The sequence below is a fragment of the Megascapheus bottae genome, chromosome 1 (assembly GCF_031878675.1).
Source record: "Megascapheus bottae isolate mThoBot1 chromosome 1, mThoBot2.hap1, whole genome shotgun sequence".
NCBI classification, from domain to species: Eukaryota; Metazoa; Chordata; class Mammalia; order Rodentia; family Geomyidae; genus Megascapheus; species Megascapheus bottae.
The window spans coordinates 40301323-40445501 of NC_143509.1; the positions used below are offsets into that span (position 1 = coordinate 40301323).

A 144179-nucleotide genomic window follows, 5' to 3' on the forward strand; every position below is an offset into this window, starting at 1 on the left:
GTCTCACGGACTTTTCTTGCTAGGGCTGGCTTTGAACCAAAATGTTTAGATCTCCAGCCTCCTGGAGATCTAGAATTACAGGCATTTACCCGGCTAAGGCTATTCTTTTAAAAGGCACTGTTTTAAAACATAACGAAACTATGCTGGATAGTGCATTAAGAAGAGGGCTCTGATGCTAATCCAAGCCTGAAGAAAATGGGAAACTATTTCTTTTGGAAACTGAAAGCAGAGGGATTTGCAGTTAAGGGTGGAAAACAGGTTTGATATGGTGGAAGCAGTTGGGGAACTCTGACCTCTAACATCTCTGATTAGGTTCTCCATTGGGGTACATTGTAAAGCCAGGGGAGATATTCCTGCAGCTACAGTCTGTGTCTGTCAGCGTCCCAGAGCTCAGATCAGGCTACAGAGACTGGCAGGAAGACCTAGAAGGGCAGACAGAAGGCACCTAGTGCAAGGACTAAATTGTAACAAAAGAAGGCTGTGCTACAATTCCAACTGGAGGCAATTCTTTGTCCCCTCCAAAGCATCCAATTTTGCTACTGTTATAAATATCGTTTCTGGTCAAGCACAATGTCTCACAGCTCTAGTACTAGCTACTCAGAAGAGATTATGGGGATCCTTGTTCAATTCTAGCCTGGGTAAAAGGGTCCTGAGACTCCTATTTCTACCGATTAGAATCCAGCATAGGGGCTGGGAGTATGGCCAAGTGGTAGAGTGCTTGCCTAGCAAGCACAAATCCCTGAGTTCGATTCCTCAATACCATCTACACAGAAAAGGTCAGAAGGGGCCAGGGGTTTAGACTAGTGGTAGAGTGCTTGCCTACCATGTACGAAGACCCGGGGTTCAATTTCCTGGTACCACATACATAGAAAAAAGCTGGAAGTAGTGCTGTGGCTCAAGTGGTAGAGCTCTATCCTTGAGAAAATCCAAGGACAGTGCTCAGGCCCTGAGCTCAAGCCCAGGACTGGCCAAAAAAAAAAAAAAAAGTCAAAAGTGGTGCTGTGGTCCAAGTGATAGAGCATTAGCCTTGAGCAAAAAAAAAAAAAAAAAAGCTCAAGGACAGTTCACAAGTCCTGAGTTCAAGCTGCAGGACTGCAAAAAAAAAAAAAATCTGGCGTGGAAGTGCACACTTATCATCCAAGCTACACTGGAAGGAGTACCATAAATTGAAGGATCGGTATATACACCTGTCTGTATATAAATATAAACTAAGTGGAGCCAAGACGTAACTCACAATGTCCTATGTCCCATCATTGGTACCAAAATGAGAAGTGTGTGTGTGTGTGTGTGTGTGTGTGTGTGTGTGTGTGTGTATACACTGAACTGTGGGTGATTCAACAAGAGCAAGGAAGGCCTTGAGTTCAAACCCTAATACCATAAAAAAAACTTTTCTAATTAATCACAGGGCTGTTAATTTCTTCATAATTTGCACTAGTGTTAAGCATTTTAAGGCAGGCTCTGGTGGCTCACACTGATAATCCTAAACTATTTAGGAGGTTGAGATCTGAGGACTGTGATTTGAAACCAACCCAGGCAGGAAAGTCTGTGAAATTCTCATCTCCAATTAATCAGCAAAAAAGTCCAGAAAGGGAGCTGTGGCTTAAGTGGTAGCATACTAGCCGGAAACATAAAAGCTCAGGGATTGTGCCCAGCCACTGATTTCATTCCGTAGCACTTGCACACATACCTCCCCCCGCCCCCCGCCCCGCCACACACACAGAGAGCTATAAGCTATGTCTTGTTAGATTACTAACCTTGGGAAGCATTTATTGTACAACACCAACACTGAAGAATGACTCTACATGGTTCTAAGATATGGGGCAAATTATTTCTGTCTGTATTAGCTAGTGGAAAGATAGAGGATGATTTATTCCAAATGGAGATTAGATGAATTAACAAATGTAAAACAATTAAGGCAATATCTGACGCATAATATGTATAAATGAATGTTACCTTTCACAAGTGAATGATTTGAAAAAAATTGAAGTAGAAATTTATTTGGGCTGTGGTATGACTCAAGTGATAGAGCATTGTCTAAGAAACACAAGGGCCTAAATTCAACTCCAGTACTGCCAAAAAATACTTTGGGTATGTTAAATAAAATGAAGCAGCCCTTTATTTGAAAAAAAGAAATAAGGTGGGCACTGGTGGCTCAAGCTTGTAATCCTAGATACTTGGGGGCTGAGATCTGAGGATCACAGTTAAAAGGCAGCCTGGGTAGGAAAGTCCATGAGATACTTATCTCCAGTTAACCACCAGAAAACAAGACAGGGAGCTGTGGCTCCAAGTGGTAGAGAGCAAAAAAGCTCATGGCCAGTGCCAAGGCCCTGAGTTCAAGCCCCATGAGTGGCAAAAACAATTTTTTTTTTGGCCCCTTGCTCTTTCTGGCCCCGCTCGCTCCGGCCCGGCCCTGCTCCTGGCCCCGCTCGCTCCGGCCTGGCCAGCTCTCGCTTGCTCCTGGCTCTGCTCGCTCCGGCCCCTTCTCGCTCTGGCCCCGCTCGCTCCGGCCACCACTCAGTTGGGCTCTGTTCACTTCAGCTCAGCTCGCTTCTTTCGCTCTCTGTCGCCGTCGCAGTCTTGTCTCTGCCACTTTTCCGGTTTTGGTTGTGTCTCGTCTCTGCCACTTCCGGCTTGGTTGTGTATGTGGGATACCGAGGAATCGAACCCGGGTCTTTGTGCATGGTAGTCAAGCACTTTAACCGCTAGGCCAAACTCCTGGGCCCGGCAAAAACAATTTTTAAAGCCCTTTTATACCCTTAATTTATTTTCTATTTACAGGACTACAGTTTTTTCACAAGGCATCTTATTCCAAAATAAAGTTATTATGGTCTGATGCAAATTAGCTGATTATAAAAAGGAAGAGTAAACTAATACTGTTTAAAGTGACTATGAATCCACTTATAGAAATATCAGGACAGAAACCACCCCTAAGTGAGCAATTTACAGGCAAACACCAGAGCCTTAGAAACTGTGTGGAATAAGGGTCTTACATCAAATCTTCTTCACACTTAAGCTGATCATTTTCTTTCCCCCATTCCACATTGATTCACCAAATATCCTGGGTCATTCTAAGATGAGAAGCTTAGGTCAAATTGCATCCTCCCTAGCTTCTCTTTACAAACTCCACAGCTCAAGTGTCCTGAGCCAGCCACTTTCTCTCATCTCCAACTCTGTCCTTGTTTCAGTCAGTAACACTTAACTTTCCCAGTGAAGTACTTTTGTTTTTATACTCTCCTTCCTCTCACAACTCTCGAGCTCACACTTCGCTTCCTGATTATTCCTTCCAACTGCATGTGTGTTATGGAGTTTCTACCTCCCATATAATGATTGCCAGCCCAGGCAGAAATGTCTACGAGACTCTTTACCTCCAATTGACTAGCAAAGAGCTGAAAATGGGGGTATGACTCAAGTGGTAGAGCACCAGCCTTGAGTGAATAAAGCCATGTGAGAGCATGAGGCCCCCAATTCAAGCCCCAGTACTGGAATAAAAAAAATAAAATAAAATAAAATAGGTAACTGGAGGAGACAGGTACAATTTTTGTTTTGTTTTGTTTTGTTTTTCAGAAAAAAAAATGTATACAATCAACTCTGCAAAGAACCCCCAGCTGCAAAGTGCAAAGGCAGGCATGACTCTGGGCTTTGGTAGCACCAAGGTAAAAAAGAAGTAGATCAAAGTTCAAGTCAATGGACATGACTTACTTTTCGACTGTACACTGCTTTTCCCTGTTCACATGACCCTATCTATCATTTTTCCACTAGTAAGCTATCTTTCTTGGGCAACTCTTTTGGGGAAACTCTTAATTAAGTTGAGGGTTATAGTAAGATGTTGTAATGTCACAGGAAGGACATGAATATTAGACTCTAGAAGAGGAGGTTTGAATCCTATTTGAACCTGATTTTCTATATAATTTTTGGTGTATTGCAAAATACAGAATAAAAATGCCTACTTCCAAATGCTGATGAGAGGGCTTAATGTATGTGCAAAGAAACTTACACTATCTGGTGTAGAATATGTGTTCAATTATTGTTGAACTTTGGAAGCATGTTACTATTAGAATCCTATTTTCAGGAGGAGAATCATTTATTTGAAATTACTATGAAGTACTTTCTGCTCTCTAAAACTTGGGACTTTCTCTTTAAGCTTTCTGCTTTTTCAAGTGCATGGTTGACTCATGAAATCAATTGAGTGGATCATTTTCATCATTGTAAAATGTGAAAAAGTAGTAAGAAATAGCTCTGAGTACTTTGCACTAAGGTATTTTTTGATTCATAAAATCACAATATTCCTTTTTTCCCCTAAAATTTAATGCCTGGCACTCTTCCTCACCTTATTTACTCAAAACTGGCACTCTACCACTTGTACCACTCCTTCATTTCCAGCATTTTACTTGTTAATTGGAGATAAACTCGTCTGTCCAGGCTGACTTCAGATTATTATATTCAAATCTCAGCCTATTGAACAGCTAGGATTATAGGGGTGAGCCACCACTGTTTAGTACATTTCATTATGTTATTTTCATACCGTGATTTAAGGTAATTTGACAATATTTGTTACCAAAGATCATTTCAGCTATACCTCAGTCCTTTAGTCTTGTGATGGAAGAATTCAGGCAAGATTCAATAAGTAGAGAATGTGACAGGTAAGTTTATTATGAAAGAAATAACTCAAAGAAAGGAGTTTACATGGCATGATGCCATCTAAAGACAGTACTTAGGTTATTTTTGGCCATCTTCTACATACACAAATAAGTGTTTAAATAGAGGAAGAGCCAGGTGCCAGTGGCTCATGCCTATAATCCTAGCTACTCAGGAGGTTGAGATCGCAGAATCACAGTTCAAAACCACCCCAGGTACAAAAGTCCTTGAGACTCTTATCTTCAATTAACCTTCAGTAAACCAGAAGTGGTGCTGTGGCTCAACATGGCATGGCAGAGCACTAGCCTTGAGCTGAAGAGCTCAGGGACAATGCCCAGGCCCAGAGTTCAAGCCCCACAACCAGAAAGAAAAAAGCAATATATGTATATAATACAGCAAGAATTAGGGGTAGTAGGAAAAGATCTGCCTTGAGTTCCAATTATAATGCAGCTTTGTTGGTCATTCTCTTCACTCTGGTTCTCCTGGATCTTAGGAAAGTTACTAGGCTTGAGCAGAAGCAATCTGTTCCCATAGGGTGATTTTTCTTGCTCCAGGGTGCAACTCTTTGTTACAGTTATTTGTCCTCACTTGAAAGTGGTCTTTCTTGCAAGGCTTTGCTATTCCCTAAGAATAGTTTTAGTCCCTGGTTATAAACATGGTCTCCATCAGTCCTGTCTTTCCTTGAACCCCAAGTGATTGTAAAGTGAGTGAGCACAAGAGAATGTCTGAGCAACTGACAGATACAAAAATGGAGGCAGAGAAGTCAAATTTTTCTCCACCTTTTTGTTAATTCATGGCAGCAAAAGTAGTTCAAATACAGATGGACTTTCAGTTTTTTTTTTTCCAATCCTGGATTTTGAACTCTGAGCCCCAGCACTGTCCCTGATCTTCTTTTGCTCAAGGCTAGTGCTCTATCATTTGAGCTACAGCACCACTTCCAGAATTTTCTTTTTATGTGGTACTGAGGAATTAAACTCAGGACTTCATGCTTGCTAGGCAAGCACTCTACTACCAAACCACATCCCCAGCCTACAAATGCACTTTCAATAACTGAAAGCAAGTTGTTTCTGGGGTAAGAATACAGCATTAGACTTTGGGGGTTGAGTAATTACTGAGATTGCCTGAAAGAAATCCCTAGGTCTAGCCTAGAAGGCTGAGGGCAATTGTGAGCTGGAATCTTTACATTGCAGCACAATATTTTCTCTGAGACCTTATGATCGACCTTTAATTTTAAGATTCCTTTGCATATCTCCAGCTTATAGCTATTACCTATCATCTCCCACCACCATCTCCAAATCCATTTCCCTCCTCCTGCTATTCCCTTTATGACAGCCCCAGTCTCACATTTAGATTCATGTTACACACACACACACACACACACACACACACACACACACTTTACACCTAGATTCCGCATATGTAAAAAAACATATGTTTTTAATTACTGGTGATTACTTAATTCCTGGTGATTCTGTACTTTTAAATACAAACAACTATAGCAATATAGATGTAAAGTGTTAGAGATGATTGTATATGTTCTTCAAAGTCTTTACTATAATCATAAATTATGATATTCAAAAAAGTGTAAGGTTGGTCCAGGAATGTGGCCTAGTGGTAGAGTTCTTGCCTAGCATGCATGAAGCCCTGGGTTCAATTCCTCGGTACTATACACATAGAAAAGGCCAGAAGTGGCACTGTGGCTCAAGTGGCAAAGCACTAGCCTTGAGCAAAATGTGTCAAAGGACAGTGCCCCAAGCCCCAGGACTAGTTTTTTTTTTTTTTTTTTAAAGAAAGTGTAAAGGTTCATTAACATTAAGAAAAATAGTTTCAAAACAACCTAAATACTCCAAAATACTTTTCAGAGTCTCTGGACTCCTAATTCAATTTTTATGCTAAAAACTAAAATTCTGAAATCTTATAAAACGTTGAGGACTGGGGTAGGTATAACTCAAGTGGTAGAATGACAACTACGAGGGAAAACACTCAAACCATTCATGAAAGGTCTACACAGGTGGGAAGAAGGCTGTTTTTGTTTATTTGTTTTTGTTTTGAATGGAGAGGTACTCATTCTCAATAAGGCTGGCTGGGAATGAGGCTGCTGGTAGCTGCAGTTAGAGGACGTTAGTAAAGACTTTGGAAAGCTGTCAGTTAAAGTGGGGATGGGCTTGTGGAAGTGGTCTATTCTTTAAGGACACATACCCTTGACATGGCTGGTTGGTCACAAGCAACATAGGTAATAGCTACAATTGAAGTCAAGAAACAAATAATTACAGGGAATATCAGTACCAGGACATATCAGTATTCACTGGTGACAGGTTACAGATGGAGACATTGTAGTTGGAAGGAAATGATTGTTCTTTCCCACAATCCCCTCCCCGACTTCTTTATATATTTTTATTCTTTTCTTATAATTTTGCAAGGAGGAGCTTAACTTGTGTGCTCAGAGGTTTCTAGGAGAGAGCATCACTGATATAAAGTAGGGGTAACTAGCCAAGGTAGTATAGCATTCCACAGACTAGCACAAATGAGATTAAGATAGATTCCATAACTCCTCTTTACCACTCTAGCCACTATTCCACAAGGTGAAGCAGTCATCTATGCCTGAATTTTTGTACAACTCATTGACCATTAGGTCAGGCCTTGAAATGCCTTAGCTATGGTCCCATGGGGACCAGTGTTGTTAGGTAGGTAAATGTACAACACTACACCCCAATAATTACATAGATTCCTTCCTTTTCTGCCAATATTATGTCTAATGCTAGCCTGTTTTCCAAGGCTATATGGCTAGTAGTGTTAAGATGTTTAGCTATTTTCTTGACTATATTTCTTGATAGTTAACAAATCTTCACTAATTATAGTAAATATAATGAATCCAATTAACATATTTATTGACCATGCACCATCAAAAAACAGCTCTGGGCTGGGAATTTGGCCTAGTGGCAGAGTACTTGCCTAAAAAGCACAAAGATCGGGTACGATTCCTTGGTACCACATACATAGAAAAAAGCCAGAAGTGGTGCTGTGGTTCAAATGGTAGAGCTCTAGCCTGGAGAAAGCCCAAGGACATTGCTCAGGCTCTGAGTTCAAGGCCCAGGACTAGCAAAAAAAACCAAAAACCCAAACAGTTCTGACTTGAATCCTGCTCTCTCAAATATACTTGGCAGTCTCCTGGAAAGCCTAATTTTATACATAAATGTGAGGTTCAAAAGAACCTCTGGGAGTGCTTATTTCTCTTCCTGTGTCATGTTTCTGTGATAAGGGTGGATTACCTGAATGTTAGGGCTAACAGGATTACCAATTGTATCAAAGCAAAGTTGGCAGCCTAGTTTTTTAGAAAAGCCATAAGTAGAGGTCCAGGTACAATAATCCACTGGACGTCAGTTCAGCCCATTAAGAATATGGACTGGCTTGCCAGGCTACTGAACTCAGCCGACTTTCACTGCATCCTATCTATCCATTTTCCCCTTGTCTGCGAAATATAATGGGCATTTGAGGAAGGTGATTTGGTATTCTTAGGTCGCTGACCCACCAGTTTGTCTCCTGGAATTACAATGACAGTATCTTACAGAACTCAGTACTCTAAGATTTGGTGTCCCAGAAAAAAACCATCATCATACATTACACACCTTTTGGGCTGGAGGACCCCCCCCATCAGGGATGGGACAATTTGAGCCTCAAGTCTTCTCATCATTTGAACTTAATAGTTGTTTTATTTAGTGTGCTGACAGAACATTTAATTCTTTCCATCCAAGCTTTGGTGTCTACATACCCAACTTAAAAGCTACTATCTGTATTTGCACTTGCATTTATCTGCCTGAAGTCTTGATGGGATTAGAGCTTGAGTAGTAAGATCCTGACTTATCTATTATGTTAAATTTTCCTATGAGCTCTTTTTTGGTTGCAGTTATTCCAATCCTATTCATTCCTTCTTCTGTTCTAAATATCATCGTCATATAAGTCATTAATTTTTTTTTGCCCGTCCTGGACCTTGAACTCGGGGCCTGAGCATTGTCCCTGGACTTTCTCAAGGCTGGAGCTCTGCCACTTAAGCCACAGTGCCACTTCTGGCTTTTTTTATGTAGGTGGTACCAAGAAATCAAACCCTGGTCTTGGTGCATGCTAGGTAAGCGCTCTACCACTAGGCCACGCTCCTGGCCCCCAATAAGTCACCATTTTTATTTTCAATATTTTTGTATGTGGGAGCAAACTAGTCATCTTTCCCTGAACCATGTGGTTCAATGGTCCATCAAATATTATTTCAAAAAACACAACCTGTGCCTGATTTGTATCTGACATAAGCCCAGGGCATATGCATTTATGATTGGATAAATAGGCTCTTTGGTGTATCAGGTCCCCACTGTGCATAACTCAGTATGCATTAAACTCAATAGTTTGGAGGTATTCATTCTTAGTAACGTTAATGACTAAGGGAACCTGAACCCTTTGGGACTGGGTTTTCAGGCCCCTATCATGGCTACCATGGATATTACCTAGAGAATCAGACAGAGTACAGTTACAGTATTATAGTTAACATGATACTTCCTGGGAGTGAAATGACAATCCATTGTTCCCCTGGTCTAGAGTTGGAGTCTGAGTTTACCAGTGTGTGGTAGGTGCGATCCTTTCTAGCAATCCATAAAAACCAGGAAACATCCCTCCCAATCTGGCTCAAACTTTCATTTTTCTTTCAAGTTTTGGTCAGCATATAATTACCAGATTGTCAAGGGTGAACATGAAAGTTACATGGAGGGCTTGTGCCAACATCTCCCCTTTTTCTTCCTAACAGAGAGAAAAGAAGTAAGCCAAGTTTATAGCTGTGAGCCCAGACATTGACAGACTTGCTCAGAGATGTCAAAGGGTTTCTCAGAAGAAAGTGTAGAGGGTTTTTTTTTGAGGTTTTTGACCTCAGAACTAGTGAGGGGGCATTAACAAATCCAATTTTGCCATCCTTAAGGGGAACTTCTTTCAAAGGAAAGATTAGGGAGGAGAAGAGAGAAAGAGCCCACGGACATGACAAGAAAACCCAGACATAGTCAGGTACAGTGGCTCACGTCTGTAATTCTAGCTACTCAGGAGACTGAGATCTGAGGATCGAGGTTCACAGCCAGCCCTAGCACAAAAGAAACTGAGACTCTTATCTCCAATTTACATCTAGAAGATGGGAAGTGAGGCTTGGCTCAAGGGTAGGGTGGTAGCCTTTTGCTGAGGAGCTCAAGGACAGCACCCAGGATAAGTTCAAGCCCCATGACCCACAAAAAGAAAGAGGGGGGGGAGAGAGAGAGAGAGAGAGAGAGGGAGGGAGGGAGGGAGGGAGGGAGGGAGGGAGGGAGAGAGAGAGAGAGAGAGAGAGAGAGAGAGAGAGAGAGAGAGAGAGAGAGAGAGAGAGAGAGAAAACCCAGACTTGTATAAAACTATCTTAGGTGATGAACACAATCTAGGGATTGAACACTGGGTCTTACTGATGCTAGACAAGCACTTTACTCCTGAGATTTAACTCCAGCCACCTTAGGATAAAATCTGTGAGCCTCTTAGTTTCCTGTTAGGCATCTGTAAGTGAAGCTCACCTTATGCCGTATTGCCTCTGTATTCTACAGTCTAGTTACTTCCATCCACTGGAAGTCTTCACACAATCTGTGACTAGAAAATACTGACCCATTTGATTCAATCTGAAATTATGTTTTATAGGTTTTAGCTAAAGGCACATAAGATTATGGACAGTAGCCTAAGGTAACCACAGCAGACACAGACTTTTCTTAGGTGGCACTGATCTGAGTTTTTGGTCAATTATATGGTTACCTGATTTCTGTCCTGTACACAATCACCTTCCTCATATTACAGTGCAGTAAAAATCCAGATAAGTGAGGACATAGCAGAATTCCAATCATCTTAATGAAGTAAACTATTTTCATTGAATTTATTTCATCATTGTCTATTTATATGTGTTTACAAAGTCATAATTACAAATGAATTGACTTTTATATTCCACTCTAAATTTTGCTCCTGTTCTGTAAACTATTTCCCATGTCATTGCAGAGATTAAGTATTTATTTATTTATATTATTCCAATGGAGCATTTGTTTTTATTAAAATGTCTACAATGTAGTGAGTATTGAGTAAGATAACATTGTATAGAAGCAGAAATAAATCTTCTCAGAAGGGTAGTTTATATGTAGTACATTAGCCAGATGGTTTGTTTTCTGTTTTATTCATATCATTATTATGAAATACAGGTTTGTATGAATAAAGTTGAGTTTCCTGAGCTACGTATCTTCTTCTTAAATAGTCCCACCTATAAATTGTACTTATTCTTACTATACTTTTACTTCTTTAATGTTTCTTGTTTAATGTTTCTTAGGAAATCTCATGTTTTCCTTATCTTAAATGCTAAATATTACCCATAAATTCCCAATTTAATCTGTACAGTCCACGTCTCTCAAATTTTTACAAAATTTTTTGTTTGAAGACAAGGTTTGGCTGTGTAGCCAGGTTGACCTTTAGCTCATAGCCCTTCCTCAGTCTCCTGTGTGCTAGATTTGTTGGAAGATAGTTTTTAAATTTAATTTTACTTCAATCGGAGCAGTTCACAGCCACAATCAAAATAGTTTTACCTGTGAGTTTTCTTCTCTTTCTTCCTTCCTTCCTCCCCCTACTCCTACTTTTTTTCTTTTCTGGCCAGGCCTGATGCTTGAATTCAGGGCCTGGGTACTGTCCTTGGACACTTTTTGCTCAAGGCTAGTGTTCTGCCACTTGAGCCAGAGAACCACTGCCAGCTTTTTCTGAGTATGTGGTACGAAGGAATCGAACCCAGAACTTCATATATGCTAGGCGAGTACTCTACTACTGGGCTACGCTCCCGCCCTCACCCTGCCTCTCAACTTTTGAAAATTTTTTGTTGTTGATCATGGGACTTGAACTCTGGGCCTGGGTGCTATACCTGAGCTCTTTCAGCTCAAGGCTACTAATCTATCCGGGGCCTGGGCATTGTCCCTGAGCTCTTCAGCTCAAGGCTAACTTCATACCACTTGAGCTACAGCCCCACTTCCCATTTATTGCCTGGGCTGACTTTGAACCGTGATCCTTAGATCTCAGCCTCCTGAGTAGCTAGGATTACAGGCGTGAGCCACTGCACCTGGCTGAAAATGTGTGTGTGTGTGTGTGTGTGTGTGTGTGTGTGTGTGTGTGTGAGACCTAAGGCTTGGACTTGGGGTCTAGGCATTGTCATTGAGCTTTTGTACTCAAGGCTGGTACTCTATAACTTGAGCCACAGCTCCAAAAGGCCCAGGGACTTTTACTCGTTAGTTGGAGAGAAGAGTTTCATGGACTTTCCTGCCCAGATGGCTTTGAACCATGACCCTCAGATCTCAGCTTCCTAAATTGCTAGGATTACAGGAGTGAACCATTAGCACATAGCTTACTGAAGTTTTGAAAACAAATCAAGCACAACAGTTACAAACTGCAATCCTGGTCTGTTTCCATAAATAAAAGTGTCTTTCACTGAATGCTAGGGCTCACACCTGTAATCCTAGCCATTTAGGAGACTGACATCTGAAGATCTGGCTCAAAGCCAGCTTGGGAAGGAAAATCAATGGGTTTCTTATGTCCAATTAACCACTTAAAAGCACAGCTGAAACTATGGCTCAAGTGGATAGTGCCAGTCTTCAGAGGAAAAGCCAAGGGATGGTTTCCATGCCCCAAGTTCAAGCCCCAGTATGAGTACAAAAAAATGAAAAAAGAAAGACAGAAAGAAAAAGAAAGACATCATTCCTTCTGTTCTATATTGATTTTATCATTATTTCTGATTGTTCCTCAAATCCTTGCCTCTCCTATCTCCAGATACATTGTTTTGCTTTCAGTATTGTTTCTTCCTTTTGTGCTAGAAATTGAATCCAAGGTCTCACAAATGCTAGGATAGTCTATCACTGAACTATAGTCTCAGCCCATTCTTCAGGTTTTACTTGTCTTGTGTATGTATATTCTTGTAGCCTTTAAACTTGTGAAATTTTCCATTTTTCTCCCCCTGTCTTTTGCTCAGTCATGGAGCTTAAACTCTGGGCCTGGGCACTGTCTCTGGCTCTTCAACTCCAGGGTAGCACTCTGTCACTTGAGCTACAGCACCACTTTTGGTGGTTAATTGGAGATATGAGTCTCATGGATTTTCCTTCCCCAGGCTGGCTGTGAACCTCGATCCTCAGAACTAGACTTTTGAGTAGTTAGGATTATAGGCGTAAGCCACCGGCATCCAGCTCAAATTTTCTTCTTCATGGGTATGAAATCTTTTATAAAATTTTACCAGAACCAGATGATCTCTCTACTTCTAAACAGAATTCTGCCAGCATTTTCTGACATCAGCCCTATCATGATATCATCATCATCATCATCTTCATGAAAACAATATACACTTTTATTGAGTACCTAATATAATGCCACACATTTTTTAGAGTACTCTGCATATTGTCTCATTCTATCTTTATGTTAGACCTTTTGAAATGGCCATTATCTTGATACAATTATTACAGATGCAAAAGCCAGGATGCAAAGAAATTAAAGAATTTGCCCATGTTCGGAGCTAGTAAGTATCATAGTCACACAGTTTGATTCTAATATCCTTGCCCTTAACATGCTATTACATTAGAGATATGTAAATTCTAAATCGTTCAGTATGGCCTATACTAATCTTTGCAGCCCCATATCTACCCAGTTATTCATTATTTATTAAATACCTTGGTATTATAGTGTATTGTTTGGGGATGTATAACTCTGGTGTAGAACGTTATCCTAGCATACAGAAAGCCTTCAGTTCAATTCCCAGCACTAATAGTAAAAACTCCATAAGCTTCCTTCAAGGTTGGTGAAAAAAACTAATAAAAATATTGCAAATAGGTAAATAATACAATGAAAAAGAAATAATCCAAAATACTATGTGAACTGAGGGAAGATCTACACTTGGTCTAAATATTCCTGTTTCACACTTGTGGTCATTCTATATGCTGATCTCAAGTCAAAAATGTCTCCTTCCTTGACTACAAAAACTAAATTTCACCAGGAAGCACTGGTTTACATCTATAATCCTAGCTACTCAAGAGGCTGAAGTCTGAGGATCACAGTTCAAAGCCACCCAGGCAGAAAACTCTCTGAAACTCCAATCTCCAATTAACCACCAAAAAGGCACATGTGAAAGTATGGCCAATTGATAGAGTACCACCCTAGAGAAAAAAAAAAAAGCTAAGGGATAGTGCCCAGGTCCTGAATTTAAGCTCTAGTACTAGAACGAACAAAACAGCAAAATTACAATGTCTTCAAGATGCCACTAAATTGTTACTCCAGACTTCACAGGGCAAAGCTGACATTCTCCAGCCAGGAGTTTGGCCTAATGGTAGAGTGTTTGCCTAGCATGCATGAAGACTTGGGTTCAATTCCTTGGTACCCACACATACATAGAAAAAGCCAAACGTGGTATTGTGCCTCAAGTGATAGAGTTCTAGCCTTGAGAAAGCCCAAGGACAGTGCTCAGGCCCTGAGTTCAAGCCCCAGGACTGGCCAAATTTAAAAAAAAAAAAAGCTGACTTTCTTTGATCACTCACCTTCTGTGATACACAGACTCGAGAGTATGAACTCCCCACTTCAAACTAGTCTCCAGAGATTAGGGACTAGAGGTAGGCTAATAGCTAGAGTGCCTGCTTAACAAGTACCAAGGCCCTTAGATCAAACCCCAGTGGCGCTCCAAATGAGAAATACTTAAATATGTTTAAAAAGTCATCGGAGGGCTGGGAGTTTGGCCTAGTGGTAGAGTGCTTGCCTAGCATGCACGAAGACCCGGTTTCGATTCCCTGGTTCCACATACTTGGAAAAAGCCAAAAGTGGTGCTGAGGCTCAAGTGGTAGAGCTCTAGCCTTGAGAAAAATCCAAGGACAGTCCTCAGGCCCTGAGCTCAAGCCCAGGACTTGGGAGATCAGTGTTACTTTCTTCTGTACCCTTGTTTACCATGCAGAGCACTGGGTATATATCATGTTCAGTAGCTGTTTAAAGCTTAATACATAAAATTGGTGCTGAGCACTGGTGGCAATGCCTGTAATCTTAGGTACTAAGGAGGCTGAGATCTGAGGATCCTGGTTCAAAGGCAGCCTGGGCAGGAAAGCCTGTGAGACTATTATCTCCAATTAAGCATCAAAAAAAAGTTAGAAACAGAGGTCTGACACAAGAGGTAGAGTATTAGCCTTGAGTAAAAATATCTCAAGGAAGGTTTGGCGCGTAGCCTAGTGGTAGAGTGCTTACCTAGCGTGCATGAAGCCTGGGTTCCATACGACATGCACAGAAAAAACCGGAAGTGGTGCTGTGGCTCAATTGGTAGAGTACAAGGCTTGAAAAAGCCCAATGACACTACCTAGGCCCTGAATTCAAGCCCCAGTACTTTGGGGGAAAAAAGGCTCAGGGACAGTATAGTGTGGCCAGGCTCTGAGTCGAATCTCTAGTCCCAGCACACAAACAACAAAAAAAATGCTGGTAACTGATACTTCTGCACCACATGGTAAGTGCTGTGTTCTGTTCTAAATGTTTGCCTAGTCAGATGAATGAATTGATAGGTAAATGAATGAATGAAGAATGAATGAAATTCACAATCTCCAGAAGTTTCTTGTCTCTTTACATTTTAGGAATCAGAATTCAGAGCTAGCCAGACATGGTAGCTCAAGCCTGTAATCCTAGCTACTCAGAAGGCTGAGATCTTGATGTTTATCAAGTCCAAGTGTAATTTTTCATCTTTTACCATCCAATGGGTTTATCTATAAATTATTGGCACATTCTAAAAATCACAAATAAGGGAACATGTTCTGGTTTATGTAATCTATTAATGAGGTTGCGAATTTTTGGTTAAAGTTTAATGTTTTTATTGCAATGTTTGTATTGCTTACTTTGCTTAATATAATTTTTTTCCAAGTCTTTCTATTCCTTTACAAATGGGGTAATGATCCATTCTTTTGTCAGTTCTGGGGCTTGAACTCAGGGCCTGAGCACTGTCCTTGAGTTTTCTCAAGGCTGGAGTTCTACCACTTGAGCCACAGCACCACTTCTGGCTTTTCCTGTGTGTGTGGTACCAAGGAATCAAACCCAGGGCTTTGTGGATGCTAGGCAAGCACTCTATCACTAGGCCAAGCTCTCAAACCCCAATGCCATTCTTTCTGATGGAAGCATACAATTCCCTTTTCGTGATCTATTTGTCCACTGAGGGGCATTTAGGTTGATTTTATATCTTAGCTATTGTAAACAATGCTGCAATGAATATGGCTGTGCTGCTAGCTTTAGTGTGGCCTTGTTTGTGGTCAGTTGGATAAATGCCCAGAAGTAGGATTGCTAGGTCATAGAGGATTTCTTGTTTAGTTTTTTGAGGATACTCCATTCTGCTTTCCATAGTGGTAGAATGAGTTTACATTCCTACCACCAGTGTAGCAGTGTTCCCTTTGGCCATATCCCCGTCAGCATGTTAGTTTCCTTGATAACATTGTCTGGGGTGAGGAGAAATAATGTTTAGGTTTGCATTTATTTTATGTCTGAGAAGTCTATATTTAGGTCTTTAGCCAATTTATTAACTGGGTTGTTGTTCTTTGAGGATATAATTTTTTTGAACGCTAAGTATGTTTTTAGATATGAAGCCCTTGACAACAAAGTTTGTTTTTGTTTTGTTTTGTTTTTTTTTTAATTGCCAGTCCGAGGGCTTGAACTCAGGGCCTGGAAGCTGTCCCTAAGCCTCTTTGTGCTCAAGGGTAGCACTTTACACTTGAGCCACAATGCCACTTGTGGTTTTCTGGTGGTTAATTCGAGATAAGAGTCTCACAAACTTTTCTGCCAGGCTTGCTTTGAACCGTGATCCTCAGATCAGGATAACAGATAGCTGGTATGATCCACCAATACCTCGCTAACCATCAGCTTTTTAATCATTCTTTCTGCTATACTGTCTTCTCATTAATTAGATTCAGAGATTTCAAGGCTGGTCCATTTTTTAAGTTTAGATCATTACAATACAGATGCTAGAACATTCCTTCCAACAAAGGATGGGATCTGCTAGATCCCTTTAATAGGTAAGCTCATCTTTGAGATTAGTTTTGCATTTTGCAATTTTTTGGGGAAAAACAGAATTTTCTAGGATAAGTGTTTTTTTAAAGATATCCTTACTGTTTCCAGAACATATTAATTTTAATTATTTGAGCAAACTGACAAAGTCACAGGGAAATAATTCTGTTTTATTTTCTTTTTACTGTTATGTTTCCTGAGGGAGTACAGGATTACAGCAAAGAAAATGTTGACTATAGCCTGCTTAAAATCATACCATTTAGTAATATGGTGTTTATCTGAATTTGTCTGCTGTCTCCTGTGCCTCATTTCCTGATCAGCCATATAAACATCACTCAATAGTGCATGTATACATTTTCAGCATGTAATAGATTCCACACGTAATATGTGACAGATTGCTTTTCACAGATACATAATAGGCATTTTCTTGTATTAGTAAAATGTCTTCTGTAAGCTTATTTCCAATTGCTATAGATTAGCCATGGTGTAGTATTAAAAAAAAAACCACTAGTATCTTCCATTTTCTAGTAATCTACTGATATAACTATTGCAAAAAACTTAGGACAGGGTTGGGAGTTTGGCCTAGTGGTAGAGTGCTTGCCTAGCATGCACAAAGACCCACCCAGGTTCAATTCTTCCGAACCACATACATAGAAAAAGCCAGAAATTGTGCTGTAGCTCAAGTGGTAGAGTGCTAAACTTGAGAAAAAAGCCCAGTGCTCAGGCCATGAGTTCAAGCCCCAGGACTGTCAAAAACCCCCAACTCCTCCCAAAACAAAACTTAGGACAGTAAAAAAGATTAAATACTACAAAATTTTTAACCATAAATTTCTAGAAATTCATCAATATTAAAATTTTGGAATATTAACTTTTACATTACACATTCACACAGTTTTATTTTTTTAAGAGTGCATGCTTTCTTTCCCTTTTAATATAAAAATGAACACTTTTTTTCAGGTGGTGCTGAGGTTTGACCTCAGGACTTTGAACTTGTTAGACAGATGGTCTACCACTTGAGGTACAGTTCAGTTGAAACATCTTTTTAAGATGATGAAAACAGATTTATACAAAAAATTTAAGCCAGGTGCTGGTGGCTCACACCTGCAATCCTAGCTACTCAGGAAGCTGAGATGTGAGGATCGAAGTTCATATTCAGCTTGGGTATGAAAGTCCATGAGACTCATCTCCAGTTAAACTGCCAGAAAACTGGGAGTGGTGCTGTGGTTCAAGGGGTAGGGCAATAGCCTTGAGCTGAAGAGCTCAAGGACATCACTCAGGCCAAGAGTTCAATCCCCACAACTGACCAAAAAAAAAAAATTAAGTTTATGGGTTTGAATTATTACACAGGTGATGTTTGCCTAGCATGCTGGCAGCTCAGTCGCAGGCTTCCATCCACAGGGGGGCTATCAATCAATCAAATGTATCATGTGCCACTGTGAATATTACCGGGGATTACAGTCACCACTGTTGAGTGTTCTAAATGAGAAGTGAGTGCCTTAAATTCTAATTTCCCATCTAGAAATTGATCTCAGATGAGTTATTGGCTGTTATTAAGGTCAGCTACTTAATGAAAATCATGAATCTCACCCAATAGCAGTAATAAACTGTTAGCTGGGGGGCCCCAAACTCAAATGTTTCAAATCACAATAGCTGAAAAGGATCAAGCTTTTGGTTTTTCAGAATTCAAACAATATAGAACCCCTTAGGTGAGCTTAAAATAGAATTTTGTTGCAGTTCTACTGCAAATCACACAGGAAAAACACACAGGAAAGCTCCAAACTAAGAGACTGGAAAGAAAGAGACTGGGAGAAAGAAGAGGAAAAAGAGAAAAAATAGCTAATGCAAAGACCTTCATACATTGCTAAGGAGAATGTAGATATTGCCGTCATTGTGAAAAATCATCAAGCAATTCCACTAAACATTAAACACTGTACATACCAGAATTAGAAATACTACCTCTAGATAGTATCCAAGAGAAGTGAAAATTGTCCATACAAAAAGTTGTATAGGAATCTTCATAGTAGAGCTATTCCTAATAGTCAAACTGTGGAAATTCCCTATATAACTCTTAATTGATGACTGAATAAATAACATGAGTTAAGAAGCTAGGGTGTTGCTCAGTCCTAGACCCTGTACTTAGAATGCCGAAGACCATGGATTCAGTCCACAACATCAAAAAAAAAAAAAAGCATCCCCCACCCCTAAACACGAGTGTTAAGGTGTGTCCAGACAATGGTAATGTTGGATTTGACCAAAAAGAGTGAGTAGTGATCCATGCTTTAGCACAGTTGAACCTTGAAAATAATTATGCTAAGTCAAAGTTGTCATGAGAGACTTACATGCTAATATTCATGACATATTTAGACAAATCTATAGACAGCGGATTAGGGGTATAAGGATTAAATTGAGAGTGAGTACAAACATTTTTGGAGTGGAAAATTCTAAAACTGATTGTGATAATGGCGAGACAACCATGAATATACCAAAGACCTTTCCATTGTGTACTTTAAAAGCAGTGAATTGCCTCAGGGGCCTGAGATCTGAGTCACTGAAGCAAAGCCAGTGCAGGAAAATCCAATGAACCAACCCAAAAGTGGGAGTTGTTTTGTGGCTCAATTGGTAGGCGTGTGCTCACCGTGGTATATACGTATGTGTATTAAAGAACAGTGTCCAAGCCTTGAGTTAAGTCCCAGTACAGCACAAAAACACCATTAAGTGAACTGTATTAAAACCAAAACCCTCATAGAGCAACATCTGGGAGCTGGGGAAGGTGGCATTCCCTTGCAGGTGTCAGCCCTTGTAAGGCTCACTTGTCTCTAAAAAACTAGAGGGCAAGTTTAAATGTGAAAATAGGAATGACGAGTGTAACCCCCCCCTTACCCCCCCCCCCCCCGGCTCTGGCGGAGCTGCCACGGGACGACGGTGTTAACCCAATCACTGGAAATGCTGGTGGTCCCAGGGCGGGCTCGCCTCGAGCGGGCGGGAAGCTCGGCGGGTGTCCCGTGGGGACCGGGCGGCTCCGCTCCGGGTCCCGCTCGGCGTGGAGTGCCCAAGCCCGGCGTCCCCACGGCCGGGGGCCCGGCGGGACTGAGAGCCCGACGCCTTGGGAGGACTCCGGAGTTTGGGTGGTGAGGTCCGACCTTAAATACCGCGCGAGGGGCCGGGAGGCTCGGGGTCGCACACCACGCGCGATTCTCGGGTGTCCGGCAGGTTCGGAGCCTGCCGTCGCCCTCGCCGAGGTGAGGGGCCGGGCGGGCGGGCCGTCCGTCAGTCCGGCCGTCGGTCCGCCGAGAGGCCCCGGGTAGCCCCGGCGGGTCGCCCTGGACGCAGGGTGGGGGGGGGCGGCGGCCCGCGGGGCGGAGACGTAGACGGGTCAGCGGAGGTCGGGCGATTGTGCGGAGCGCGGCGGACGTGGGCAGCGGCGGCGGCGGGCGGAGCCCCGCGGGCCGGTGAGGAGAGCGGGAGCCGCGGGGAGAGCCGAGGAGGCCGCACGCCGAGACCCCGGGGCGCGGGCGGGGAATCCCAGTCCCCGCCCCGTCCCCGCCCCCCGCTCCGTCACGCCCCTCCCCCCGCCCCTCGGGTTGGAAAGTTTCTAGAATCTCTTCCCAGCGGCCTTTGCGGTTCCAACATGGCGGAGCTGACGGTGGAGGTTCGCGGCTCCAACGGGGCTTTCTACAAGGTATTGGCCCCGTAGCCGCGTCGTGGGGGCCTCCTGGGGATTGGGGCAGGCTGGGGGGACTGTAGGTGGTCCCCGAGACTGAAGTTGGCGACCGGGAGGGCGGCTAGGCCGAAGCCGGAGGCCACACAAGGCTCGGCGCCGGTCTCCACTCCGCCCGCGGTTTAACGGTCTCGGGGGCCCGGGCTCCGCTATGTTTTGAAGCCACACGCCGGTGCTCCTGGCCTTTTCCTGCGTGGGGACCGTGTTCTTGGCCTGGGGCGCGGCTTCGGGGCGAGCCGACCGGGGAAGCCGGGCGGCGGCTGGGCGACACGGAGCCCGAGGCGAGCAGGCCTGGCTTCTTAGGTGGGAGCCGGACGGGCGGCGGTGGGGTCGCGGTCCCGTCAGGCCCCCGCCCCCCCCCCTCCGGCCCGGCCCGGATCCCGGCTGGCTCCGGCGTGGCCGGGCCCGGCGGAAGCCGCGGCCTGCGTCGCAGACCCCTCCCCGCCGCTTGTGGGAGGGGGGGCGCCGGGCGGAATCCGAGGAATTCACCTTCGTATTGTTCGGGGTCGGGGCCCACGAATCTCCGGGGTGTGGGGGGGAGGGGGCCGCCCGGAGGGGTCGATGGGAGACAGGGAAGTAGACAGACCTGGAAATGTGGCGGGGCCAAATATTTTTTTTTTTCTTTTGCGGCCTGGGAAATTGGGGCTACGCCTTAAAGTCCCTCTGTTACGGAAGAAAAGGGGACAGAGTTCTAAAGAAGATTTAAAATGTGGGCTCCGAGAGGCAGGTGGTGCGCTGACTTCTTTCTATCAGGTTTTTCCACCCTTCTCAGTTTTCCTTCTCTCCACGAGGTTCTTTTTGTTCGCTTCCTTTGAGGAGATGCATTACTAGGGGGTCAGGGCTGGAAAAGCGGATTCTGAAGTAGAGGAATTTTTCAGGGCCCCTCTGTGTGGTTGTGTGTGTGGTGGGGTAATGTAACTGAAAATCCTAACAGTTTATTTTTGCCATTGTAATGAATGGTCTCCTCTCCCAATTTTCTTTTTCCTCAAGTATGCCAAGATGTTACAAGATCAATACAAAATCTCCCCCAGCTGTTGTCTGTCAGTCACTCTCACTAAGCCAAGCATCTCAGATGTTTGAGAGTCTTGGCTATTTTTATGAAGAGCCGTCTAATACGTGGGTATTGTGCGTACTCAGAACGATTTCTTATACGTTTTCATTTCAGTGTATCCGATCACGATTTTCTATTTTTGGCCAGATTTTCCTCTTTTAATAAACTGATTAGTTTTGTGAGTCTTCACGTGGTAGTGACTTGGGAGTCAAAGTTTGCAGACTATAATGGATTCTTCCAGGCTTTTTTTTTTTTAATATACAAAAAAATGTAAAAAAATTTTTTAGGTAGTCTAGGTAAACTAGAAGCAATTCCTGTTAGTAGTTTTTAAGAATATGGCCTATTAAATAACTAGTTTATGTTCTAGGTTAAAACTTGGTGTCAGACAGATGATATAAATGAAATTTGACTTGTTCTCATTGAGAGTAAGTAGCTGGACCACAGGGTATGGTCTTAATATAACTTTTACTGTCTAGAACAATGCGTCACCATTTCCCTTCTACACATGGTGAAGTTTCAGTTTCTAGATTATTGGATTTTTATTATTATTATTGGATTATTCAGTTTCTAGATTATTTGCTTTAACAAGTTCTTTTGTATCATATAGATGGTAGAACATAATTTCTTAGCAAATTTTATTAGGCTTTTATAGTCTGCTGCACAATTTTCATTTTTGTAAGGTAATCAGTTTGGCTTTTAAAAGTTACAATCTTTGGTTTCTCATTTTTTCTTTAGTCAATTCATAATAAACTTCCTATAGTAAAACTTTGGAATATTACTGATTATTTCTGTTCTATAAATCTACTGTTTGGTTTTACTTGACTCATTTTACCTCACAGTGAGCTGCGGGTTTGACAGAAATTGTGAAGGACATTTAGCCACATTTGTGGCTAAACATTTGTTCATGTTTGAATGTTTGGAATTTTATCCAGCCATAATCCCCTTGTGACTGCATGTTTTGTGTGTGTGTGTCTGTAAAATGGGGGAATTGATGCAGTTAAATGGTTGTATTTTCTGGTTGTGGGGCTTGAACTCAGGGCCTGGGTGCTGTCCCTGAATCTCTCTGTGCTCACCACTTTTGCTCTACCACTTTAGCCACAGAGCCACAACACCACTTCTGGTTTTTGAATGGTTAATTGGAGATAAGAGTCTCATAGCTGACTTTGAACAGCAGTTCTCAGCCTCTTAAGTAGCTAGCATGAGACACTAGCACCCAGCCAGTATTTTATTCATCTAGAGTCTACTACAATCATTTTCTCCATACTGAAGTAGTTAAGTATTTCAGTACTTCATTTGAGGCTATTTTATGTGTAGTGTGGTTTTTTTTTTTCCTTGAAACAGAGTTATTTTACGTTTGACAGTATTGAGATTTGAACTCGGCCTCCTACTTCCTTACTGATTTATATTCTTTACACTTGTGGCGCCACCGTTTTGGTGATGGGTTGTCCTCTCTTGCTCTCAGGTCCTTTGTAGTCAGTATGACTTTATCACTAGTTTCTTGCATATTTTTTGTCTTTATAATTTTGTCTTACCCATTACTTCATATATTCTATATAGTATAAGATGCTGAGTCTGAGTCTGGTTTGCATAGGAGCAGTTTAATTATTTTTCTAATTTAGAAAATATCTGATTAATGAAGGATTGAAGCTCAGCTACAACTCATAAATTGCCTTGAAGAGCTGTTAACATTTTGATGTATTCTATTTTTTTTTTTGCTAGTCATGGGGCTCGAACTCAGGGCCTGGGCACTGTTTTTGGGCTTCTCAAGGCTAGCACTCTACCACTTGAGCCACAGCACCACTTCCAGCTTTTTCTGTGTATGTGGTACCAAGGAATCGAACCCAGGGCATTCTACCACTAAGCCACGCTCCCGCCCCTTGAAGTGCTTTTCTAGTGATCTGCTTAAATATATTCATGATTCTGAATTGTGTCCTTTTCCCCCTCACAAATAAAAATGCACACATTTGACTGTGATTATGCATTTTCATTGAGTTTCCAATGTTATCTTCCTTCAATTCCCTGGTGCTGGGACTCTAAAGAGACTACCACTAACTAGCATCAGTGGTACTACAGCTAGGTTATTACTGCTGGAAGTATGTAGCCCATATTATGTCTTAAAGCAATATTATGAAGACATTGAAAGAACTGAAACTCCATTACACAAATTATATAGAACCAGTGAAGAACTGAGGATTTTACATGCTAAATGTATTTTTCTGTTTTTAAATTTTTGGCTTAGTAGTAAATTTTTCTGGGGGTAGGGGGAGTAGTCCCAGGGCTTGAACTCAAGGCCTGAGCACTATACTTGGGTTTTCTCAAGTCTAGAGCTCTCTACCACTTTAGCACCATTGCTGGCATTTTTTTTCTTCTATATATATATATATATGTGATAATGAGGAGTCGAACCCCCAGGTCTTTGTATGTGCTAGGCAAACACTCTACCACTCGGTTAAATTCTCTGCCCAATAGTAGATCTTTACAGAAAAATGTGTCAGCAGCCTTATAAATCAGTAGAAAGGAAAAGAATGGGAATTTATCAATTGCACACTTGATGATGGGGTAAAATTTGATAAAGAAAATACTTGGATTTTGTACCCTGCCTACCTATAGTAACATTTTAAGATTACTAATTTACTTTTAAAGTACCTTTTAAGAATCTTAAGTTAGACTATGTGTATTGTACTTTTTTTCTTAACCAGAAGACTCAGAAATTAGAAAAGATGAGTATGTGTATTTCATAAAATTGATCTTTGCAGTTGAATTTTTTTTAATATAACTTGATAGGGTCTTATTATATTTCATTAGTGAAAAATAGTGGGTTTTTTTTATCATTAAAGTGTCCTCTTGTTGCTGTTACTGTTTTCATATATTGATCTGTGTGTGTGCATGTGCCAGTCTTGAGACTTGATCTCAGGGCCTGGACACTGTCCTTGAGATTGTTTACTCAGCACTTTCCACTTGAGCCACAGTTGTACTTTTGGCTTTTTTGCTCACTGATCTTTCCTAGGTTGGATTTGAGTCTAGATTTTCAGATTTCAGTCTGCTGAATAGCTAGGATTATAGACATAAACCATTGGCACCCAGTTTTCATAATTTTTTTTTTTTTTGCCAGTCGTGGGGCTTGAACTCAGGGCCTGAGCACAATCCTTTTGCTTTCTCAGTGCTAGAGCTCTACCACTTGAGCCATAACACCATTTTTAGCTTTTTCTGTGTATGTTACCAAAGAATTGAACCCAGCTACTAGTCCAAACTCCCTGCTGTTTTCATAATTATAAGACTGGAATTTTCTCTATGGCCCGGACTATGTTGCTTAATTCTGTCCTTGAACCTTTGCTCTCCCTTATGAAAGCTGAGATTGCAGGTGCATAATACTGTACCTAGCTTAAAGTACATGACTTCAAACTTTTTTTAATGGGGTTTGGCCGTGTTGACACAACATAAGATATGGAACCTTTTGCTCCTGCACTCTTCCTATCCCAATCTCAGGGTGGTTGAGACTACAGATGCCTTTCTGTTATGCCTACCTTTACCATATTAGATTTTTAAATATTGCACTATTAATAGTCTTGAGTTAAATTTAGTAATTTTTTTAAGGTTGGTGGTAACTTGGTAAGTTTGTAAGATAAGCATATTCTACCTCTGAGCTATGATAGTCTGCTCCTAAATAAAAGTTTTAAGTAGTTTAGTCACTACATGTAGGCCCTTTTATAAGAGTTACTTCAAGATGTCTGGGATTTCTTTTTTTGTTAGTCATGGGGCTTGAACTTGGGACCTGGGTGCTGTCCTTGAGCTCTTGCACAAGACTAGCCCTCTACCACTTTGAGCCATAGCTGCGCTTGTGTGTGTGTGTGTGTGTGTGTTTATGTTTGCCAGTACTGGGACTTGAACCGCCCTTGGGCTTTCCTCAAGGCCAGCGTTCTACCACTTGAGCCACATTACCACTTCTGGCTTTTTTCAGTGTATGTGGTACCAAGGAATCGAACTGAGAGCCTTGTGCATGCTAGGCAAGCACTCTACCACTAGATCAAACTCCTGGGCCTTGCCCTTTGTTTTTGAGTGGTTAATTGCAGATAAGAGTCTCATGGGGACTTTTCTGCTTGGGCTGGCTTCGAATTATGATCCTCAGAGCTCAGCTTTCTGAGTAGCTCTTACGCCGAGCTTTTTTTTTGTTGTTAAAAAAGTCTTGGAGCCAGGACTTTGGCCTAGTGATAGAGTGCTTGCCCAGCATACACAAACACCCGGGTTTGATTCCTTGGTACAATATAAATAGAAAATGCCAGAAGTGGTGCTGTGGATCAAGTGGCAGAGTACTAGCTTTAGTTGTATTCTGAAGGTGTGAATTCTACTGTTTGAACTGGGGACCTCTAACTTATTTAGCTTCTTTGTTATTTTATTACATTAAGCCTTGTTTCCAACCTTGCTTTTTTTTTTTTTTTTTTTTTGACCAGTCCTGGGCTACAACTCAGGCTCTGGGCACTGTCTTTGAACTTCGTCAAGGTTAGAACCACTTCTGCCTTTTTCTGTGTATGTGGTACCGAGGAATCAAACCCAGGGTGACTTCATGGATGCTAGGCAAGAAGCCTACTACCAGGCTACACTCTCAGTTCCTCCAACCTAGTTATTAAGTTGAAATGGAGTCTTACAGACTTCTTCCTGGCCTGACCTTGAACCTCAGTTCCCCAGATCTCAGCCCTACATTAAAGGTATGAACCCTGTGAGCTTGGCTACAATGTAAAAATCAGTTTCTAAATGCTGAAGAGTTCCACAGTGGAGTTTGATGGGGGTACTGGGACCTGAGAAGTATCCTGGCCTGGTTCTTGGGTCATCTGACTCATCTAGGTTTAATTAAGACGTGTTTTGCACATAAATGCATGCAGTGAAGCCAGTTACATTTGTGGATAACAAGGCCGAGTCTAGGGAATTAGAGTCTTATTCACGACTGAAACTCTTGAACTTTGATTGTAGAATTTATCTTTTTTTTTTGGCCAATCCTGGGACTTGAACTTCAGGGCCTGAGCACTGTCCTTGGGCTTTCTCACAGCTGGAGCTCTTCCACTTGAGCCACAGCACCACTTTACGCTTTTTCTATGTATGTGGTACTGAGGAATCGGATCAGGGTCATCTTGTATGCTAGGTAAGCACTTTACCGGTAGGCCAAACTCCGGCCCGCATATAGTATTTTTTTTTAATTCAGGTAGTTTACAAAATTACAATAAGTTAGTACAGTGAAAATTACAAGGCCTAAACTAGGATGATAACAGTAATGGTTTGGCCTATATTTGCTTTACAAAAATGCTCTTCAAAATGGTTGCCATTGGTCACTGAGTTGTTAGTCTCAATTATGGTAGTTTGAAAAAGAATGTAAATCATATCAATAATTTATCATTGGTGCTTATGTCTCAAGCTCGTAATCCTAGGTACTCAGGCAGCTGAGACCCAAAGGATTGGGATTGGAAGCCAGCCCAAGGAGAGAAGCCCTGTGACTCTTGTCTCCAGTTAGCCAGCACTGTGGGGCTGGAGTTGTGGCTCAAATAGTAGAGTGCCAGCTGTGAGGGAGAGCATAGGCTCTAGTTCAGGCTCCAGTACCAGTAAAAAATAAAAAAATACTAGTTACATAATTCAAATAATGCTTAGTATAAAGTAAGTTAAGATGTTAAAAATTTACTTATTCTTACCTAGAACAGTTTAAACTATATTAATATAAAAAAGCCATATATATGGCTTACATTTAAACTGTATAAATATAAAAAATATGACTGATTGTGTGAGGTACTTTTGGAAACACATGAAATGCACTTTTTTCCCCCTTTTGTGGGGCTTGAGCTCAGGGCCTGGGTGCTGTCCCTGGACTCTTGCTCAAGGCTCCACTACTGAGTCACAGCTCCCAATTGGAGATAAGGGTCTCATGGGAGTTTTCTGCCTAGGCTGGTTTAAAACCATAATCCTCAGATCTCAGCATCCTGTGTAGGTAGAATTACAGATGTGAGCCACTGGCACCTGGCTGGGTTTTTTTTTTTTTTTTTGCCAATCCTGGGAACTGAACTCAGGACCTGAGCACTGTCCTCAAAGCTGATGCTCTATCACTTGAGCCACAGTGCTACTTGTATACTTTTTATGTATGTGGCACTGAGGAATTGAACCCAGTTCTTCCTGCGTGCTGGGCAAGCACACCCCCCTTTTTTTTTTGCCAGTCCTGGGGCTTGAATTCATGTCCTTGGGTTTTCTTAAGGCTAGAGTGCCACAGGTACTGAGGAATCAAACCCCGGTCTTTACGCATGCTAGGCAAGCACTCTAACACTAGGCCAAATTCCTGGCCCATTTGTACTTTTTAAAGAAGTATTAGGGTTTGATTTCAGTTTCTTACTGTGCTGTGCCTTCATCTTTGTTTTATTGGTTACTTCTAGGATATGGGTGCTCATGTCTCTCTAATTATGATTAAGCCTTGATGATGCCTCCTGCTTTTGGGCTTTCTATCTTTGCTGGGATCACAAGCATATACTATTGTGTCTAGCTTTACTGTCTTTGCCTATGCTGGTACACATTTCTCCTAATCTCAGCCTTCCACAGGTGTGTTTCACTGTACTCAGGGATTCTCTGAGAAGGGGTTTTGTGAAGCATCTGCCTGAGTTGACATTGAGCTTCCACCCTCTCCCCCCTTTCTTAATTGTCACTTAATCAAAGATATCTTTTCTTTCCTTTGCGATGGCTTTTTGTAGGTTTTTTTTTTTTTTAACTTTTTGGTCGTTAGGAAGACTTATTTTTTTTTTTTTACACAGTGGGTGTTTTGTTTTTTTTTTTTTTGGTTGGTTGTGGGGCTTGAATTCTGGGTCTGGGTACTGTCTTAGACCGCTTCAGCTCAAGGCTAGTGCTCTACCACTTAGAGCCACAACACTACTTTTGGTTTTCTGGTGGTTAATTGGACATAAGAGTCTCGGGGACCTTTGTGCCTGGGCTGGCTTTGAACTGTGATCCTCCCATTTCAACCTCCTGAGTAGCTGCAATTATAGGCATGAACCAGCATCTCCAGGCTGTGGAGGGAAATTTTATTATCTGTTTAAGTGTTTCCAGTATATTCCAATTACTTACACTTCTATCATTTCCCCTTCCCTCTTCCTAAAACACTTTCAACAGGTTTTCTTGTTCTAGTTTCATATTAGCAACTTATTGTCTAGTAGTTTGATAATGTGTCTTTAGTACAGTCTTCAGTGTGTATAATCAACTGACTAAAATGTGAGAAAAGCTGTCTTTCTGTAAAAGTAGGCCTTTTCTATCAAAGCTGGTTGCTTTCTTTTTGTCAATCTTGTGAGAATTGTTTTTCTGAAAAGTTCATGCTTTGGCCAGGTGGCTTGTCCTTTGTTGACTTTCCTTCTACAAGTTAATTAAGACTCTTTACAGGTGCATTGAATTTAAGTTACATGCTTCTCTTATTAAAACAATCCTGTTCCTGTTAATTAAGCCACATCCTGTTGTAGCCTGTAAACCTTAGCTCAGCCAATCTGAGCAGAAGGGCAGGTCCTGCTGGGTTAGGCATAAAAGGGGAGCAGCCTGTCTATTCTGTGTGCTTGCTTACTTGCTGGACCTTGGTAACCCTTGTTGACCTAGTTTTTTAAATTCATGACAGTTAAATGCTCAAAAATAATGTAGAAGTCTGTGCTAGAAATTGAACCTAGGGCTTTATGCATGCTAAGCAAGTGCTCTTAACTGCTGAACCATACCTCACTCCCAACTCATGAAGGCTTACATATATGCATTGTGCCACATAATTTTTTTATTTTAATTTTTTATTGTAATTAATAAAAGGGTTACATGATATTTGCCAGATAGAAGGTGCATTAATTCACATACATTGATACCCTTTCATATGTGCCACATAATTTTTAAAACAGGATTTACTGTAATTTCTGCAAATAAAAGTGCATTTTAATTGTTAAAGGTGTCCATTGACTTGAAATAAGTATCAGTAATGGTCAGATTTGTAGATCTTAAATATTTAAAGTAGGTCTTTAATATTTAAAGTTGAATTTCAGTTTTTTTAAGGTGGTCTTCTGTGTTCTACAGGAAGGCTGTTCTTGGGCTAAAATGATTAATATCTCAACTTTCCCAGAAGTTGACTTTGTAGGCTATTGTACTTGGCAAACAAATTGTGTGTTTAACTATATGTATGTAATCTATATATGAATTTTTAAAAAACACATTAAATAGGCCTCCCAAGTGTTGGGATTATAGGCATGTGCCATTACACCAGGCATCGCACATATTTAAAAAATATGTGTTTACAGTTGTAATTTATATTATACAGTTGTAGGTATGTTATACTAGGTTTATTCCAAATTTGTTTCTTTTCCTCTGACTCCTTTATCACTCCATATTTTGTCCTCTACCTTGTAAGTAACTCTTGTTTATAGCCAGGATTCTAGATATTGCTCTGTGCTCATACTTGTGTTTGGAGATATATTCTTAACACAGATGTGAGGAATTTTTTTGTTTTTAGTATGCTCTATACAAAAGTAAAATTGTCTATCTTGAATGACTTAATGTGTAATTTAGCTTATTTGTATTAGTTGTTTAATATTTCCTAAAGATATATCAAGTTCAGCTACTCTTCAGTAATGACTACATTTTTCTCACTCCATATATTTATTTCCATTGGGATTCAAGCTGTGTGCTGGTGGCTCACACCTGTAATCCTATTTACACAGGAGGCTGAGTTCAGAGGCACAGTTCAAGCCAGCCTGAGCATTAAAGTCTATGAGACTTAACCACCAGAAAACTGGAAGTGGCTCTGTGGCTCAGAGTGGTAGAGCCCTAGCTCAGGGACAGTGCCCAGGAGGCCTAGAGTTCCAGCTCCATGACTGACAAAAGTTATATAGACTGGTGGAGAGGAACTATATTTTTAGGTACTTAAAATATCTTATCAAATGTTAACAGGTGACTTTTCAAAAAAGTTGAGACTTTAAAGTAGCAATTCTTTTACCCTGTTCTCAGCCAGAAATGGGTTATTTGCAGTCCTGGTGCCTGGGTACAGGCACTATCCCTGAGCTCTTCAGCTCAAGGCTACTGCCCTACCCTTGAGTCACAGCTCCACTTCCTATTTTCTAGTGATTAATTGGAGATAAGAATCTCTTGGCTTTGTATTGCAGAAACTGCAATCCTCAGATCTCAGCCACCTGAGTAGCTAAGATTACAGGTGTGAACCACCTTGCCTGGTCTACTTGTGAATTTTTTTTAAAAGAATTTATTAACATTGATTTTTACATTATATTTCAAATGACGTGTTTAACAAACAAGTATTCAAGAAGGGAATCTATATACAATCACAGGCACTTAGTTTTTACAACATAATCAAAATTAGGCTAAGCGTTTGTATATCATAGATACGTATTAATCAATGTAATAAAACATTATGTCTATAGAGGCATGCTTTTATGTCTATGTAGTTGTGTTTATATTTCCCGTATCATGTCCATATCATTGGGTATGCAAGTATTGAGTCCTCGCTCTTGCACTATTTGGATCTAATAGCCACATATTAAGGATACCATGTGCCTTTTGTTCCTTTAGTCTTGACTTGTTTCACTCAATGTAATTCGCTCTAGATTCATCCACTTCCCTGCAGATGCCATTATTTTATCTTGTCTGTTGGCTATGTAGAATTCCATTGTGTCTGTGTGTGTGTGTGTCTGTATGTGTGTGTATATACTTTGTTTTACTTAGGATATTCTGTTCTGCAGATTGCCTTTATTTTGCCAATTTTTTTGTTGTCACTTAACAGTTAGATTTCTAAATATTATAGATATTAATTCAATGACTTAATACTGGTGTTTGTTCTTCCCTATGTAGGTAGACAGTTATGTAGTATGTTGTATTAAATGATAAGCCTTCTCTGGCCTGTTATTTTGCAAATGCAATAATGAGGTGCTGCTTGCTCTCCTAATCTGTAACTCTCCTGAGAGGGTGACATTTGGTATACAGAATAGCTGAGTCCCATTTAAAATTGATACTCTGTAGTTTTCTGGAAAGTCCAATAAAGAGGCTTCAAAGAAGGAACATTGTCATCAGTGGTTTGGCTAGTTAGGCCTTATCCATTCTCCTTCTTGAGCCACATTCCAAGTCCTTATGATTTTAGTTTGTTTTTCAGATAGGATCTCAACTTTGGTTAACTGATCTTGAACCCCAGAACCTTCTACCTCTATTTCATAGGCATGTGCCACTGCCACGATGTTTAGTTTTGTTTGTTTGCTTAAAGCTAGTGTTCTGCTATTTGATATAGTTCCAGCTTTTTTTTTTTTTTGCCAGTCATGGGGCTTGAGCTCAGGGCCTGAGCACTGTCCTTGGACTTGTCTCAAGGCTAGAGCTCTGCCACTTGAGCCACAGCACCACTTCCAGCTTTTTTTCTATGTATATGGTACCGAGAAATCGAACCCAGGCCTTTGTGCATGCTAGGCAAGCACTCTACCACTAGGCCAAACTCCCAACCCATAGTTCCAGCTTTTTTGGTAGCTTATTAGAGAAAAGAGACTTTCCTGCCTGGACTGACTTTGAACCTCAATCCTCAGATCTCACCCTCCGGAGTGTTTAGGATTATAGGCTGGTTTCTTTTCTTTTTTTTTTTTTTTTCTTAATTTTTGGCAGTCCTGTGGCTTAATAGGCTGGTTTCTTTTTGAGGTAGGTTCTTGATAACTTTTTCTAGGGTTGCCTCAAACTGTGGTACTCCTGTCTCTGCATCTCAGGTAGGCATATGTATCATCATGCTTGACTTGAGCCTTATTATTATTACTGCCTTAGGTCATTGTTATTTAACCTACCATGTACTTAAGTGTAGTGCATGTGAGCCTTAATCTTAGCAATGAAATCACTCTATTGTAGTAGTTTTTATTAAAAGGAGGTCTTTTTTCTTCTCTGACAAAGATTTTATGCCTGTGTAGACAGTTTAAACATCAAATGGAAAAATGTTTACTATGAATCTTTAAATGTAGATATAAAAGCTCCAAGATCATACTGTTTTGGATGAGGGGACTAGCTTTAAAGATTACTGAATTATCTTTGAGTACAAGTTAAATAAGCTTTGGTTTGCTGACTAAGAAAGTTTTTTTTTTAACATCAAGTTGCCTTGTTGATGATGATACAGATTTTGGAGACATTAAGTATGGTTTTAGAAACATGAGAGTGAAGTAAATTCGTTACTGTGGATGCCTTACTGCATTGGACTGTGTTAGAGCGCTGGTTGTAAAAGACTTTACTATCTTAAGACTTTTCCAAATTAAAAAAATCCTAAGGGCTGGCAGTGTGGGTCAGTTGGTGGAGTTTAGCTAGGGCAAACCCCAAGTTTAAGCCCCAGTACTCCTCTCAGTCCTATAAAATACTGCTTAAATATAGAGGATGCAAAGCATGACAGTTAACAGGACATTCTGACTGAGTGTATTGATTTGAGGTATCAGTAAGCTATGGGTGGAGTTAATCTAATTAGGTTCAGAATCCAGGGAGTAGATTATTCCTACTTAGACTTGGAGTAGATTATTTCTACTTAGTCATGGAAAGTTAAGGCCCTTGCAATTTCTTTGTACCTAAAATGGCATTGCTTGTGAGAATTGTTACTAATTAGAGGGTTAGTTGTCTTTTGGTACTCTCACAAGCATATTGGCAGAGCACCTTTAACTACTTGTATACATAAAATTGTTTAAAACATCTTCATGTTAAGATGTGTGTTTCTTAACATTTTCTTCAGTGCCATGGAGAGCATTGATGTTGCAAACATACTTTGAAAGAGCTCTCCTCTGTTATCTCCAGGATTTTCTTCCAAGAATTTCCACCCACTCTGCAAGTTTTGATGCTCATGCTTTCTTGATTTTATCAGAAGGTGTCAATAGAACAACCTTCTGGTAAGAAACCTCAATCCTTAATAAAATCAGTGGTTTGCTGACTGGAATCTCAAGGGATATATTCAAATGCTGCTGGAAAATGGCAAGCAAACCAGTTTGACCAGGACTAAATAGTGACATTTATATCCTGACGGGCAAGTGTTGTTTAAGATGTGCATTATTGTAAGGAACATCCTGATTTCAGAGATGTTAAAACTTTAGAATTGTGGCTGGGCAGTTGACACTGGCCAGAAGTGAATAACCTGATAGAATTGACCAAGCACTACTAGCATGTGGTAATTGAATACATTGTGTTAGTTTGTTAAAAACAAATATGAGAAGTAATGAATTTTACATAAATTTTGCTAGTTTCTTGCTTGAACTGTATTTTTACAGTCCAATTAATTCTCAGCCGTAATCCTAACCTGATGTACTGAAGGGGGATGGTGGGAATTGAGAGTTAGTAAGGGAAAATTATTTCACAAACAAGTAAGCCAAATGCCTCTAGTTTAGCATTTAATCAGTTTATTTTTTAGAAATACAATGGTTTACCACAAGGTACTTGAAGACCTAAGCCATCAGGTAAAGTGCTTTCAGCATGTTTGAGAAGGAACCAAATACGTAAAATATATTAGTTAAATCTAGAAAGAAAAATGCTTAAATTTTATGTGATTAGTCCATGATAAAAAACAGAAAACTTTGATAGAAGGTGGAATGACTCAACACTTAAGAGCACTTAATCAAGTTTGAAGGAAGCAGTGTTATGAGTCTGATAGTTTATCTTAAGGAATAAAGGTGAATTAGAGGCATGATTCCCGATAGGTTACTTGTTGAGACATGGACATTCTTATTTTTAATAAATTTTAACTTTTGAGATTGAAGTCATTGGGAATCTTCCATCTGGGAAGATTATATTATTATTTTGTTAGCTGTTCTTTTTTGCTTTTAGTTTTTTAAGTTTTTGAAAGAGAAGTTAAAGCTTTAGAATGTAAATCTTATACTTCTTGGTTTTGTACTTCTAAACTTGACCTTGCAGATGCAAGATGTTTTCCTTCCTAATAATTGTTGGTAGTTTGTTTCTGTTTCACTCTTTATTAGGGGTATAAATTTAGACTTGTAACCAACCTTAAACAAATATATGAACTTAAAGTCATACTTAATAGACATTTTTTCTAGACTAGAATAATGTTCTAAAAGAATTTAGTGGGAATGTTCTTAGGGGGATTTTATGCCACTATGGATTTTTAAGGCACAGTTCTAATAAAGTTTATTCATGAGCATTTAAATATTAAAATTTTAACTCAAGCCTGTGGTTTGGGCATAACTGCTTTTTAAGTTGTGAACTAGATTTTGATGTTTTTGTTCTGTAGTCATGATTTGTTCCTTGATCTTCAGACTTAATCTTGTTTGGTTCATAATGGTGAATGAACATCAGACAAAATATTACTTCCAAGAGAGTGAAACCTGGAGGGTGTGTAGAGATATATTGTTACTATTTCCTTTCTATAAAATGAGGGATCCGAAAGGATTGCAAATGAAAATTTTGTCTAGTCTTGATACAGAGTCATTAGGTAACTACCACAGTCAGATATTTGGTTATAGTATTAAACCCATCCTTCATGCCCTGTATTTGGGTTTGAAGTCAGTGGCATTGGCATTTGCCAGGCAGGCACTGTACCACTTAGCCATGTCCTTAGCTCCAAACTTCTGTTTCTTTCTGCTTTAACCTATAGGATTTTTCCCCTCTGTTACTGGACTACTCAGGTTGAAAAACGTGTTTTCTACGTGCATAATTGTCGATAAATTAGACACATAACATATGTACCTTAAATTTTCCTCTTCCCTCAAGCTGTATTAGCTTGACCCTCCCATCCAACTAATGTACATTAATAAATTTCTAAATGAAAAAAATAGAACTTATTCCCCTTATCTGTTTCTATGATTCATGGTTGTTCATTCTTAATACCTGAGATTATAATTGTAGATTGTAATTTGGAAATTTAGCATTGTTATGTAATAAGTACTGTGGTTCATCTTTTGGCTAGGATATAAATTCCTAAAACATTGTAGCTTTTGAGCTTATTAAGAAAGGTTGTTTTTACAACAAAGTTATAAATACTTTACCTTTTTTTTTCCTCTTAGAATTTCAATGAGAAAAGTATTCAGTGATTCTGGGGACTGAGATGAGGGCATTGAAGATAGTCAGGGCACTCTGGTTTAAGTCATGCTCTCATTCATGCCCTCCGACCCCCCAAGATTTTTCACTGTGCAGTCTAGCCTGGCCTTGAACTTCTTTCCATATCAGCCTCTTGCATGTTTGTATTACAAATGTGAATTCTCATATCTGATCTATGTATTTCTCTATGTATGTCAAACTTTTTTTTTTTTTTTCAAATTTTCTTAAGCCAAAAAAATTTCTGCTAGGTAAAGGATCCCAGGCTGGGATCCATGCCAGGCTGGTCCAGAGAGACCTATCTTCAAACAAATGAAAAACCTGAAAACAACCAAGTTCGAGTCTTACATTAATTCTCTTTGAATGAACATATTTTCATTTTTCTAAGTTAACCCAGTTACCTACTATCTCAATACTGTTTAAAAGTAAGAGTTTAAAAGCATATATTGCCAGTGCCAGTATGGAGGGCTTGAGATCTGAGGATTGCAGTTCTAAGTAGGAAAGTCCTTGACACTCTAATCTTCAAGTAGCCTTTGAACAATCTGGAAGTAGAGCTGTGGCTCTGGAGCAACATGAGCTCAAGGCCCCAAACCTATCCCCTCCCCCCAATCTCCCAAGAGAAACTTCCTAAATGACTTGGATGAATGTTTTTCGAATCTGTATTATGTCCCTGGACCCCTCCCTCCCATCTGGGGGCTAGAACTCCCTATTCTTGAGCTTTTTTTTTTTTGCTCAAGGCTGGTGCTCTACCACTTGGAGCCACAGCACCACTTTCTATGTTACTTTAAAATGTGTTTTTCTCTATTTGCATTGTTATGGTTAAAAGAATGTTTTGTGCATACAGTATTTTTGTCATGTGTACCCCTCCTAGGATTTTGAACTTGGGGGATCTCATACCTGGAGGCAGGAGCTATACTTGAACCATTGTTTCCAGATCTTTTTAGTTCCTTTTTGTTATTTTGATTCTGGCTCTTGGGCTAGCACTCAGAGCCTGGGCCTTGTCCCTGAGCTTTTCTGGTGACTGCTAGTGCTCTACCACTTGCCACAGCTTCGAGCTCTTTTTTTTTTTTTTTTTTTTCTGAGACACTTACTCAGGTCAGCTTTTTCACCTCATATTAATAGGTTAATCTTAGGGGAATGTCTACAGGATCGAGGCCTAAGAATGATTCTTTTGTCTTAATTTTATATTTATAATTAGTAGAGATGTCTGCACATAGATTGGTTATTTGTATCTTATTATTGAGGGCATTTGTAAGATTTATTTTTAATTGCTGTTGTAAGTAGAAAAGCTTTTGTCCATTTTATTTTCCTAGCTGCTAATTATATCTATAAAACAAATTGGTTGTTGTATAGCTGGCCACTTTTTTGAATCACTAAGGATTTTCCTTCCTTAATTTGTTTAGATTATTTCAAAGTGGTACTGATGTCCCCCTTCCCTGATTTTACATTTAATTTATAGTATTGTATCACAATGGAACAGTGTGCTTTTTAAGATTGTGGACAATACGTACTCAAACATAATTGACATTAATGTTTTGTTTGTGAAAGTTGTATAAGTACTGGAATAAAGGACTTTTTTTTTTTTTTTTTGGCCAGTTCTGGGCCTTGAACTCAGGGCCTGGGCACTGTCCTTGAGCTTTCTCAAGACTAGAGCTCTACCACTTGAGCCATAGAACTATTTCTGGCTTTTTTTCTATGTACGTGGTACCGAGGAATTGAACCCTGGTCTTCTTGCATGCTAGGCAAGCACTCTACCACTACGCTCACCTTCCAGCCCTGGAATAAAGGATTTTCTTATGATGAACAGAGTTTTCTAGTGGCTTGTTAGGCATCTAATTTGAATTAACTTACTAAATAATACAGAAACTAGAAGTATTAATTGCTATGGTTTCCAAACCGAAAGCTGGTTTTTGAGGCTTTAGTAAGTTAGAGAAAGCTGAAAATATGTGATGACTTACTTGAGAAATATGAAGTGGAAAGGCCCTTCCCACTTCGTATTTCAGAAAACATCCATTTTGACTTATTTGCAAAATATGAAGTGGAAAGGCCATTCCTACTTCATATTTCAGAAAACATTCATTTTCTAATATAGATGGATTTATAAGTATGAAAGTGCTGACCAAAATGATTGCTATGAACGAATGTGCATTATTGACCACGGAAGTCATTACTAGAAGATGTTCCCTTAAACAACCAAAGTTGTAATGACAGCTTTTTTAATATTCAGATTTTTTTGGGGGGGTGGGCAATCTTGGGCTTGAGCTCAGGGCCTGAGCACTGTCCTTTGATCTTCTCAAGGCTAGAGCTCTACCACTTGAGCCTCAGCATCATTTCTGGCTTTTTTCTATGTATGTGGTACTGAGGAATCAAATCCAGGTCTTTGGGCATGCTAGGCAAGCACTCTACCACTAGGCCAACTCCCGACCCCAATATTCAGATTTTTAAGTGGGCAAGAATAAAAATGTTTCTTGATTGGGAAAGAGCCTGCTACATGGTGTATGGCGCTGTGGTAGTGGAAAGTGTACTTGTTTTTAGGACTTATGAAGGTATTTGCATGATACATCCTATAACATACAAACAAATGAGATAATAGGCAGTTGGAACTGGAGAAGGAAACCTGGACATGTCAAAAGTAATTCAATTGAGTAGCGCAGGTTGGGAGGAGGAACAGAGAAGCTTCAGGCTTACGAGTTACTTGCATTTATACAGTCGGTTATACTTTATTATTAAGATAAGTGATGGAGGTGGAGTGGGAGAAAATAAGGAGGGGGTAATGGGTAATACTGTTAAAAAAGAAATGTACACATTACATTGCTTATGTAACCTCTCTGTGTATCACTTCTATAATAAAACTTAAAAAAAGTGACAATCCAGCTGTTACCCCTCTTCTCCAAGATTTTATTTTTCTAGGGTTCTGAATTGCTTGATTTTCATTTTTCACTGCCAGTTTTTTTTTTTCCCCCCTTTTGCCATTCCTGGGGCCTGGGCACTCTCCTTGGACACTTTTTGCTCAAGGATAGTGCTTTGCTACTTGAGCCACAGCGCCACTTCTGGCTTTTTCTGTATATGTGGTACCAGAAATGGAACCTGGGTCTTTGTGCATGCTAGGCGAGCATTCTTAACACTAGACTATGATCCCAGTCCTGCCTTTTTTTTTTGGTAGATTGAACTTGCCTAGTTAATTAGAATGGTAATACTATTAGAATTACTGTAGAATAAACCTTTTTTTTTTTTTTTTTAAGACTGCTTTGCAGATTTACAAGTTTTGCTGCAGTCTGTCTTCTGTTTTTCACTTCTTGGATTTTATGCTTTAGCTTCTGCTTAGTGTTTTTAATGGGTTATTTTGGGGAAGGAGTGACTTTTTTTGACCAGTATTATGTACATATAGTTGAACAAGCTAGTTTTTGGTACAGTGGAGTTAATATGTATTCAGAAAAATATTTACTAATTACCCAGGGTTTCACAGTATATGTGAGGAATTTGTTCTGATAGCAATATACACACACTTTTTTTTTTTTTTTTTTGCCAATCCTGAGCTTGAGCTCAGGGCCTGGGCGCTGTCCTTGGACTTTCTCAAGGTTAGAGCTCTACCACTTGAAGCTCAGCACCATTTCTGGCTTTTTTCTGTGTATGTGGTACCAAGGAATTGAACCGGGTATTCATGCATGCTAGGCAAGCACTCTACCATTAGGCCAAACTCCCAGCCCAGACACACACATTTTTTTTTGTTGTTGTTGTTGTTGGTTATGAGGCTTGAACTTCAGGCCCTGGCATTGTCTCTGAGCTCTTTGGCTCAAGGCTAGAACTCTACCATTTTAACCACAGTTCCACTACTGGTTTTCTGAGGTAGTTAATTGGTGATGTGTCTCACAGGGACTTTTCTGCTCGGGCCTGAGATCTTCAGATCTCAGCTTCCTGAGTAATTCAGGGCCTGTGCTCTGTCTCTGAGTTAGGTACTGTCTCTCTCTGTTCAAGGTACTCTGTGGTCTACCATTTAGTTACTGTACCACTTCTAACCTTTTCTGAGTAGTTATTAGAGATAAAAGTTTCATGGACTTTCCTGTCTAGGCTGGCTTCAAACCAGCGGGCCACCAGTGCCCTCACTCCTTTTTTAAGTGTGAATTACAGCTATACAAGTTTCAAGGACTGCTAACCCAACATTGCATAGTATTAGAGTAAAATTTTGAACAAGTCATGTCTATTTTTTAATCCCCAATTGAAATTTTGTTTGGGGGAGGGGTACCAGTTCTGGGGCTTGAACTCAGGGCCTCAGCACTGTCCTTGTGCTTTCTCAAGGCTAGTGCCTTGTATGTGTATGTCATACCATGGAACCAGACCTAGGTCTTCGTGCATGTTAGGCAAACACTCTACCACTTAGGCTACACACTCCTGGCCCCCAAAATTTTTTTTAATAAAGTGTTTTATTGTGGTTTGTCCTTTAATGTGTTAGGTCTCATGGCTTTTTTTTTTTTAAGCAATTTTACTCAGATGAAGACGGTCAACTGATTTTTTAATGAGTTGAACAGCCACATTTATTGATGTACCTGGACACGGGTGGCTTGTTACACAAAGATCTTTGAGAATCTAAAAGCTCTGAAGAGCTTTTGACCCGAAAAAAGGAGAGAATGGAGTCTCTAAGAAAACTCACTCTGAGTGAAGATGTAACCCGATCCATACTAGGCTTAAGTTGACTTGGAAGCTGAGAAAAAAAGAGATGGTTCTGTGTCAAGTTGGAGCTTAGTTATGAGCATCTCTAGATCTTTTCCATATTATCTGTGCATTTTGGAAAAGAGATTGTTTACCAAAAAGAAGTAAACTAATTTTAGTTATAAATCAGAGCCTCATGCGATTGCTTAGCTTTTATGCTCATGCCTGGCATTCTGACACTTGAACCATACATGAACTTTCAGCTCTTTATTAGTTAATTTTAGATAGAAATCTCTGGATTTGTCTGCCTACCCTGGCTTTCAGTCTTTGTTCTTACTTTTTTTAAAAAAAAATTTAGAGTAATGTACAAAGTCTGCCATTTAACAACGCAGTTTACGCATTCAGTGGATCATGATCAGTGTCACTCCTTTCAACATTCTCTATCAACCTTCTCACCTTCACCCCTCCCCTCAACTTCCTTAATTTTGTAGGATATGCTTTGAATTTTATTTCATTCTCTTCTTTCCTCTATATGCTACCTCCCATCACTAAGTCCTACCCCTTTTCCTGTCATTTATTTTATTGAATTGTTAGTTTTTCTAAGGAATTCACAATTCTAAATCTACCATATCTGTGTTCACTCGAATATTCTCCTTAAGGTTTTACTTACATATTTATTAGTTAATTTTAATCTCCACATAGGAGAGAAAACACATCTCTGTCTTTCTGGATCTGGCTTAAATTTTTTTCCCCCAGATTCTTCTTTGTAAATGCTGTAGTATTATTTATTCTAAGCATGGTTTTAAAATTCCATTGTTGTATATACCACTAGTACATTCGCCAGATAATAGGTGCATTACTTCTCACATATTGATACCTTTTCTTATGCTTTTGCCCCCATTTCCCTTCCCCACCCAATCATCTTGCTTTCCCCCTTTCCTATTTCAAATAAGCAAACAATGTACCATCTTTTTTTTTTTTTTTTTGCCAGTCCTGGGCTTGAGCTCAGGGCCTGAGCACTGTCCTTGGACTTTCTCAAGGCTAGAGCTCTACCACTTGAGCCTCAGCACCACTTCCAGCTTTTTTCTATATGTGGTACCAAGGAATCGAACCCGGGTCTTCATGCATGCTAGGCCAGCACTTTAACCACTAGGCCAAACTCCTGGCCCCTGTACCACCTTTTCTTGATCCTTTCCTCCATTGAGCAGCATCTGGGCAGCTTCCACATGTCTGCTGTAGTGAATAGTGCTGTAATGAACATGGTTGTGTAGGTGGCCTTACTGTATCCTGTTAGAATTTTTTTTGGATGAATACTCAAGTGAAATTGTTGGATCATAGGGTAGTTCTGATTAACTTTTTGAGCAACATCCATACTGCTGTCCAGAGTGGTCAAACAAGTTGACATTCCCACCAACCGTGTACCTAGGACTCCTTTTTGCCCACATCCACATCAGCATCTCTTAGTGTTTGTGTTCTTGATGATGGTCATTCTAACTGGGATGAAATGGAATCTGTGGTATTTTGACTTTTTTGTGGGGGGGGGGAGGTCATAGAGCTTGAATTGAACTCTGCCTCCAGCTCTTCAGTGCAAGGCCTCTGCCCTACCCGTGGACCTGGGTGTTTTCCCTGAGCTCTTCAGCTCAAGGTTTCCACTCTACTATTACAAAATTTTATTGTTAAGGTATGTACAGAAGGTCTGCCATTTCATAAGTCAGGTAATGAGTACATTTCCTTTTTTTGGAAAAGAACATCTTTACTCCCCCACCTCCCTTTCCCTCTCCCATCCCTGCTCACAAGTTACATAGTGTATTCTGAATAGCATTTGTTCACCCTTCCTCTCTCTCAACAAAAACAAACACCACCTTCAGCAAGACCCATTTCCTTACGTTTGTTTCAGTAAATAGTATTTTAAATGTTAAGTTATACCTTTGTGTGTTCTTCCCCAAAGATAATCTCCTTTAGTATGACCGTTTGTATGTGTGTGAATGTCTAGAGTACTTTGTAAGTTATCATGTCCAGTTATATTTTATATCAAGCTTCCACATATGAGAGGAAGCATACGCTGTTTGTCTCTCTGAGCTTGGCTTAACTTCACTTAGCATGATTTGTAGGTCCATATCTCTGCAAATGTCATCTTTCTAACTTCATTAAATGGAACCTGGCGTTCTGGCTGCCAACTGAAGGATAAAAAAGGAATGAGCTTAATTATTTAACAATCTCTAATAACGAAGGTATAATTATTAGTACAATTATTTCTGCTTAGTGTTATGATATATTCAGTAGTCTGCAAATAAAATAGGATAAATTCAGTGATTACTTATTTACAGAACAAAATCATGACATTTTCAGCTGCCAAATAAAAAATGTTATGATCAACATATTTTAAGTACACTACAACTATCCTGACTTGTGATAATCTAAGTAGATACCAAGAGTTATATGACTGGGTCCATAGAGAAGTTACATGTTCAGTGTTTTTTTTTTTTTTTTTGCCAGTCGTAGGGCTTGAACTAAGGGCCTGAGCACTGTCTTGGACTTTTCTCAAGGCTAGTGCTCTATTACTTGAGCCACAGTGCCACTTTCAGCTTTTTTCTATGTATATGGTACTGAGCAATTGAACCTGGATCTTTATGCATGCTAGGCAAGCACTCCACCACTAAGCCAAATTCCCGACCCACATGTTTAGTGTTTTGAGGAGCCCCAAACCTCCTTCTAGGTTGTACTATGTCACATTCCCAATGGCAGTGCAATTCCCCACATTCCTGCTAGCATTTGTTAATTGTTTGAGTTCTTGATGGTTGCCAGCTAACTATGGTTAAGTTGGAATCTCAAAGTTGTTTTGATTTGCATTTCCTTAATGGCCAGGGATGTTCCTTTGTATTTATTTACTCTTTCTTGAAGCTTATTTTGCCCATTTGATTGGTTTATTAGTTTTTAGGGGGGAGGTTTTTTTGAGCTCCTTGTATATTTTGGATATTAGGCCTTTGTCAGATGTTTTGCTGATGAAGATTTTTCTCAGTCTATTGGCTGTCATTCTGGATATTAGGCCATTGTTTGATGTATCTCCATTTTTGTACATTGTCCTTTTAGCTTGTTAACTGTCCTTTGTTGTGCAAAACCTTTTTTAGTCTTAATAAATCCTATTTATGATGTGTTTCTGGATCTTTACTCAGAAAGTTCCTGCCTGTGCCTAGGAGTCCTCATATTTCTCCTATATCTTCCTGTAAATAACTTCATGTCTTTTGAGCTTACATTGAGGTCTTTGATGCATTTTGAATTGGTACTGGTGTGGGATGACTGATAGGATTCCCTTTTAGTTTTCTGCAATTGGATATCCAGTTTTCACAGCCTGGCTTTGACTCATATCTCAAGCCTCTTAAATATTATAGGCATTGTCTGAGCTTGAACTGCTCCACGTTTATTTAACTTTACTCACTTTCCTTTATTTTGTGAGTAAATGGAGTTAATCCCATGGACTTTTCTGCTCTGGCTGGCTTTGGACCATGATCCTCAGGCTTTAGCCTTCTGAGAAGTTACAGGTATGAGCTACCTAGGTTAGTTAGCCCTGTTTAGTGGTTGGTTTGTTTTTTGTCAGTTGTGAAGCTTCAACTCTGGGCCTGGGTGCTGTCCTTGATCTCTTTAGCTTAAGGCTACTGCTCTAACACTGTGTGGTAGAGCCACTTGCCACTTCCTGTTTTCTGGTGGTTAATTGGAGATAAAGAGTCTCACAGAGCCTTTATGGTGCTTCATGCCTGTAATCCTAGCTACTCAGGAGGCTAGAGATCTGAGGATAGTGGTTCAAAGCTAACCCAGGCACAAAAGTGTATGAGATTCTTCTCTCAACCACCAGAAAACCAAAGTGGCTCTATGGCTCAAGTGGTAGAGTGCTAGCCTTGAGCTCAGGGACAGTGCCCTGACCCCAGAGTTCTAGCCCCATGATCGCTGCCCCCCCCCAAAAAAAAAAGTGTCATGAACTTTCCTGCCTGGGCTGGCTTTGAGCCATGATCCTCAGATCTTAGCTTCCTGAATAGGTAGAATTACAGGCTTGAGCCATCAGCACCCAGCTCAGTTTTATTTTATTAAGGGAAAGGGTAAAATAAGTAGGACAATAATGGTAAGGCATGTACCTTTTTTAAAAAGTCATATTTTGACTGGTAGCCTAGTGGTAGAGTGATCACCTAGCATTCTTGAAGCCCTGGTTCCAGTTCCTCAGTGCTTTCTACTAAGAAAAATCTGGAAATGATGCTGTGGCTCAAGGGGCAGAGCACTTGCCTTGAGCAAAAAGTCCAAGGACAGTGCCTGGTCCTGAGTTCAAGTCCCAGAACTGGCCAAAAAAATCATTTTCTAAAGTTGAACTATAATATTTATAACATAAAATTTGAGTCCTTATTCTGTTATTGTGCTAAATATCTAATTTTCAGTTTCATGAAGTAAGAGATCATTCAGTTCATCACATAAAAACTCTTGTCAACATACAAGTAATAGAGTTAGGTTGTGAATTCTGGCAGTCAGGTTCCAGATACTTGGCTCTTAACACAGTAGTAAATATTGTTTCTTTTAGCTAATGTGTTGTTACTTTGCTAATTTCATTATAGGTGTTATGTGAAGAAAGAGGTTCACACTGATTGATAAATTGAAGGGTCAAATATCTCACAAACGGTGGAAATCAAACTCTCTGGGGCTAGGAGGTGGTATGGCTTAGGTTAGAAGAGTGCTTGCTTTTAAGCATGCCAAAGGCCCTGACTCAGCCAGCATTAATAATTAAATCAGGAGGCTGAGATATGAGGTTGAAATTTAAAGCTAACTCGGCAGAAAAGTCCCTGAAACACTGTCTTTAGCAAAAAGCCAGCAGTGGAAATGAGGCTCAACTGGTAGAGTGCCTGGAACCTTAAGTGAAAAAAACCAGCAGAAAAGTCCCTGAAACACTGTCTTTAGCAAAAAGCCAGCAGTGGAAATGAGGCTCAACTGGTAGAGTGCCTGGAACCTTAAGTGAAAAAAACCAGATAGTGGGGGTTAATTAAGCCTATTGTGAGCACAGAGAAAAAGCAAACTCCAGTCTAATTTTAAGCCTTGTATCCTTTCAGTATTACATATTATCTTTATATCCTTATATATTTTTAGAGTTGTAGCATTTGTTAATATTGATAATGGTTTTTAATAACATATTTTTCTTTTATGCAGGGATTTATCAAAGATGTTCATGAAGACTCCCTCACAGTTGTTTTTGAAAATAAGTAAGTTATTATTTGACATTTAAATTTTCAAGATTGGTAGTGCCAAGGTGTTTATTTTTGAATTTTCTTACTGTCAGTGGGAGGTCATTTTGTTGTGAGTAGAAGTGCTTTGTGTATTTGATTCATCTTACGGTTTCAAGTCAGTCAGTTTTGATAACCTTTGCTGTTTCCCACAATTTGCATTTTTCTTGTCCCTTAGCCAAAATATATGAATATGATTCAGTAATTGTTTATGCAGAAATAGATGGCATATAATGTGCCTTTCTCCCTTCCCCCATACTTCCTTTCCCTCCTTCTCTTTCCCTTAACCCTTGTTTATTTTCAGCAGTGTCAGCTTTAAAAATGAATGCTGGCTAGGCAGGCTCTTCATTGCTTGAGTACTGCCTCTAGTATATTGAGCCCAATATTTTTTTTCATATATTTTTATTGTAATTAATTGAAGGATTACATTATATTCACCAGATAGAAGATGCATTACTTCACGAATATTGATACCCTTTCTTATGTCATGGTCCCCATTTCCCTTCCCCCCTCCCCCCACACAACTTGATTTCCCCCTTCCCTCTCCTATTTCAAATAACCAGGTAAGCATATATAAAATATATCAGATAACCAGGTGAAATATTGTAACAATATGAGATAGCCAAGGGACAGCAAAAGAGATAAGAGATAACATAGTACATTAAGGACAACAATAACTCATTATATGGCTTTTGTTTCTATATCTTGGAGGTCCTTACATTTTGCGTCATACTATATGGCCTTATGTATCTAGATTTTGTTCTATTGTGAATCTCTGCTAGGAGAATCTAAGGTTTCTACTGATTATGACAAATGAGGGAGACTATTGGGCCTATGTTCCTTTGAGTCTGGCTTACTTCACTTAATAGGATTTTTTCTAAGTCTTTCCATTTCCTTACAAATGGGACAATATTGTTCTTTCTGCCAGCAGCATAGAATTCTATTGTGTATAAATACCACATCTTGTTGTTCCTTTCATCAACTGAGGGACATCTGGGTTGGTTCCATATCTTTGCTATGGTAAATAGTGTTGAGCCCAATTTTTAAGAGCCCTAAATGTCAAGATAGTATTGTTATAAGGCTTCTCTTATATGGCTTTTTGTATTGAAACTAATGTATTAGGTCATTTTTATTTGCTTGATATTTGTTAGAATTAACATTTTATAGATATGAGGAGTAGATAGTCTCAAAGGAGAAAAGATTGTGGTAGACTTGGTTAGGAAGTGTTGTTTTTTTTTTTTTTCTTCCAATTAGACATCTAACAAGAACTTTGCCCCCACAGCTAAGCTACTTCATGTAGAAGCTAGTGTTTGTGTGTTTTATCTTTGAGCAACTGCTATCTAGACAGACATGGTGAAAAGAAAGCAGCTAAAATCTTTTATCTGTCTGTCAGCTTCTGCTGAACCCACTCTTCAGTAATGACTTTATCAACATTTATGTATGTCCCAAACTTTATAAAAATTCATCTTATACAGGCTGGGAGTTTGGCCTAGTGATAGAGTGCTTGCCTAGCATGCCCGAAGACCCAGGTTCGATTCCTCAGTACCCATACATAGAAAAACGCTGGAAGTGGTGCTGTGGCTCCAGTGGTAGAGCTCTAACCTTGAGAAAGGACAGTGCTCAGGCCCTGAGCTCAAGCCCTACAACTGGCAAAAAAAAAAAAAAAAAGTCATTTTATACAATAAAAATGGTAAACAACAACCAGATTAATACTTTACTATATTTGTAGTTGCTACAAAGATTAATGAAAGTAAATTTTTAATGATAAGATACACATACATTCAACCTAGTGCTAATAGTTGAAGTCTGGATTTTCCAAGCCTGGTAAGGATTATTCTACCTTTGAGGTCATGGGTTGGGTAGTTAGTTGATATGTACCCAATTTCCAGACCAAACTGTTGATAATTTTTTGTTTGGTACTACTGTGCATATATATATATATATATGTATACTAGAAAGAATTACACAGTTTTGTTTTATCATAAGCTGTGTCACTTGTGACAAGTCATGTAGTTGTACTTAAGATATGTTGATCATAACATTTTTATTTGGCAGCTGAAAATGTCACGATTTTGTTCTGTAAATAAGTCATCGCTGAATTCATCCTATTTTATTTGTAGACTATTGAATATATCATAACACTAAGCAGAAAGAATTGTACTAATAGTCATACCTTCTTTATTAGAGATTGCTAAATAATTAAGCTCATTCCTTTTTTATCCTTCAGTTGGCAGCCAGAACGCCAGGTTCCATTTAATGAAGTTAGATTACCACCACCACCTGACATAAAAAAAGAAATTAGTGAAGGAGATGAAGTAGAGGTATGTGTTTCCTTTTCATGTTATTTTTTGCTTTAAATAAATATTCTTGTTGGCAAATATGTTTAGATTATGGGAAAGAAATAGAATTCCTTTTCCCTATTCTTTCTTTTGGCAATAGCTGTGTAATTACAGCTGTGCCTGAGATTTGGAGTCCGAACAGGATTCATGTTTCAGAGGTACTTTAACGAAGTTTATCAGTAAAGTGAAAATTACTTGAACATTAAGGATGATAATGAATTTGAGTCATTTTCTAAGACTAGCTCAAAACTTGGTGGTATCAGTCACTACTCCTTTTTGATAGTGATTTTTTGCTTCAGTATCTCAAAATTTTGGTAATTATCCAAATACAGTGTTGATCAATGTAGATTATATATAAAAATACCGGCTGGGCCTATGATTTGCCCCTAACTATAATCACGGTTTTTCAGGAGGCTGAGAGATCTGAGGGACTGTGATTTTTAAGCCTGTCCATTATCTAAAGTCCTTGAGATTCCAACTCCAAAATAATTAGCAAAAAGTCAGGGTAGGCTAGCATCCTGCCTTGAGCCATGCCTTCATTCCAGTACTGTTTCATTTCTCACAGGCAGTTGGCTTGCTAGTACTGAAAAGGTTTTTAAGTCTTACTTGTGCCAGTTAGCAAAAATTACTCATTGTGGTGGGGTGCTGAGAGTGCTTTCCTCAGTCTTGATCCAGGAAAGAATAAGTCTTATCTCTGGCCTGTTCACTCAATTGTGAGCAAATATTCACATTAGAAATTGAATTATTTAGAAGTAAGTATCTTAGGTTGTTGTATTTCACTTTGTGCTTTCTGATATCCCTGGAACAATTAAGCGCTATAGTTTTTGTGAATTGTTATCTTAAATTAAAAATATATTTTACTTTTGAAGGTTTAAGGAAAAAGTTTTAAGTTCATATCATCCTTTGGGCAGGGCAGCAACATTTGTTTAGTAGAATGTTAGTATGCATCATAATTAAAAGTCTGTAATTATTAGACTTCTTGCTATTATGAAAAATAACATTAAGGTTCATTTGTAAATCTGGTAGTATAGATATTTTTTGAAAGATTTTATTAACACTTATTTTTACATCATATTTTAAATGTCATGTTTAACAAACAGTATTCAAGAAGAGAATCTATATGCAATCACTGGCACATAGATTTTAGAACATAATTAAAATTAAGCTGAGAGTTTGTATGTCATAGATACATAATCTATATAATATAATCTATATAATATATAACATGTGTGTAGAGTATATGTCCCATCATAGATTATGTAGTTATGTTCATATCTCCAAGACCATGTCCATAATCTTGGGTACCCAAATATTGAGTCATTGCTCTTGTACTGTTTGGATCTAATATCCACATATCAAGGAGACCATGTGCCTTTTGTTCATTTGGTCTCACCATGATTTGCTCTAGTGAATGTCTGGTGGCTATCTATTTAGAATTCCATTGTGTGTGTATGTATATTATATATATTTTATATTTATATATATCACATTTTCCGTGTCCATTCATCTGCAGTAGGGCATCTGGGTTGTTTCCATTGCTTGGCTATTGTGAATAGTGCAGAGATTAACATGGCTGAGCAGATGTCCTTATCATATCCTGCGTTATGATGCTCAGGGTAGATGCCTAGGAGTGGTATGGTGGGATTGTCGGGAAGGTTTGTTTTTTGAGAAACCTCCAAACTGCCTCCCAGAGTGGCTGTACTAGTTTAGTTTACCTTCCTACCAGCAGTGCAGTAGGGGTTCCTCTTTATCGAAAACCCTGCCAGCATTTGTTGTTGTCTGAGTTCAGAATATTGGCCATTCTAATTGGGGTGTTTTTATTTGCATTTCCTTGATGACTGTGAATGATGAGCATTTTCTCGTGTGGGTTTTTTTCTTTTTTGCCATTTTAACCTCTTGATAAGTCTTTCTTTAGTTCCCTTGCCCATTTAGTGATTGGTTTGTTGGGTTGCGGGAAGGGGGGGGTGTTAATTTCTTGAGTTTCCTGAAGATACTGGATATTAAGCATTTGTCTGATGTATTATTGGTAAATATCTTTTCCCAGTTGGTTGACTCTCTTTCTATTTTAGGCATAACTAGCCTTTGTCCATGCAGACACTTTTTTAAAAAAAAATTTTTTTTTTTTACCAGTTCTGGGCTTTAGCTCGGGGTGAGCACTGTCCTTGGACTTTCTCAAGGCTAGAGTGCTACCACATGAGCCACAGCACCACTTCTGGATGTTTTCTATGTATGTGATACTGAGGAATCAAACCCGGGTCTTTGTGCATGCTAGGCAAGCTCTCTACCACTAGGTTAAACTCCCAGTCCCACACTTTATTTTTAGGTAGTCCCATTTGTTGAGTCTCTCCAGTCTGTTGTGACCACCCTGGGTCTCTCTTCAGGAAGTTTTTGCCTGTGCCTATGAGTTTCAGTGTCTCTCCTACTCTATTCATGTAGTGGTTTCAGGTCTGATACTGAGTTCTTTGATCCACATTGTGTTAATGCTTGTACATGGCTACAGGCTGGGATCAAGTTTTAGTATTCTGTATGTGGCTGCCCAGTTTTCCCAGCATCAATAATTGAATAGGCTGTGTTTGTTCCAAAGTTGACTATAGGTACGTGTTTTTTTTTGTGGATCTTCTATTCTGTTGCATTGATCTTCTGGTCTATTTTTGTGCCAATACCATGCTGGTTTTTTTTTATTAAAGAATTTATTAACATTTATTTTTACATATTTCAAATGACATGTTTAACAAACGAGTGTTTAAGAAGGGAATCTATATACAATCACTGGCACTTAGTTTTTAGAACATAATCAAAATTAGGCTAAGGGTTTGTATATCATAGATATATATTAATTTATGTAATAAAACATTATGTCTATAGAGTCATAGGTTTTTATGTGTATGTAGTTGTGTTTATATTTCCAATACCATGTCCATAGCATTGGGTATGCATATATTGAGTCCTCGCTCTTGTAACAAAGCTGTTTTTGTTATTATGGCTCTATAGTAGAGTTTGAAGTCTGGTATTGTAATACCACCTGCATTGCTCTTTTTGCCTAGTATTGCTTTGGCTGTTCCATATGAATCTTTGGATTATACCTTCTATTTCAGTAGAGAATGTCTTTGGGATTTTGATGAGGATTGCATTGAAATTGCATATCAATTTTGGTAGTATGTCCATTTTCACTGCGTTGGTTCTCTCTATCCATGAGCATGGGATCATGTCTTTCCATTTCCTGGTATCCTCTTTCTTTAGGCTTTTATAGGGTAATAGAGATTTTGAAAGAGTTCGTTAGCTGGGCATGGTCTCATGCCTGTAAACCTAGCTACTCAGAAGGCAGAGATCTGAAGGTCACTATTCAAAGCCAGCCCAGGCACTAAAGTCTCTGAGACTCTTATCTCCAGTTAACCCCTAGAAAACCAGAAGTGGCGCTGTAGCTCAAGCTGTGAGTGCCGGCCTTGAGCTGAACAACTCAGGGACAGTTCCGAGGCAAAGAGTTCAAGCCCCATGACTAATGAAAAAATTTAAATCAAATTCATATTTAAGTTTTTTTTTTAAGTTTTGTTTTGGTAGTAGGGCTTTAACTCACAGTCTAAACACTGTCCTAAGATTTGTGCTATCTCCGAGACCTCTGCTATTTGAGCCACAATTTCACTTGCAGGTTTTTGGGTAGTTAATTGGAGACAAGTCTCACGACCTTTCCTACCCAGGCTACCTTTGAACTAATATCCTTGTAATTACACCTCTTGAGTAGCTGGGATTACAAGTGTGAGCTACTAGCACCAGGCTTGATATTTAACATTTAACTACCAAAAAGAACCATCTCAGTCTGGCACTCTTTTTGCTTGTTAGAAACATTTTTTCCCCCAAACTCTTATTTCCTTGGTTAGTAGTGACATCTTAATGCCTCGTAAATTACATATATATATATTTTTTTGCCAGTCCTGGGCTGGGCTCAGGGCCTGAACACTGCCATTGGGTTTTTCTCAAGGCGAGAGCTCTACCACTTGAGCCTGAGCACTACTTCTGGCTTTTTCCTATGTATGTGATATCAAGGAATTGAACCCGGGTCTTCGTCCATGCTGGACAAGCACTCTACCGCTAGGCCAAACTCCCACCCTAAATTATATTTCTTTAGTTGTAGGTTCCTTATTCTCTGAATTGTCTGTTCTGATTTTTCGTGTGTATTTTGGGATGGGAGGCTTGAATGCAGATCCTGGGCATTGTCCCTGAGCTGCTTTTGATCAAGGCTACTGTTCTACCGCATCTTAGTGATTCATTGGTGATGAGTCTCATGGACTTTCTATGTGTGGCTTTGAATTGATCCTCAGGTCTCAGCCTTCTGAGTAGTTGAGATTACAGTTGTGAGTAACCAGCACTGATTCAGTTTTTTTCCCTATGTTTAGAATAAAAATTCCTGGTCTTTTATATATAGCAGACAATCTACTTGTTACTAGAGTAGTGATGCTACAGGAAAGTGTATTCAAAAGGACCTGGCCTTTGTGAGTGCTACATTTTTGTTTTGTCTTGTGGGTTTTTATTTTATTCTTTTGGAGACAGGGTTTCAATATTGTAGCCCAGGCTGGCCTTGAACTTGTGTCTTCTTGCATCTGCCTTCCCAGGGGATAGGATTATAAATATAATTTATGCCTGTAATTAATTTATTTTCTATTTATAAGCAAGGTATATGAATCAAGAGCCTTTGGTAAATATGAAATTGATTTAGGTGGTTTCATGACTCCTGTTTTTTTTTTTTAAACATCAAATGAGATAACCACCCATTGAAAGTATTACCAGACATTAGTTAAGGGCTTAATTTATTTGATACTTTGTAGCACTGGGATTTGATTTTTTTTTTTTTTTTTTTTTTTTTTTGCCAGTCCTGGGCTTAAGCTCAGGGCCTAAGGACTGCCCCTGGATTTTTCTCAAGGCTAGAACTCTACCACTTGAGCCTTAGCACCACTTCTGGCTTTTTCTAAGTATGTGATACCAAGGAATCGAACCCAGGTCTTTGTGCATGCTAGGCAAGCACTCGACCCCTAGGCCAAACTCCCAGCCCCCATTTTTATTATAGAAATTTTGCAAACTTTGATGTTCAATTTGATATGACTAATCATTTGGAATTTTTTCTTTACCATCTATTTCTGTTCATCTTTGCATACTACATTTGGCATTTTTTCCATCTAGGTCAGGAGTAGGGAGCATGTTTTCTTCTGAGGTCCCTTGGAATATAAATCATTTACAGGCCATATATCATGAACACCTGACATGTGTCTTTTGTCATGTACAAAATGATTTCATAGGCCTTATATATCCATTGAGCTGGACATTTCTCCATCCCTGATACAGGAAGTCAATTTTGGTGCACAAACATGTTTAAAAAAAAAAAAAAGGAAAGAATACTGTCATCTGTGTAACAATACATTTCTAGGTCCTTGTCAGATAATTTTTTGTGTTAAATTTCTAGTTGCGTGATTAAATAAAGGTATCATCTTAACTTTTCTCCTTAGAAATACATTAAGAACATTAATCCAGGATGTAATTTGAGGATTTTGTAATCTAAGTTACTATATAATTTCATTTACCAGTAGAATCTAGACAACTGCTGTTATTTTGCCTTCTCTGATTTTTCTAATAATTGTAAAATACTTTTTCTGCCTTTTTGTTCTCATTATTATGGAAGAATAAGTCTGCTAAAATGTGTAGCTGAAGGTGTTGCTTAGGAGTAGAGCCACCTGCTTAGCAAGCTTGAGTCTCTTGAGTTTAAAACACCACACTTCAAAAAAAACTCCCCCAAACCTGCCATAGCACCCATGAGCAGCCCAAACAACCAAGTAAATTATTGCAGACAAAATAAGATCACAATTCTACATTAGGATTGTTGGAAAGGGTTCAGTTTATGTATGTTGCAGAATAAATTTTATTCTAGTAGTAAAAATATATTTTCCTTTGGAGACCTCTAGGAAAGAATAAAAGTGAATTATTTAAGAAGTGAATTGCTTAAAAACTAAAGATTCTAAAATTGATTTCACTGGATCCTGATTGTTACACTTCTTTTTTTTAAATTTTCTCATTTCTACACAAATTTCATTGCTAGATTTTGGCTTACTCATTTACCTACTCCCAAAATGGCTGAAATGATCTTGATAGAATGGCTGAAATGATCTTGATAGAATCTCAAAGGTTTTCAAAACTGTTTGCAAATATTCCCTGTGTAAATCTTAACCAGTAGTTGATATCTCTGACCACCTCTTCCTGTGCAGTCTTGTTTTATTCAAGATTTTTTTGTGAGGATACTTTTTTTCTCCTTCTCATGTTTTGTTTTGAAAATATATTAAGATATACAATATTATTTGAGTGAGTTTTTTGTTTTTAGCAGAAAGTATGTTACTTCCTTAAAGTGATTTCAGTGTTAGGGTTATCCTCTGAAAATAATTCTTACGAATTTATTGAACAGAACTGAAGGGCATGTTATAAGATGGCCTTTTAACACGTGTTAATGTTTTGGTTTAGAAAGCTGTCATCAGTTTGGAATTAGATTTCTAAGATGCCAAATTGCCCCAAAATGTGTTCATTCTTTCCTTAGGTAGTAAAAGTTTGTCAGCTTCAATGAATGCCAGGCCCACTCCCTTTTCCCTCCCTCCCCATCCCTATCACCCCTTTTCTCTTTTCTTCTTCCCCTACTCTCTCATCCCCTTCCTTCTTTCCTTTACCTCTCTGTTTCCCTCATTTATGGTGCTAAGCATTAACTTTGGGCCTTTTAACTGACTGGGTAACTAATCTACTATTTGAACTACAATTTCAGCCACATTTTTGATTCTTAAATTTACTAACATATGTATAATAAGTCATTTGTCTTGTTAGAATCATTTGAGAGAATTGATATTTTTTCCCTTCAGGTATACTCAAGAGCAAATGACCAAGAACCATGTGGATGGTGGTTAGCTAAAGTTCGAATGATGAAAGGAGAAGTAAGTGATTTTTGAAACCGTATCAAGAAAATACCCTCAATCTGGGTGTAGTAGCTCATGCCTGTAATCCTAGCTACTTGGTAGAGTGAGATCTGAGGATCAAGGTTCTAAAGGACCTGAGACTTATTTCCAGTTAACCTCCAGAAAATGGGAAGTCTCTAGGGTAGGGCGGTAGTCTTGAGCTGAAGAGCTGAGGGACAGCACCCAAGCCCAGCTCATGCTCCGTGACCCACAGAAAAAAAAAAAAAAAAAAGAAAAAATATCTCAAGTCTTTGGTTTCTGTAAAATGTTAATTCATTTGTAAAAGCCTACTTCAGGCATAAAAGAATTATTACTGGGAAGAGGAAACCTGTTGTAGGGTGACACTGGAGGGGAGAGGGGGCACACAAATGGAGAGAGGAAGGGTGAGCAAATAGGATCATTAAATGTATATTATGTAAAATTGAACTATGTAAGTGGAGGAGATTAGAGATGGAAGGAGAAAATGGGGGAGAATGATGAAAGGGAATGATCAAGATGATACATAATATTCATAACCTTGCTTTCAAAGCTTTTTGTACAACTACTAGTTTATGCTTATGATAATTTATAGTCTAATAGTGGCAAATTAGTTTGTTATAATTAATTTGTGTTTAATATTTGTGTCATAGGATAAAGGGCCTACTGATTAAACTGATCAAAGTAATGACTTCCTCACAAGTTCTTTAGTTTTATTGGGATTTTAATAGTATTATCATGTCTTTCAGTTTTATGTCATTGAATATGCTGCGTGTGATGCCACTTACAATGAAATAGTCACATTCGAACGACTTCGGCCTGTCAATCAAAATAAAACTGTCAAAAAAAATACCTTCTTTAAATGCACAGTAGATGTTCCTGAAGATCTGAGAGAAGCGTGAGTAATTTTGTTTACTCTTAGATTGTGAATTTAATGTGTTAGAAAGCAATATTTTTCCCCAAACCCAGTCATAAAGTAATCTGATAAGAGATTTTTTTAAATAAATGAAGGTTATAATGGGACGACAAGATGAAATACTGAATTTGCGCTATAAACTTTCTCCATATTTATTGTTGTTGAACTTTTATATCTAATTCATTTCTCTGTAGGTGTGCTAATGAAAATGCACATAAAGATTTTAAGAAAGCAGTAGGAGCATGCAGAATTTTTTACCACCCCGAAACCACGCAGCTAATGATACTGGTAAGGTAACACCACATTTTAAGGTAGCCATTAATAGCTGTTGTATGGAATTTATAATACATTAAAATATGTAGTTATGATAAGATAAAAGCTTAATAGTGAATTTTATTAATAGGGTGCAGGAGAAATATTTTGTATTATAAAATGTTGCTTTTTTTGCTGTGACTTTTTTTAGCATCATTTATTTGTACAAGAGAGTTACATTTTGCTCTCTGTATATGCATATGATGCACCTTGATTAGAATCATCCCTTTCTAATACTTCTTGACATTTAACTGTTTATATACACATACATTTCTGTTGAACAGCCTTATTTTTCAATCTTTTCTGGAGTAATCAAAAGCAGTGATTAATATGACATTAATGTTACATTACATAGCATTGCATTACATTATCATTTAGTGTAGAATCCTAGCTTCTCCTACCTTCCCACTGGACATCTTCTGAATAGCAAATAGTAATGTTTTCAGCAAGGAAAACAAGATTACATTAGAGAGAATGAATGTTAGCTAGCGAAAGCCATATAGTTTATGATAATTTTGGATGATTTCTGTAAAAGGAGCATATTTGTGTTAATGTTGAAAAATTTTAACCTTTGAGTGATTAATACCTTTGTTTACAGTCTGCTAGTGAAGCAACTGTGAAGAGAGTTAATATCTTGAGTGACATGCATTTGCGAAGTATTCGTACAAAGTTGATGCTTATGTCCAGAAATGAAGAGGCCACTAAGCATTTAGAAGTAAGTGGTTTTATTTATGAAAGTTTTAAATGTCCCATTTACTATCAAAAGTATATTTTTGTTTGGTGGGTTAAAGACCTGTCTAGTGCCTATTAGAAGAACTAGCTTTCTATGTTCCTACTTTTATTTCTGTTATTACATTTACTTTTATCAATCGTCGTCTTTCTTTTGTTAAATGTCTCTTGAACTTCATTGTTAGGGATTAGGTGACAGATACCAAAGAGTTTAGAACTAGCAATAGTGAGAAAGACTATTTTGCTACAGTTTTGCTCTTTTTAAAAATCCACTGTTTCCCATCACAAAATCAATTCACTGTAGCAACTCTTCTATATTGCTGTTTGTAGAAAGTTGAAGAAGTCCAGGAGTGGCAAATCAATCACATGCACATGTTTTTTAAAATACTAAGTTTGCCAATTTTTCTCCTGTCTTTTGTATATGTGTGTCATATACACACATATTGGGGCTTGAATTCAGGGATTGGATGTTGTTCCTTAGTGTTTTTGCTCCAGACTGATGATTTCCAGGTTGAGCCAAGCTCCACTTTGACCTTTTATGAAGATAGTCACAGTGACATTCCTGTCCTGACTGTGCTGTTTTTAACCTAGATCCTCAGATCTGAGTAGCTAAGATTACAGGCATGAGCCACTAGTGTCCATCTTATGTCTTGAGATTGTTTTCTTCTTTCCACCACTACTCTATTAAGATACCTGTTCTTTCCTTTTCCCTCACCATCCAGCAGAACATAATGTGCACACATACACTACCTTTTACTAGGAAATATTTGTGTTTTAATTTAAAGATACATGAAATAAAAGATGTATGAATGAATTTTAAAACAAGAATGATTGAATTAGAACATTGTGTATGTCTGTAATTTTATGTGTTGTGGAATTAAATACACTGAATTACCCATTTTTTTTTCTTCTCATTTTGATACTAGAAGAAATTTGTTTATTCCTTAGGATAATGAGTTTTGGACTTTTTTACTTAGTTTTTTGTCATATTTTGAAATAAAATCTTAAAACATGTCAGGGGCTGGTGGCAAACACCTGAAATCCAGCTTAATTAGCTGAGTAGCTAACTCAGGAAGTTGAGATCTGAAGATTATGTTTGAAGCCAGCCTAGTCAAGAAAGTGTGAGCTTCCTATCTCAACCAGAAGGCTGTAAGTGGAGCAGTGGCTCTAAGTGGTAGAGTACTAGCCTTGACTACAAAGCCCTCAAGGACAAGCCTTGAATTCAAGCCCCAGGAAATTAACATAAAAACTACTATCAGACTTTTTAAATGTACATTTCATTGATGTTAATGGATTTTACATTCTCTTTATATTTATTTGAGACTGGTACTCTGCTGTCCAAACTAGCCTAGAACTTAAAATCTCCCTGCCTCATCCATGGCTGGATTTTGTTTTATTTGACCAGCCTTTTGCCCCTTTCTTACCCATTGAAAGTAGACAACTTGGAGATGAAAACAGTCTTTGAAACTTGAATTATTCAGAATTTTAGTGATAAGCTGGTTTTCAAACATACTTGTAGATAATGCCACGATTACAGGTTTGTGCAGTCAGCATTGTATATTTTACATTCTTGGTCAGTGTGTAGTACTTTTCATATTGTTAAATAACAGTTAAAAATTTCCCATTTTTTTCCTCCCTCAAGGTGTCTACCACCAGTCTACTTTTATTTTCTGTAAATACAATTATCATAGATATGTAAATAGAATCTTAAAATATTACCTTTTGTAAATGACTTATTTCAGATAGGATAATAATGCTCTGAGTATGTCACAGTATGTCTCAGAATTTCCTTCCCTTTCGATGATGATACTTCACCTATGTATATACCACATTATTCATTGGTTGGTAGATGGATGTTTTCAACCTGTTGATGTGAATAATGATAGAAATAGGGATGTAAATACTAATTTACCTCTTTTACTAGTGCACAAAACAACTTGCAGCAGCTTTTCATGAGGAATTTGTTGTGAGAGAAGATTTAATGGGCCTGGCAATAGGAACACATGGTAGTAACATACAGCAAGCTAGGAAGGTTCCTGGAGTTACCGCTATTGAGCTAGATGAAGATACTGGAACATTTAGAATCTATGGAGAGGTAAGTTGGCTTTTTCTTGCTTCTAACATTACAGAATTAATAATGTTGTATTATATTTTAATATTTCAATTAGTATTTCAGTTTTTATCTTAAATTTTATTTAAGGTAGGATTTATTTTCATTTAAAATCTATCGCTTTGGTGTAAACCTAACTACTCAGGGAGCTGAGATCTGAGTATTCAGGTTTTAAGCAGTCATACAAGAGACTATTAAGATACTCAAGTGTTAGAGTATCAGTCTTGAGCAAAAAATAGTGCAAGGTCTTGAGTTCAAACCAAAAGAAGAAAAAGAAATCGGATTCTGGGAACTGGTACAATGGCTCATGGTATTTTTCTTGCCTCACAAGCATGAGGCTCAGAGTTCAATCTTCAATACATTTAAGAAAAGTTAAGTACAGTTATCTTCTATTGGGAGGATTTTCTGAGTAATGTTTACAATTTTCAGAAGTTTCTTAAAAGACTTCTGTAGCTTTTTTCCTATTTTACACCTACTAATAATTCATATAGTTTTGACTGCTGTTTCGTCAACACTAGTTAAGTCTGTAATAAAACTTTTTTACGATTTGAATTTGGATAACATTTTGTCACTTTATATTTGCATGGTGGGAAATTAAGTTCTATAAAAAAATACAGCACATATGTATAATCAAAGCACTCAAAAAAGGTCAAGGGGATGAAAAGTTTAAGGCCAGTCTGAGTGTTATATTTGGCCTTCAGCTTGGGTAACTTAGCCAAGACCATGTCTCAAGGAATGAGACAATAGCCCAGTGATGGAATATTTGACTATAATATGCTACTCCCTAGGTTCAGTTCCCATTGCTAAAAGGGAAAAGAGTTTATTTTAGATGGTTGAAAGCCCAAGGACAGTGCTCAGGTCCTGAGTTCAAAGCCCAGGTCTGGCAGAAAAAAAAAAAGCCTCACTAACTTTTCTGTCCCAGCTGGCTTGTAAACAGGATCCTCAGATCTAAGCCTTCTAAGAAGCTTGGATTGCAGGCCTGAGCCCCCAGTGCTCAGCCTTAAATCATGGATTTTTAGCTTGATGCTTATAATAATTTTGACCACAGAGAATTATTTGTATTTTTGAGAGCTTTCAAAGTGAATTGTGCAACAATATCATTAGGAGGCAGTCATTGTAGCTTGTCTCTGCATTTTGACAAGGTTTTATTTTCCCTGCGTAAGTACCTCCAAAAATAGTGATGGTGGGCTGGGAGTTGGCCCTAGTGGTAGAATGCTTGCCTAGCGTGCACAAAGGCCCGGGTTCGATCCCTCAGTACCACATTCATAGAAAAAAGCTGCAAGTGGTGCTATGGCTCAAGTGGTAGAGCTCTAACCTTGAGAAAGCTCAAGGACAGCGCTCAGGCCCTGAGTTCAAGCCCCACAACGAGCAAAAATTTTAGAAAAAAAAATTGTGACCCTTCTCACTCTTGGATATTTTTCAGTGGGAACTGAATAAATTTTAATGCTTTTTAACAATAAAGTGGTTTAAAAGACCTTATCTTTGCAAAAGAACTTTTAAAAACATTTCTGATTTGTAGAATACATAAATGCAATTTTTCAGAAAACTTGAATAAATGACAGTTTTTGCACTCAACTGGAGAAATATATTCTAGGAATATCCCTAGTATATTTTGGAAGGGGTTAATGTTTGATTCCTCATGTAGTAAAAGTAATTTAAACTATTATTAAAAGAGAATGTAGATGCTAAAGTTTTTCATGTGCAACACTTTTTTTCCTTAGTAGTTTTAAATTACTTAATCTGAAATAGCACTTCTTAGTGACTGAGTGGAATTTTGCTTTTCTCATTTTGTTTTGGGTTGTGAGTTGCTTCAAGATAATAACAATACTTCTTATTTGTTTTTCCTTTATTTAGAGTGCTGATGCTGTAAAAAAGGCAAGAGGTTTCTTGGAATTTGTGGAAGATTTTATTCAGGTTCCTAGGAATCTTGTTGGTAGGTACTTCCAAAAATAAATATTTATGCAGATTAATTTGACAGTTTCATAGTTTTCTTATTCTAATTATAGGGATATTTAGATAGCAAATGCTGTCATATTGTTGGTGATAATATAATAATTGGTGACTTGGGCCTATGTAAAAAGTAAAGATGCTTTCTTAAGACCTATAATTTGTATAACAGTTGGTCGTATTACAGGTTTTCTTAAGTCTTCTCATCTATGGAGCTCTTCTTTATTCCCTTCTCTTTAGGTCTTTTATTTTTACCATTCAGATATTTTACTTTTTGAAAAGGCGTTTATTATAATTTTTTTCTTTTGTTTAGTACAGAAGAAAAAGCAATAATGGGACTAACAGTAGGTAAATAGATTTCTATACAATAGGCCCTGAATAAATAAAATTAGTTGTTAGCAAGGCTTAAAATGAGCTAAGAAGTCATGGTGCTTTTATTAGGAGAGATTTTACTATTGTTTATCTCCACTAATGAAAATGATGGCATGCATGAGTTACATAAATTAAATGACAAAAAACTTGAGCCTAAAGCTATAAAACAGCATTCAAGCCTGGGATGGCCTCAAGGTTTTGCTATTAATGCTCTCTTATGTTTGTGCTTTTCCTTTTGTGTGTGTGTGTGTGTGTGTGTGTGTGTGTGTGTGTGTGTGTGTGTGTGTGTGTGATAGTGCTGTGCTTAGGGTGCCCTGCCACAAAGCTACATCTCTAATCCTGTTCTGTGTCTCTAGAGCTTTGAGGCTAATATACTAAGTTGTGATTATTCTGAATATTAATAAATGAAAAGAAATAATAATGTAGTACTGTTTACTAACAGGGGGGATGACTTTTTGTTCCCTTTGTCTCATTAAGTTCTTTTTGCCTGTTAATTCATTTATATTATGGGACTCGCTTATCTTTTAGAAAATAATTGCCTAGATAATGGTGCTTCATTAATCATACTGCAAAAAACAAAGAAAACCGAAGAAGATTTAAAACATTTATTTTGTCTGTTAAGCAAAAATGGTTTACAAGAACCAACCTCCTTCCCCCTCCCGCCTCCCCCTCCCCCTCTTTCCCCTCTTCCCCTCTTCCCCTCTCTCCCTCTCTCCTTCTCTCCTTCTCTCCCTCTCTCCCTCTCTCCCTCTCTCCCTCTCTCCTTCTCTCCCTCTCTCTCTCCCTCTCTCCCTCTCTCCCTCTCTCCCTCTCTCCCTCTCTCCCTCTCTCCCTCCCCCCCTCCTCCTTTCTCCTTTTTCTTGATTGTGGGGCTTGAACTCTGTGCCTTGGCATGCTGTCCCTGAGCCATTCTAGTGAAGGTTAGCAAGCACTCTACCACAGCTCCACTTGTTGTTTTCTAGTGGCTAACTGGTGATAAACAGAGTCTCGTGGATTTTCCTGTCTGGGCTGGCTTCAAACTGCAACCCCCAGTACTTAGTCTCTTAAGGAGCTTACTGGTGTAGGCTACCAGCACCTGCCAGGATTTAGTTCTTGAAATCAGTGATTAAATGCTATCCAGTTTTGTCCAAATCTTTGGATAGATTATGACATTACTATTAATTACATAAGTTACTTGATGTAAGTGTGCTGTTTGCCATACTGTATGCTGCTAGAGAGATAAGTTGAAATGAAAGGTGAGAATTTTGTACCATTTTAATGAGCATTCTGATAAAGATATATCCAGATATTTAGTCAAATGAAATCGCCGTTGACAGAACTGCTTTGAAAAATGTGAACTGTTAATTTTTATTTAAGTCATACAGAATTATTGCTATTTGTAAGGTACAACAATATCGTTTAGCTGCTGTGTATATTGTAACTTTAACATTCATCACTTAGAAAATGGTTAGATGATAGAACTATAAAGAGTCAGATTTCTTTCCAACTTGATTCTGCAACAGTACCTTTCTTCTTAGAGTTTTTTCTGTTATAGGTGCCGGGAGTTTGGCCTAGTGTGGTAGAGTGCTTGCCTAGAAAGCAGAAGCTCTGGGTTCGATTCCTTGGTACCACTACACAAAAAGCCAGAAATGATGTTGTGGCTCAAGTGGTAGAGCATTAGCTTTGAGAAATCTCAGGGACAGTGCACAGGCCCTGAGTTCAAGCTCCAGGGCTGGCTTAAAAGTTTTTGGTATTATGGGTAATAATTCTTGATATTTGTGAACTAATGAAATTGAATATATTAGTTTTCTTATTCTACTTGTCTCTCTCCTTGGTTCACTTACCATTCCAACAATAGTACATGTTTTTCTTGTGTTCTTGTTAGCTTTGGTAATATGAATTGCTTGTATGCTCTTCAGGAAACGTATGAAATACCAGCTACCAGATATTGGTGACATTAAGGAGTAGGTCAAAATTTCTCTTGGTTTTCCAGTGTAATACTATATTTCCCTCAGATGTTTCATGAATAAAGCACTCTTTTGAAAGATAGTGTATTCTAAATGAAAGAGAAAAAAAGGACTGAGGAATAAAAGGGAATGAGGACCACTTGGTGGGTAAGTTCCAGAGAGGATTCATTTAAATTTAACAAATTTCAAGAGTTTTAGGATTTGATCATTCTTAATTTTCCCACATCAAATATTCAGTGTACATTGATTTGAAAATTAAAAGTTTTTACTCCATAGAAGCTTCTTTAATCACTTCTTTATTCCATCAGCATTTATTCTTAGTGCTCAATTTATACTACAGGTGTGCTTCAGTTTGTCAATATGCTCTGGAATTTAAACTATGGAAATGATCAGTTAAAATATTGAAGGTCTCTGGCGGGACTAAATAAAACTTGCAGGTAGGTCCCTGCCAAGGACCCAGGAGTGTGGTGGAAGTTTGCTCACCACTGGTATAGTTCACAAAAAGGAAGTGACAGAGATGTTGGGAGAAGGGATTATGCCTGTCTAATTAATTTTTGCTTTTGAGAAGACATTTACTTATTTTTAGCAGGACCAAATACAAAGTTGATTCCTGAGCTTCACTGTGTTAACAATGAGGATTGCTTTTATGTGTTGCTGCTAGGGCTTCTCAGAGAAGACTTAACATCCTGTGTCATAATTGCTTTTTGTAATGAGTTTAATGCCTGCTGCTTTTAAATTGTGGCTTACTAATGGGGAGGGAGGTATTAGAATACGTTTAAAAGTGAAGAGATCCTTGGGGGTTCTTTTGCCACATTGACCAGTTTTCTGTTACCATTATTTACTGGAAATTGTTCTTTTAAGTATGTTGTAGCAAACTTCTTTATTTTTAACCTCTTTCAATCAATTAGTTAGCTGTAAGCTTTTGTGAAAATTTAGACAAAATGATGTGGGATTTATGACAAATACAGAGATCTGTTCATATTTATGTAGTAAAGGTTACCAGGATATTTGCTGATTACTAAGTGACAGTAGCCAGATTACTTTTTTCTATATTAATTTTTAATGGGGAGAAAGAGTCTTCATCTGCTGTTTTTGAGACTCTGCTCTAATTATGGTATGTTTAATAGCTGCATGTGCCAGATTAACAGGTATGGAGAAGGTAAACATTTTGAATTTTATGTTGCAATGTAGTTACCAAGACAATGAAGTTTTATACACACACACACACACACACACACACACACACACACACACACCCCTGTATATACTTGCATAAAGCTGTGAAATACTTTTAAAACTATGTAAATTGTAAATATTTTGTTTTACTGAGATTATATTCTTTCTGAAATTTGGACAAACTTGAAAATAAAAGCAAGATAGTTGTGTGAATACCACCCTAGAAATGAACAAATTCATAAAGTTAACGTCAAATTAATATAGCTTTCTATTTGCTTTTATACATGTAGCAACTTTTGAAGTGGTCAGGAATTTTTATTTTTAAAATGTAAAGATGATACAGAACAGTTACAGACACTTGAAAATATCTACATGTGATCATCGTTGGCAGTCTCAGTGTAACTTCAGGAATACAGAAGGGAAGAAAATTTCAGATTCAAGAAAATTGCTTGGTAGTTCTTAGGTGACTTCATTGAAAATACAATGTAGGAGTTTTATTATTAAGTGATCATATCTGATGTCAAATCATAAATTATTCAGGTTGGTTTTTGAGAGTATAGAACAGTTTGTTTTAACTTGTTGTATTTTCTTTTACAAAGGAAAAGTAATTGGGAAAAATGGCAAAGTCATTCAAGAAATAGTGGATAAATCTGGTGTGGTTCGGGTGAGAATTGAAGGAGATAATGAAAATAAACTGCCTAGAGAAGATGTAAGTATTTTCAGCGTAATAACTCTTATTTTCTATGTTTTTTTGGGGTGACTTTCGAAATGTGTTTAGGATTCATTTCAAAACAATGTCAGTTAACGTACTTTGATAAAGGCTATTCTTCATTGCTTTAAAAAAATTCTGTTCCTTAAACTTTTTTCAAAGTCTGGAATGTTTCAGGGTTCCAAACTTCCACATGCTAAAACATTTCAAACATTGGTTATTGGCGTGTTAAGGCAAATAACCAATTGGAGAGTCAGCATTACTGCTTATTTACCACCTACATATTATATCATTGGTGCTCTTTTTAATCTTAATTTTTCAAAGATTTCTCCCAAACAGGATATGAACTCCTTGTAATCAAAATCATATTGAAATTTTATTTTACCTGTCTATATAAAAAACACATTACCGATATAAAAATAAATACGCATTCTCTCTTTCCTTCCTTTTTCATCATGCCTGTTAGATTTTAGAATGTTGTTTGGTTATCAGCTTTTGGTGGGCACTGTCCCTGAACTTTTGTTTCCTTTAAGGCTAATACTGAGCTTTGTTGTTCAGTTAATATTCTACCACTTGAGCCATAGTTCTACTGTTCCCTTTTTGGCTGTTTAATTGGAGGTAGGGGTTCTTCAGACTTGCCTGGCTTTGTAATCACAATCCTCAGATCTCAGCCTCCTGACTATGTAGGGGTGAACCACCAGTGTCCATCTTGGTTGTCTTCTTGTATCTTTTTTTTGAATTAAATACAATGGTGCCATTCTTTGGTAAGTTACCAGAGAATGGATGAGAGGCTTTCCACTTAAAGAGTTTCTAGACTAAATCAGATCTTTGAGATTAACTGAAGAACTTACTTTAGTTTAACAGTAGAAAAGGAGAGCTAAGCACTTAAAAGGGTGATTCTTATTTATAACTTTGAACTTTGATTTGAGTAAATCCTTTTGTCAGATAACATCTTTCATTCTGTTTTTACCTATTCAAGAAGAGTTCCCAGCCAGGGGTGTGGCCAGTAGTAGCTTACCTAGCATGCAGGAAGCCCTGGGTTTGATTCCTTGGTACCACATACACAGAAAAAGCCAGAAGTGGTGCTGTGGCTCAAGTGGTAGAATGCTAGCCTTGGGAAAGCCCAAGGACAGTGTCCAGGCCCTGAATCCAAGCTCTAGGACTTGGGTGGGGAGGGGGGAGATTTTCCAAAAGGCATATTTAGGTAGCCTCTCTTCTGCTTCCTGCTCTTATAACACTGAAGGGAGGAGGTGCTGGAATGATGGGAAGGGGAGCTTATCTATTTTTTCAGTTTACTTCCTGGTTTTTACCTATGAGTCTTAACTCTTTTGATAACTTATTTTAAGTAAGTTCTGTCTGCCCATCTATTCTTCCTCATTCCCCACTGAACTTTGGTTCCTGATACATTGAAGAAGATGTAGAGGATTAGCAATCCATCCATCAGTAGCTGTTTTGTGCTGAGAGTGAACTGTTGGCCTTGTCTGGAAAACAAAGTAGAAAGTGACATGGGAAATTCAGTTGGCAGAAAGCCAATTTGACAAGCTGTCAGGATGGATCAGAGCCAGATATAAATTTGCAGAACAGAGATACTAGTGAAAACTATTCTTAAGTAGACTTACAGAAAAAAAATAGTAGACTTTTGTTTCCTGTATGGCTGGGTAATAGGACAGATTTTTAAATGGAATCCTGAAACAGTAAATTCAAAGTTTATAGATTTAAGGTTTATATTTACCACACTTTGCACCTATAGAATTGGCATACTAGGTTGATAAAGATGATATCCTACACACACACACACACACACACTCACACACTCTCTTATGCTTCCATCTGTCTTCTATTTTAGATGTGATAGCTAGGTTATTTTCTCCTTTTGTGCTGGTAGTGGAGCTTGAACACCGATCCTTGTGCTCTTGCTTGGCTTTTTTGTTCATGGCTGCTGCTCTACCACTTTTCTTCCACTGTTGGCTTATTGCTGACTAACTGGATATAAGAATCTCAGACTTTTCTGCCTGGGCTGGCCTGGAACCTTGATCCTCAGATCTGAACCTCTTGAGTGGCTAGGATTATAGGCATGAACCTCCAACTCCTGTCTAGTTGTTCTTTATGAATAATGTTAAAGTAAACGTTATTGAATGTTTCCGGGAGGAATAAGATATTTTTACTCCTTGGTGAATCTGTTTTTGTTGTTGTTAGAGCTTCGTCCAGGAAGTTTATAATCAGGTCCTGGGTTCCCTCACAAAGGGGCTTTGTTATCACAAGTGCAGAAATCCAAACCCCATGGAACCCATCTATGTAGGTAAGTTTTGTGCCGTTTCTTTAAGGTGGCCCTAGTATTAAAAGCTTTTCTTTTTTTTTTTTTTTTTGTAGTTCCCTTGGAATTACAGTGTGGCCTAGATAATTTTGTTTAGATCTCCCTTACCTCTTCTTTAGTTAATAGATTTATGCATTTTGGTGACCTAGCATCCTATAGAATCTCATGAATTTGGATTAAGGCTCTATGATTTAAACTTAAAGACCTTAATTATTTTGATGGGTTCCATTGGGTTTAGGACTGAATACCATATACTTAGCTAGTTTCCTTGGTTATTTGTTTATTTTTAAAGCAGATTTAGCGTTTCCTTCCCTTTGTAAAATCAAACTAAGAGGAAGTGGCGCTGTGGCTCAAGGGGTAGGGCAGTAGCCTTGAGCTGAAGAGCTCAGGGACAACACCCAGGTCTAGAGTTCAAGTTCCATGACTGACAAAAACATAAAAATGAAAAATGAATCTAAGACTAATAGTTGAAGACAGGTGCATGCTATAGTTTTCCAAGAACAATCCTAAATGCCTTAAAGAAGAGTCGAACCCATAGTTGACAAAGAACTTAGAATAGCTATATTTAAAATTTGCTGTGTATCTTTTGATCTAAATATTGGTTACCCTGTAGTCAGTGTTCTTTAGTCCAAACAAGGCAGTTAAGGCAGAAAATAGGCCTGTTTAAATTAAAAGGATTTTTATTTTAAGGGAGTTAAGAAAATTGATCCTGTAGCCATGTTGAAATGCATAAGGTTTCTAAGTAAGACGCTAGAAGTTGACCATTTGGAAGCTTGATAAGTGGAAGGAAACATAAATTCTCAAGGACTACCATTTTGGACATGGCTATCCTCTCGCTGGAGGAAGGGACAGTCTTTTCTGTATGTGTCCCTGGATATCATGATTCCTTTTTAGAGTATTCTGTTTTCCAGTGCTGTTTTTCTACATTTATTACTCTAAGTGATATCCCTTTATGTCTTTTCTGCATGTGTCCCTGGATATCATGATTCCTTTTTAGAGTATTCTGTTTTCCAGTGCTGTTTTTCTATATTTATTACTCTTAAGTGATATCCCTTTATCATGATTAATAACATTTTGCACTGGTTGTTTTATTTCTTCTATTAACTGACTAATCCTCTGATTTTACTTTGATGTCCCCAAAGATGGCTGCAATTTGGTTCGTCATTGGAAATGTCAATATTATTCTGCATTTTATCCCTAACAGCATCGTGAGCCTGAAAGACTATATACTTCCCTACCATACTTCCTTAAGGACTAAGAATAGGACATCTTATTTCTTCCAGGTTAGGTCAAAGGTAGTTGTTAATATAAGAATTTCCCAGAATTTTTGGCAAATCATCTGAATTTTTGTTTGAAATGTTCACTATTATAGTTATCAGAAAAAGCTGTACATGGGTAATTTGAGGGCAAGACATTTTCCTGCTTTCTGCAAAATAACCTAGCTAAAAAAGAGTTGACACCAAAGCAGACAATTATAGGCCAGGATTTCTCTACTTCTTTATTGTAATATATAGAGGAGTCACAGTTAAAATTGCCAAAGGGTACATCACTTCTCATACATTGACACCCTCTCTCATGTTTTTGTCCCCATTTTCCACTCCCCACTCCCTCCCAATGATGTTTTCGCCCCTTCCCTTTGTTATTTCAAGTAAACAAATAAATGTATATACAATATACCGGGTAACAAAGTCAGATACAATAACAATATGAGATTAACCAAAGGGCAACAAAGGAGAGGAGAATAACATAACTACGTTAAGAACAATCACATAAAGCTCTTGTTTTCACATCCTGGAGATCCTTTCATTTAGCCTCATCCTATATGGCCTTACATATCTAGGTTTTGAGCTATTGTGGTTCTTTGCAAGGCAAGTCCTAGGTTTATACTAATTATTACAAATGAAGGAAACCACTGGGCCTATGTTCCTTTGGGTCTGACTTCACTTAATACGATTTTTTCCCCCAAGTCTCTCCATTTCCTTACATAGAATTTCATTGTGTATAAATACCACATCTTGTTGATCCAATCATATAATGAGGGGCAACTGGGCTGGTTCCATGTCTTTGCTATGGTAAACAGTGCTGCAATGAACATGGTTGTGCTAGTGGATTTAGTATGTCCTTGTTTCTGGACTATTGGGTAAATGCCAAGTACTGGAATTTCTGGGTCATAGGGGAGCTCTGTGTTTAGTCTTTTGAGGAATCGCCATACTGCTTTCCATAGTGGTTTAACAAGTTTATACTTCCACCAACAGTGTAGTAGTGATCCCTTCTGCCCACATTCCCGCCAGCATCTGTTATTAGATTTCTTGATCCTAGCCATTCTAACTGGAGTAAGGTGGAATCTCAGTTGTTTTGATTTGCATTTCTTTTATGGCCAGAGATGTGGAACATTTCTTCATGTGTCTATAGGCCATTTTTACTTCCTCTTCAGAGAAGTCTCTTTTTAAGTCTTTTTCTTTCCCCCCCTAGTTGTGGGGCTTGTTGTGTTCCTGGGTCTTTATTATGAAGTTTCAACTTATGCCAAGGATACCTAGTTTATTTCCTAATCCTTCTTGTAAAGTTTTCAGTGTATATGCTTTTACCTCAAGGTTTTTGATTCATTTGGAATTAATTCTGGTGTAGGGTGACATAGAAGGATCCAACTTAAGTTTTCTGCAGGTGCTTAACCAGTTCTGCCAGCACCACTTGTTGAACAGGCTGTCTTTCTTTCATTGTATTTTGTGGCCATATGTCTGCAGGTTGATTTCTGGGTCTTTCGTACTCAGGCCTATTCTTGTGCCACTATCAAGCTGTTCTGGTTCCTATAGCTCTGTATTAGTCTAAAGTTTGGTATTGATACGGAATTACTTTTTCTTTTGGTAAAACATTGGCCTCACAAAACAGTATTCATGTTTGAATGCCAACTAAAGTATTGAGAAGTCTATCTGTTACTCCATACTTTTGTTCCGGGAGACTGATAAGCATTATGTTAAGTTCACTCTAGGGATGTTTAGTATGTTTTTTTAAGATTATAATTGCCTTTGCAGTATGTACTTTTTTTTTTTTTACCATTATAGCCACATATGTCATAGCTATTGACAAAATTTCTTACTCTAAATTAAATAGATTATAAAATTGACTAACATGAGATAAGCCAAGATTAAAGGACAAATGGCACACATGGAAGATAGATCTAAAACTGGGACATGATAAAGTAGACATTCACCCATGGTGAAACCAAATAAGGATACTCTTTAAGGGCACAATGTTTTTATGTATTTGATCATACAGTGTACATTCCCTTATTAAAGTGAACTCTAGGGAATGGAAACGAGTTTTTTTTGTTTCTTTCCTGTTTTTGTTTTACTTGTATCTCGTTCATTCTTTTCCTTTTGTCTAGTTCCTATATATGTCTTGGTGAGTGTAAGGGGAGGCACAGAAATTGAGGGCATAAAGAATAAATGCAATAGTGGTACTCAGTATACATACTATGTTGAAAATGAACTCTACACCTTATTGGTAGGAATGGGAGGTGAAAACTTGGGAGACAGGGAAGGGGTCACGTTGTTAAAACGGTAAACCCATATATCGCTTTTGTAATAACAATAAATTAATAAATAACAATTGCTAACGGTTCTTGATTTTCTTTATGTTTAATGATTCACTTTTGTGGTTACTTGTAATATTTACTTGTTTGATAATATAATTGCCATATAGTCATTTGATTACATAATTTAAAATGTATATATGGCAACTAATAAAAAGTATGTATTTGGATATATGGATATAAATACTAAATATGTAAAGAAATAAGTATAATTTTTCATGTTTATAACTTCATTATCTGCTTGTATTTTCTTTTTTCCTTTCCATCCTGGGGCTTGAATTCAGGGCCTGGGTACTGTCCCTAAGCTTTCTTGTTTGAGGCTAGCATTAAGTGCCTCAAACTTGTGATTATTATGTCTCATTCTCATGGCACACTGGGCTTCTTCTAATGTTCACTTATTTTGGGGGGGGGGGTCATAGGGCTTGAACCCAACCTGGGCGCTGTCCCTGAGCTCTTCAGCTCAAGGCTACCGCCCTACCCCTGGGCGTAGGTGTAGTCCCTGTGCTCTTCAGCTCCAGCCTACCGTCCTACCCTTGGGCCTGGATGGTGTTCCTGGGCTTTTCAGCTCAAGGCTACTGCCCTACCCTGAGCCAAGCCCCACTTCCCATTTTCTGGAGGTTAGTTGGAGATAAGAGTCTCAAATTCTTCTGTGAGTAGGCTGGCTTTGAACCTTTATCCTCACATCTCAGTTTAGGATTACAGGCATGAGCCACCACGCCTCGCTCTAATGTTCACTTTCTAAGTCAACATTAAATAATAAATATAACATTAAATAAGACACAGAATACATTTCTGGAAATGATATGAGATTAATAGTTTGGGGGATTTAATTTACTTCCTCATATCTTTTAATTCACTTTGGCCTTTTCCCACTCTTATGTATATGCATGGAAACCTTGATTACTGTATCCTTGATAGGCAATATTCTTGGGCATACACTTGTAGCCTTTTAATCCATGTAAGTTTATTCTCTTACTTGTAAGATATATCTTTACTATAACCTAAATTGGAGTCTCGTTATTTTTTGCTTTTGTAGTTGAAATTACTGGTTCCTGGTCACTGATTCTCACAGCTATATGATTTTATGGCGTGCTTGTTATTAGTCTGCCTTGGAACTTTCCTAATTTGGGGCGTGGGGGGGGGCTATTTTTTTTTTTAATTTCTAAAAGCCACTGATGAGAATGTTTTAAATGCAAAAATAAAATGCAATGAATTTATACTTTAAAACTGACAGATATTTATGTAACTATTAGGATTATGATATAAACTGAAGAAAATGCAAATACTAAATTTTAGCTTTAGCCTTATAAAAATCTGAAATGTGCTTCTTCCTCCCCTCCTTGAGTTTTAAATTTATCACTGTGTTGTACCTATGCTGACTTGGTCTTGTGATCAATATAGATCCCAGCAGGTGCAGGAATTACAGACCCAGTGTGCTCCACTGAGTACTACTACTGATGTGTCTTCTTTAAGAAAAATCCTGCAGGATGCTGGTGGCTAATATTATTGTATGGCTCAAGAGGTAGAGTACTAGCTTCAAACAAAAGATGCTCATGGACAGCAGCCTAATTCTGAGTTGAAGACTCAGGAATGGTACAAAATAAAAGGGTGTTTTTTTTTTTGTTTTTTTGTTTTTGTTGTTGTTGTTGTTAGCTGTGGAGCTTGAACTCTGGGCCTGGGCCCTGTCACTAAGCTCTTCAGCTAAAGGCTAATACTCTACTGGGCCATAATACCACTTCTTACCCATTCTGTGTATGTACTGGGGTACTGGGGAGTCGAACCCAGGGCTTTGTGCATGCTAGGCGAGCACTAGGCCACGCTCTGCGCCCCAGGAAGAAAAGTCATTAGCTATCTTAATATCCTTCCCCCTCCTACTTACCGGAACCACCCTCCTGTTGTGAAATTTAAGCAAGCAAATAATCTGGGTTAATCCTTTGGTTTAGTTTAATTAGTGATTACTAAATATTTGTTGTACAATAATTCTTTTATTTATGTGTTTGTTGTGTATTTTTTCTTTTGGTGATATGTCTCTCAATGTTCAGGAGATAACCCTGAATATATAGACACTTAGGATTTTATCTGAATACATTTTATAGTGATAACTTCGCCAGTGTGCTTTCTTACATTTTATAGTTGCCACATTCTTATGTCTAGTTTATGTCTGGTTTAGTTTTTCCTGTTAGAAATTTGATTTGTAGCTTCGCCAGTGTGCCTTATTATGTTTTTATACTTGCTACTTTCTTATGTCTGGTTCATGTCTGGTTTAGTTTTTCTTCTTAGAAATTTGATTTATAGTTCATGGAAATTTAGATTCAGGTGGAAATTAGAAACTGGTATAAAATTGAGGGGTTTTGTTTTACATGCCTAAATTGTAGTACAAATATGAAATTAAGTTGACCATATTAGATTATACATATTTCAGTCCTCTTGTGCCGGAATATTGTTAAAATATTAATTACTGAAGACATTGAGTTTTTTGCCTTTTTTTTTTTTTTTTTTTTTACAGGGCATGGTTCCATTTGTGTTTGTTGGCACTAAAGAAAGTATTGGAAATGTGCAAGTTCTCTTAGAGTATCATATTGCCTACCTAAAGGTTTGTATATAATTTTCATTATGTTTTCTGAGAATCATTGCCACATTACTACATAAAATAGTAGGGCCTGGAGTTTGGCTTAGTGGTAGAGTGCTTGTCTAGCATGCACAAAGACCTGGGTTCAGTTCCTCGATACCATATACATAGAAAAACTGGAAACAGTGCTGTGGCTCACGTGGTAGAGCATTAGGCTTGAGCAAAGCCCATGGACAATGCTCACGCCCTGAGTTCAAGCCCCAGGACTGGCAAAAAAAAAAAAGCATAAATGTAGTGGTATTAGTGCTAGTGATGTGGCTCCATGGAAGAGAGTTTGCCTAGCACAAGTGCAAGGCCCTGGGTTATATCCACAGTATCAAAAATATTAAAGATAAGAGAGATGATGGGAGTACTGGAAGGGGAGTGGCTTATCGGTAGAACTGCATAAGCAGCTATGAGGCTGGGTGTTCAAATGTCAGCATTGCAAAAGAAAAACTGCACATTTACAACAGACATTTTGTATTGGTCTCAATTTCTGTTAAATATTTTTGCCCAGTTTTTGTTGCATGAGAATTCAATATTAAAATGTCTTGGTATAGTTAAATGATCTCATGAATTGTTTCTTCTCAGCATTTAAGTTTCCTTATTGTTGAAGAAAAGGTAACTTTTCATCTTTTTAGGATTTGTTGCCATTAACATGTCTTGTATATTAGAGCCATTTTGTTTCTACTCTTATATTTTACATACATATAGAGTATACAAATGAAGTCTGGGTACCATGGTAAACTTACCTCAGTCATCTGCACTCCCATGTAAGCATCATTTTAGTATGTGTGTGTATATGCATTCACAGCATGTTTTTAGAAGTAGGACTCATAACTAGAGCCTGTACTTGGGGAACGTTACCCCCTCTATACCACTGAGCTACATCGCTAATTCTCACTTGGTAATTTTTCTTTTCTCTGTGCTTGTACTGAAGCTTGACCTCAGCCATGAGCCCTTGCCTTCCTATTTGCATTGGGGCTGATGTTCTACCACTTGAGCCATGAATCTACTTAAAGCTTTTTGCTAGTTAATTGGAGGTAGGAATTTCCCTGATTTGTTTGTCTGGACTGATTTCAAACTACGGTCCTCAGATCTTAGCTTATGGGGATAAGCTACCAGTGCATAGCTTTCATTTACTAATTGTCAATATTTTATTAGTTGATACACAAACAGCAAGAGTTTTAGAAAAAAAGTTCTATAAAATAGTAAACACCATGATTGATATTTTATACCATTTTTGTTTCTGTTTCCCTTGGCTTAGACTGTCTTCAAGTATTGACTACTTTTTAGTGTTTTTTACGTTTTGCTCTTGTGCTATTCTGCAAGTCCCCCTAATGTCATTTCTGGAAACTCACTTTTCTATAAGAAGTTTCAATTCAAATCCAGTCCTCTGCCTTTCAGTTAAGAGCTTTGTCAGGGCATTTTTTTTATATCTTCCAGTGACCTTAGGTTTTTTGTTGTTTCCTGATCCCAGGCCCTTAAGCACTCACTTTTTTCCACACTCCCACTTATATCTGGCACTGTGTCACTTGAGCCATACCTAAATTCCAACTTTTTATTTTGCCTATTATTTGAGATAGAGTCAGACTTTTCTACCTGGGCTGGCTTTCAGCAGCAATCTAGTAGCTTCGATTATAGGCCTCAGCTTGGTATTCTTCTGACCTCAGTTTTTAAATAATAAAGTATGTCTGTGTAGCTCACAAATTAAGGAACACTACTTAGATAGGAAAGCTGTTTTTATTTGTACTTTTCTTCGATGACAGAATTGTAACCCTTTGAGGAACAAAATCTGCTATTGCTATGTAATTGTTAGCTATTTTAATAGTTAACATTGAAACATTGTAAGCCCTGAGTACTAACATTGTTCTCTGAAGGGTAGAGTTCCTTTTCTTTTAAATTTTTATTCAAGTGTGTTTGGCATATTCCTCAGATGTTCAGTAAATTTACGTGTGTTAGGAACACAGTGTTGCTTTACCAAATAATTTCTTAAGTCACAGGTTCTTTGGTTGTTCATTCAGTTGTAGCTTTAGATTTAAAAGAAATCACTAAAGAAGGCAAAACTTTGTTTTGATTGTAGGAAGTGGAACAGCTAAGAATGGAACGCCTGCAGATAGACGAACAGCTTCGACAGATTGGTATGGGTTTCAGACCTTCTTCCACCAGAGGGCCTGAAAAAGAGAAAGGATATGCCACTGATGAAAGTACCGTCTCTTCTGTACAAGGTTCTAGGTCTTATAGTGGAAGAGGCAGAGGTCGTCGGGGCCCTAATTACACCTCCGGTTATGGTAAAAAAAAAAAACACATTTTTTATTTTTGTAGTACTGTAGATTACTTGCTTCCATAGATTTTGTTTTAAATTATAACTAGTAAGCTCATTGCTCTTAATTGGCTCTGGGGTACATGTCCTAATGGTGTTGGTATACTTCATTAATGACAGTAAAAGGTATATTGCTTCTGAACAATCATGTAATAAGATGGGGCTTTTCTCAAGGCTAGAGCTCTGCTACTTGAGCCAAAGCACAACTCCTGGCTTTTTTCTATGTATGTGGTACTGAGGAATCAAACTGAAATCTTCAGGCATGCTAGGCAAGCACTCCTTACCAGTAGACCAAGCTCCTGGCCCAAGGTGGAACATATTTTTAAAGTTAGTAATAAGAAGCATGTTCGTTTAAAATATTTAGGAGGTTGAATGTTTATCATACTTTTTTCCAAATGTTTCTCTAATACAGTTTTTTTATATTCCCCAATAAAACCTATAATTGGTGATGATATTGTTAGAAATGTACCCTGTTAGCAAAGTAAAACAACAATATGAAAGTCAGAAGTACAAGATTCTGTATAACAGATCTTTAATAGCTGGAAGCAGGGCTCAGATGATAAGAGCACTTTGCCTAGCAAGTAAGTGTAAGCCCTGTGTACTAAGCTCAGAACCATTTTACTACAAAGTCTTTGCTAATAGACTTGTATATTATTAACATTTTGCTTTTGGGATTTTTTTTTGAAACGACAGCATTTAATGAAGCCTTTAAAAAACAAAACCTAATTAGCATCTTGTAATTTTTATGTGTGTGGTATACTGGTCCTGAGTCTTGAACTCAGTGCTTGCATGCTGTCTCTTGGCTTTTCTGCTCAAAATTAGTTCTTTACCACTTGAGCCTATCTGCACTTAACAGCTTTTGGGTAGTTTATTGGACATAAAAGTCTCCTGGCTTGAAACTGTGATCCTTAGATCTCAGCCATCTAAATAGCTAGGATTACAGGTGTGAACCACTAGCACCTTTCAATATTTTTGTTTTAAGTGTTTCACTGTGAAGATGGGGCTTAACATGCGTGGAATGATAAGAATGGTGATAGTAATAGTCCTAAATTCTACATTTGGACTTGGATCTTAGCAGTGTCCTGATTTTGGGGTCAGGAGCTATTTTCATTATTGCTTTCTTTTGTTTCTCTCGTTTCTGCCACTTCTGTACATCCTGTTTTGGGAAAGTAGTCATTAATCTGTTCCACAGTGCAAAGCACTTAAGGAAAATAGGAAAAAAATGTAGAATTCTAGTATGTAAAGTCCTGATTTAAGTTTTATATTTGAAGAATCATCTAATGTTGCTAGCAATATTGAAATTTGTTGTAGAGGTGGAATGTTGTATCTCCATGTTCATAGTCTTTTGATGGGTTTTAGTAAATCACGTAAAACAGAATTGTAAGCTATATACTGGAAGCCTATTAATATAAAAATGAATAATTAAACAAATTCAATATATTCTTATTTGATGGTTCCGAACCCTAAATTGTTAGCACAGATACTGGTCAAATTTGTCTTTTTGAATGAAGAGAATGATTATTAGAACAATTTCATTCATTTTTTGTGAGAAAGGTCTATCTGTTCATGAGTGGCAAAGTGAGTCTGTGAAGAATAAAGTATTTTGTGGAATAATAATAGGGCAGCCTATTACATTGCCGTAAAGTGTACCAATTGTTCAGTAGATGGCACTCTTTGCCTTTATAGAACTAAAAACATTTCTTAAAACAGCTTGAGTTGACTTGAGAGGGAAAAAAAAAATCTTAATTTATCGATATTCTTGAATACATCATACCAGAACAATTTTTCAGATAGTAATAATACCCAAATGCACATATATACTACCATTTGAGGTAGAAGAAAGGATCTCCTTGCCTCTCTTCCCAGACTAGCCTTAAAATTCCATCCTTGTGCCACCAGCCTCCCAAGTAGCTGTGGTTACAGTCATAAGCCACTGGGTTTTTTGGTTGGTTGTTTTCCTTTTTGGCTACCCATCTCAGGCTTGAACTTGGCATGGAGTATTGTCTTCAGCTTTTTTTTTTTTTTTTTGAACCACAGTTCTACTAGCTTTTTAGTGGTGGGTTCTGACAGACTTTTCTACTTGGGACTTGAAACCTCAGTCCATCTCCGCCTCCTGAGTAGCAAGGATTTAAATTGACTGGCCTACCACTGTTTTTAATTTCTACTTTAATGTAAGAACACCTTTTTTTTTTTTTGTCTTTAGTGTCAAATTCTTAGGGAATTTAAATACAAAAAACTTAAAGGTATTTTGTAATCAGTTCTGTCTTTTATATCTATTATACATGGTTTTGTACTCTTTCAGAGAAACTAATAATACACACAGTATTACATGATAACAATGTTTTCTAATATAAGGAGGGAAGGAGGCCTGTTTTCAGTTAGTCTGATGCTGGAAATTGACACACTGAAGGAAATAGATTTGGATATATGGTAAGGAAAGTTACATTCCACAAATCATGAACAGAAATATGAAAATGAGCATACTAATGATTGTGTATGACTTGTTTGTACTATAACAATGATGTTGTAGACTTCCTATGGAATCTTTGACATATTTAAATTTTTTAGACATTTATTTATTTTGCTAATCCTGAGGATTGAACTCAGGGACCGGGCACTGTCCTTGAGCTTTCTCAAGACTACCCTTCTACCACAGTACCACTGGAGGCTTTTTCTGTTTGTAATATTGATGAATTGAACCCAAGGCTTCATGCATGCTAGACAAGCACTTTACCACTAGGCCACATTCCTGGCCCTGTATTTAAACTTTTGAAGGTCTTTTAAGATAGGTTGTAGGAGTAAGAAATGGCATATAAATTTTAAAGTCATGTTCAAATTTTTCTCTCTGGGTATGACTTCTAGTAGTTGTCAAGTGATTTCCTCTCAAGAATTTAAAGTTTATTGAGTACTTTTAAATATTTTACTGTAATTTTTGGCATTACTAAAATGTGCTGTTATTTTATGTACAGTATTAAATACACTTCCAGCTTGTAAGGATCTTTTCTTGGGAATTAAACTAGTAAGCTTCATAACAATTTTTTTTTTTTGAAGTTCACACTGCTAAGTATTTAGGGATTCTGGTTAGAGAATGTGAACAAGGATCACCTGAGAGTCAATAGGTAATGCTAGAATTGCTATATTTTGAGATATTTTTATAAATATGGTTTGTTTTAAATTACTGGATAGCAGTTGTGCTTATCATTTCTAATAATCTAGATTAAAAATACAAAAAAAAAGACAAATTTTGCTATTACCTCTCCATAGTAAGTACAATTTAATATTTTGTGTTTGGTAATAGTTCTGTAGATCTTGACTAGAAGATATTTTACTACTACCACCACCTTAACATTTGATTATTTCAGTTACTAAAATTTCATTTTCATTTACCTAAGATGCAGAAAGCTTGCTTACTTAATAACTTGTAAGAAATGGTTTGAAAACTTTAAGCATTTGTTTAAAAAAACAAGGATCTTCTAATTGGCTGATTTTTTTTTTTTTTTTTTAATTTTTAAAGGTACAAATTCTGAGCTGTCTAACCCCTCTGAAACAGAATCTGAACGCAAAGATGAGCTGAGTGATTGGTCATTGGCGGGAGAAGATGATCGAGAGAGCCGACATCAGCGTGACAGCAGGAGACGCCCAGGAGGAAGAGGCAGAAGTGTTTCAGGGGGTCGAGGTCGAGGTGGACCACGTGGTGGCAAATCCTCCATCAGTTCTGGTAGTCTTTCACATATGTCTGCAACTGTTCAAATGTTAATTTATCACCAATGGTCAACCATTTGGGGAAGTTTCTATGTACTGTGGAGAAATTCATGAAGCAATTAGTATAGTATAGGAAAAACACTTTTCCAGGTTAGAACTTTTGCATGGTGTATTTCTGTCTGAGAGATGTATGTACTTAGAATGTTTTTTTTTTTTTAATTTTCCCTAGATATTTGAGTTATGTGTTTGTTTGCCAGATAGATTTGCTGCTTCGTGTGGGCTTGTTTTGATTTACTTCATTCCATAGATTTCTCTTGAGTGAGGCATTGAGTATTGTTTGGAAATAGTCTGTTAATATACACTACACAAAGGTATCGGCCATTACTTTGAACTCCATAAAAAAGCACTAAAAGCTTTCCTAGAATTCATTGTAGGTGAATATTCTCTTTTATTTCTGTAGCCTCTTTAGGATTCTCTTGGGATGTGAATATTAAAATTAGTATTACTATTCTGTTTGTGCAGTACAACACCTCATTACTAATGGTACATTGGTTTTAGGAATTCTCAAATTTAAAAAATCCAGATAATACATAACACATCTTATGTGTACGTCTTGTAGACTTCAGGGATAAGGAATGTCTGGCCTGCAAAATCATTAGGTTCTTGCCAAGGCAGTCACTGGTGGGGTTTAAAGCACAATCAATTTTAGGAGCTTTTTTCATAGTATTTTGTATGAACATCAACACAGGCTAACATCACATGCCAAATAGTATTGACAGCAAAAATGTTTCCTATTCTTGTTTTAAGTATCTCTACTTTACCTGTAATACTTATTAAAGCATAAATGCTATGTAAGTGTACTATACTTAATAGTGACCAAAAGAATGTACGCAGTTAGTACAATATTTCAATCCACTTTGCCATCTTATTGGTTGAACCCTGCAGATACAAAAAGAGAACTGTTTTAAAAACAATGCAAAGGAAATGTTAGGAAGCTGCTCATCTTTTGCTTTACAATTTTTCATCACCATTTAAATTTTTTATATTTGCACATTTTCATTATTTTCCAGGTAAAATAGTGATACAGAAGCAATTTTTATTTGAAAATATATTTTTATTGGGGAAAATTGATATTTTATCATTAATTGATTTGGTTCATTATAGAATAAAACATTCACAACCGCAGTACTCTTAAACAAATATTTCTTGCCTCTGACATGCATATAGTGCTCAAAGATCCAGACAGCAATCCATACAGCTTACTTGATAATACAGAATCAGATCAGACTGCAGACACTGATGCCAGCGAATCTCATCACAGTACTAACCGTCGTAGGCGGTCTCGTAGACGAAGGACTGATGAAGATGCTGTTCTGATGGATGGAATGACTGAATCTGATACAGCCTCAGTTAATGAAAATGGGCTAGGTATGTAAGCACTTAGGGAACAGGGTGTGTGCGTGCACTTGTGTGCGTGTGTGCGTGTGCATGTGTGTGTGTGTGTGTAAAATTATACTGTAATATATGAATTTTTTAAAAAAATGCGGCTCAAAAGTACAAAGTGTCAATTTCAGTGAAACTAGATAGCTTTTGTCTAGTTTTCACATTTGTTGAATTATTTGAAACTGGGCTTTTTAAAGTACCCTTTGATGCCATTAAATACAGTGCAAGCATTTAACTTTTGTTGTCGCCAAGCCAGACTTGAGCTATCAGCTTGTCTTTCTCAAAAGTCTTTGAAAATGACGTTATTGGGAAGGATTAGTTTCCAGTGGGTTAAGATGTCCTTTGTTGAAAAACTATTGGAGAGAAGCTATTTCTAAATGAACTTAAAGTCTGGGAGTTAGTTTAACGTAGTTAAAAACCCTCTTAATTTCCAGATGAGAATTCCATTTTTAATCTATTTGGAATGCTTAAAAGCTACAAAACTGTCTATTCTGTGAGTACTGTATGCTTAATCTTTAATGTTTAAATCTTTCTCCTTCCTCTTTAAATAAGGAAAGTTGTTTTATGTTACTGTTTTTGTTTTGTTTTTACCTTTTTTTTGTTGTTTTTCTGTTTGTTTTTTTGTCAGAATAGTTCATGGTAAACTTTGCCCTTACAGATGATAGTGAAAAAAAACCCCAGCGACGCAATCGTAGCCGCAGGCGTCGTTTCAGGGGTCAGGCAGAAGATAGACAGCCAGGTAACTAGAGTGGACCTGTTGATACCAGGTCACAAGCATGAAAAAAATGTCATGTGTCTGCATTCTAAATATATTTACATGTTCACATGTGTGCATATATTTTCAAAATTTGTGTTGCATAAATTGTTTATTCAACTAATAAGATTACTAAAGAAAATGCATTCTTTCCCCACAGTGTGAATGTTGAATAACTGGTCTAAGTGAACTAATTTTGCGTTTTAATTTTTTTATGTGGAAATACTGTTAAGAAGACCATAATTTTATTCACTTGGGAGGTTCATCGCACTTGAGATGGATCCTGCCATCCCAGGGACTGTGTTGTATATGTGACTGAGGTTGATCGACCTAAGTGGGTAGCTTTTGCATGGTGCCTGCTTACTGGATTTAACACCTCATTTTTGTGGGAATTTTCATACTCACAGTTTATAAAACTGTTATAAAAAGGAAAAATACTGAAGTGTCCTTTTCCTAATAAGAGGATGCATGTTACGTTTTTGTTTTGTTGTAGTGTGATCCCTTTTCCTTCACACCTACTAACTAATCAGATTAATAGTATTTATTTAGTTTCAGAGTATTAACTTTATATAGTCATAATTTTTAGTAACTGGAAAGAAAATTGTTGTGTATATTTTGAACATAATCCCATCTCCTGTGTACAGAGATTTATATGTATATTCACTATGAAGAAATTGTGTTCACTAGAAATAAACCCTTTTTAAACTAATCAATTTTTGCATTCTTTACAAAGCAAATATCATATATTTCCCCCAGTGTCTAAATTCTAGCATCTTTACTATTGGGTTAAATATATTTGGGACAGTGGTTAAATGTACTCCCATTCAGAGAGTTAATGTTTTAAAGATAGAATTTTTTTTTTAAAGTCAGATAAAACACAGTCCAGAAAATACTTTCTTTTCCTGTTTCTCTTCTCCCCTATCCTAGTGTTAGAACTAATGAATAAAAAATAATTCCATTTTTGGGGTGTGGCACAGCAGTGAAATGCATTATTGGGGGTCTGCATATAAATAGGTAAATGAGCTTAACATGGAATAAGCTACAACATAATTATGCAAGTGAATGGTGAAATCCCAAGTCATAAAAGGACCAGAATAGTAGGATTTCCTACAGAAGAGGCAGATATTTTAGTAATCTTGATTGAAATGACTTTTAAGAATTATCAATAATTTGACAGTGATAGTGATGTGTAGTGCATCTGTTACTGTTTTACTCTGTTCTTAAAGTATTATTACATTTCCTCCTCTAAAATGTCTTACATTCCCTAGTGCTCTCATTTGCCCTACAAAATGATAGGAACACAGGGTGAGTAAAACATTGAATTGTTTTCTTGTTCCTGACTTCAGTTCAGAGGGAGGCAGTCTCCACCTAAAGATTTCATGTTATTCTTAGGACACATTAGTTATTGAAGAGCCTTTACTTAAACTTGAGTACAGTGATGTCAGTTTATTCTTGGACCCACTGAGGAAATTCCAAAGTCCAAATAATCTTTCATAAATTTTGTTTTTCCTAGATATTGTAGTTTTTATTGAATAAAGCATTATAATGACCGATTATAAACAGGTTTTATTTAAGTTAACTGAAGTTTAATTGGCTCCCTTTCATTTAGGGGATAACTCTTAATTGGTAAAATTATGTCAGTTACATTGTTTTTTATGTATAATAGATGAAATTTAGCAGGATTTCCAAGTAGATAATTTTTTTCTTGTTAAATCACTGACATCTGAACTATGGAAACAAATCATGTACTGCTGCTCCCCAACAAGTGACAGTCATTCTCAAAATGGCTTTGTCACCATATGGGTGGATTTAATAATGAGGTACATTATGATAATATCCTCTTTCCAATACTGTACTATCAATTAAATGTATATTTCTTAGCACTAAAATTAAATGACAGAATTTTAAAACACTTTTAAATGGCTACATGTCTAGTAATTTTTCAATGACCCATGTAAGTCCTGATAAGTTTCCCTATGATTTTATGATTCATTTACATAGTTCTTAAAAAGTTCTTGATTACTAGTGTTAGCACATTTATAATTAAAAATGAATTGTAGCTACTACCCAGTTTTTATGCAAATGGGTTGGCTCCATATAATTTAATCTTAAAAGAACTAACTCTTCTTAGGCATAATGACTTAAAGTTAAAATTTACTTGTTTTCTTTTATAATGATTAATTTATAAAATACTGCAGTTCTTAAATAGTTTTGATAGAGTATAATTATCTGTAAGAAGGGGGAGGCAGTTTTTGCCATTTCCTTAGATAGGGATTCTGAGCTTCAAATCTTAAAACTAATTAACAATACCTGTAGAACAAAACTTACTCTATTTGTGTAACAGTGGGAAGTTAAATGGTCTAGTCCTTTTCCTAATCTATTATTTTTACTTCTAAAATCACATTTCAGTCTTTCCCAACAAAGCTGCAATAGTGGGTCGTCATTGAAGTCACTCTGGCCCTTTTTGTCTACATCTTTACTGTACTTAAAGTTACAAAATCAGATGGTTAAATCATAATGCTTTCTAACACATAACATTAAGAAGGAATCACATTGTGTTTGGTTTTTTATTTAAAAAAGGAACAGTTATAAGCAAATGCTAGAAAATTTCAAATTATCACATTGTGCCCCATTTTTTCCCCACATATAATTACAAACAATTGTTTGGACTTAGAACATGGTATCTACCATTTCTTGTGTGTGGATTTGTTTTGTTTTTAGTAATATTTTGTCCTACAACCTTAATAATGAAATAGATGGATTCTTGGTAAAGAGGACTTGAATACGAATTTCCTCATTTTTTCAGCATGAATTTTTCTATTGCCAACATGAAAATCATAGGCAAAAGTTTTTCAAACTTTTTTGGTTGGAAGTGATACCCAACTTTAACATTTTGAATTTGGGTGACCCACCATTAGTTAATAGTGAAGTTACTCTTTATCCATAAATAAATTTGAGAAATATTTTTTCAACACCTGTAATTTTTTTCTCATCTTTAACAGTCACAGTTGCAGATTATATTTCTAGAGCTGAGTCTCAGAGCAGACAAAGAAACCTCCCAAGGGAAACTTTGGCTAAAAACAAGAAAGAAATGGTAAGGAGAATTTAATCTGTAGGGTTTTCTTTTTGTTTCCTTTTTATGTTTTTATTTTAGTTTTTTTGGTATGATTTAGATTTATTTTTTACTTCTTAATGTATGATCACTTGTTTTCCCAATAGACAAGTATTATTTAGTTAAAGAAGACTTTGTTCCTGGCCACAGATGACTGAAGATATAAGATATGCATGCATGAGGCTGAAATCCTTTTTGGATAGAACTTTAGCATTTGTAAAATTCAGTCTGTCCAGCTATATTAGGATATAGGCATCTTAAACTTGTGGTGAGCTGAAGGCTCTGTTCATTTTCTCAGTAGTGGATCTTTTAAATTTTAATTTTTTAAATGCATTCAGGGACTTGATATGTGAGTTTAGGGGAAAAAGGTGAGTGAAGAGGTTATTGTTTTATTTAGATATTTTCTTGTTACCATTACACGGAGCTTTCCTAGTGGTTTCTTTAAACATGACAGATGCTATGGATTGGGCCCTTCTAGAGATAGGAGTTGAGAGACCCCAAAAGGGGGTTAAAAACGTGTTTTTTGATCTGTGGTGGAATGTGAAGTTTTCTAAATTAATATTTATGTAGCTATTTTCCTCCCTAGCTGTAGATTGCATTTATAAAGAAGTTGAAAAAGTTGTCTCCCTTTGGCAGGCAAAAGATGTGATTGAAGAGCATGGTCCTTCAGAAAAGGCAATAAATGGCCCAACTAGTGCTTCTGGCGATGAAATTCCTAAACTACAGCGTACTCCAGGAGAAGAAAAGATTAATACCTTAAAAGAGGAAAATACTCAAGAAGCAGCAGTCCTGAATGGTGTTTCATAAACTGAAGAAGTTCCTAGTTTACAGTTCTCTTACATTACATTTACAATAGTGCTTGTACAAGCTTGCCAAAGATAGAATATGGATCGCCAGTCTTTACATCGTACTTTCAGTTCCTCCATTTGGAATTCAGAAAGGGGAGGGATCCTGAAGAAATCATATGTTAAACATACTTTGACACCTACTGTGTTAAAACTATATCATCAGATGTGCCTTGAGAATAGTATATGTAACATTAAAAAAAGTTGCTGGCTATAGGAAATGTTATTTTGTTTTCAAAATATGGCAGAGATGGGGGGAGGTGGGTGGGGGTGGGATCCCTAACACAATATTCTTTATGAAAGCATTAGCTGCTTTTGTTACATTTTTAATAATATGCAACCACTTCACCTGAGGAAAACTAGAATGAAATGCAGTCTGAAATATTTTGCACTGAATTGTAATTTCATTAGTTTAGTCTGGAAACTGGTCTGTTTTAATGTGTTTTTTAAATGCTGTATGAAGAGGAAAAAACTGCAGACCACTGGAATACATTTGTTAACTCATCTGCAGGGACACTGGGTGATATTGGCAGTGACTGTTCTACATTGAGGCTTTGTTTGGTTTATTTATTAAAGTGTACAGTATTTAAAATCAAACATAGCTTTAGTTAAAACACTAAGCTGATTAGTCATGTCCATTCAGACCTAACCTAAACTACTGAAAAAAGATCATTTTCCAGAAAGTTGATTCTGTATAAACTACATGTTAGTCTTCAGTAGAGTAACTTTCACTTTTTCTTTTCCTTTTTTAATTTTTTTTTTAAATTTTGGTTGTTTGATGTGCAATATGTTTTTGTATGCAGGTAGTAAATAAACTTTGATCTTCCATTTGCTGATTTTTAACTTTCTACTTTTTATGCCAATTATTACAAAGTAGTTGGACCTACTTCGAGGCACAGAAGTTTCTCGGATTGCTTTTAAAAAGCATCTATTCTTAATTATACCTGAAAATGTGTAGTGGACCATTTAATCACTTTGTAGTAAATGTTCTGCAATATTTAGCACTAGTTAGATTGTTAGAATAGGGGGTTAGGGAATTTATATTATGTTTATTAGAAAAATTTGTATCAACTTCTAATCAGTGGAAAATTTTAGAAGATAAAGTATAGAAGCCAGAGTTTTATTTTGTCTTAATTCCCTTTATTAAGATTATTTTTTAAAAGTACAATAAGCAGTAAAGTGCTTTATGATTTCAAAAGGAAATTTGAAGGTCCTGTATTAGTGACTGAGGTATCTTAAAGCATGAGGTCAAAAAATGCAGGAAGTCAATATTTTACGCACCGCTAACAAAGGATACAGCGCTGTAGCATCTGAAAACATGCACAAAATTACTAAGTTATGCTTATATTTACCATTTACAACATAAAGGATAATACAGTATATTTTAAAGGTGCATAGCCCTGATGAGTGTGGACGGGGTGAAGGAGGAGATACTAAATTAGATGGTGATAATTGGTTCTTAGTCATGCTTGGTACTGGGGATAATTTAAGGTCTAGTGAAAAATTCCTGTGCTTTCTACAAATATGCCAAGTAATTCATCGTATCTTGATTTCAATGTTACTTAAATATTTTTAGTCCATCTAAGCTAAAAACAAACTGGCTTTTAAATTGTTAGTTCTCTTGCCTTATAAGGTGGTTACAAACTAAACCATAAAGTCATGGGGTGGGTGAGTGGGTGTGTGCATGCCTGCCTGCCTGTGTCTGTGTCTGTGATGGGGATTGAACTCTAGGCCTGGGCGCTGTCCCTGAGCTCTTCAGCGTAAAGCTACCACCCTATCCCTGGAGCCACAGCTCTACTTCCCATTTGCTAGTGATTAATTGAAGATAAGAGTTTCAAGGATTTTAATGAGCAGGCTAGCTTTGAACCTCTTGACACTTAGGTCTCAGCCTCCTGAGTAGCTAGGATTACAGGCATTAGTCATTAGCCATTGCTCCTGGTAAGTAATAGGTATTTTTAACTTTTTTTGGGGGTGGTGGTGGTGGTGCTGGAGATTGAACTCAGAAACTGTAGTATTCTGCCACTGAGCTATATCTTTAGCTCGTGAAGAATTTTAATTCCTAAATTAGGAAATGCAATATATAGACTAGATTTGCTATGTAGAATAGATTCACTAAAATCTTTTGAAGTCGTAAGGATAGTTGAGTAGTTTAGAGTAGCAGTTTTTGTCCTCTTTTAAATAATTGTTTTTATTACTTTGCAGTTAAACACAGTGCCTTGTCCTTAAAAAATAGGCACTGAAGAGTTGTGGTATGCAGGCTTGCTTTCTCAAAAAGATCTTTGACTACTCTGCTAGTTAGATGAGATGTTGGAATGGAAGTATGTATACTATACTACAGTCAAGCAAATGGTTTTCTAAAGATCTTGTTCAGAGCTCTGTTTCAGCATGTGCATGTGAAACTGAAGTGTGAATCATGAAGAAGGAGTTGAGACATGGGATAAAAATGGTGTTTCTCCTGATGAGGGCAAGGATTCATAGTTAAACCATACAAAACTTGAGACATTGATTAGGTTAGCACAAGTATAATAGGGATATAAACAAACACCCATTTTAAACACTTTAATGTGGAATTGAGAGAAGCAGTTACACTACACAAGGCTCTCATGAGAGGTAATCTTAACTATTTCAGACAAAGCTGAGAGTTTATTTTTTGCCAGTCCTGGGGCTTGAACTCAGCGCCTGGGCACTGTCCTTGAGATTTCTCAAGCCTAGAGCTCTACCCACTTGCATCTATAGCTCCTCTTCTGTTTTTTTCTGAGTATGTGGTACTGAGGAATCAAACGCAGGGCTTCATGCATACTAGGCAAGCACTCTACCAGTAGGCCAAACTTGAGAGTCAGTATTTAAGTTCAGATAGCCTAGCTTTTGTGCTTACACTCCTAGGAAGCTGAGATCTGAGCATTTGAATCTGCAGTTTGAATCTAGTCTAGACACTGAAGATTAAATTTCCCAACCTGGAGTTCATCCCTCTGCTAGCACATAAAAGTGAAGGCAGCCAACACACACACACACACACGGCAAAAAACGCTGGTATTGTGATAAGATGAACGTAGTTAATAGATTAGTCTTTCTTTTTAGGTTGGTTCTCAGCAATTAATTGGTTTTAAAAAAAATCACTTGAGCCTGTGAGTGTGGGGCGTGGTGCCTCACGCCTGTAATCCTAGCTAGCTACTCAGGAGTCTGAGATCTAAAGATTAAGGTTCAAAGCCAGCCCAGGCACAAAAGGACCTGAAACTCTTATCTCCAACTAACACCTAGAAAATGGGAAGCAGGGCGTTCAAGGGTAGGGCAGTAGCCTTGAGCTGAAGAGCTCTGGGACACCATCCAGATCCAAGGGTAGGATGGAAGCCTTGAGCTGAAGAGCTTAAGGACAACACCTAGGCCCAGGGGTAGGGTGGTAGCCTTGAGCTGCAGATCTCAGGGATAGCACCCAGGCCAAGTTCAAGCCCCCATGACCCCCCTCCCCCAAAAAGCCCCACACACTGGAACTTTTGTAGCTATTTACTATTTACCAGGGCTTTGAAACCTTGCTCTAAAAGTTGGTATGATACCCTAGATTTAGATAGTATTATTTCTGTCTTTTTTTTTTTTGAACACTTTTTTTTTTTTTTTTTTTTGCCAGTCCTAGGCTTGAGCTCAGAGCCTGAGCACTGTCCTTGGACTTTCTCAAGGCCAGAGCTCTACCACTTGAGCCTCAGCACCACTTCCAGCTTTTTTTTCCCTATGTATGTGGTACCCAGGAATCGAACCCAGGTTTTCATGCATGCTAGGCAAGCACTCTACCAGTAGGCCAAATTACCATCCCTGTTCTACTTTTTGAGGTTCAAAACAATCAGGATTGAGGATTTAGTTCAGTGAAAGGCCACTTGCCTTTTGAGTGCAAGCCCCTGAGTTCTATCCTTAGTTTTGCAAAAAGTAAATGATAAAAACATTTAGCACTGTTTCATAAAGGGAATAGTACCCCATATCAATGCATTTTGTGTGTCAGGTGACAACAGGGGAGACTTAAGAGGTGTGAAAAGTATGTTATAAAGTCTCATGCAGTTTTCCTGTTGGGATCCTTACACCTTTGTGTAAGGTGATAAGCCTGATAGTGTGTTTGGATTGTAGTTGATCATAATCCACTATTATGACTTTTTTCCTTTTTTTTTTCTCATGGGGCTTAAACTCTGGGCCTGGGCTTTGTCGCTGAACTCAAGGCTGTTATTGCTCTACCACTTTGCACCACAGCACCACTTCCATTTTCCAAATGGTTATTTGTAAGTTTCATGGATTTGTGTGCCAAGTTGGCTTTGAACCTGGTGATCCTCAGATCTTGGCCTCCTGAGTACCTAGGATTACAGGTGCGAGCCACTTGGGCCTGGTCTTTTGTTTTAAAGAACTGCAGTAATTCCAGTCAGATGTAGCCAAACTTTTGACAAGTTCTATTGACTGCTCCCTGGTTGTGAGGCTTGAACTCGGTGAGCCACAGAATCACTTCCAGTTTTCTAGTGGTTAGTTGGAGTTAGAGTCTCACTGACTTGACTGCCTGGGCTGGCTTTGTTGAACCAAGATCTTCAGATCTCAGCCTCCCGAGTAGCTCGGATTACAGGCATGAGCCACTACACCTGGGTATTGACTTGAATTAAGTTCAAAGATTAAAAGGAAAATCACTACTTTTATGAGTCAAAATGAGTCTCTTCTGGTTCAACCTAATTGCACCTTTTCCGTATATGGGACTCTTGGGGCTTGAACTCAAGCCTTATTGCTCAAGGCAGTTAATTGGATATAAAAGTTTGAAAGTTCCTGCTCAGCCTGGCAAACAATTCTAAAAGATTTTCCATAGTCAAATTTTTTATTTCCACTTATAATTGTAAAATATATGCCAGGTGTAAAAACACAATTGGGGCCGGGAGTTTGGCCTAGTGGTTAAAGTGCTTGCCTAGCATGCATGAAGACCCGGGTTCGATTCCTCGGTACCACATACATAGAAAAAAGCCAGAAGTGGTGCTGAGGCTCAAGTGGTAGAGCTCTAGCCTTGAGAAAGTCCAAGGACAGTGCTCAGGCCCTGAGCTCAAGCCCAGGACTGGCAAAAACAAAAAAAACACAACTGGGAGCCATTATTTTATTCACTTTGACTAATGGAGAGCTATACTTGAGGGATCTTCAGTGTGAACACAACAGTAGTCTACTCATCAGGCCTGGAGTTAACATTTAACCATATGACTAGTTTCCCAAGGAGTATACCATATAAAATGGCATGTGTTATAATTATCCTACACTTCCACTGGCAAAATCTCATTCACTCCAGCCAATCGACGTTCTGCTTGATAGCTTCTTGAATTTTTTTTCAGTTCTAGTTCTTATTGAAGTACTGTCTACTTGTTTGTACTTTTAAAAATAACTTTATTTTCCTAGTTTAGGTTCTACTTTGATTAGCTTTGCAGTAGCTCCATTATTACAAACCAGTTCATGCCTTTATCTTGTTCGAAGTTTGTTTTTAACTTTAAATAAATGTAAACACTGCATTTGAAATTACTAAAAAAATAATTCAGGTGCATGTTCCAAGCCATACCAAATATTGCCAACACTCTATCACTGGGTCAGGAATAACAGGTAGTGGGATAGAAGCACTTGGAACCTGTTGCTAAGGTGATAATCTTAAGTCCAGAATTCCATCACAGGGTCTATAAAAAGACCCTGCTACTCAAGAAGTAGCTGACTGGAGTTGAGTCTTAACTTCTTCAGTAGTTCTGATTACACATGTTATGCCAATGGATACCCAGCTCAAATGCAGTCTTCCAGTTTTATTTTTATTTTATTTTTTGTGGGTCATGTGGCATGAACTCAGCCTGGGCACTGTCCCTGAGCTCTTCAGCTCAAGGCTAAGACCCTACCCTTGAGCCAAGCCTCACTTCCCGAACCTCCTGAACAGCTAGAATTACAGGCGTGAGCCACGGTTCCCGGATTCTTCTAGTTTTCTTTATGTCTAATTTAGATGGCTACTTTTGTCAGTTGTCAGGCTTGAACTCGGCCTGGGCCCTGTCCCTGAGCTCTTCAAGGCTATTAGCTCTACCACTTGAGCCACAGCATTTGGTAATGAGGAATCGAACCCAGGGCTAAATACATACTAGGCAAGCACTCTACCACTACGCCACACTTCCAGTCATATTTTGTATTTTATTTGAAGTGTTTGCAACAAGCTTTAAGTACTGACTCAGAATGTAACAACAAAGGTTTCTGAACTGTAAAACCTTTATAGGTCACTTGCCAGGAGGATAAAATAGTTACAAACAACCCAGCATTCTACCCTTACGCTAGTAGTGCCTTGAAATATTCTAAATTAAAGCAGTTTACAATTTCATGGCTTCTGTGGTAAACTGTGTACATAATTTCCCAATAGTTAATGGTTTTGCTTTTTCTTCTGTCTCTTACATTTGGAGCAGCTTTTGAGTGGGTTTTAGGAACTATATTACTAAATGTAAGACTCAGAATATACCATGAGGCGTATATGCCACTTGGCCTTTCACACATAGATTCTTAAAAGTTTAGAGTCTAGATAGCCCCGTCTCTTTTGGAACTTAAAATACTCTCTCCTGTGTGCTGGGATAGGGATACTACTACCTACCTTGTTTTCAAGCAGTTCTTGAATTGTGTGATAAACATGACATGAATGGTGCACTCTTGAATGGAGTGATAAACATGACTACATTTTGTTTCAATGTTTCTAAACTAGGTAATCAATGTTACACCATTTAAGAAGTTATAAACACAGAAGATACTTCACCAGTAACAACTATCACTGAAATTCATGAAGCTATAAAGCAGAACATTGATAAGTACTAGTATGTGGAGAATTACTAGTGTTACTAATGGTATCAACTCAGTAGGTCCAGAAAGACATTACAAGTCTAGGTCGGACCTACAGAAATTCTCATTTATGTCCACTGAGAATAAAAACAAATTAATGAACTGGACACAAAATGTAAGTTTTATTTCTACTGGCTATACAATCTTGCACATAATTTCCTCTGCCATTACTTAACCACAGACATGGCAATATCCTTAGTAGTTGGTCATTCTTATGCAGGCGAGGAAGCATAAACTCAGGATAGAGATCACATGCTGGAAATGCACCTAGCTATTGCAGAACTTCTGAGTTCTGTACTTCCTATTTCCTGTTTTAACCATACTTTCATTCCTTTTGTGTTGTGGTGTTTCAAGTGAGGATTGAGTGCCTGAGTGCTTTATTTTCATTAACTCTTAACTACTAATCTCCATTTAAAGTGGTAATATTTGGTCGGGAGTTTGGCCTAGTGGTAGAGTACCCGCATAGCATGCACAAAGACCAGGGTTCGATTCATCGTAACCACATTTTTAGAAAAAGCTGGAAGTGGTGCTGAGTTCAAGTGGTAGAGCTCTATCCATGAGAAAGCCCTAGGTTAAATATTCAGGATTAGGGAATTAAAAAGAAAATTATCTGTAAACAATATCTGTTAATGGAAAAGGCCCCAAGCTAAATGTTTAACAAGTGGGAGACCTACATCTTAATCCCAAGGAAAATATGCTTGGATGGTCTTAATTTTGAAAAAGTGTAGGAGAGCACAGAACTTTGGATCTGAGACCATCCTTCTCACTTAGCTTGTCTCCTTACTTGGACAAGTTCATTAAATTTAATTTCCACACATGTAAAATAAAAATGTAAGTAATGGTCAAGATACAGAGATACATTGTCAGTATAAGAATATTATGTTAAAAAAAATCCAGCCTATGGGGCTGGGAGTTTGGCCTACTGGTAGAGTGCTTACCTAGCATGCACGAAGGCCCTGGTTTGATTCATCGGTACCATATACATAGAAGTTGTGCTGAGGCTCAAGTGGTAGAGCTCTATCCTTGAGAAAAGCCAAGGACAGTGCTCAGGCCCTGTGCCCAGGACTGGCAAAAAAAAAAAAAAAATCCAACCTAAAATATGAAGATTTTCACAGACCATTTCTATCAGTTACATAGACTATGATTTAAAGCCTTCACATAGATGACATGGATTTTTTTTCTGCTTGTAAAAAGGAAGCCTAGAAAAAAAATAAAGCTGCTATGAAAGAGAAATGTGATTATTTCAATGTGGTTTCTATTGTCTAAACACCTGTCTAGAAACAGGTATGTTAGAATAAAACACCCAATGGCATTCAGCCCTACTGCACTGTTGTCCTTTACAGTTAGTGGCTGATTGCCTGTGTTTCAGAGATCTGGTTTTAAGTTTTGTCTGATACTATGTTCATAGAAACAGGTTTTGGTTAACTAATCCAAATGATTAAAGTAAGATCAGTAAACCAACTTAGTTTTCACTTAGTGGATTTTTTTTATTATAAAATTTACTCAAAAGATTTTCATCCTGCAACATTCCACATATTTTCTTGGTCATTTTTGAATACCCAAAATGACAAAAACATGAACTGTATCAGGTGGTTAAATAAGACAATGCTCTATCTGCCTTCCTATTTCAGCGTGCAACTCTCCTTTATGTGCCTTTTCTTTCTTGATCAGTCATGGGGCTTAAACTCAGGGAATGGCTTTTTTTCACTCAAGGTTATCTCTACTATGAGCCACAATGCCACTTTGAGATAATCTCAAGGGCTGTCTTTGAGCCATGATCCTCAAATCTCCACCTTTTGAGCAGGCAGGATAACAGGCCCAGCTTTGTGCTTTCAATAGTAAGATGCTTACTTCTGCTTAAGATCCTCACAGGAGCTTGCATTTCCCCTATGAACAAATTTTTGTAATTGTATTTCAGTGTTTCAGTTTATATTAAAATACTAGAACCAGGTATTTTCACCTTCCTTGTCCCTAAAATTGCTAATTTTTTTTAAAGTACCTCCCAAACCAATGAAAAAAAGAACTCTATAAGACAGAGGAATCAACAATAAATCCAAGCTTTAAAATGTCCCCAAATAGGTTCCAGTAGAAAATGCTCACCTTCACTATTTTAATTTAGAACTTGACAATAATTTGAGAAAATTTAGATATAGCCATCATCATTTATCTGCTTTACAAAAAAAAAACCTTGGGGTCTACTGACTGGGTAGTTTGCCTCGTGTTCTATAGGTCCTCTGTTAAACATGGTTACATTTTGTTAGTGTCACCTGCCTTCATGTCATACAAATGTATTGTACATAAGTTCTCAGCATAGAGTGAGAAATACTTTGGTGTAAGGAATTTTAGTATCACTAGTAGTGTTTTGTCTTTTCCATAATTATAAATTCTAAGTTACAGTAAAACCTACAAAAATTTTTAAAGACCAGTACACTTAACAGGCTAGATACACTATAAATTTACCATTGATTTAAAGAAACTGTACTGTCAATCTGTACTTTAAGGTATGAAAAATGAATTGTTACTGATAGGTAATGTCCTAGTAACAGTGTTGTGGCTAAATACATCTAAACACAACATTGTGAGTAGGCAGGCCCATTGTACCCCAGTATTTAGAAGAAGTTCAACAGTGTGAGTTTCATAATACTAATGGCTACAGCTGACTGGTACAGGGCTCTTTTAGAATAGGGTCAATTTATCTGCTACATAAGTATGTTTCTAATCAACTAGTATACATCTGTCATTACTGAATAGTAGCCTCAAATATTTTAATGTTCTCAAATAAAATATACCAAAGCTTTGATTTAGCTTGTTTGTGCTGAATCATTTAAAAAAATTTTTTTCACCACTCCTGGGCTTTAAACTCAAGTGTCTGAGCACTGTCCTTGGGCTTTCTTAGGGCTAGAGCTGTATAACTTGAGCCACAGCACCAATTCCAGCTTTTTTCTGTTTGTGGTACCCAGGAATCATACTTGGATTTTCATACATGCTAGACAAGCACTCTATCACCATGCCAAACTCATGGCCCTTAAAAATGCTTAAAAAAATTTTTTAAATCATTTTTTATTATAAAAAGTTGGTACTCGTATGTTAATATGAACAATTCATATATTTACTTCATTTTTTAGCTTGACCTTCTAGTAAATCTTTAGCTTCATTGATTTTGGCTGCTATGTAAGGAGATCCTCCTATAGGAGAAAGAAAAGAGCCAATTTTAGTTCCTTTTCTTTTTATTGTCTTCTTTCCTTTCTAATACTAACCAGGACCTGTGCGTACCCAAGAGCAGCAAACAGCTTTAGCAGAACACAACAGAAATGTAAATGCAGCCTGATTTTCCTTAGACCTAATAAAGCAGAAGATCTCTAGGTAATGTTTATTTCTTACACTGCTAGGTCAGATTTAAGCAATTGCTACCTTGTTTAAATGTGTCAATATACTCTCTTAAAATACCTACCTCTATGTTTGTAAAAGATTTGTGCACTAAAACATGGATTTTTGTAGTCTTTTAGTACTGAGAGGAATTACGTGCTTTGAGCAGTCAGACTAAAAAGAGTATCAAAAGTGAATATACTTAGATTACTCTGTAATCTAGTTCAAAGAATATACAAGAGGAGTCACAACTTTACTAAAATTTAACTATTGTTTTAATGTTGAATCTAAACAACAAAAAAAGAAACTGAAGGGCCAGCAGTACGCTATTGGAATTCACATTTATCATAAATGGAGATCTTAAAAGCATTGTTAATAATGAAGGCTTCTAGCTATTGTATCTGTTCATTCATTAAGACAATTTAACATTGTATTCTGAGACACTAAAAACAAATGGACCCAGTTTGTTCACACACAGATTTTTAAATGTAACAGCCAAGAGTTAGTTCCAACAGCATACTTAACAAGAATTTAATGATTACCTTTGTCTGGGTGGTTTAAGAGCATAATTCTTCGATGAGCATCTCTTATCTTTCCTTTATTGGCAGTAGGGCTAATTTGAAAAGGGAAAAAATAGAAACTTTGATCTCCTGGATCCCATTAAAAATAAAGAGCAATTAAAAATAGTGAAACTACAATAAACCAAAATAGTATAAAAGGCTGCTTATGAGCCTCCACATGAATGCAAATGTGTATTCTACATTGGAAAGCTATACTGAACCTTAAAAAAGTAAAACATTGGCCAGGAGTTTGGCCTAGTGGTACAGTGCTTGCCTAGCATGGACAAAGACGTAGGTTCGATTCTTTGGAACCACACACACAGAAAAAGCCAGAAGTGGTGCTATGGCTAGAGCCACAGTGGTTCTAGCCTTGAGAAAACCCAACGACTGTGCTCAGGCTCTGAGCTCAACCCCAGGACTGGCAAAAAATAATAATAATAATATAGTTGAACACCAAAGTTAAATTTTACTAAAATAAAATCGCTTACTGAATGGGAAACCTATTTGGAAATTACTGCAGGATTACTTCCTAGAAAATGTCTTGACTACAAAGAACAATGTGATCATCTGTTTAGAAGTCTTTCATAAAGACTTTTTGTCCTGGTGTGTCATCCATTTAACTTTGGATTACACAGGAAACAGCAAGGCTACATGAACTAAACCTGAAATAATTCTAGGCCAGACCCACTGCCTGCACTGGAAAAAATTTCTACTTAGAAATGATTTTACCTTACACCGAGTATTAATGCTGCTTCCCGCTTTGTCATTTTGGGTTCAAATCCACCTCTGTAGTAGCCACCACTGAAGGCCTGAGAAAGGAAATTTTCATTAAAGAAATAAATGGAAGGGAGTGTACAACCATAGGAACAATTGAAAAATGAGACATTTCAGAGCACTCTACAAATACTTATACCCTCACCTCCATCCCCCCATTACAACCAATCTTGGGGATATAAAACAGGGAACAGTGTTTCTAATACAGGTTTTTCAGGAGTGTTACCCATCTTCAAGATACAAGTTTCACCTTAGCTGGGCCCTGATGGCTTAGGCCTGTAATCCTAGCTCCGTGGGAAGCTGAGACTCCTATCATCAGTTAATCACTAAAAAGCCAGAAGTGGTGCTGTGGCTCAAGTGGTAGAGAGAAAAGGCTCAGGGATGGGCCTAAGCCTTCAGTTTAAGTCCTACGACTGTTGTTCGCGCACGGACACAGACACACATGCGAGACAATAAGAAACTGGGCACTGGTGAACTGTAATCCTAACTACTCAGGAAGGAGTCTGAGATCTGAGCACTGCAGTTTGAAGCCATCCCTAAATGTCTGAGACTTAACATCCAATTAGCAAAAAAAAAAAAAAACCAAGAATAATAGCAAGAAAGCTAAAGGATGTTGCCTACATCGAGTACAAGTCCTACCAAAAGAAAACATGGTTTCAAATACAAGGCTTCATGAAGAGAACTAGATGTCATTTTTTGGTAATTGTTTCAAGACCCTAGCACTCAAATAAAACTTGGTATGTGGCTAATGTTGTGATATCAGGTACTTTTACCTTACTAGATCAGAAACTGTACTGGTAATTGCCATATTCAGTTTTTCTTGTTCAAAGACAAGCTTGATCATCTCAGTCAGTTTAGCACCCAGAGTAACTGAGACTACAAGCTTGTACCACTTGGTCACATCTTGCTGAATCTAACAGAGTATGTAGGTCTTGCATTAGCCAGCTCTAAGAACATACAGTAACAATGAGTCTCTTTGGATCTCTGTGTGCTCATGATACAGACAAGATACACACAGCAGAAGATGAAGTAGATGAACTTGCTAACACTACCCACCCATACTTGTCACATAACTCATCACATTAACATTCTAAGATTAGTACTACTGCAAAATTTACAGCTTGTACACATACTCTGGGAAAATGAAAAGGCACCAAAAGCAATCACACTGAATTTCATGGATGATTGGATCTTTAGAAAAAAATAGCAAAAGAATGTTTTAAGTCTTACAGATTTTGGTAGGCTTTGAAAAACTTGTTTTACTTGAGGCTCCATATGCTTCATGGCTTGTAAAACATAACGGCCTAAAACCAAAAGCAATATATAAATTAATTAACCCTAAAAATTCCCACTTCATTTCCATTCCCGTCACAAACAAACCTGCAAATCCTGCAGCAGCAATGGTCAGCCCAACTGCTACCACTGTACTGGCCTGGTAAGAAGAAAATATATACTTATTAATTCTGCCCTCATGTGCACCCTAACTCATTACATATATCCACATCTGCTTGTAAATATATATTGGCCAACGATTTTTTTTTTTAGCCAGTCCTGGGCCTTGAACTCAGGGCCTGGGCACTGTCTTTGGGCTTTCTCAAGGGTAGCGCTCACTCACTGAGCCAATGCACCACTTCCATCTGTTTTCTATGTGGGTGGTACAGAGGAATCGAACCTGGGTCTTGCATGCTAGGCAAGCAGTCTACCACTAGGCCAAACTCCTGCCCCTTGGCCAATGACTTAACATGCAATTTTGTTGGGCAAGCATGGTGACTCACGTCTGTAAATAAGAGCATTCCTGAGGCTTGTGAGTTCAAGGTTAACCTTGAGACAACTTGTCTTGATAAAAAAAAAAAAATCCTTCATTATAAAAACATACCGTGTGAAGGGTATGAATTCTCACTAGAGGGTATATCAACTTGCTATTACCTCTACCACAGTGAAAGAATGAGTTATTTCCACTAAAACCTTCTCACCTCGAACACTCAAACGAGTGAAGTTCAATCGAGAGCAGTGGAAATAAGATTTCTGCTAGAGAAGGGTCAAAACTATTTAGAGAGATCTCACAGAATTCCCAACTTGTCAACACTTGACGTGGGTGAAGCTAGAAATATCTGGGTACCTTTCTGAGTGTCTCTGGCACTGTCTCGCAGTCACCAAACAAGGACGGGGCATATACATGCTCAAGTGACAGGGGTCAGAGATGTGTCACCGGAACCCGCGGGGACGACAGCCCGCAGTGGAGGAAAGAAAGCCAAGAGCGGCTCGAGCCTCCGCCTGCCCGGGCGGTGTCCGAGCGGCGAGGCCTGCGAGCCCACAGGGCGGGCAGGCGGACCAGGGCCCTGGCGGGAAGGCCCCCCCCCCCCCCGCACGCCCCGGCCGCACACGGTACGCAGGTTAGAGCAGCGGCGAGCGGGCTCCGGCCCACGGCCGCGCTGGGCAGGTCGCGGCGATGCCGTCGGCAGGCGGGCGGGAGCCTGCCGGCGTGCTGCACTCACCATGGCTCAGCGCGGCTCCACTGCCTCCACCGGGAGCGAGTCTCATCCCGCCCCGGGGCCTCGGCCTTCTCCACAGGAAAGGCCCGACGGCCGCGAGCTCACCGTTCCTAGAGCCCGGCGGAATACGGCAGTGGGCGTAAGCCAGCCAGCAAACTGTCGTAAACTGCGGCGCGAGGGAGGAGGAGGCTTGGCTGTTCGGCGGGCGGGCCAGAGGATCGGATGTGACTTCCGGTGGGCGGGAGCGGGCGGTTCCGCCTCCTGGCTGGGGGCGGGGCTGCGGGACCCTGGGGCTTTGCGTGGGCCCTGGGGCTTCGGGACTGACAGTCTCTGGGCCCAGATGTCTGGGTTTGGCTGAAAAAGTTGCAGTCGGAATGTGTGACCAAGTGGACCATCTGTGTGTGGGGGGGTGGGGGGCGGATCAGGGGTCTGGGCGTCCTGCTTTTGCTTAGAACAGCTTTATTTCAACGTGACTCCCCAGAACCCCTGTGTTGTTATTTATTTTTATTTATTTATACCGGTCATGGGGCTTGAACTCTGGGCCTGGGTGCTGTCCCTGAGCTCTTCAACTCAAGACCACCGCTCTACCCCTTGAGCCACAGCGGCATTTCCGGTTTTCTGGTGGTTAATTGAGGTTAGAGTGTCTTGGACTTTAGTGTCTGGCCTGGCTTTGAACCATGATCATCAGATCTCAGCCTCCTGAGTAGCTAGGATTACAGGCGTGAGTCACTGTGCACAGCCTCTGTGTTTTTATTTTGTACCGTGGAATTACCGTTAGAAATACCTAGTGTTCTGATCATGGGACTAAGAAGTCCTACGATGGAAAACTACTTCAAAATAAAATTATTTTTTTTTCCCTTTCAAGACTGTTTCCTAAAGAGAAATACAGAGATGACAATAGAAATGAAAATAGTCAAAATTTAAGGTGTGATGTCTGGATGTCTGGGATGATGTACTTAACATTTAGAACTTACAAGTACTAAAAATCTGTTTATTGAACAAGTCTCCTTTTATGACTTTGTTGCTTATTAAACAATTTTGCATATATCTTCGCTTGGTTTTCCTCTGTAAGAACAGTTTGCATTTGGGTTGCCATGGGTTTTTGTGCCTTAGAAAAAAGGGCTTTTTGTGATGTAATTTTTAAAGTTTTATTATAAATTATTGTGAAAGTGATGTATGAGGGGTTTTAAGTTGAGTAATGAGTACATTTCTTTTTGGACACTGTCACCCCTTCCCTTGCTTTCTCCCAGTTTTCTCCTTCTACCTCCATCTACAAGTTGTAGACATTTTCAATATCCATAACTGGTGCATTTGCTCACCCTTTGTCCTTCCATTCCTGTGCCCTCTTTACCTTCCCAAGGACAGGAAATAAGCAAGACAAGAAGAAAACAAAACAAAGAAATAAACCTCTTGTTTCCATTTCCTGGAGTTTGTTTAGATAAATATTATTTTATATGATAAGAAGCATATAGACATTGTGCCTTTGTGTTCCTCCCCTAAGAGTGTCCTCCGGTCTCACTATGAATGAATGCCTACGGTCCTGTATAATTTATCATGTGCAGATGTAGTTTCCATCTAGCTTCTGCCTATGTGAGAAAACATGTTAGTCTCTCTGAGCTTGACTTAGCTCACTTAATACGGTTTGTCCTGGTTCTGATATATTTTCTCTAATGGCTGTGTAAAATTCCCTCATGTATAGGTACCACTTATTTTTTGATCCATTTATCTATTGTAAGGCATCTGGACTGTTTCTATACTTAGCTATTATAAATAGTGCAGCAATGAACATGGAGGGTGTCTTGATTGTGATGTAACTTCTGTCAAGACAAAGTGTTGACACTAAGACATTTGTGTTAAATGTGTACCTTTTTATCTCCTCTTTTATCCAGTTTTTTTTTTTTTTTAACCAGTCCTGGGCTTGAGCTCAGAGCCTGAGCACTGTCCTTGGACTTTCTCAAGGCTAGAGCTCTACTACTTGAGCCTCAGCATCACTTCCAGCTTTTTTCTATGTATGTGGTACCGAGGAATCAAACCTGGGTCTTCGTGCATGCTAGGCAAGCACTCAACCACTAGGCCAAATTCCTGGCCCTTTGTCTAGTTTTTTAAATTGTATTTTATTGGGGTAATGTATAGAAGGGTTACACCTACATTTGTCTGGTAATGGGTACATTACTTCTTTTTTATATATATATTTATTGTAATTAATAGAAGGGTTACATTATACTGGTACATTACTTCTTGAACCTTGATACTGTTTCTCATGTTTTTGTCCCCCCTTTCCTCCCCAACCCCTCCCAATCATCTTGTTTCCCCCTTCCCTTCCTTATTTCAAATAAATAAGTGTATATATAGTATACCAGGTAACAAGACCAGATAGAGTAACCACATGAGATTAACCATAAGTGAAAAAAAAAGAGAAAATAACGTCACATAGTATATTAAGAACAACAATCACAAAGATAAACCTCTTCTTTCCATAATCTAGAGTTCATATTATGATTGTCCTAGCAGAGGATCACAATACCTCAAATCCTGTTCACATATCCTGTCATACAGGATGAGATAATTACAAAAGAAATAACCAAAGGAGGCATGTCAGCAGAAAGAAGCTAGAATGCTACCTGGGAATATTATTATACTTATTTCTCATGTATGCAAGCTATTTCACTTGATTTTCTCTCTTTCTTTTCTTTTTTCTACCACTAGGCCAAACTCCCAGCCCCTCCATTTGATTTTCTTGAGAAACAGTTTTGAAGACCAAAGCCCAGTCTTGAGTACTGGACGAAGGCAATACAGCAAGGCTTTGTTGAGGTGAGGTGGATTTTTTGTTTGGCATTTTTTTTTGTCTTTTTGGGTATGTGTGTGTGTGTGTGTGCTTATACTAGGACTTGAACTCAGTGACTGGGTGCTGTCCCTTAGTTTTGTTCCTCAATGTTGGTCCTGTACCCCGTGGGCCATACTTCTACTTTTGGCTTTTTTGTGGTTAATTGTAGATTAGAGCCTCATAAATTTTTCTGCCAGGACTGACTTGAACTTTATTCTCACACCTTAGCCTCCTGAGTAGCTAGGATTACGGGTATGAGCCTTTGGGTTCCAGTGAGAGCTTTGATATTTGATCACTCTGGTTCTGCCATTAGCTCTGTAAGTTGAACTCTCTCTCTCTCTCTCTCTCTCTCTCTCTCTCTCTCTCTCTCTCTCTCTCTCTCTCTCTCTCTCTCTCCCTCTCTCTCTCTCTCTCTCGCTTGAACTCAGGGTCTAGGCACTGTCCTTGAGCCTCTTCGTGCTCAAGATTAGTTCTCTGCCACATGAGCCAAAGTGCCACTTCCAGTTTTTGAGTGGTTAATTGGGGATGAATCATATGGGTACTTTTTTTGCCCAGGCTGGCTTCCATCAGTAATCCTCAGATCTCAGCCTCCTGAGTAGGTAGGATTACAGGCATGAGCCACTGCACCCAGCTTGAGCAACTTATTTCTAAATCTGAGTTTCTCATTTATAAGTTTTAATTACTTTGTTAAAGTTTGCAATGTTAGAAAATATGTAGGTAGTGTGGTACACATGGGCGTTATTCAGTGTAGAGATCTATTACTAGGAGGGGACACACAGTTCAAATTGGTGTGCAATGGCCTTGCCAAGTGTCATGAAAATGCTCTTATGGATATAACTTTGGTAATTTCTTCCCTATTTGCTAAAATCTTGGAAAGGGCCTTTGTAAACCATCTTTTAAACTATCCATTGGGTTATGAATGGATAAATACGTTTTCCTTGACTAGTGTGATAGTTAATCTTGTCTTGTTTTCAGTATTGTTTAGGAAGACACTGTACTACTTAACCTATGTCCCCAGCCTGTGCTAGTAGTCCTTTCAATTTGAATGTACTGAGAAGTCCTAGATTAGTACAGATCTGTGGCTCTGGATGTGATTAACTAAGGAACAAAGAGTCTGAGTGTTTGGATGGAATAAAAGGAGGGAAAGGAGAGACCAGCAAATGCCAGGAAGCCTTCTCTCTCTGCTTCCTGGCCTCCACGATGTGAGCTGTTCTGCTCCACTCTTGCAATGAACTGAAACTCTGATCCAAAGTAAATCTATCTTCCCTTACCTTGTTTGTTTAGGTATTTTGTCATACTGATGAAAAGTATAACACAGTTGGCACCTTGAAATCTCTATTCTGTCTTCATTGGCCTCTGGGTTATAAAATCTCTTCTCTTTAAAGAAATATGGAGTTGTCTGTGTAATCCATGGTTATCAACCCATCTCATAACTCTTACATTAATCATACTTACACAGACTTCACCAAATAAAATCATATTCTTGAGTTCCAAGGGTTAGGACATGATATCTTTGTGGGGTTCATTCTCTGGTTGGATGCAGAGAATAGAAAAAGGAACTAAGAAGAGTGACTAGCAGAGACAAGAGAAAGAGAGGACTCAACATGCTGGTTCCATTTCTCATCCCAAGGGTTTTGATCAGGAAAATCACTTCTCCTTGAAGAATAACAGAAAAAGAAGAAGGAATAGCTAAGAATTATATTCTTGTTTTTTTAAGGTACATTTTTCATTTTTTCTGAATCTTATATTGAAAGATAACTTGAAGATTTCAGCATAGCCGATAAAATACAGCAAATTCTAACCAGCGTAAATTTTGATGACTAATGGGCTCCTTCCATGGGCATAGATGACTTTATCAAGTAAGTATGTTCTTGTTTTCCTAAGTGTTTATATATTTTTACTGTGTGATACCTTCAGATCAGAAGTGTAAGCTACTTCTTGGAGAGTTATTGCACAATACTTCCATGGCATGGGGTGGTATTTGATGTGGAAGATGGAGGTGCATCAGGATGAACATTTGGCTTTAAAGTACAATAGTAAAGAACAGTCAGAACCAGAAGATGACAGATTAATGTGTTTTCTGGTCTATGTTCTTTCTTTCTTTCTTTCCTTGGACCCCAATTGTCATTCATAGTTTTAGTTTAGTTTTTTTATGTTGTTGTCAGTTTTAGGATCTGAACTTCTTTGCCAGGATTCTGTCCCCGAGCTCTTCAGTTCAAGCAAGTGCTCTACCACTTGAGCCACAGGAGATAAAAGTCCCACGGACTTTTGTGCCCAAACTGGCTTTGAACCACGACCCTCAGATCTTAGCCTCCCAAGTAGCAAGGATCACAGGTGTGAGCCACCAGCACCCGGCTAGTTTTAGTTTTAATAGCCTGTCACTGTAAAGTAACATGAATCTTAGTCTTGTGCTGTGACTTTCAAACATGCTTTGACTATGACCTTTAGTAAGTAGTCTCTACATTGTGACCTAAAGAACAAATGTATTCATATGCACACTGCAAATACCCATAATTGTGATTTATGTTTTGTAAGAAGCTATTTCTTGCAACTTCATGAAATGACTGCTGTTTGTTCAGTTTCTTAAAAGATGCCAAGAAACGGGGCCGGGAGTTTGGCCTAGTGGTTAAAGTGCTTGCCTAGCATGCACGAAGACCCGGGTTCGATTCCTTGGTACCACATACATAGAAAAAAGCCGAAAGTGGTGCTGAGGCTCAAGTGGTAGAGCTCTAGCCTTGAGAAAGTCCAAGGACAGTGCTCAAGCCCTGAGCTCAAGCCCAGGACTGGCAAAAAAAAAAAAAAAAAAAAAAAAAAAGATGCCAAGAAACCCAGGCACTGGTGCTCATGCCTGTAATCCTAGCTACTCAAGAAGGTGAGATCTGAGGATTGTGGTTTGAAGCCAGGTTGGGCAGGAAAGTCTATGAGACTCTGATCACCAAAACTACTCTGAAAAGCAAGAAGTGATACTATGAAGTAAGCCAGACTCAAAGAAACTTAGGCTCAATGGTTTCCCTCATTTGTCATAATCAGTAGAAACCTTGGGCTCTCCTAGCAGAGATTTGCAATAGAGCAAAACCTTGATACATAAGGCCATATAGTATGACGCTAAATGAAAGGATCTCTAGGATATAGAAACATAAGCCATATAATGAATGATTGTTGTCCTTAAGGTACTATGTTATCTCTCATCTCTTTTACTGTCCCTTGGTTATCTCATATTGTGACAGTATCTCACTTTGTTACCTGATATATCGGATACATTTGTATTTGGTTATTTGAAATTGGATAGGGAAGGGGGGAAAACAGGATGAGGGCTGGGGGTAGGGGGGAGGGAAATGGGGACCAAGACATGTGAAAGGGTATTAATGTATGTGAATTAATGCACCTTCTATCTGGCAAATATCATGGAACCCTTCTATTAATTGCAATAAAAATATATGAAAAAAACATTAAAAAAAATAAAAGTGTAGCACAAATTTAAAAAAAAAGAAGTGATACTATGGCTCAAGTGATAGAACTAGTCTTGAGCAAAAGAATCCCAGGGACAGCCCCCAAACCCTGCGTTTTTGCCCCAGAACTGGCATGAAAAAAAATAAAAGCCAGGTACTGGTGAATTACAACTGCATCACTCAGGAGGCTGAGATCTGAGGACTGTGGTTCAAAACAAGCCCAGTAAGGGAAGTCTGTAAGACTCTTATCTCCAGTTAATCACCTTAAAACTGGAAGTGGAGCTATAGCTCAAAGTGATAGAGCATTAGCCTTGAGCAATAAAGCTTAGGGACAGCACCAGATCCTGAATTCAAGCATTGCAACCACAAAAAAAAAAGCTAAGAAACCTATAAGCCCACTAGGTAGTTAGAATCTGACTTTTTGAAGAAGCATTCTAAAAAAAAATAATGCTTCATTTCCCAACCTTTATAGTCTGTTACTTTTAAGCCAAGCAGTGTATAGAATTTTGTTAAAGTGGTTCAAAGTGCCTTATCCTTCAAGTGTACCTCAGGCACCGCCCAAGGCAGTGTATCATTTGTTCCCAACTGGTGAGCAGTAAAAGAGCAGTAAAGAGGGTTCTGCCAGCCAGGTAGGTACTCGGTAAGCCTTGCCTGTAATCCTATCTACTTAAGAGGCTGAGATCTGAAGACGGAAGTTCAAAGACAAAGTTTAGGAAGACAAATATATAAGACTCTTATTTCCAGTTAACCAACAAAAAGCTAGAAGTGGAGGCCTGGTTGGAGTGGCAGAATGTCAGCAGAGAGGGGAGAAGCTGAGTAAGAGCTTGAGACCCAGAGTTCAAACCCTGGTGCCATAAGAACAATGAAGCTACTGGTACTAATGAAATCTGTTTCTTAAAAAGGTACTGCAGTTGGGTACTAGTGTCTCACGCTTGTAATCTCAGCAACTCAGGAAGCTGAGATCTAAAGACTGATGCTATTCAAAGCTAGACAGATAAATCTGAGACTTGTATCTCTAAATAACCAGCAAAAACTAACAATGGACGTATAGCTCAAACCTTGAGCCAACAAGGCCCTAAGTTCAAGTCTCAGTACTGGCTACTGGTGCACGCACACACATGCACACAGGAGGGTACTGTAGTAACTCAACCGGGACGTACCATGTCTGGCCTTCTGAAGATAATAGTAGATTTTGCTGATGGATGAACAAATCCATTGGCAAGAATGGCACCTAAACTGTAGGCTTGGGGAGTGGGAAGGATGGAGTCATTGCTTGAAGAGATTTGAAAGATTTGAGGAAGAGCTAGGAATGGTGGGTTTTGATCCAGTAAATGCCAAATGTCAACTACGTATCCAAAATAGGAAGCTTGATGTCCAAGTCTGATGTTGAGAGACAGCTGTGGACGTCATCAGCCTACAGGTTACCTTCAAGGCCAGAAACCAATGAATCATTCATGTCCATGCATGGAGCCGAGCGAATGCTGTGTTTTGAAGACTTCTGTGTATGGAATTTGGTGATATAAGGAAAACCTAGAAAATTAGACTGAAGATGGTGCTCAGAAGCAGGTGACTGCTATCCTAAAAGCCCGGTGAAGAAAATGCTCAATGAAGAATGGAGTGCATAACTCTATCAAATCCAAGAATGGAGATGATTGATTGGTGATGTTTGTGAAAATCTTTTGGCAGGATGGGAGTGTGTGTCATATTCCTATATCAGCGTCTAGCATTTAAGGCTGGAAGACCTCATGTTTATGCTGAACTCAGACTCAACAAAATGTGTTTCAAGTCATTTTTTTGCTAAAAGGGAATCAGAGAAATGGAAACTATGGCTGGGTGCCAGTGGCTCACGCCTGTGATCCTACCTACTCAGGAGGCTGAGATCTGCGGATCGCAGTTCAAAGCCAGCCTGGACACAAAAGTCTGTGAGACTCTTATTTCCAATTAACCACCAGAAAACCAGAAGTGGCATTGCGGCTTGAAGTGGTAGAGTGCTAGCCTTAAACTGAAGAGCTCAGGGATAATGCCCAGGCCAATTCCAAACCACATTACTGACCTAAATAAATAAATAAACAAAATGGGAACTGTGCAGGAGGAAGATCTTTGTTTTGGCATTAAGAAGAAAGAAACAACACCATGTTTGTCTGTTATATGCTTTTTGACAAAAGTCATTGAATTGTGTATTTTATTAAAGGGAAGAAAACGTAGGGACACTTGCTCTCTAATAGCTTTATATCACAAATGAGGAAATTGGCTTGCAAAGTGAGTAACTGAATTTTTTTTTCTTTCTATTTTTGTGGATAAAGGCTCTGTGAGGAAAGCCAGCGGAGTTACTTAGGATTTTAGAGGAAACTAGGATTTTAGAGGAAATTGGTATAACCTGCATACCAGTCCCCAAATGGAGACTTGCCCAAGTGATTTCCACTTCATTCCATTTCAACAAATCTTTTCCATTTCCTTCCTCTGTCCTTTTTATTCTTTCTTCTGTATCTCAGGTTCCAATGCATGCATAGCTTTATGTACTGAATAAAATAAAGCCCTCCCTGCTGAGCTGTCAGCAAATGGAACTGACCAACAGACCAATCTGTATAAGTGCATCTGTGCTTGAGCCAGACAGAAAAGCACAATTATTTGATTGCTGGAGATTGCCACTAAATGAGGGTGAAACAGGGGCTCTGAGAGTTGTTGGGTGAATATTATTAATAACATAGTGTCATGTATTAATAGCATAGTGTCATGTTAAACAAAGCTGCACTGGAAGGTCTGTCTGAAGTCCTATTTGAAGTCACAGCTTCACATTTTCAGGGAGCTAGATGCTTGAGCAAGGCGATGGGCAAGAAAGAGAGACAGATGAATGTATATATGGCTGCTGTAAGTTATGTGAGCAGAATTCACTGTTGAATTTATCACTGGTTAGTGATAAAAATTGCATTACTGGTTATCTCTTCTGAGAAAAATCAGCTTTACTTCCATCATTAGAGTTCTTAATGAGAGACTATAACAAAACTCCAAGAAATGCTGAGGTTTTTTTGGTAGCTGTGATATCTTACATTACTACACAATTCACTTCTTTATCCCAGCACCACAGATAGCTATTCTAGACTTTTTCTTCCACTTCTCCCCTTCATAAATCTCATAATCCTCTCAAATGAGATTTAGTACCAATATTCTCTAAATATATTCTGATGAAGTCCACCATCCCCACAGTTAAAAATTATTTCAGCTAAGTCATTTCTCTTTTTCAAGTGCCTTTCCTTTGTCCCAATCTCTGTCCCTTGGACATGCCTTCTCTGATGCCTTCTGGTTTATTAAAGTTTGGAGCAAGTATCCACAGACATATTGTAAAGGATCAAGGGAACAGAGAGTATTTTCTTTTTTTACCTTTTTGGTCATATATATTCTTCATAATCTTTGCTTTTATTACAATTTAAAACCATCCAGCTGGGCACCAGTGGCTCATGCCTATAATTCTAGGTATTCAGGAGGTTGAGATCTAAGGATCGTGATTTGAAGACACCCAGGCAGGAAAGTCTATAAGCTGTGTCTCAAAATGATAGGGTACTAGCCTTGATCAAAAAAGCTCAGGGACAGGGACCATGTCCTGAGTTCAAGCCTTACAAATGACAATAAAATAAAATGAAACAAACCATCCTTAGCTCATGGTCTATTCCAGAAGAGCGCACAGGATGAACTTGGGTCTGGGACCAATCCCTTCTCTACATTACTCTTTCATTTTTGTTCACTCCTAAATGATTTTGTTTGTACTTCACTGCTAATTTCTATGTAACAACAGAAATACTAGCATCCAAGTATTTTCCGCATTCAAGGAAGATCTTGAGAAAAGAAGTAGTGTCTCATACACTTGTTTTTATTTTGTACATCTATTGTTTATTGTAATGTATAGAGGGATTACAGTTACATTCACCAGATAGTAGGTACATTACTTCTCACACATTGATATCCTTTCTCTTGTTTTTTCCCCATTTCCCTCCTTCCACCCTCTCCCAATCTTGTTTCCCCCCCTTCCTTTTCTTATTTCAATAATCAAATGTATATACAATATACCAGGTAACACAGTCAGGTAAGGTAACAATATGAGATTAACTAAATGGCAACAAAAGAGAAGAGAAATAACTCAATACAGTAAGAACACCAATCACACAAGATAAATCTCTTGTTTTCATATCTTAGAGATCCTTTCATTTAGTCTCATCCTATATGACCTTATTAATCTAGGTATTTTGCTATTGTAATCCTCTGCTAGGAGAGTCCTAGATGTGTCCTAATTATTAAAAATGAGGGAAACCATTGTTCCTTTGGGTTTGGCTTACTTTACTTAATATGATCTTTTCCAAGTCTTTCCATTTCCTTACAAATGGAACGATGTCATTCTTTCTGAAAACATTTATTTATTTTTTGTACATCTATTTACTTACTTTTTATACAACATTGATATATCTAAGCACAAAATACTCAAAAATATTTGTAACATGAATAAATTTTTGATGATGTCTTCCAACAAGAATAGAATGTGGGGCCGGGAGTGTAGCCTAGTGGTAGAGTGCTCTCCTAGCATGCATGAAGCCCTGGGTTCAATTCCTTGGTACCATGTACACAGAAAAAAGTCAGAAGTGGTGCTGTGGCTCAAGTGGTAGAGCCCTAGCCTTGAGAAAGCCCTGAGTTCAAGCCCAAGGACTGGCAAAAAAAAAACATAATGCATTTTCAACACTTCTAAGCTATGTCTCTACCTTGTCCATGCTTTGTTAAGGCCATGTACAGCACAGTGCAGATGATAATTAGAAAGAGTATTGTTTCATTTATTAAATATTATATTCCTTGAGAGCTCATTATGCGCCAGATACCCTTCTAGGTTCTGGGAAAGCATCAATGAAAAGAACAGACAAAATCTCGGCCCCTTTGGAGTTTTGTAGAATACATTGGGAAACATGTCAATAAGAGCTTCTCCCACTAATCTCTTAACTACACATTGCTATTTTTTCCCAGTTGTTGACTTAATAATAGTATTTGCCACTTGGTTTACTATGGCACAACAAGTAAAAAAATTATAGTAGAAGCTGACATTTGTTATATATTTAAGATAGTTATAGATATTATCTCTTTGAATATGTATAACCACATGAAGAATGTATAAAGCAATTAACTGCATTTAGTTATTTTGTTGTCAATCTGGATAAACTGCTGATCATAACTGTCACTGAGATTATAGGAGACAAACTAGTCAACTAGAGACAATGCTTTGAGCAATACCTAAATTAAGGAACATTAGGTACTTAGGATTAAAAACATAATTGTCATTTAGAAAGTAGCTTGTAGATAAAGGAGTAAGGTCCATTTGAACGCTAGGTCTAATGATGTTTCGAACTTAATAAAAAACAAAATTGGGTTATGTTGAGATTTATTATGAGCATACATTGGTGTGAAATTAATGAAAATAAAGTTTAAGCTAAAAATAAGCGATACAAATCAAAGTAAACCCAAAATTAATGGGAAGCAATTAAAATAGTTGATGTCAGTTTTCAAGAAGGGATAAATAGGTGTCTAATAGCAGAATTTGTAATGGACTCTTTTTTTTTGAGTAAAAATTTATCTTAAAGTAGTTGTACAAAGGATTTCTATTTAACATGTCAGTTTTTAAGTCCTGCACATCTTCATCAATGTCACCTTTCTATTGTCCTCACCCTCTCCCAATCCCACCCCTCCCCTGGTCCTGTGTTTACTTATATATATTGAATATAATGACTGTATGTGAAACTCTTCCTTTCTCTATTTGTATGCCCTTAACATCTTACCCTAAAAACAGCTTTCAGCACCATATATATTTTCTCATATGTTTATAATTTATATCCAACTTCTTCTACAGTTTAGAAAACACGCAGACTTTTTATCTTTTAGTTTCTTTTAGTCTTCACATAATTTTTTCCACGTCTGTTCATATGCCTGCAGATTACATTCTTCCTAGTAAAGTTTCACTCTGTGTGTGTGTGTGTGTGTGTGTGTGACGTTTTCTTGATACATTCATCCATTGTAGGGCTTCTATTCTATTTCTAAAACTTGGCTATTGTGAATAGTGCAGCAATGAACATGGATGTGCAAGTGTCTTTAGTACTAGTTTACATTCTCATCAACAGTATAATAGGGTTACTTTTACTTACATCACCCCCCCCATTCCAAATTTGCTGCTGATCATATTCTTGATGATGGCCATTCTTATTGGAATAAGAAAGAATTTCAGTGTTGTTTTGATTTTCATTTCCTTGATGGCCCGTGATAGTGAGCATTTCATGTTTTTATTGGCCTTAAAAAAAAAATCAACTTCTGGGGCCAGGAGCGAAGCCTAATGGTAGAGTGCTCACCTAGTATGCATGAAGCCTTGGGTTTGATTCCTCAGTACCACATTCTCAGAAAAAGCCAGAAAGTGGTGCTGTGGCTCAAGTGGCAGGGCACTTGTGCAATAAGTGTCCAAGGACAGTGCCCAGGCCTTGAGTTCAAGCCCCAGGACTGGCAACAAAGACCCCAAACAAATCATTTTTGGTTTTCAAAACAAAACAAAAACAAAAAAGACCTCTGGGTAATCTCTGTCTTGTTGTCTGTGGTGGCTCCATTGATCTTTTCAGTGTATCTTTCTAATGTCTGCCTTCCATACTGCCCATTGTCAGACAGGACTTTTAAATTCTCTCCAATATTTTGCACTCAGCTCTCTTCCATTTGCCAGCATGTTTCTAACATTCCCATTCCTTACTCCTAATCATTTAAGAGCTCTCCACTTCCTGCTTGTCTTCTTGTGTTCCTGCAGCTATACTGGGTGGGCCAAATTCTAGCTGGACCACATGATTGTCACCACCTGGGATCATCCCTCTGTGGGATTCCTTCACTTTGGGAGTTGGAACTAGAGAAATGGTAGGATAGTCACTCCTTTAGTTGAATTACATCCTATGGCATAGATGCTGTGATACCCACTCTGTCGGTTACATTATTTTATATATGACAACCTTGTAGTAGATAACTGAGAATCACCTTCTTGCCCTGAAGAAACAAGACAAGCAAGGAATAGCACATAAAGGCGATCTCTGGAATCTGTGAGCCAGTGAGAAGCTGGGGAATTCTGCCGACAGTTTGAATACAGGTAAAAGAAAGCTTGAGGCTCAGATGTCATCACACCTGGATTTTCAGCCTTCCATGAGATTCTGAGCAGAGGATTTAACTACACATTGCCCAGATGTCTTACCTATAGAAAGTATAAGATAATTATTTGAAACCAATATATTTATGGTAATCAACTAATAATTCATGTATCAGTTCATTACTAATGAATTGATAATTAAGCAACACTGAATTATTAATTAGTGGATAAAATATTAATGAATAATAGTGAAACAATGACTAAAGGAATGCCAGGTGATAGAATAGGTGATAAGCTAGTGATGAGATTATTGAGGGTTAAGGAAAAAAAATCCAAAGATACAATCTTAATATTCTTACAAAATACAATTTATAGTAAGCTAGCTACAGTAGCTAGAAAGGCATATGGGATCAGCCACAAACTCCACAAAACATCTTCTAAAAAATCAGGGATAAAATGGAAAGATTTCCACAAACTTGTTTTTCTTTCTATCAAGTCACCTGAGTCAGGAATTTACTTCCTGTGTTACCAGGAAGTCAGCCTTTTTTCCCCTGTTTTCATGCTTCCTTCCCATTCCACCCACCTCTCTAGCAAGTTCCTGTCTTTATTCCATTATTTTTTTAACCAGTATAGTTGGCCTTTTGGTTCTAAATATTTATATTCTTTATTACAGAAGCCTATCAGACACACACCACCTGTCATGATGTAATGTCAGTATACAATTATACTGATTTGCCTCCTTTCACTTGGTATGAGGAAAGACATAAAAGATGAAAGAAAATTCTCCTCTTATCTTAAGGGACAAAGGAAGGGAGAGGGCAGAAACCCCAGTGCTGCCTCAGATGTAAATGATATCAATATGAACTAAAAAAAATATTCCAGTCTTGGGGCTTGAACTCAGGGCCTAGGCATCGTCCCTGAGTTTTTGTGCTCAATGCGAGTGCTCTACTATTTGATCCATAGCTTCATTTCTAGCTTTTTGGTAGTTAAGTCTCATGGACTTCTCCAGGGTAAACTTCAAACCAAGATCTTCAGACTTTTTACATGGAAATCAAGAACTCCGAAATGCCAGTGTATTAGAGAGTGTTTGGTAAATGCTATTGTGAGATAGTTAGTAGTAAGTAGAGCCATGGTAAGGGAAGGTGTACACCTTCATAACAGAACTAGTGAGATGGACATCCAGAGAGTAAGAGAACCCTACCAAGGTTGCTGATATTTTGAAATAAAATCAAAGACCAAACACCTTTGAAATTCAATGGCTTCCATTCATTGTACAACTGCTTCTCTGCCAAGATGACACAGTGACTCAGAACTGTTCTCCTGTCCTAGGACTGTTCTCCTGTCCTAGCATGAGGCCTTAGTACCAAGTGCCACCAAGTTCCATTTGGCCCCACTTTGGTTTGCCATTCCACACACGAAGGATTTGCAGAGACAAAGGGAGGCTTAGTTCTTATTTCTACGTTACCTGCTGGGAATTTTTAAGCCCCAATTTTTCACCAAGGAAATTACAGGAAATAGTAAGCCCTAGGTTCAATCCTCAAAAACAAAGCAATAAAGCCGTGGTGAGAAAAGCTTGGGAATGGTAGGTACACAGCTAAGAAGCACCATTTGTACCTTTGCTCAGATTCTAACAGAGCTGGAGTCATGGAGGCGGAGCAGGGGCAAGGGAGGGCACAGAAAGAGGAGGAAGAGTCAACAGATATGATCTTGGTATTCAGTATTCATTGTACTCATTACTTGACTTATCAAATGGTAGCTACTCTGGACAACATCTTAATAATAGCAAAACTATTTGGTAAGCTAGGGGATGGTGGCTCTCATCTGCAAACCTAGCTACTCAGGACACTGAGATCTAAGGATTGCGGTTCAAAGCCAGTTGGGGTAGAAATGTCCACAGGAGACTCTTATCTACAATTAATCACTAAAAATCTGGAAGTGGAGCTGTGGCTTAAGTGGTAGAGTGCTAGCCTTGAGTGAAAAAGTTCATGGAGAGAAGCCAGGCCCAGAGATCAAACCCTGAAACTAACAACAGCAACAAAATATTTTTTCATATATTTTTTATTGTAATTAATAGAAGGGTTACATGATATTTGCCAGATAGATGGTGCATTAATTCCCATACATTGATACCCTTTCACATGTCTTGGTCCCCATTGCCCTCCCCCGCACTCCCACCCCTCATCTTGTTTTCCCCCCTTCCCTAGCAACAAAATATTTTAAAGACAATCCAGGTGCCAGTGGCTCACTCTTGTAATCCTAGCTACTCAGGAGGCCCAGATGTGAGGATTATGAATGGAAGCCAATGACAGGAAAGTCTGTGACACTCTTATCTCCAATCAACCAGGTGAAAACCAGAAGTGGCACTGTGGCTCAAAGCGGTAGAGTGCTAGCCTTGAGTGAGAAAGCTCAGATAGCCCCAGGGCCAACAAAAATCAAAAACAAAAGAAAATAAAAAATATTTGGAGTTAGGCATATCCTAGTGACAGCTTATTTACTCTACCTTCTTCATTCCCCAACTCCTGTCTTAGAATGGCTTCTTAGGGTAGACTACGATTTATTTTTAAGTCCAGACAGGTCCTTAAATCACAAGTTCCTAGTATGGGATAAGTTGTGACTTTCAATCTAGAACTAAAATTTATAACTTTGTATTTTATTGTGAATTTATACAAGAAAATAGTATTGCTCTGTTCTTGTAACTTTGCCATCAATAGAAATCTGCCATTTTATAATATACTAAAGCCATTATAGATCTTCTAAAAGTACAATTTATATTTATTGTTCAAAATAGTTTTGACATAATTTTGTACTTTCATATTAATAAAGAATAATTACTATGTTAGAATTTATAAATCTATTTTGTTTTGATATAAAGTTTCTTTTTATGACCTTATGTTCTTTTTTGACATGTTTAGAGTTTCTTTTATTATTTGGTGTTGATTCTGGGGCTTGAGCTCAGGGCCTGGACGCTGTTCTTTGAGCTTTTGCACTCAAGCTAGCTCCACGGAGTAGAGTCACAGCTCTATTTCTGGCTCTTTGGTAGCTAATTGGAGGTAAGAGCCTCACAAATTTTCATATCCAGATTGGCTTTGAATCCTGATCCTCAGATCTCAGCTTCCTGAGTAGCTAGGATTACTGAGGTGAGCCACCAGTGCCTGGCAGACATATTTAAAGGTTTTATTCTTGAAATGGGGCTCAGGGCTTTAACTGACAGGTGGGAAAATACAGCTACAAACTTTAGTTTTTATCTCCTTATCATCCTGTTTTTTCCTCATGCCTGCTAATAATCCACATTATCCACAGGCCTATGAAATCCACATTTCTTGTCACTGCCTGGAATTTCTCCATGTTCTTACTAAGGTCTCTAAAGCACCTGGGTGTGGCTATGGAATCATTTCAAGCAAACCTTTTTGAATTGGCTTCATTTGCTTGGCAAGTCACTTAGACACAATCTGTTACTAGAAGACACTGTTCCTGAAGGAAAACATAATGGCACAATCAGCAACCTGATTTACCTAAGTTAATTGTCATCTTTGCTTAAAGGTGTTCCTGTTCAGCCCTCACTGAGGGTGTGTCTATGGCTACATGGTCCAGTAAAAAGCAAGCTCTTTCCTTTCTTCTATCATGACTTTTGAATGTGTTGTTCTCACACATGTGTACAGTACTTTCGTGTACTTTATCCCTATTTTGACTTCATGGACCAAATCTTTTAATATCCACATTTCTCAAAGTTCTGAAGGCTGGAGGGGTAAAATCAAGATGTTGGCAGACAAAAACATGAGAAGGGGTATCAATGTGTGAGAAGTAATGCACCTACTATTTGGCGAATATAACTGTAAGCCCTCTACCCATTACAATAAGAAAAAGATGTTGGCAGGCATGGTTTCTTGGGACTTCTGTCCTTAAGTGGCATAAAAAATACAAGAATGAAAGAGAATGAAACACTCCTAACCAGTTTCTGCAAGAAAATACTTCAAATGTGGCTATCACTGGCTGATCCGACCTGTTGTAGTGACAGAACTGTCTGTGGTTATGCTTTCTGCTGCTGAAAACAAGTACTGCCATGTAGATGAGTTGCACTGAGGCTTTTCAGTTAAGTACTAGATCTTTTTGGAAGCAAAGACATGATACCTACATGTCCTCTTTCTAAGCAACAGGTTCCCATCAATATTATTAAGGAGCACATTTTTTTAATGACAAAGTCTAGCCCTGCTTAAAAGATTTGTGAGCACCCTCAAAGCTTTGTAGGTACCCTAAAGATTTAGCACATTTTGTTTTAAGTCATAGATAGTATCATTCCCAAATCAAAATATTTTAAATGATCAAATAAATTTATTGCTCACAATTTTGATAGCTAAGGCCTCTGACATCCAATTCTAACATCTGGTAGGAGGTTTCTTTTTACAGCATAGCAGGAAGCCTGGCTCCCTTTTTTTTTGCAGAGCAAAGAGCTCTGGCAAGAGCGTTGAGCTCTTTATGGCAAGAGCACAGCCATATGAGAGAGTCCTAGCAAAAATGGAGACCCAATGTACATATGTGAAAATGGAACTAGGTAATTTGAGAGGTGTTTGTATGTGGGGGAGGATTGAGAGAGATGGGGAGAATGTTGGAAGGGGTGATCTTAATCCAGATACATTGTACTCATAAATGGACATGTTGAATTAAAATCCCTTTGTATAAGTACTTCACTATAATAAAAAATTGAGGCACATGCACCTAATAATAAAATAGATATTGACACTGTTACATCTGACCAAATCTAGGGAAAATTATGTGGTATATGACCATACAAGGCATTCAGGTGTTCTGAATTGTTTTTGGAGAGGTCCTCTTACATGGCTGAGTTGATTCTAGGTTTTTGTAATTATTTGGTGCTACTTTACAAAGAAACTCCGGATTCTGGTTCAGTAGCAGCCTGATGAATTCATTAACATGTGTATAACAAGCCCACAAGTTCAATGCATTCTGAAATGTATGACCAGAGTGCACTGTGTTTTCCATTCTGTTTCATCAAATCGTTTTTAGCCAACTGAACGAATCATACTTTGGATTGTGTTTCTAACTGAATTACCATCTGCTATTTGGAAATCATAATTAGTTTTGAAATTTACATTTTAATTCAAATTGTGTGCTGCCACATTGATTGGACTGTGCCCATGATAAGAGAATGATTCCTAGGGTTTGGTATTATTATTCTCTCCAATACCTCATCTATTTCATGGAATCCCAAATGTATCTTCAAAACCCTGATTGGTGTTCCGAGGCTTCAGCTGCTTGTTATTCTTTCCTTGGCTCTTCTTATCTTGAATACTTCTCATTTATTTAGGATACAGTTTTAATTTCCATGGTCACTGAGGCTTTTCTGTGCTCTCGCAAAGGAAAACTGCCAAGGTCAGTAGGTTCAAATTTGACTTTTATTCCTAAATGCATTTATGCATTGCCAAGATTTCCTTGAATTTCTATATGATTTTGATCTTAATGATTGGTACATTGCTAGTTGACTCAAGGACCAAGCAATTACAATAATGTCATTCCTCAGAACTGATTATATGAATTCAGAACAATATGGTGCTTTTCTTTGTACTTAAAGAATGTGGCAAGAACAGTTCCTAAGAATCAATTCAAGAACAGGCAGTTTAGGTAACACATCTCTATTATAAAGCGGTAATTTTACAATTCTTCATGGCATTTTCAGGAGATGAAATGATTAGATCTAGCTTCTCAGTCTACTCATTCCATGATTCATTTGGGTAACCTTGGCTAAGTTTCTCTCAAGCTTTTGAGTTTACTTGTTTGCAAAATGAAAGGTTGGACTAGATATTTCTCAGGTTCTTTTTAAAAACAATTAATTAAAAAATAGTACCAGGGCTGGGAGTTTGGCCTAGTGGTAGAGTGCTTGCCTAGCATGCACGAAGGCTGGGGTTCGATTCCTCGGTACCACATACATAGGAAAAAAAAAGCCAGAAATGGTGCTGAAGCTCAAGTGATAGAGCTCTAGCCTTGACAAAATCCAAGGACAGTGCTCAGGCCCTGAACTCAAGCCCAGGAGTGGGGAAAAAATATATATATATAGTACCAGAGATGGAAACTAAGGCCTTACACAAGCAAGTTCAAGGTTTCATTAATCAGTGCCATATCTGAGCCTCTAGGTTCTTTCAGATTTCCAAACTGGAAAATGAACAAAAGTATTCTTCAGAACACTTGCAAGTTACCCACACTTCGGTAAATGTAAATGGTAGCATAGTGGCATGAGAACTCAGGAAAGATGTAGGCAAGGTTACAGAATAACTGTTTTCAGTCTTCATTTCCCCATAGAAATACCAATGTTCTGACTCTCCACATATAAAAATACTTTGTTAAGAGTCCAATTCAGGGGAGAGGGACAACAATCTACCGAAGACACAAAACCCTGAAACAGTTTCATGTAATCCTTTGCCCATCTTCTGTGGCAGCACAGTTGAATGTCATGAAAGACCCCTTCATTTCTCCCATGGGAGCCTGGGAGTTGTTAGGAGGTGACTGGCTTTCCCTAGTCATGTAGGAAATTGCCCAAGAGTCTGTCTTATTTCTAATCACCCTAGAGTGCTGAGAGATTTGGCATGGGTGCCAAGTGGGGCAAGTGGGCAGGCAAGATGAGAAGAGGCTCATAGTAAGTGGGAAACAACCCAACGAAGGGCCATGAATCCCACTAACTCAATATGAAGACATGATCCATGAGCCACATAGGACATGTCATCTATGCACCTGTCCACACATACAGCACCGGTGCCCTGTACTTCCACTCTGCTCTCCACCTAGCACCCCCATCTGTGATCCCATGAACAGGCAGACAGCTGACCTGAAAGTGCTGAACTGGAAATTAATCGTCCAGGCTACTCACTAGGAAAGATTAACAGAAAGCTCTCTGAACCTGACCTGGAAGTAAGAGAAGGTACACCGTCCTGAGACTTCCTCTAAAGGGATAAAGAGAAGCGGATGAATCTATCTAGAGGTAAGATCTGATAGCGCTCTAGGGTCTCTAACTAGGCTATTTGGTGAAACTCTTTCTTTTTTTAAGCCAGTCTCTAAGCACTGAAAGAGGTGATGGGCAAAAATGGGGCACACAATGAAGATAGTAGCTTGTAAAGAAATCAGACACAACACTACCAAAGCAACACAATAATTTCCTAGTAGCCAACATCAGCAGAAGAAAACATTTTTTTTTTGTTAGTCGTGGGACTTGAACTCTGGGCCTTGGCATTGTCCCTAAGCTCTTCAGCTCAAAGGCTACTGCTCTACCTCTTGAGCCACAGTGCTACTTTCTGTTTTCTGATGATTAATTGGAGATAAGAGTCTCACGGGGATTTTTTAGTGCCTGGGCTGGCTTTGAACTTTGATCCTCAGATCTCAGCCTCCTGAGTAGCTAGGATTATAGGCATGAGCCACTATGTCCGAAAGAAAAAATATTATACAATGCCACACTGTAATCAAATTATCAGGTGTCAAAGACCAAGAATTTTGAAACCTGTAAGAGAAAAGAAGGTCGTCACATATAAGGGAACATCTATAAGCCTATCAGCACTGAATACTGAGTATTGCTCAGTAGAAATCATTCAGAATAGGAAGGACGATACATTCAAAGTAGTAAATGAATATATAGTGAAGCCCAGGATAGTACTGTAGTGGTAATGTGTCAACATCTTTTAACTCTAGAAAAGTTGTGAAAGATAAAAAATATTAAAATAATTATCATAATTATAATGTTAATGACGCTGCAATGTAAGATGTCAGTATGTTATCAGCAAAACATAAGGTGGAGGGGAGAGAAAAGTGAAAATGCAATTTGTATGTTCAGTTAAAATTGTTACTAACTTAATAATTGATACCATAAAGAAGAGCTTTTACGACATACAAAAAATTAAGAGATCAAAACATACAATTACACACATACAATCATATCATAGTATAGGACAATAGAAGAAGAAAAGAAAGAAGAATTAGAAAATTTATTTTAATGTTAATACCAAGCCCCAACTTCAATGTAAATAGTCTGAATTATCTAATCTAAAGACATAGAGTGATAGAATATATGTAAAAAAAGAAATAAGATCCAACAATAATGCTGTCTACAAAAGGCTCCCTTAAGCATTAAGGGCAGGCACATGCACATGCACACACACACACACACACACACACACACACACACACACACACACACACACATATGCTCAGAGGAGTGGGTGTACTTAGACCAAATAGACTTCTACAACCTGGCAAAAGAGACAATATATTATATAATCAGAGACTGGTTCATCAAGTGGACAGAACAATAATGCATATACACATAGCTACACCTGCTATTGAAGCATCCAAATATAAAAAGAAAATATAGGGCTGGGAGTTTGGCCTAATAGTAAGTGTGCTTGCCTAGAAAGCATGAAGACCCAGGTTTGATTCCTCGGTAGCATAGAAAAAAACCTAAAGTGGTGCTGTGGCTGAAGTGGTAGAGCAAGAGGCCTTGAGAACATCCAAGGCCCTAAATTCAAGTTCCGGGACTGGAAAAAAATAATATGAGCAGAACTGAAGGGAAAGATAGACAACAATACAGTAAATCAATCATAGGAGGGACCACACTTGCCCGCTTACAACTGCTAGTCATCCAGACGGAAATCAATAAGGAAACAGTAAACCTCAACACCACAGGTCAGAAGAACATAGTAGACACATACAAAATACCTTCTCCAAGGCGCGGTACTTCTCAAAGTCACATAAAACACCTTTCAGGACTCATCATATATTGGACCACAAAATAAGCCTTTCCAAATATAGGAAGATTGCAATCATACATGTCTTTTCTGACCACAGTGATATAAAAGTAGAAATTAGAACAGGAAGAAAACTTAAAAATTCGCATGTATGTGGAAATTAAACAACATATTTCTGAACAGCCAATAGATCAAGAGATCAAAAGAGAAAAAATGGAACAAAATTTTAAACAAATGAACATAGAGACATTTCAAAACTTACAGGGTATAGGAAATGTACCAACTTTGTAGGACATGAACCAACTTTGCTGAGTGAAGTTTATATTGATAAACACCCACAGAATGAAAAAAGGCAATGTTTTATTTATTTATTTTTGCCAGTTCTGGGGCTTGAATTCAGAGCCTGGACACTGTCCTTGAGCTTTCTCAAGGCTAGTGCTCTACCACTTGTGCCACAGTGCCACTTGGAGCTTTTTCTGTGTATGTGGTACTGAGGAATCAAGCTCAGCGTTTTGTGCATGCTAAGCAAGCACTCTACCATTAGGAAAAGAAGCTATGCCAAAAGTTAGAGGGCAGAAAGAGTTAATAAAATCAGGCCAAGGGTTGGAGCTTTGGCTCAAGTGGTAGAACACAAGCCAATGAGTAAAAGCAAGTGTCAGAGAGAGTATTTGAGTCCTGGTCTCTGACACAAAAAAATCTATCTATCTGGAAAATGGAGGAGAAAGGAAGGAAACAGGACGGACTCAATCTTCCACAGCCAAGGACTGTCTGTTGAAATAGAGCAGTGAGGGACGCAGCCTTCCCACGGGGACTGTAGCAACCTTCAGAGAAATTTCTATATACACATATATATTGTAAATATACAAGAACAAAAAAAGTCAGAATTGTTGTGTATAAACGTCTTTGTTCCTGTATTGGCTCAACTATTTTGGAGCATTGTATTTTCTTAGCTGTATGGTTTTCCTTTTCTGCAAATCAAAAATCCTTTATCCTTTAGCTTCTACATTCTATCATAGACAAGTTAATCCTCCCATTTGATCTTGAAATTTGTTTCTCCCACATTTTTTTAACAGAAACCAGCATCTCTGAACCCCATTGCCTGTTTACAGTAGCATTTCTTTAAATCATAGTTTTTTTCCCCTTCCCATAGCCTATCCTCTTTTACTCCCCCACTCCAAATCTACTCATGGAAACTTTCCCTACTTAAATACTCTTCTAACCTTGTTTCCTGACCACAAGTTTCCCTAAATATATACCTTGTACCTGGACTGCCTGAATATTATGTACCCTCTCCTCTTTTTGCTTCCATTTTTAATTTGTTTTCTTGGTTTGGTTTGCCTGTTTCTTTACATTTTTTTTCTTGTTTTACTCTCCTTTTTAGATCATTGGAGCTTCTGTTTTATTTCTGTGTGTGTGTGTGTGTGTGTGTGTGTGTGTGTGTGTGTGTGAGTGTGCACCTGACTCTCCTAACTTCACTTCTACTGCACTCCAATCCAACAGAACTTTAAGTATATTTATTTTCCTGTTTACCTCACTCTACCTTCCCATTGACCCCTCATAAAACTTAGGCTCCACTTCTTCCCACCCTACAAAACCAAAGAATTAGAATTATTGCAACAGGACAAGCTCTTTCCTCCAGTTCTCCTCCTTACTACCCCTGTTAAAAAAGGTCTTCACAGCACATGTAGGTATACCCGGGGTCCTATGTTAACCTAAACTCTGGAACCATGGTGCTGACTCATCTTCTTTAGAACAGCACAAACAAGATTATGGTTTTCCACTACCATAGCCTATAAAAGCAATCTAATGAAAACCTTCACAAATCCTGGCCCCCGATGTGTAAATAACAGGGAAAGATCACAAATTTCATGAATAACAAAGGGAATGTCTGCTTCAGAAAACAATAGTTCCTCAATGAAGGAAAAATGAGTGTTAAGAGAAAGTCCAAATGAATGAGCTCAGTAAAACAAAATGATAATAAGAACTGTAAGTGAAACAAAGAACAGATGTTTAAAATAGTGGTTGAATTCCAAGAGAATTTGAACAAATAATGGGAGAAATCTTACAAACAAGAGAGTAAAAAGGAACAGCCAGAGAAGGCAGTGGAGAAGCTACATGTCCATGGCTCAGGCCTGTGATTTCATCTGCTGGAAAGGCAAAGATCTGAGGGTCTAGCCTGAAGCCAGCACAGAGAAATCTGAGAGAGTCTTATTTCTAATTTGCTAGCAAAACCCCAGAAGGTATGGAAATATTGAGAAAGAGAGAGAGAGAGAGAGAGAGAGAGAGAGAGAGAGAGAGAGAGAGAGAGAGAGAGAGAGTGAGAGCGCGCAGCCTTGAGGGGAAAAGCTAAGCCAGAACTCCAGGCTCTAAATTCATGCCCTAGTACCAGCACCAAAATGAAAAAAAGAAAGAGAAGCAAGAAATATAGAAGACCAGTGAGAAAGTGAAAAACTCAACAGAAGACAAGAACTCCATAAAGAGATGGAAACCATGGAAATAAACAAAAGCAAAATTCTGGAAATGAACAGCTCAGTGGACCAAAGATAAACTCAGCTGATGAGGGGGGGAGGGGAGCACAGAATGGAGAATGGTGAAATAGTTCAGCAGTGGCATTCACAAGACAATCCACTGAGAATGAACTCTGTGACGTGGCAGTGGGGGATGGGAGGGAGAAACTGGGCGAATAAAAGGGAAGGGATGATATTATCCCTAAAGAAATGTGCAATTACATGTACAGTTACATGTAACTGTAACCCCTCTGCACAGCACCTTTTTTTTTTTCAGTCATGGGGCTTGAACTCTGGCCCTGAGCCCTTCAGCTCAAGGCTACAGCTCTATCACTTGAGCCACAGCACCACTTATGGTTTTCTGGTGCTTAATCGGAGATAAGAGTCTCACAGACTTTAGTGATTTTCAGTGATCCTCAGATCTCAGCCTCTTGACTATCTAGGATTACAGGAACAAGCCACCGGCACCTGGCTGTATATCACCTTTAAAATAATAAACAAGGCCTGGGAGTTTGGCTACTGGTAGAGTGCTTACCTAGCATGCACAAAGACCTGGGTTTAATTCCTTGGTACTACATATATATGGAAAAGCTGGAAGTGGCCCGGTGACTCATGTGATAGAAAGATAGCCTCAAGGAAAGCCGAAGGACAGTGCTCAAGCCCTGAATTCAAGCCCCAGGACTGTCAAAAAAAAAAAAAAAGAGAGAAAGAAACAATTTAAAAACTCAATTGAAGCCTGAGTACTATGGAAAATATTTAATTGTGGACTTGAAACTAAAGGGTAACTAACCTAAATTGAAAGCAGAATTGGGAAGAATCCTTTCAAAGGAAAAGTTATATTAAGAAAAAGCTTCATGTCCTCAACCTTAACCTACTTACCCACCTTATGTGACCTGTAGTCTACTTGCTTTATGTGTCCTGTAAAACTGTGAGCTCATGTCCTAGGGTCAATAGGACAGCAGAGAGAGGGTGGGGCACAGGGTGGGAAAAATGCCAGGGATAAAATTTGGGCCATTGCCTGCCAGGCAGTCCTTTTTGAATTCCTGTCAATAACACATGTGTTTGAAAAGTAAACTTTGACTTGCTTACTCTTCCAGTTGGTGTCCTCATTCTTACGCAACATCTCAATGTTCTTAGGGTTTTCTTTTCTCTGTCTCTGTCTGTTTATCTGTCTGAGTAGATAGGATTACAGGAGTGAGCCACAGAATAGAAGAAATTGCAAATATGATATCAGAGCCTGAAGATAAAGCTGAGGAATTAGATCATAGTCAAAGATGTTGGGAGGAAAAAACACTTAGAGGATACTAAGGAGACTTATAAAGTCTCATGTACCGTCAAAAGATGAAAGAACTGAAAACTCAACGCATTATTCAACAAAATAATGGCAGAAATAAACATTAAAATGAAAGATCCAATCAGTAAGAGGGCTAAAGAACTAGACAGGAAATTCTCACAAGAAATACAAACGGGGCCAGGTGGGGTGGCTCATGCCTGTAATCCTAACTACTCAGGAGGTTGAGATCTGAGGATTGAGGTTCATAGCTAGCCTGGGCACTAAAGTCCATGAGATTCTTATCTCCAATTAACCACCAGAAAACTGGAAGTGGCACTGTGGTTCAAGTGGTAGAGAGCTAGCCTCGAGCTGATGAGTTTAAGGACAGTGCCCAGGCCTAGAATTCAAGCCCCATGACCAATTAAAAACAGATAAAAAGAAAAACAAATGGCTGATAGACACACGAAGAAATGTTTGATACTTTTTGACATAAATGGAATCAAAATCAAAATCACATTAAGGTTATGTCTCACCTTAGTCAGAATGGCTGGTGAGGATGTAAAGGGTAAAAATAGCCTCATTCTTCATTGGTGAGAATGTAAACTATTGCACCATTATGAAAATCAGTGTGAGGCTCCTTTGAAGACGAAAAATAGATCTTCCTATGAACTCACCGTATCACTATTGGTCATTTAGCCAAAGGACAGTAAGTCAATATACTAGGAAGATTCCTGCATATCTATGTTCATTGCAGTACAAATATTCAAGGTGGCCAACAAGAGAAGAATGGATAAGGAGATGTAGTAGATAAGCACTATAGAATATTAAAAAACAGAGAAAAATGAAAACATTTACAGGAAGATGGATGGGATTGGAGGACATGGATTAGGAGGAATAAATCAATCTCAAAAAACAAATCTCATGTTTTCACTCATATGTTGAAGCTAGACCTAAAAGACCTGTATGTTCATGGGCTTATAAATATGTGTATGTAAGCATATATGCATATACATACATATGTACATGTAAGTATATATCCTTTTTATTGATATTTGTATGCATAAATATAGAACATGAGTCAAACGAATGGGCTGCTAATGAGAAGAAGAGAAATGGCGTGGAGAAGCAGAAAGATATAGGCAAATAATAATGTGATATATTGCAAATATATTTGAAAAGAGGACAATAAAATCCAGCAAAAGATGTTGATAAACAGAGGATGGGGCAGGGAATGAGAAATAGACTCTCAAGGAGGGGGGTGGGCCAACAAGGAGGTTGAATATGGTCAAAACAGGTTATTTCCAGCTATGAAAATAGAACAATGAAATCTGTTGAAATTGATTTGGGAAGGGGCAGACTTGATAGGGTAAGAATGATTGGAATACATTTTAAACATGAGTGGAAATGTAACACTGTAATCCCTCTCTGTATAATTATTATAAGTTGATATCATAAAAGCTAAAGAAAAACGCGACTTTTATTGTTCCAGAACCAAGGCTTAAATACAGGGTCTCACACTTTCACTCTATCATGTCTGGTGCTCTACCAGTTGAGCCATACCTCTTGGCCTGCGTTTTGCTGATTAACTGGAGATTCTAATTATATGATATTATTATACAACTAGCCTAGGCTGGCTTTGAACTGAGATCTTCTGAGTCTCAGCCTTCTAAATATCTAAGACTATAGATAGAAGACTCAGTCCCTGGCTTTCTAGTAGCATTTGCCTTAAAAATGGTAAAAAAAAATATTCGTTTCTAAAAATCCTAAATAGCCTAAGCAATCTTAAGATCAAGAAGCAAAGTAGGTTTTTTTTTTCTACTTTCTGATTTCAAATGTGGAACATAGCTTCAGTAATCCAAATGGTATGATACTGACATAGGAACAAACATAATTTAATATATGAAATAGAGAGCCTGGAAACAAATCTATGTGTTTATAGCCATCTTGTTTTAGAAAAGGACTCCAGTAGTCAATGGTAAGTGGAGGAAGGACAGTATCTCCGGTGGATAATGTTGGAGAAACTGGATATCCATATACAAATGAATGAAATGGGACAATGTCTCTCTCACAATGTATACAAGAATGAACTCAATGTCTAGAAAAGATAGACCTGAAAATATGAAACTTCTAGGAAAAAACAAAGGGGAAATTTCTCAACATTGGCCTAATTGGTGTCATGAGTTGTTATTGTTTTTGTTTTGCATACGATCAATAAACACATGCAATAAAACTAACCTGGACAAAGAAGAGAGGCTCTATGTACAAAGCTTTAACACAGGAAAGAAAACAATTAGCCAAGTGAACTGGCATATTAAAACTGCAAGCTGTATGTCTGATAAGGTTTATTATGGTTTGGATATGGTTTAGGGGATATGTATCCCCTAAAACTTCATTTACTGGAAGCTTGATTCCCCAGTGCGTGCTGTTGAGAGGCAGTTAAGCCTTTAAGAAATGGAGTCTAATGGAGGTGACTGGATCACTGAGAATGCTATGCTTTGGAAGGATTAACATCATTCTTGAAGGACGCTAATTCCTGTAAGAATGGCTTGTTAAAAGGGCAAGTTAGATCTATGAATTTCTCTGGTAAATCTGGTTTGCTGTATGATATTTCTTGTACCTGTGTCTCCTTGTTTTGATATGGTTAACCATAAGGCAAGACCAGAGGTTACTCAGATGTATCTGTTCAACACACTTTCAGACTTTAATAAAACTATGAACTTAGAAACTGTATACCTTTTCTCTTTGCTGAGTACCTGGCTTCAGATATTTTATTGTATCAACTAAAAATGGACAAACAGGCCAGGAGTTTGGCCTAGTGGTAGAGTACTTGCCTAGTATGCACGAAGACCCAGGTTCGATTCCTCAGCACCACATATATAGAAAAAAGCTGGAAGTGGTGCTGTGGCTCAGTGTAGAGCTCTAGCCTTGAGAAAGTCCATGGACAGTGCTCAGGCCCCAAGTTCAAGCCCCACAACTGGCATAAAACAATGGACTAACAGAAGAATTTAATATTCTCATTAGAACATAGTCTGAGGACCTGAAGAGATGTTATTCTAAAGATGACAGTTGGTATACATATATGGATTGCATTCATCACTTAAGAACCAGACGGGTTCAATAAAATTTTTTTAAAAAAAGAAGCAGACAGGTTCAAATCAAACCCAAAATGTGATACTTAAATCTGTCAAAAAGACAAACTATAACAAATTTTGGTGAGGAAGTATAGGAAAAGGACCCTATGCAAGGCTTGTAGGGATGTAATGTGTACAGCTGAAATAAAGTATATGGATCTTCCTCTAAGCAAGCTTAGAGCCCTGCGCAAGCAGTGATTCTCATCAGACTTAATGATAAACACCTTATGTACTTCATTATTTTCCTTACAATTTGCTAGGGTGTTTAGTAGTAGTGAGATTTACCACCCTAGTTGACAGTGGTTAGTACCTTCCCTGAGGCTCTGGAACGAAGGACTCGCAGCTAGGCAGCCAGGTAGACTGGCAGCCCTGGCAAGTTTGAACACTCCATGAATATCTTGAGGAAGCTCCATCTTGTAGGACAGTCACAATTCATTACTGAAGCATAACCCTCTCTCCTGAAGCATAACTCTTAGCAAAGAGCTCACTGGAGATATTTTGCTTTCAAAAGCCTTGGTGATCTCCAGATGGCTTTGCAGCCATTTCCACTTAGGCCAGAGGGCGAGCTCCTGCTCGGGTGGCCCAGCAGAAGGCCTGTGAGTGGTGCAGACACAGTCTCTCATTTGCAGAAGGCACCACCATTGCTGGAGACAGCAACAGCGGGCTATGATGTGCATTTGAGTTCTGCCATAATTGGTGGAGACACCCTTGTCCTGGTCCTTTCTGTACTACAAGAACATTTTGGGGTCTACTTTGAGAGTAGCCAGGAGCCACCTTCCTGACGCTGCTGCAATAACAGATCTAAGAAGACTTCTCTCAAGTGGTCTGCCTGCCTACTTCTGATTTTCTTCATCAGTAGAGCTGGCAACAGGAAAAATAAAAGAACGGAAGATGCGGCAGTAACAATGGCAGCACAGAGTGTGACATTGACATTAGTCAATTGGTATCGGTGGTGGCAGGAGATGTTCTGCCATAGGTTCTGATCTTGAAGCTCAAGAGAGCTGTAATATTTCCCATTGTGGTGTGAGAAGTGATGTACCCTCTGTCTGGCGAATGTAACTGTGATTCCTCTATATATTACAATAAAAAAATATTTTCCATTGTAGGTTCTAGGACTGTGTGTTTGGCTCAGGTGCTTTAATTGCTCCCACCCCAAACTGGTCATATCAAGGGCACCTTCTATTGTTGTCATCTGTCCCTGCCATCTGTGCTTGTGAAGGGTTGTAAAAACCCATCAAGGACTCACAATAATTGGGGGGGATTTCTCCTCACCTGTGCAGGGGATCTATCCAGGGAGAGCAGGTGAATACCAGTCAGCTAGTTTGGGACACAGCTATGCCTGCTAGGGTGACATGATATTATGCTTTCTAAGCTGGCATTATACCACTGAGTCCTGCTTCCAAATCCATTGTTCACTGATTATATTTAGGATAAAATCTTGCTTCTTCTGCTTCATGTAAGGCTTCCTGTTGCCACTGAATCACAGGCTGGACCCACCAAGTTCAGCTTCTATCTGTAGAGACAGACTTTTGGATGTTTTGGCCTGGGCTGGCTTGACACTGAAATTCAATCCAGACCCCCATAGGAAGATAGGCATATGCCACTAACTCCAGCTGAGGCTTGAGAAGGAGTATCATGAATGTGCTACGGCTGGCCTTGAACTTTGATCCTCCCATATGGAGCCTCCCAAGTACCTAGGATTACAGGCTTGAGTCACTAGTGGCTGGTTAGGCCCACTTTTATTTATTTATTTTAAATATGTAAAGATCTGTTCAGTTTTTTGTTGTTATGACAAAGGTGATGTACAGAAGGCTGACAGTTTTACAAGTCAGGTAAGGAGTACATTTCTTTTTGGATAATATCACCCCTTTCCTTGCTCTTTACCCAGTTTTTCAGTGTTCTCCCCACCTACATGTTGTATAGCTCTTTTTCATAGTGTCTAGTAAGTACCACTGATGCATTTGTTCACCCTTTTTCTCTCCATTTCTGTAGCCCCCTTACCCTTCCAAAGACAAATAAGCAAAATAAGACAAAAAGGAAATAAACAAAAGCAACATCTTTTTTTTTTTTTTGCCAGTCCTGGGCTTGAGCTCAGGGCCTGAGCACTGTCCTTGGACTTTCTCAAGGCTAGAGCTCTACCACTTGAGCCTCAGCACCACTTCCGGCTGTTTTCTATGTATGTGGTACCGAGGAATTGAACCCGGGTCTTCATGCATGCTAGGCAAGCACTTTAACCACTAGGCCAAACTCCCGGTCCCAAGCAACATCTTTTTAAAAGCTTTTGTTTCCATTTCCTGGAACTCATTTTGAGGCACATAGGTATAGTGACATTGTGCTTCTTCCCATAGAGTATCCTCACTGTGTGTGAATGCCTAGAGTCCTGCATGCTTTATCATGTCCTGGAGTGTTGTAGATCCAGCCTCAGCATATGAGACGAACATGCAGCCTTTGCTTCTCTGAGCTTGATTTATCTCACTTAACATGATTTGTTCTAGGCCCATCCATTTCCTGGCCAATGATATAATATTATTCTTTCTAATGGTTATGTAAAATTCTATTTTTGTATAGGTACCACAATTTTTGGATCCACTCACTTATTGTAGAGCATCAAGGCTGTTTCCATAACTTGGCTATTGTGAATAGCAGGCACAATTTAAAAATGATTATTATAGCTCCTAAAATATTAAAGAAAGTTAATTAGCATAAACAAAATTTAATTTGTTTTAATGTGCTGGCTTAATTTAGGTGATTATTTTTGTGACACCACATCATCTATGAAAACTTGAATGTAATTTTAATGATTATGTAGTAGATTTCTTGAATTCTATTTGCACCTAAAAGTGCTAATAGGCTCAGTAATAGACTCAAATATTTAACCAATTTTCCCAGGATTATTGTATGTCAATAAAATAAATATAAAGTAAATTATTCACAAGTATACATATGGTAAGATGATGAGTTAGAATGAAAAGACTTAAATGTTCTTTTGTGTGTGTAAAACTCAATGTCTGGTCATTGAAATCATATTTTGCATTATCTGTACACTTAGATTCTATAGAAGTATCAGGTCACAAAATATACTTCATTTCAAGATATTATTTATTTGAACTCTCCTTCTGAATGTGTGAGGTTTATCAGTGCGTCAGTGGGATGGGTGCCAGGACCATGGAATGGCATGGAGGAGGCTTGAATGTAGCCCCTGAATCTCAGAACAGGGAGCTAAGGCATCTCTGAAAAGTAACTTTCAATATGTCTTGGATATCGCTGTTGCTTCCTTAACATCCCCTCGGACTGGTGGCAATCTGGTTTGGATTTAAGTGTCAGTATCTACTCATTTTCAATTCAGCGTGTGTTTGTGGGACATCTTTAGGAAAGAAGATATATACGCAGTAGCACCTGGCAAATATTTGAATGCAGATGTGACCAGAGTGAAGAATTGGGGCAGAGATTCTGGAAAAGATATTTTCTGGTAACCATTTGGTTATTTTTAGATAAGCATTAAGCAGTTGGAAAAGGGCTTCAGCCATATTATTACTACAGGATAATACTGGTGTTGCCCCAGGAAAGGCCAAAGAAAAGTGAGAAATGTAGTTATTGGAAAAATAGCCACCAAGTCAAAAAAATCATGATTCTAACCTACTATCAATTTTCTAGTACAACAGTCCAGGCTCAGGTTTCTAGATCCATTAGAACTCAATTTTAGTTACTGCAAAGAAAAGCATACCATCTGCTACAGGGCGTAAAGGCTGGTAGGGTAGGCCAAATTGCATACAAGTTTGAAAGAGCTGATTTGAGAAGTGGAAACTAGGAATAAAACATAGGATAAGAACTGGAGACAGGAGTCAAGAGAGTGTGGAGTGTTGGAATGCGGTGTAGACCTTGGAAACATGATTAGAGTTGGGTTATTTTAAAAGGTGGCAGAAAGAAATTGGGAATATGAGTAGGCATCAATGCTTCTGTAAATTTTCATTGCACATAAACTTGCCTTTCAAGATAGAGAGTGGTACCAAATATGGCTGTGTGTGTGAGACAGAGTGAGAGAGAGAGAGAGAGAGAGAGAGAGAGAGAGAGAGAGAGAGAGAGAGAGAGAGAGAGAGAGGGAGGGAGGGAGGGAGGGAGGGAGACAGAGAGAGAAACAGAGAGAGAGACAGAGACAGAGAGAGAAACAGAGAGAGAGAGAGAGAGAGAGAGAGAGAGAGAGAGAGAGAGAGAGAGAGAGAGAGGAGAGAGAGAGAGAGAGAGAGGGAGGGAGAGGGTGGGGGGGTGAGAAACTCAGGGACTAGTGGGTTGGTTTTTTTTTTTTTTGCCACTCCTGGGGCTTGAACTCAGGGTCTGGGCACTGTCCTTGAACACATTTTGCTCAAGGCTAGTGTTCTTCCACTTGAGCCACAGCACCATTTCCGGGTTTTTCTCTCTATGTGGTATGGAGGAATCAAACTGGGGCTTTGTGCATGCCAGGTGAGCACTCTATCACTAAGCCATGCTCCCGGCCCAGGGCCTAGTGCTTTAACCACAGCTGGCACTCTGCACTTGACTTATACCTCTATTAAGGATCTTGCTGGTTAATTATAGATAGTAATCTTATAGCCTCTTCTGCCAAGGCTAACTTTGAGCCTTGATCCTCAGATCTCAGATTTCCAAATTGTTAGGCTCCCACCAGTACAAACACTGTTAATGTTTTAATGCCAGTTTTTTTTAATTGTCAGGGTAATATATAGAGGGGTTACAGTTACATTCCCCAGATAGAAGGTGCATTACTTCTCACACATCGATACCCCTTCTCATGTTTTTGTCTCCATTTCCCTCCTCCCATCCCTCTCAATCATCTTGTTTCTCTCCCTTCCCTTTCCTATTTTAAATAAACAAATAAACGTATATACAATATACCAGGCAACAAAGGCAGACACTGTAACAATATGAGATTAACCAAAGGGCATAAAAAAAAGAAGAGAAATAACAGTACATTAAGAACAATGATCACACAAGATAAAGTTCTTGTTTCCATATCCTAGAGATTCTTTCTTTAATGCCAGTTTTAGTGCCAGTTATTATTTTCCTCCAAGATAAATCCAGATCACAAAATGGAGAAGTGGGTTTATTACTAAAACCTGATTAAGAATCATTCCATATCATGTATACACCATATGTAAATTTGTAATCCTTAAATGTATATAAAAGTTATAATTGGTCAATAAAATAATGCTGATAAAATGTATTAAAACCTATATAAGAATTAACTGCTATGACAATTTCCTTTACATTATAAATAACTAGAGAACCAATCATTTTCAAAGAGTGGACAAAATAATAACACAGGATTGTGATTTGTGATAGAGCAAATGAAAGGAGGCTCTGATGACCTAAACTTTCTTTCTGTAAACGGTTTGAAAGCTGGAGTGCTGGCAAGAAAATGACAGCTGGGCCTTGTGGTCTTTTTGCATGGAAGTGATAGATTAGAGCTCAGGAAGACCTAAGAAGCTAGAAGAGGCAACTATTAGAGAGAAAGTTGCATAAAGAGAAAAAGGAGAGACGAGAGATTGAGTACTCTAGAGTGGTTCCCTCATTTTTTTACATGCCTAAGGGAGAATTTGAGGGCTACAAGCAAAATGATGCACAGGGTTCCTACCTATTCCCGGGGAGAGAACTAGGACAGGTAGCACTGGGAAAGTCCTCAGAGGTGTCATGAGTCTGCATTGAGGTTATCTTAGTTCTAGAATAAAGCCTTCTTTGAAAAATCATAATTAAGTGTAAAAATCAACTGCAAAAGAATTGTCTTCATGTTACTTAACTGTGTCTTTGAATAAACTGCAGCACTCTACAATAGCTTGTAGACCTCTAGAAAACTTGCATTTAAAATGATGAAAATTAGGTTGTAGTTGTGGCTCAGATAATAAAGAGCCAATGAGTAAAAGTAAGTATCAGATACTGAGTTTGAGTCCTGATCTCAGACAAAACAAAAGAAAAGAAAACAAAAAGGAAATAAAATTTTCAAATTCATAAGGCCTAAAATCTAATAAAACATTATCTAGTACAGAAAAACAGCAGAGAAAGGGACCCATAAAGAGGAAGAAAATCAACTGGTCGAACTATATTCAGAAATAATGAAATTACTAGTTCAGGACCAGAAATAGTTATAAACATTACAAATATGGTCAAGAACATAAAGAAAAATATAAATATAATGAACGGGAAACTGAAGGTATAGAAGACCAAATGAAATTTCCAGATATGAATAATACAGTATCTGGAATCAAAAATTATATTGAACAGATTTTTTTTTGAGATGCAGAGAACTGAAGAAAATATGGCTCCATTCTTCCCCAAGAGCAGAAAACTGGATAGTTTACAAATCATAACTTTTCCTAAGCTATTCAAAGATATGAAGTTATCAATTGAGGGAATGAATCAAAAGAGAAAAACAGTGTATAGTTAGTTTTTTTCATATTTTTTTAGTGTAATCAATACAAGGGTTACATTATATTTATCAGATAGAAGATGCATTACTTCACAAACATTGATACCATTTCTCATGTCTTGGCCCCATTTCCCTCCTGCCCACCCCTGCCCCACATTTTGTATTCTCCCCCTCCCTATCCTATTTTGAATAACCAGATAAGCATATATAAAATATATCAGATAACAAGGTAAAATACTGTAACAATATGAGATAACCAAGGGACAGCAAAAGAGATGAGAGATAACATAGTACATTAAGGACAACAATCACTCATTATATGGCTTTTGTTTCTATATCCTGGAGCTCCTTTCATTTAGCGTCATACTATATGGCCTTATGTATCTAGGTTTTGCGCTATTGTAAATATCTGCTAGGAGTTCCCAAGGTTTCTGCTGATTATGACAAATGAGGGAAACCATTGAGCCTAAGTTCCTTTGAGTCTGGCTTACGGTTTATTTTAGAATATGTTCCATGTTCTGCTGAAAGAAGCATATATTCTGGTGTTGCTGGCCAGAATAATCTGCAGATGTCTATTAGTTCTAGTTGGTCTATACAGTTGTTCAATTCTGAGGTTTCTCTGTTGAGTTTTTGCCTGGTTGATCTGTCCATTGGTGAGAGTGGTGTGTTGAATTCACCAACAATCACTGTGTTTTGATCTATGTGTGGTTTTAGTGAAAGTAAAGTTTGCTTGATTAAATTTGGTGCTCTGGGATTAGGTGTGCAGATATTTAGAATGGTTATGTTCTCCTGGAGGAGAGATTCCTTTGGTAGTATGTAATAATCTTCTTTGTCTTTTTTCACTAATTTTAGTTTGAAGTCTATTTTATTTGATATGAGGATGGCAACTCCAGCCTGTTTATGGGGGCTGTTAGCTTGATAAATTTTGTTCCAACCTCTCACTTTCAAAATATGTTTTTTTTTTGGGGGGGGCAAGATGTGTCTCATAAAGACAGCAGAACGATGGATCTTGCTTTTTGATCCAACTAGACAGTCTATGCCATTTAATTAGAGAGTTAAGTCCGTTGATATTGAGGGTTAGGATTGAAAAATATTTACTAGTTCCTGCCATTTTTAAAAAGCTTTCATTAGTGACTGTGGCTTGACAGTTCTTGTGGTAATTAGCTGGTATGATTTTTGGGTGCCATTTCTTGTCAGTACCTTGTTTGTGTTGGTTTTCAATGTGTAAAACATCTTTGAAAATTTTCTGTAATGCTGGTTTAATTGCTCTGTAATGTTGCAACTTTTCCTTGGAATGGAAGTTTTTTTTTATTGTTTCCTCAGTTATGAATGAGAGCTTAGTTGGGTACAGTATATTCTTGGTTGGTAGTTATTCGTCTTAAGGGCATGGCATATATCCTTCCAATTTCTTCTTGCTTGCATGGGCTCTGCTGAGAAATCTGTGGTTATTCTGATCGGTTTTCCTTTGTATGTGATCATTCTCTTCTCCCTGGCTGCTTTTGGGTTCCTTTCTTTGGTCTCTATTGATCCTGTACGGATTATAATGTGGAGGTGGGATGTCCTTTTCTGGTCAGGTCTGTTTGGGGTTCTAAAAGCTTCTTGTATCTGGATAGGCCTGTCCTTCTGGATATTTGGGAAACTCTCTGAGATGATTCCCTGAAGTATATTTCCAATACTATTGACCTCTTTCTCTAGGACTTCCTCAATACCAATTAGCCTTAAATTAGGCTTCCTAATTGTATCTTGGACCTTCTGAAGCATTCTCTCAAATTTTCTAGATTTGATTTGACTCATTTTCTGTTCTTTCTATATAACAACTAGATTATCTTCGACCCCGGAGATTCTCTACTGCATTGTCTAACCTGCTATCAATACTTTCTATTTTGTTCTTCATCATCCTTTCTTCCAATTGGTCATTTTTGATGCCTTGCATCTCTTGTTTTAGATGGTGCATGGACTTCTTTAACTCCTTGATTTCTATTTGAGTGGTCTCTTTGAAGTCCTTTAGCACAGCAGCTTACTCTCATTGGACATTTGTTGGAATTCGGTCAGCTTCTTTTTTTTTTTGAATTCTATGAATTAGCTCAGTTTTCTTTGTCTAGCTTCCTCACGTTCACATAAATCCTTTTTATGGCCTCCTTTATGCTTTCCTCACATTCACATATCTCCTTCTTTATGGTTTCCTCTCCTTTAGATAGGCTTCCTCTTGTTCACATAGCTCTTACCGTATGTTTTCAAATTTTTCATTAATCATGTTTACCAATTGCATTTGTGTAGCATTTAGGGAATTCTCTAGTTTTGCCATTGACTGCTCCATTGCCTGTTTATATTGGGTGGGAAATGCTATTTCTTGATTTGCCATTTTTCTTGAGTTTCTTGTTCTGCCCATTTGAAAATGGGAGCATGACTAATAAATACTGCACAAGATTACAATTTTTAAGGTAGAACCAACCTAGAGCTCTTTAGCTGTCCATACAATTGAAGTTCACAATTTTAGACTGGTATTATCACTCTTTCTATGCACTTACAGACAAATCTAGCACCACCACCGATCACTTTTTTTTATTATGATTAATAGAAGGGTTACATTATATTCACCAGATAAAAGATGCATAACTTCACAAACTGATCACTATTTTATGATTTAAAAAACCCCACAATACAATCTCTATGATATTTAAGTCACTCTGGACCTATAGTATTTAAGTCACTCTGGACCTAGATATACAGTATTGTTCAACAATCATCAACTGTAGATTCATGCAATATAAAAGTTGAAGGATGAATAGAGGACCAGAGATAGAAAAATAGTATGAGAGACAAGAGGGGACATGAGAAAAGCATAATGTAGGAGTGTAAGATTAATATAGTAATGAAGGAAAGGGATAGGGTAAGGATAACTGACCTAAGGTGATAGAAAGGTGAAATAGTTGAGTACAAAATTTAGAAAAAATAAGATAAAACTTGTAAAAAATAGGAAGAGTAATAAGAAGAATATATAAAGGAAAGAGGAAGGTACATATAGGAGAGATCAATGATAAAAATTTTAAAAAAGTAAAAACAAAAGAAAAGAAAAAAGGTGTGGGAAGGACCCATGTAATTGTGAGTTATTAAACAAGAAATACTAGGGTTAAGAACTGATATTAAAAAACAGGTGACTGTATCAATAAAAATATAATTTGTATCCAGTCTCTACCCAGTGCTGTCACTATGTTTCTAGGAATGACCACAATGACAGAAGGAAAGTGAAGAATAGAATATGGAAAGAAAAAACATAACATTAAAAAAAAAAGAAAAAAAAGGGTGGAGGTAAAATGGCAAAAAAAAAAAAAAGAACACATAAAAATGCAACAGTACTCCAAAGAGTACAAGAGTGAGGACTCAATAACTGCATACCCAAAGCTATGGACATGGTAATGGAAATATAAACATAACTATATAGACATATAAATCTATGACTCTATAGACATAATGTTTTATTTCATAAATTAATGTTTCTATGACATACAAACCCTTAGCCTAATTTTGATTAAGTTCTAAATACTAAGTCCCAGTGATTATAAATAGAGATTCCCTCCTTGAACACTTGTTTGTTAAACTTGTCATTTAAAATATGATGTAAAAATCAACATTAATAAATTCTTAAAAAAATTAGTTCATCAAGACAATGGAGTATTATGGAACATGATGAAATGAGTTACCAAGCTAAAACAGGACATGCATAATACTAAGTGATAGAAGCCAATCTGAAAAGTCTACAAGCTGTGCAATTCTAACTTTTTAAATTGTACTTTATTGTCGGTGTGATATATAGAGGGGTTGTAGTTACATTCATCAGGTAGTGGGTATATTACTTCTTGATCATTGATACCCCTTCCCATGTTTTTCTTCAACTTTCCTTCTCTCCAGCCCCTCCCAATCATCTTGTTTTTCTCCTCCCTTTGAGATTCTAATTCTTACTGAAGATAGCAAAAGCATGAATGACAGCCACAAACCCACAACCTCAAAACCCACAAAAGGTAAAACAAGAATGAATTCTGATGCAAAAAAAAAAAGCTAACTGTAAAATTTAAGTTAATAAAGTAGTTTTGGATATTAAAAAAATGCAAGTGAAAAAAGGTAGAGAAAAAAGGGGGATATTCTTTAGTTTGTTTTTGGGGGGGGAGGGTGGGAAACTTATGTCTCCACTAAATTTGGGATCCAAACACTTTAGAGTCTTTTTCTCCTGTGATTTGGCTTTGATATTTTTCAGATCAGTTTGCTTGATTAGGCAGAAAAAAAGACCCAGTGGAGCCGCCAATGGCCCCACCCAGAGGGAGGAACTTCCGCTAGGAGGCGGGGTGGATGTCCGGCTAAGCTGCCTCTGAGAAAACCTTTGCCCTTTTGAAGGATGGCTGTGCCAGCCCCACTTCTCAAGCTCCGGTTGGTTTGGCAGGGTCTTTGCCAGCAGTCAAGATGGTGCTGCTGTTGGCTGGTTGGGGAGGGGATTCCTTCCCAATACTGTTCTGCGTGCAGAAGTGGAAATGTCTCCATGGAGGTACTCACAAATTGCTGGATTTTCTGGTTCCGTGAAGCTGGCAGGTCCGCGCCATGGCCGGGTGATGGCTCTGTGTGGCTCTGTCTGGAGCCTGCAGGTTCTCAGTGTGGGGAAGCGCTGTCTGCTCAGGTTCAGGAGGGAGGCTTTGTCTCTGGCATGGCCCAGCTCCAGGCTGTCTTCTTGCACTGGTTTCCTGCCTTTTTCCTCTCTGACTGAGATCTCTGTGGTGCTAAAGCTTACTTAGAATCCATCTTTGGGTATGAGCTTTCCACTATGATCCTAGAACTGGTATCTTGGCGAGAGCTCAGAAAGACTTACGCTTTGAACCACCACCATCATCTGCCGATTTCTAAAAATTATTCTGTATGGTTAGTTTTTGAGGAACCTCCTCACTGCATTCCAGAGTGGTTTAACAAGCTTCAGTTCCCACCTATTGTGTGTTAGAGTTCCCTTTTGACCCCACCCTTGCCACCATTTGTTATTTGTTTTCTTGAAAATGGCCATTCTAACTGGGGTGAGGTAGAATCTCAGGGTTGTTTTGATTTGCATTCTATTGTATAAATGCCCAGGACTCAAATTGCTGCGTCATAGAGTAGTTCTAGTTTGGGAAGAATAACAATACCAAACTTCAAACTCTATTAGAAAACCAAAGCAATGAAACAGCTTAGTACAAGCACAAAATTAGGCTTGAAGACCAAAAGAGCAGAAGACCCATATATGAACCTACATACTGAAACCCATCTAATATTCAATAAGGGAACCAAAAGCATAGGCTTGAAAATAGCTTTTTCAACAAATAGTCTGGCAAAACTGGATAGCCTCATGCAGAAATCTAAAACTAGATCCTCATATATCATCTTGTACCAGCATCAATTCAAAATGCATCAAGGACTTCAATATACGACCAGTCTCGTCAAAGCCACCAGCACAACCGTGTTGATTGAAGCACTGTTTACCAAGATATGGAATCAGGCCAGATGCCCTTTAAATGATGGGTGCATCAAAAAATGTGATATATGTCCACAATGGAAGTTAACTTGTCCATTAGGAAGAAGGATATTGTACCATTTGTGAGGAAATGAGCAGACCTGGACAGAATTATATTAAGTGAAATAAGGCAGACCCAATGAAACAAAGATTGCATAGTTTCTCTCATTAGTAGCATCTAGAATTTGACTGTAAATCTATATCAAACATACTGGGTGGCAAGCATGTGGTTAAAATGAATTTAAGTGATTAAAATGAAGTATAATAGAATATGGAGAGCTCAAAGAATATTTCTTTAGAAAGCCTAAGTCCAAGTCCAACAAAATATGTACCAAGAAATGGGTATTTGTTAGAGAGGGATGTGGAGTCAAGGGGAAAGGAGTAGATGAATGAATGGGGTTGGATAGAGAATGCAGCCAAGCACTCATTGAACATATCACAAAATTAAGAAAAATAAGGGAATGAGGAGGTTGAAGAGGGTGAAAATATTGAGGGGAGTGACACAAATAAGGATACAGTGTATTCATGAAATACTTTGTTAAATGGTAAAAAAAATCATTACATATCCTACAAAATTAAAAAAAAGTGAGGGCAGGGATCAGTTGGGAGGAGTGGGTGAGAATGCAGAAAGAGGTGACATTGTTCAAGAAGCACTGTATTCATAAACTGCTTTGTGGAATGGAAACTCCTTTGTATAACTTTTTAAAGATAAAACTATTGAATTAAAAATAAAACAAGATGATTCGAAGGGAGTGGGAAAAGGGGAAGTGGGAGCAAAACACAGGAAGGGGTATCAATGTTAAAGAAGTAATGTATCACTACTTGATGGTGTAACCATAACCCCTCGATATATTACCGACTATGAAATAAAATTTAAAAAAATCATGAAAATAATCAGTGCTTTTAAACAACTCCAAATTCTCTAGTTGGAGTACTAGGGGGAAAAAACATATTTTTTATCATCATAAAGTACTTGAGAGATCTCACTATTGTTTTAATTGTTTCCATTCCCTTTCAAATTTATCACACTCTAAAAATGGTTTCTTTGGCAATGGCTTGTAGTGACCACAAGCCACAATAAACAAAACTTGCAACTCAATTTTTTTTACTTTTGTTACTTTCCCCATTGATTCTATTATCCTATTTTTCCAAATATAAAAAGCGTCCATAAGTTTAATGAGCAAAAAAAAAATGGTGGGGGTGGAGTTTGGCCTAGTGGTAGAATGCTTACCTAGCATGAAGACCCAGGTTCAATTTCTTGGTACCACATACATAGAAAAAGCTGGTAGTGGTGCTGTGGCTCAAGGGGTTGAGCTCTAGCTTTGAGAAAGCAAAAGGACAGTGCTCAGGCCCTGAATTCAAGCCCCATGACTGGCAAAAACTAAACAAATAAAAAAATAAAACAAGAAATAAACTGAAAAGCAGAAATAGCTCTTTACAGGAGTGGCTAGAGCTTGAAGAGAATAAGAATTTATGGTAGCTACCTCTCTTCTACCCTTGCTCTTCCATGAACAAGTAATTTAGCAGCAGCTGTTCCTGGGCTTGAACTCAGGACCTGGGAGTTGTTCCTAAGTTTTTGTGTTCAAGGCTAGTGCTCTATCCTTTGAGCCACAGCTCCATTATCTACATTTTGGTGGTTAATTATGAATCTCATGAACTTTCCTGCCTGGGCTGGCTTCAAACTGTGTTCCTTAGATCTCAGTCTCCTGAATAGCAAGGATTACAGGAGTGAGCCACTGGCACCCAGCAAGCTGCTAAATGTTTAAGCACCTAACAGTTAACAACAAAAAGAACTGGATGTCCCAGATGCAAAAGGAGCCAGCATATATGTCCATTTTTTTTGTCATGTGTCTTCTTCAGCATTCAAGGGGAAACATTTTACACAAGACAGAATATTGACTAATTTTTATTAATTCTCCCCAAAGTAGTGGCATTGTTGGCTAGAGCATGAGGATGGGAGGGGATTTTTGCTCCTCTCCCACTTATGTGAGAGAAGGAAGCAGGGGACAGGAGCTAGCTGATGGATCAGAGAATAAGAGATAGAACCAGGCTCCTATTGGTTCCTTCAAGCCAGTTCTCTGAACAGGAGACCAAGTAGATGAATCCTGAAAAATGTCCAGACAGAAGGAATAATGCTGATTGTGGTTTTTAAATGGTGGTTTTATGGAGTACTATTTACCATGCAAAAATTCACCTTTGTTTTTCTTTGTAGTACTTGAATTTGAACTCAGGGCCTTCTGCTTGCTAGAAAGGCACTCTATCACTTGCACCATGTTTTCAGCTTTTTTGTAAAACACGAGAGAATATTCTTGTGCACCAGTAATAAAACTCAGGGCATTGAGCTCTCCCTTAGCTTTTTTCTACTCTAGGTTGATGCTCACCTACCTGAGCAACACTTCTACTTCCAGCTTTTTGCTAGTTAATTGGAGATAAAAAAAAATCCATTGGATTCATTTGCCCAGGCTGTCTTCAAACTGTGACTCTCAGATCTCAGCCTCCTGAGTAGCTAGGATTATAGGAGTGAGCCACCAGTACCTGGACTATCAAAAATGTACCCTTTAAAAGAGTAGAACCTGGCACAGGATGTTGTGAATTTGTCCTTCTAATGACCTCTGGGGCCAACCTTAAAACATACCATTTTCTACTCAAGATTTTCTTTCTTCTTGTTGCTGGGACTTCACCATACTTCTGGCCCACATGACAGAATGGAAGATAGTCTACTTGGTGCTGAGCCTCTCAGAAATACTACTCTAAGCATCCATGTTGTTTCTTGACTTTTAAACTAGTCTAACACATATGGTTTCAGCCCTCAGGCTGACTGAATCAAGCTTCTGATAGGTAGAAACTATTCGTAGTAGTCTAGTCTAACAAATACAGGATTCTCCATGCTTTGGTATTGCCTTTTCCTTCATTCATAACATCTGTTTTGGTGTATGTGTATACAGTGGTGCTGGGCTTGAATTAAGAGCCTTGTATTCTCACTCAGTGTTTTTGATCATAGCTGGTGCTCTACCACTTGAGCTATGCCTCCAGTAGGTAGGAATATAGCCTTCTGAGTAGTTAGGATTACAGGAGTGAGCCACTGAATATAATCTATGCTTAGAATATTTTCTAGATTCCACAGGTTTTGTAAATGTCTGTGTGAGGCCCAACCCTGTAATTCACGCTTTGTCATTGTCAGTGAGTGTTTTTTATAAAAATTGATGTTGGAGAGCCAGGAGCCAGTGGCTCATGCCTGTAATCCTAGCTATGCAGGAGGCTGAGATCTAAGGACTGAGGTTCAAAGCCAGCCTGGGCACAAAAGTCTGTGAGACTCTTACCTCTAATTAACCATCAGAAAACTGGACGTGGCACTGTGGTCAAGTGGTAGAGCACAAACCTTGCACTGAAGAGCTCAGTGACAGTGTCCAGGCTCAGAGTTCAAGCCCCATGACTGACCAAAAAATATGATGTTGGATACAAATTTGAAAAGCTTTTACATACAGAACGCATGTGGAATCATTATTTACTATGGTAAATTACTTAACAGAAAGAATT

The 144179-nt window shown here is 38.3% G+C and overlaps 2 protein-coding genes and 1 long non-coding RNA gene across 9 annotated transcripts; 2 read left to right on the plus strand and 1 right to left on the minus strand.

Moving 5' to 3' along the window:
* Nucleotides 1–20254: 20254 nt before the first annotated feature.
* Fxr1 (FMR1 autosomal homolog 1) lies at nt 20255–86432 on the plus strand. 6 transcript variants are annotated; one of them, XM_090342523.1, is made up of 18 exons: nt 20256–20377; nt 45327–45379; nt 47628–47721; nt 54624–54695; nt 55442–55590; nt 55803–55896; nt 56519–56635; nt 58574–58744; nt 60614–60692; nt 64800–64909; nt 73319–73405; nt 75504–75561; nt 75649–75711; nt 79258–79461; nt 80673–80873; nt 81547–81627; nt 84645–84736; nt 85391–86432. In XM_090342523.1, the coding sequence occupies exons 1-18, from the start codon at nt 20327–20329 to the stop codon at nt 85559–85561; spliced, it is 1947 nt and encodes a 648-aa protein (XP_090198649.1). In that variant the 5' UTR covers nt 20256–20326; the 3' UTR covers nt 85562–86432. The 6 variants fall into 6 exon arrangements, with proteins under 6 accessions (XP_090198631.1, XP_090198667.1, XP_090198649.1 ...); XM_090342505.1 differs by having other exon boundaries at nt 20255–20377; nt 75504–75711; XM_090342532.1 differs by lacking the exon at nt 81547–81627 and having other exon boundaries at nt 20257–20377.
* On the minus strand, nt 79398–99751 carry Dnajc19 (DnaJ heat shock protein family (Hsp40) member C19). Of its 2 annotated transcripts, XM_090342572.1 has the most exons (7): nt 99644–99751; nt 98529–98580; nt 98379–98452; nt 97104–97183; nt 96357–96427; nt 95562–95633; nt 79398–79485 (listed from the first exon to the last, which is right to left on the minus strand). In XM_090342572.1, the coding sequence occupies exons 1-6, from the start codon at nt 99644–99646 to the stop codon at nt 95563–95565; spliced, it is 351 nt and encodes a 116-aa protein (XP_090198698.1). In that variant the 5' UTR covers nt 99647–99751; the 3' UTR covers nt 79398–79485; nt 95562. The 2 variants fall into 2 exon arrangements, with proteins under 2 accessions (XP_090198698.1, XP_090198690.1); XM_090342564.1 differs by lacking the exon at nt 79398–79485 and having other exon boundaries at nt 94799–95633.
* Nucleotides 99752–100170: 419 nt separating this feature from the next.
* LOC150068986 (uncharacterized) lies at nt 100171–104311 on the plus strand. Its single transcript, XR_016535197.1, has 3 exons — nt 100171–100565; nt 102347–102451; nt 104182–104311. It is a non-coding gene; the product is annotated as an uncharacterized LOC150068986 (long non-coding RNA).
* Nucleotides 104312–144179: the final 39868 nt, after the last annotated feature.

Coding starts and splice junctions, on each gene's coding strand:
- Fxr1 (XM_090342505.1), top strand. CDS start 20,327: ATGGCGGAGCTGACGGTGGAGGTTCGCGGCTCCAACGGGGCTTTCTAC. Junction 55,591..55,802: donor CCTGAAGATCTGAGAGAAGC/GTGAGTAATTTT, acceptor ATTTCTCTGTAG/GTGTGCTAATGAAAATGCAC. Junction 64,910..73,318: donor ATAAACTGCCTAGAGAAGAT/GTAAGTATTTTC, acceptor TTTTTTTTACAG/GGCATGGTTCCATTTGTGTT.
- Dnajc19 (XM_090342572.1), bottom strand. Junction 97,184..98,378: donor TTCAAAGCCTACCAAAATCT/GTAAGACTTAAA, acceptor TTCCTTTCTCAG/GCCTTCAGTGGTGGCTACTA. Junction 95,634..96,356: donor CTTAAACCACCCAGACAAAG/GTAATCATTAAA, acceptor TTTCTCCTATAG/GAGGATCTCCTTACATAGCA.